This window comes from Barbus barbus, assembly GCF_936440315.1.
Source record: "Barbus barbus genome assembly, chromosome: 13".
Classification (NCBI taxonomy): Eukaryota; Metazoa; Chordata; class Actinopteri; order Cypriniformes; family Cyprinidae; genus Barbus; species Barbus barbus.
In genome coordinates this window covers 6,160,868-6,282,763 of record NC_136741.1, presented here as the reverse complement: position 1 = coordinate 6,282,763, position 121,896 = coordinate 6,160,868, and the positions used below count along the sequence as shown (strand labels likewise).

Here is a 121,896-nt window from a genome sequence, read left to right as displayed (position 1 = left end):
ATAATTCTGTCTTTATTCTTGTTTGTTATTTTAAAGAATTTATGACTTTATTGTTCTTATTTTTTTGGCTTTACAATGAAAGTCCAATATTGTTTGTCAATCTACAGTGGAGATCAAAATTAGAGAACAACCTAAAATTCCCTTAATTTCAAGGTCACTGCTTAGTCCTGTTTGAAGTTATCTTAACAGGAGTACAATGGCAGTTTTTTAAGCATATATAAATAAATGATTTTTATTCCGAAGCACAGTATGAAAAATTTAAATGAGATATTTGTAAAGGAATCCCTCTGATAAAAATGAGAGAACACTTGCAGATACATACAAGTTATTGGTGTTAATTTGGCACCCGGTTCTAATTTCCTTAATTATCTAACAAACCCTATTTAACTGTCAGCATTCTTCCAATTTTCTCTGAGATTGTAAGATGACGGGCCGACCTAAGGTGACTGATGAAAGCTAAAGGGATGACCCTCTCAGCCATTGCAAGAGAAACTGGTCATTCCAAATTTCTGATTTCTTGAATATTGCAGATTTACAATGACTCTAATTCATTCAAGACCCCCAAAAAGGCTGGTCGTCCAAGTAAGATGAATGCATGAGAGGACAGAATAATGCAGAGACTTTCAATGTGGAATCGGTTCAACACTGCAGCTGGAATTGCTTGCCAGTTCATTTGTTAGACCAATATAAATGCAATCTAAAACCCATTGACCCCAGCACCAAATGATTCACAAAAATAATTTGCAAGCAAACTTTTTGACAAAGTTTTGGAAAAGTTATTGTTGTTGTAATAACGGCCTAGTAAAATACTGAAGATGACAATCTCAATTCCCAATCATTGTTTTATTGCCATCCATCTGAATTACGAGTCGGTAAACAATTGGAAAAGACAGTATTCTTCAAAAAAAACAACACAGAAACTTCTTACATACTTGCACACACATACATTCATACACAGGTTAATATGCACACCTTGGCTCAGCATAGAAAAACTGATGTGGAAGTACATCCTTACCTTCCTGAACCCAAAGTACAACATGAACCATGGTATTCATGCAACATCTCAAACGTTAATGGTTGTAAACATCAACAGCCTTTCGTCATTACAGTTTTCATGATTACGTTTAGTAACATACAATCACACGCAAGCATCAAAATCCTGATCTCTGATCCTTGGAAATCGGTTTTGTGACCATTTATTCAAACCCACTGTCCTTCTGGTGCTCTGAACGTGAAATACCCTGCAGATTATCCACATCGCTCAGATTATGTGTGTTGTAGCCAGATCTAACCATCAAATAAATAAAACAATGTCAATAAAAGAAATAATGTATTAGGCTGTTTAGCTTTAAAACGTGAGACTCAACTCGAAGCTATTGTTGGGTACAGAGACGTAATGACACAAGTCCATAACACTGTCAGAGGCACTTTTCAGAATACTTCACAAAAAATAACTGATTTTAACATTGAATACTACAGTGCTTGCGTATGTCAAGTAACCTTTCTGCAATAACTGCTTAATTTAACAACAGCAATATGGAGAAAATACATCAAGGCCCAATTAGATCAGCATGCAAATGTTGTTGTGGTTGATTAAAGAGCAAGATCTTCAACGTCTTCTTCCAGTGTGCCAGTGACATTCATTAAAAAAAATTGCCGACGGATAGTCAGATATGCAGAGGAAAGCTGAAACTATTCTAACCGTTTTCTGAAATAAAGACCTGAAGATTTTCAGAAAACTGACCACAAAAATACTTCACTTCCCAGAAAGAAGAGTGCATCAAAACAAAACTGCTGTGCGAGTGCATAGAGAAAGAACAAAAAATGTGTTGACCTCAGCTTTGTGTCAACCATTTCAATACGAAGTTCAATTTGGCTGTACAAAGAGCTTGTAAACAAAGAAGCAGGTCACCGCCCCTGCACAATTGGTTATGAAAGCTCTAAATGGATCAGAAGTCAACATTAAAAGTTAAAAGCCTGCATTTTGTGTTTTTTTCTTGGACATTCATTAATAAGGCGCACATGTTTTTTTGATTTATGCGAACAGATTCATGATTTAGGTCCAAGGCAGTTTGCTGTTTGCACTGAATGATAGAACAAGATCAGGAAAAATAATGTAGTAGTTTACTTCAAAGACAGAGGTAGATGACCATTATTTCGGATGTCTTACAGTACACTTATGAACTTCATATGTCATCAATGAACAGTTGACACTGGATCGACCAGTATGTGCTTGGAGGGAGAGGTGATCATGACATGCTGTTCTTGAATGTCATTCATTCTGAGCCAACAAAGCATGGGCTCTTTAATAAAAGAACACTGAGCTGGAGCACATAAAAACCTTGATAATGGCTTTCTGAGTGAGGAAGACACAAAAATGTAAAGAATAAATGTTAATAACTGCAAAACCAAAGATGGACTTGCACATAAACTGGACTGTTTGAGCGTAAGAGCTCAGATTCCAATGGAATCACCCTCCACGGCCATGCGATCCAGGCATGGAACATGATTGGCTCCTCCCACTTTCTGTCTTGAACACTTTGATTGGCTGGTCTGTTTGTCAGTCATTCCACTGCCTTACCAGATGGGTTTGGAGAGATGTGTTCATTACGTGATCTTCTCATGCTGGATTTGATAGTAGCATGCCTGAGTGAGGAAGAGGAGAATTTCAGAACAGCAACTGGTACACATACTCATTTCACACTGTATATTTGTAAACCCTGAGATAACATACTTATTTGCATATTTATGAGGTTAATTACTTTAAATGGCTGAGTACATGACAATACAATATGTTAGTAGCATTTTTATCACTTAAATCTTAAATCACTCCAATTAAGACATTATTTACTGTTTCTCTTAGTGGTAAACACATCGCATAAAAGTTGCTGCAACTGGATGAAGCAAATGAATACTTAATGTTCAATACTGATATTTAATGCAATCAATATTTAATGAAATTAGCCTTGAGGCAGTTTATTATTGGCTGTCTGTCTAAACTTTTACATTCTAAAGTGTGGTCACATTTACCGATGTTTGACTAATTTTTGTATTTTGATATAGATCCATGTAATCTGGATTTTTGTGAATATTTCCCCACGCAGGTTTTGCAACGGGTTCAAATTGGCCACATAGATTTTACTGTGTTGACCAACAGAAAGCTTCTTAGTTTAAAAATATCTTCTGTGTGAGCTGTGCTTCATACTTCACTACACTATTGGCAATACACTATTGTACACCCCTCACATTTTTGTAAATATTTTATTATATCTTTTCATGTGACAACACTGAAGAAATGACACTTTGCTACAATGTAAAGTAGTGAGTGTACAGCTTGTATAACAGTGTAAATTTGCTATCCCCTTAAAATAACTCAACACACCATTAGCCATTAATGTCTAAACCGCTGGCCACAAAAGTGAGTCCAAATTGGGCCCAATTAGCCATTTTCTCTCCCCGGTGTCTTGTGACTCGTTAGTGTTACAAGTGTTATGCCGCGCACTGCATCAAATTGGTCTGCCTAGCTGTCGTCCCAGAAGGTAGTCCCTTCTAAAGATGATGCCCAAGAAAGCCCGCAAACAGTTTGCTGAAGACAAGCAGACTAAGGACATGGATTACTGGAGCCATGTCCTGTGGTCTGATGAGCCCAAGATAAACTTATTTGGTTCAGATGGTGTCAAGCATGTGTGGTGGCAACCAAGTGAGGAGTACAAAGACAAGTGTGTCTTGCCTACAGTCAAGCATGGTGGTGGGAGTGTCATGGTCTGGGGCTGCATGAGTGCTGCCGGCACAGGGGAGCTACAGTTCATTGAGGGAACCATGAATGCCAACATGTACTGTGACATACTGAAGCAGAGACTGGGCCGCAGGGCAGTATTCCAACATGATAACGACCCCAAACACACCTCCAAGATGACCACTGCCTTGCTAAAGAAGCTGAGGGTAAAGGTGACAGACTGGCCAAGCATGTCTCCAGACCTAAACCCTATTGAGCATCTGTGGGGCATCCTCAAATGGAAGATGGAGGTGCGCAAGGTCTCTAACATCCACCAGCTCCATGATGTCGTCGTGGAGGAGTGGAAGAGGACTCCAGTGGCAACCTGTGAAGCTCTGGTGAACTCCATGCCAAAGAGGGTTAAGGCAGTGCTGGAAAATAATGGTGGCCACACAAAATATTGACACTTTGGGCCCAATTTGGACATTTTCACTTAGGGGTGTACTCACTTTTGTGGCCAGCGGTTTAGACATTAATGGCTGTGTGTTGAGTTATTTTGAGGGGACAGCAAATTTACACTGTTATACAAGCTGTACACTCACTACTTTACATTGTAGCAAAGTGTCATTTCTTCAGTGTTGTCACATGAAAAGATATAATCAAATATTTACAAAAATGTGAGGGGTGTACTCACTTCTGTGAGATACTGTATACACGCGCGCACACACACACACGTCAAGATTTGAAGTGGATCAAAACCTTTCATCAAAGTTGTCCTAAATCCTATAACCAAAATGCGTTCTTGTCTTGGGACAACTTTTTTTTATATACATGCATGTGTGTATTTATATATACTATAATATACACATATAAAATATACACAGTGCACACACATATACTATGTAAACAAAAACTTTTTTGTGAAAAACCCTTATACACTATACCTTGAGTGTGGTGAACATGATGCCATGCTCTCCATGTTGTACACATGGATCCATTAGATCCTCGATGAGGCTGACCTCTGACCCCAGATTCCTTATCCTGTAGAGAACAACAGTTATGTCAACTAAAGCATGTGTTTTTTTAAACAACGTTACTTTCTGTGCTAAAGCATATGAGATAAAAAGAAACATTAATAATAAGAAGAAAAGTTTCTTCAGCACCAAATCAGCATATTAGAATGATTTCTGATGGATCACATGACACTGAAGACTGGAGTAATGATGCTGAAAATTCAGCTTAGCATCACACAAATAAATTCCATTTTAAAATATATTCAAATGAAAAACAGTCATTTTAAATTGTAATAATGTGAAATTATATTACAGTTTTTACTATATTTTTGATCAAATAAATGCAGCCTTGGCATCCATGACAGTCTTCTTTCAAAAACATTAAAAAACTCTAGGTAGTGAACTGAAAGGTAGTGTACATACATACATACAACAGGGCCTTAGAAACCTTGTGATCTCATCCTTACCGTGCACGCAGAACAACAAAGAGGAAGACAGGAAACAGGTCATCCATAGACCACAAGAAATCCTGTTTCAGAAGTGCAAGTACTTCCTGGGTTATCTCCTCGAAGGTCAGTTGGATGACCTGAAGCTTGTCTGAGGGGGTGAAAGTTGTGCTGTTGAAATAAAAAGAGAACAACCTTAAAACAATTTACCAGAGAAAAATTACAAACGTTATTAGCCAGAAATTGTTGTAAATCTCCAACCTTATTTGTTGTAAAGTCTCAACTGCTGAGGCAAAGCAGGTGTCCTTAGTGCTCAAAAGAACCTACACACCCACAAAATACCTCCATGAATATTGCTTCATGATCCACAGTCTTATTTCCACTAATATAATCAGCATATTGCCTTCAAAGAGCAATACAGATTTATGAGACTTTCTAAAAGAAACTTTTAGAGTCTATAGAAGGACTTATTTAACTACCTGTTGTTTTTCTCCATGTACTGTAACAGTCACAGGCCAGAATTTCCTATGAAAACAGGTATTAGTGGCAGTAAGAAGGATAATCAAATCTACTGAATGAGCTGGGTGTCAGACTCACTGTTGCACCCCGAGGAAGGCGAGCAGCGCCAGGTCTGGCTGTTTGTTGAGTCGGAGCACACAATCCCAGTACACATCATCCTCCTTCTCTTTCTCTAGAGCATAGAGAGTGAAGAGAGGAGGATAGAGCCGGGGCAACAGCACCGGCAGGAGGAGAGCAGAGCTGCTGACCACACACCTGCCATACACACACACACACACACACACACACGACAATACATCAGGTAACTGCTAAAAATGACGTGTTAAAGACAACAGCTGATAAAAACACAGACAAATCAGTCTGAATTTATGAAGAAAATAATTATGAGATAAAAAGACAATGATAAATGAAAAAAAGTAAAAATTTTCATAATTCGGACTTTTTATGTCTTCATTTTTTTTTCAATTTAAACATTTGATCTCATAATTATGATTTACTATGTCAATTTCAGTTAATTATGACAATCTAAAAAAAATTGTTGATTTGAACTTTTTCTCATTATTATGATTTAATGTCAATTCCAATTTATCTCATGATTATGACTTAATCTCATAATTTTGTTCTTCAATTTAAAGTTTTTATCTCATAATTGTCAATGTCAAATTACTTCATAATGATTTAGTATCTCATATTTTGTCAATTTGAACCTGATCTCATAATTATGCTGTCATAATATCAATTTATCTCATAATTAAGATTTAATGTCAGAATTTTGTCAATTCAAAACTTTTATCTCATAATTTAGCTTTTTTATGTCCTAATTATGATTTACCAAAGCATGAAAGATCATGCTTTTTTTTCTTATGTGGTGGAACTTCCATAGGTTACGATTAAAAAGAGAAAATAATAAAATCAGTAAAGTACTTTTAATTTATAAACTCACTAGATTATCAAAAATAGGTATAATCTTGTGGTGTTTTAATATATAAACAATTTTTGTTTAATTTCACTCTATGATATTATCCATAGATAGCAACTGTATAAAATAAAAGTACTCATACTGTAATATCAAGGTTTGGTCAAACCACACAACCCTTAGTGTGCTATTTATTATTTTTCTCAACAGTGAGACATCTTACGTACCCAGGTTTAGGAGACTCCAGCCGCTTCCCAGCAGGGTCTGAACTACCTTTCTCTTTTGGGGGGTCGGCCAGTGAACCTCCTTCCTCTGGTAGATCAGGAAAGAGGAATCTAAACACAAACACATATATAAATATTCATGGAAACAATGTTTAAAACAGACTTTGTTTTTAGTCTGACTGACACACTTACCTGACAAGCTGGAAGATGCGGCTGAGATAGGACTTAATCTCATTGACAGCCTGGGGCAGTAATCTGCGGTTGGCCCCAACACCAACGTACGTCATACGGTACACCGAAACCAAAGTCTCTACCAGCCGACCCAAAGGATGCAGTGGGGTATCACATGCCTGGGGTCAAACATCAGGAGTCAGTGACATATTATAGGGACAAAATAGACTGGAATGACAGAGACAATATTATGTTTGTAAATAAGGTTGGCAGTGTTAGTTCATTGAAGACCTAGAGCAATGCATACCTTGACAAGGTACCGACGCATTGTGTGATACACCTCTAACGTCACAGGACCAACATGCTGAGGAATGAACTCAAGACTCTCCAGCATTTTGTGATGAGAGCGACTCAGTAACTCTGGACTGAAATACACACATTCAGCTTTACATTCAGCTATACATTTTAACATTACACATTTAATATTCATGTTCCAAAACTTTGGGAGACTCCTAGATAAAAAAAATAAGCACATCTAAATAAGTAGATCAAAGGTAGAACTGCAGATACTTCACAGAAAAGGCAATCCCAAAATGCACTTGAACAAGGTTTTCATCCAAGATGGTAAAGATGAGGAAAAAATTGTTTAGAAATATATTTTTTTTATATTTATTTGTTAGAAATTATTTGGTTTGTGTGGAACCTCATTTCCACCAAATAAGAAAAAAATGCCTTGGTAAATCATAATTATGACAATAAATGTGATAATTGTAAGAATAAAAAGTCAGAATTATGACACAAAAAGTGACTTTTTATATTTTATTTCTGTAACTCTTATGTTACTATTTATTCTATGTACAGAGACTTGAAAAAAGCATTTTACTTCGTTGACCTTTTATCTTATAATTTAAACATTTTATCTAACAAATGAAACTTTTTATCTCATAACTGACAAAAAGTTTAAATTGTAACAAAAAAGTTATCATCAATTATTTTTGTGACAATTTTGACTCATCTCAATTATAATTTAGGATCTCATAATTTCGACTGTGTCATAATTAATTTAAAGCTGCAGTCCATAAGTTTTGCCTCTTTGTCGCCATCTATGTTTGAAAACCTGGAACTGCAGTTACTCGCGGAATTATCTTGCTTGCGTGGGTTGTACTCTGGCACAGCTCCAGCGCGGATGAATCTAATGATTTGAGGAGTATGTGTAGCTGTCAGTCACCGCGCCGGTGTGGATATTAACTGTACTTCGCAATCACAGATTAGTCTACGTCTTGGAATATATGACCCAAATAAGAATTTTCACCGGATATTGTCATCTGAACAAGTAATAAGTCAGTCACGTTTGTTCTGACCAACTGAGGAAAAAAGCATTACAATAAATCACGCTTCCAATGGTGATTAAATCTAACGATCGGTTAGCTCATATCACACCAAACCGTGCAAATTATTATTATTGTTATACTTTATTCTCAAATTAGCAACATCAGCATTGCGTAACTATGGGTATAATGTATATTAACGTGTAGATTTCAATTTCTGTACAGTTTAATCTAATTGTTATACCATTCAAATTTCATATTAAGAAATCCTTTTAACCCAAAAAGCAAACTATGCTCCCTTCGAACAGTTTTTTTTTCATCTTGTGTAATCCCAGGCTATCTGTAATCAGAAGCACATTTAAAACTGGAATATAATATAATTTCATTCACGTGCTTCATAAACACATAATCCTTTCTGGATTACAATCCGCCATCAAAATGATACATTTAATTATTCCAGCTGCTGTGAGAAAAGGCTAAACGATCTGCCACCTGCAGGATCCTCACATGCGATAGCCTACTAGCCGGGACATCTTCTTTATGTTTACAGACGTGACATAATGACACAGCAGCATGCTGGAATTTCCCACGAAAACCTACCTGTACCTCTCAAATTAGAAAACATTATTATAAGATAATCGTTGTGAATCGGGCTAAAGTAACGCGATAGTTTTGAACACCGGCTGGTTATGTACTTGCTCAAATATTGATTTGGTTTCATTTTTAACCCCAAAAAAGTTACAGACTGCAGCTTTAAAGAATTTTCTCACGTGGCAGAAATGGGCTTCTTATATTTGCACCCATCAAGTTCCAAAAAACCCCACAAAAATACAAAACAAACCAAAACAAAAAAAACTAATCAGAAGAAGTACTCTCCATTTATCAATTAACAAGTTTATCGAAATCAGGCATTACCTTATTGGGATTAATTATATAAATTATTTTTTGTGATATGAACCATTACAGTAGTATAACATTACTTTTACTGTAATTTCAGAATTTGGTCAAACCACCCACCCCTAGTATGATGTGTATTATTTCCTGGGCTTTCCTGTTGCTCAAATAGTAGAGCATGGCGCTAGCAACGCCAAGGTCATGGGTTTGATTCCCAGGGAAAGCAAGAGCTGATAAAATGTAAAAACTGTAACTTGAATGCAATGCAAGTCACTTTGGATAAAAGCGTCTGCTAAATGCATAAATGTAAATTATTTTTCTGCTTATTAGAGTAGCAATTTGTTAGCTTGGCATCATGTTAACATCAGATTCTGCTGTAATACTCTGTGAGTGTCAGGGGAGTTTCCCATGCACTAGTATGAGCAATGAGGCACAGTAAGGTTTTTGAACTGGTCTAATCTGCAATGTGTGTGTGTTTAAGTGTACCTGTCTCTCTGCTGTCTCCTGTTAGCAGTGAGCGCTATGGCGATGTTGTCCCACGCTGTAGTGGTTTGTCCCTGTCCGGAAGAATCACAACCTAGCCTGTTCCAGCACTCCAAAAACACAGCCTTCCACTTTTCTTCGGAGTGAACCGCTAACCTGCCTAGTTTACTGCAATCGCACAAACACATCGGTTCCCCATCAACATTGATAATAACGCTTAAAATTGAATTGTGCTACAGAGATCAACGCACACTCTTACAGTGCATGAGCCTTCTCCTTGTCTAAGTCGTAGAGGCTGGGTTTGTAGTAAGAACCTGACATCTTTAGGCCAGTTCCCCAAACCCCACTAAAAGAGCCTTCAATGTAGTCTCCATTCGGCATGGTCAACACGCCCTGCAGAAAGAGATGATAACAGGCTTGTTCGTGTGAACATACTCTACCACTTCAAAAATGGCTGTTGATAAGATTTTTAATATTAGACATTTGCCATATTATTTTAAAAAGTCATTTATTTTTGTGATGGTAAAGCTGAATTTTCAGCAGTCATTGCTCCAGTCTTTAGTGTCACATGATCTTTCAGAAATCATTGCAATATACTGAAAATATAACAAATAACTTATTGTCAAAGCTGGCAACAGTTGTGCTGACTGCTGAGTAATATTTTCGAGGAAACCGTGATACTTATTTTCAGAATTCAACTTTTAAAGCATTATTCCAAACAGAAAAAATTTGTAACATTTTTAAATGTCTTTACTGTCACTATTAATCGGTTTAATGTGCTCTTGATGAAAAAATGTTAACTTTAAAAAAATAAAATAGCCTTACTGACCCCAAAATTTTGAAATCTAGTGTAGATGTGTGTGCATGCTAAAGTGTGTGTTTGTGAGCAGTAGCACCTTTCCATTTAGAGTCCAGTCTTCTGAAAACTCCCCTTCAAATGTAGTGTCATCTTCAGAAAGTAACACCCCCGTTCCCTTGGAGAGAAACAAATAACAATTCAAATAATTCATCTGAAGTTTTTCTTTCTTCGTTCTTTAAAAGCAAAGTCTGTGTATCAGGTTTTATCATTTTTGTAGAATCAAAAGCACCTCAAAGACAATAAAACCTAATGTGAGGAGAATAAAAAAGAAGCTACATTTTCTTTAGTTCAGTTTGCAAAAAATTCTTATTTGAATTATTTTTATTATGTAGTAAATGTTTTATAAAAGCAATAAGGCACAAGAGGCCATGAGATATTGTGAATATAGTCATAATACAGCATGGTGTCACATACTTATACTGCTAAATAAAACCAAATGTGTGCATGTCAATCTCACCATCATTTTGTTGTTATTGAAAGCACCTTCATAGTACAGGCCGAACTGCGTAACAACAACTCCGTTCCCTTGACGCTGATCATCCAGCCACATGCCCATGTACTTCTCCCCTCTGACACAAAACACAGTTAGTATAGTGCAAGTGCACATTTGCACACACACTTTCATTTCAACATTTCAAGGCAAAGAAGTGCTGTAATCATTTTGTGAATTCCCTTGTCTATTTGCATACCTGGTGATGTCATCAAAAACTCCATAGCCAGATTTTTTGTCATGCTGCCACTGGCCGATGAAGACACTGGGGGAAGTGGAGTTCAGCTTCCCACTACGCAGCATCCCGTGACCATGACGCATGTTATCTTGAAACGAGCCCTCGTATATTTCACCAGAGGCATATCTGAACACAAACACACACAGTCAGTTAATGACATCAACTCACACCAATTTTTGGGTCAGTAAGGATTTAATTTTTTCTTTCTTTAAATAAATACTTTTATTGAGCAATGATGCATCAAAATTGACAGTATAGACATTTCTAATGTTGCAAAAGATAGCCATTTCAAATAAATGCAGATCTTTTTAACTTTCTATTCATCTCAGAATCCTGATAAAAATGTATCATGGTTTACATAAAACAACTTTTTTTCAACTGTAATAATAAGAATGGATACATCAATATTAAATAAAAATATTAGAATGATTTCTATAGGATCTTGTGACACTGAAGACTGGAGTACTAAAAATTGAACTGAAAAACTGAAAATTCAGATTTGTATCACAAGAATAAATGATGTTTTAAAAATTATTAAAATTGAATACAGTTATTTTAAATTGTGCCAATATTTCACATTATTACTGTTTTTACTTGAGGAAATAAATGCAACCTTGGTGAGCATTAAGACATCCTACAAAACCTTTTCTAAAACATTTTTAAAAAATCTGAATGGTATTGCACATACAGAAATACATGTATCCATTACAGAAAAATAATATACAAAAATAAACACACAACCACAAACCTGAATGTTCCAAAGCCGTGCATCTTGCCATCCTTCCACTGCCCTTGGTAATGATCACAGCTGTTCAGGTTTTTATTAGGCACAACGTAATCTCCAAAACTGCAAAGAAAACAGTAGTTAAAATATTTCCAGAAATAGAAAGGAGGACACGTCAGAGTAATATTCAGAAAAAAATGTTGCCACTAACCCATCTTCAAAGCCGTTCTTGAATGTCCCTGTATATATTCGACCATCAGGCCATTTGACCACACCCCTAGAACACAGACATAGCCAATCATCATCTTACCAGGTTTTAAGAAGTCTTTCACACCCACAATTCTCTTTCCTACCGTCCATGGGGTTTCCCTGACACCCATCGGCCCTCATGCGTGGCCTCCTTGAGTCGGCTGTCTTTGTAGAATGTGTATGATGCTGTCCTTGAAATGGGCGGATCTGCTCTCTGTGTTACTCCTGTAGAAGGAGGTATCCCATCATGCCCCAGTCCAGTAAGTGCCTGCTCCACCGCTTGGTTTATAGAACGCAGCCACTTTGCCTAGGAATCAGGACATCACTGTTTAACTATCTATACAGGTTTCTGTAAATCATCATTTTGAGTCAAGTCAGGTATACCTTCTCAGCTGGGGACGATGCCAGCAGAGTGAAACTCTCTTCAGGTGAAGTCACTTTTAAACCATATCTGCAGAGAACCATGCAAACGTCATAACTCTTCATAACACTTCATAATTATATAAAGCTAATAAACACGACTGGCACACTCACAGGCCTGTGTTCTCCTCAGAAATAGGCTCCACCCACAATGTACCCAATGGGAAGACGTGATGAGTGGAAAACTAGGAGGGGTTAAAAAAAGAAATGCAACTAATGCAAGAAAAGCATACAGAAAATAAATCCTCTAGGATTGTACACAATTCTGTCCACTCTTGATTACTGATGCACAATATATCAGTACCAGTTATCAGCAGATAGGAGATCTATTTATATATGCTGTATATATTTTAAATATTTCATTTCATTTAGATTACCTTTACCTCACATAAATCTAAAAAAAAAGAAAGAATCTTTAAAAACACAAATAACACTGCTAAAATATAACCTATGGCAAAAGTAAATAATAAATTATTACAATTATTACTTTTCTATTTGAATATATTTTAAAATGCAATTTATTGTTCCTTCAAAATACATTTCAAGAAACATTTACTATTATCATAACAGTTGAATATGGGTGTGCTGCTTAATATTTTTGTGAAATTGCTAAATTTTTTATGAGTAGAAAGTTTCAAAATTACATTTATTTGAAAAAATATATATAATGTGTGTGTGTGCGCGTATATATATATATATATATATATATATATATATATATATATATATATATATATATATATATATATATATATATATATATATATATATATATATATATATATATATAACAATGTAGAGGTATTTATTGCCACTTTTGATTAATTTAATGCATTTTTGCTTAATAAAAAAAATCTTAAAAAACTGATCCCAAAGACTGAATGGCACTGTACGCTATAATGCCTAAATTTACTCAAAGCATTTAAAGGAGTGCAAAGAATTAATAATAATGATGGTGAAAAGTTTGTTGCTATATAATATTTGTCAAAAACTTAACACAAGTGCGTCTCAAGCATAAACCAACTGTCAATTGGTTTACAGTGTTTGTAGGTTGTCGACTACTATTTTAAAATATAAAATGTTGAACATATGGTTCTTTTCCGAAGCACATTTTTGCTCTTTTCGAATGGAAAGGGATAATGCTGATGAAACGAAAAACAGACAAATACACGCACAGTAAAAGGTATGAAGGAAAAACAACAGGGAGGGAAATAATGGATTATCATCTCAAATACTCACTGGCACATTCACTTAGACGAGACTCGGCATTAAACAGAATCACTACTGTTCAACATAAAACCATCCAGCACAACATGCCCCTTACTACAATCAGGTATATATCTTTTACAAAGGGTTTGCAAGCAGGAAGCCTTGGAATGTACCCAACCAGATGTACTGTCATCTTTCTATGCTTTTATACCACACAGGAACAAGAAAGGCAGAGTCTAAATGAAACCTTACAGGAATTTCTGTCAAAAACTAGAGGTTCAAACTGAGCTATTACAGATACTATGTCATGTTAATTGATTAGATTCTTTAAAGGAATATTCAGAGTAAAATACAACTTAAATTATTTTGACAGCATCTGTAGCCACAGAAAATCATTTTGACACATCCATCAGTCTGTCCAGTAATGCATTTCAAATGTAAGCCTATGGAGAGATTGCACAGCACAACAAAAAGATTCAAATATGAAACAGTCGCACTGATGCAAAAGTGTAATAACATGATGTAACTGACGTAACTATGAGTAAAGTACTTTTTAGTGGAGAATATCTTCACCCAGAAGAATTAAGTAAGAAACACACAACCAAAAATTCATCCACCTTGAAATGTAGTCTCATTTCAAAGTGACTTGCAACAGGGTTATTATAGTTAACTAAAACTAAAACCATTTGAACCTTTAAACAAAACTTGCCAAGGCAACATTTCTCAATTTAATTTAGTTTAACTTGATGTGGTAAAATAGCTCAAACTGAAATAAAAATTAATCAAGCAATGTAGGCATATAAAAAAAAAATACTAAAAATGAAAACTCAAAAAAACAATGCTACTAAAGCTTTATCTAAAATTAAAATGAAAACAGAAAAATAAAAAACTAACTCAAAATATGCTATAATGAAATTATAAATATATAAATATACTAAAATGTCACTGATTAACGTACACATTTCTTTTTGTTTTTTTATTGTAAGATGTGTCAAAATACATTTCTGAATTAATCAGATACCCCAAGCTTTAAATAAAAGTTTAATTTAGTGCTATCAAACGATTAATTGTGATTTTAAATAATTGAAAAAGTTTTTGTTTGCATAATATATGTGTGTTCTGTGTATATTTATTACATATATATATAAATACACACACATACAGTATATATTTAGAAAATATTTACATGTCTATTTATGTTCATATAATTTGTATTATAAATAAATATATTTAATATATAAACATAACATACTGAATGTGTGTGTATTTATATATACATAATAAATATACACAGTACACATACATATATTATCTAAACAAAAACTTTTATTTTGGATGCGATTAATCGCGATTAATTATTTGGCAGCACTAGTTTTATTTAATCTAAGAATATTCCTTTAACAACAGCACTGGACAAACACTACAGCTGTAGGGTGCATCCTTGGGCACTAGGGGACAGTATGCTATGGAGGAAACTCTTCATTCGTACAGCCCATACTTACAAGACTCTTATAGGGGACCATGCCCTACCAAAACAAAGATAAACATCACTAAAACATCAGTCATTGGAAACAGATTGTTAGTTTGGCCCTGTAAACGAATAAAAAACTGAAGTGAAAGCATTGTGTAAGGAGAGAAGGATGAGATTAACAGAAAAGGCAGAGATAAAGCAGAAATGATACTGAAATGGCGGTGAAACTAAAGTATAAAAAGAAGGGCAAACCTGTGCATGAACCAGGGCATCGTTGAAAAGGATGAACCAGTTGACAGAAAAACGGCCTGCGTTCTGAAGAGTCAAAGCCTTATTACTGCTCTCACAGATCAGCCGCCGAGACGCTTTACGAAGAGAGTCCTGAAAGAAGAGGAGAACTCTTGATTACCAGCCTAACTTCATCCACGTTCTAGCTCTACTCCACAAGTGCACTGAAATAAAACCATTTGCTCAGCAGGAAGAGCACCTGGCTGTCTTGTGCGCATTAAACTGACTGGCATTTGACAGGTAAAGTGGCCTGACAGCAGCAGGGTGACTCACGGTCATCTTTCCAGGAAAGCTCTTCCAGAAGTGGAGCGTGTACTCTGCTTCCTTCCTCCTCCTCTTCAGATGAAGAGCCATGGATTCATATTTTGAGCAGGCATCTTGCAGCTTCTGATAATCCACAGAACTCTGTCACACACATACAGCAGTGAGATTTTATGTAATGATGGTGTATTGAGGAAAAAAAAAGTCAGTGGACAATAAAGCCAGACCTGTTATTATAGCATACAATTACACTTTTTGTTAAACACACATACACACAAAAACAGAATAACCCAAAATAAGCAATAAATAATTAAGAAAATAAATAAAATAAAATAAGCAATAAATATATAAGCAATAAGTAAGCAATATACAAATAAGCAAAAAATAAATAAGAAAACAAAAATATTGAAAACAATAAATAAATAACCAATAAATATAAGCAAAAAAAGTTATTCATTTAATATATATATATATATATATATATATATATATATATATATATATATATATATATATATATATATATATATATATTTGAATTTTGTATGTACAAACTATTTTTTTATATGTGTGAATAACCAAAAGAGTAACCCAACAAATCTGAATAAGCAAAAAATACATAAACATCGAAAAAATATATAATTCCTTAAAACAATAAAAAAATGGAGACGCTTTAATATAGGGACCAATTCTCACTATTAACTAGTATTATTAACATATTGACTGTTTATTGGTACTTATAAAGCATGACCATATTCTATACCCCTAATCCTACCCAATACCTAAACTTAACAACTACCTTACTAACTATTAATAAGCAGCAAATTAGGAATTTACTGAGGCAAAAGTCGTAGTTAATTGGTTTGTTAATGAAGAGAATTTGACCTTAAAATAAAGTGTGACCAAAAAAATTATTAGTATTTTAATAGGTACTTTCTGTGTTATGAAAAATGTTATTAGTGAGTACTCACCACCTCGTAGCAGGTAGCCAGTTTGAGCAGCAGTCGTCCATATTCATGCAGGTGTTTTATGGGCAGGTAAAAGAGATGCGCCAGAACATCCGCTAAGGGCAAACCCTCTTCAGAACACTCAGACAACTTCTGAACAACCTCGGCCCCTTTGCCATACACATCGCTTCAAACAGAGTCAGACAGAGAGTCTTCATTTATATGGTAATAGAATTCAATCTGTAATTATGTAAATATGAAATAGCACATAATTCCCTCGCAATGCTTTCATATATGTTATTACTCTAGAGTTTTGCGGCCAATGTGGAATCCTAGGACAGCAAAGACTTGAGAAAGCATTAGGGACAGGGTCTAACCCACACATATACTACTTACTGACAAGGTTTGACAAGTGCTTGAAATCCTCCCATGACTAAGAGATCACCAACCGCAGAACAGTACCTGTACGACACATTTAGAAAAATAAGGACATTATTACAACTAGGAAAATGAGCTGACTTGAGAAGGAGGGTACAACATTTTTGAGCAATAAATTCCCATGACTTTTACAATAATTCTTTATTATCGAAACAATTTATCCATATAAGTGATGACTGTATAGAGATTGCAGCCACGAAGAGAAATTTCTGGTTAATGACACGAATTTATTGACAACACAAATTTCCATGAATTTTAAGCTTCTCATTGTAATTACTCAAAAAACAAAATCTCCTTGCTATTTCCAGGTTTTCCAGAACGTCACACCCTCAGAACTTCATCCCACTAAGAAAACTGCCTGAAAGATATCAGATTCAGATATCAGTCTCTGACTTTTAAAAAAGAGGGTAACACCTTAAAAGAAATCTCAAGGCTGCGGTTGAACATACGATTATTTTGAACAACTTAAAGAACCAGCTGAGGTTCTGTCTGATTAAATTCATTTGAAGATTTTCAAGTATACAGTAGAAGTGTAAAATCTAACATCTTTAAATTGAGGAATACAGCAAGTTACAATAATCTGATTTTAACTGTGTTCATCTAGTTGGTCTTAACTAGCTCTCTGGCTGAACACGTCATAAACATTGGTATTCAAACATGGCTGATTATTAAATGTTCTAATGTCTCTGACATCACAACCACGATGACTTCTAAATGACTCATTTATGCAGCCATGCTGATGTTCCAATAAATGGCCCAGATGGGCTAGGAGGGGAAGTTTTGTGAGCATTGTGAACTTTAGAACATGTCTACACAGTACACTTAAAAGAGAATTTAAATTCTGTTTTGCATGACATGTTCTCTTTAATCAGCATGGAGTAAGAAACAACAAGCAACATGAGGTCATCACCAAAGTAACCACTTCATGCCTTCAGTTTCTTTAATTGTGTGTGTGGCGTGCTGAATGCTTACTCTGAATATGTGTCCAGGAACAGATGTGCATCATCAAGAATAACAAGACCTTGGATATCACGCGAACGCCGCAGGAAGGAGGTTAGAGAGGCCGAGTTTTGACCCGTGAGCTGAGACAGCCGGCCCAATCGTCCAATCAGATTCTGCAGAAGCCCTGCAGAGGACTGACCGAGGGCGGAGCTTAGGGAATCTAAGAGTTAAAAAAATTATAATAATAATAATAATAATGTGAGAACTAAAAATCCCAAATAATTAATTAGACACACAATAATTTTTTGTTTAGAGCCTCATTTCTGTATAACAGGACAATCTTTCTAATAATTCTAAACACAAAAATACTTAAGTATGATTATATTATATTATATATACTATTGCTTACCAGTGTTAGGTTAGTATCACATATATATTATTATAGCTGTTGATATTTTGAATTAGATTTTATTTTTATACTTACACTTTAATTTTATTTTAAAAATGTAGTCATTTTGTTGTGGTTTTGCCATTTTTATATTTCAATATAGTATTTATTAATTTTATTTTATTTAGTTATTTTAGATTTTGAAGTTTATGCTTTTAACATTTATTTTATTTCAATTATAAAAAGTTTGTATTTGTACAGTTTTAGTTTTAGTTTCAGTTATCAATAATAACCCTGTTGCATACATTAAGAACTCTAAATGATTCAGCTGTTTCACTTCCACTAGTCTTGCTACAGAATTACACCATACTTGTACAGCTCGTTCAGGGCTGTAATGAAATTATGCTAATGACAGTCTAAATCAGAGTGCAAAACAAGTTATCACACACTGTCATACCCAGTTTGAGCAGTGGCTGGAGCAGAAGACTATTGATATTGCTGAGTTTACAGTAATATTTCCTCTCTGCGGCCGCCAGCTCATGCAGACTGGCAATAAAACCCATTATATTACGATCCGTCAGCGCCGCACATGTCTGTCCTCCTGCGCACACACTGCTTACATAGCCCAACTACCACAAACACAAAATGAAAAGTGTCATTACAAGTCATATAAATAACACAGCATCAATGTACAGGATTCAGAGCACAGTAGTATTCAACATTATCTAGTAATGACTGAGTAATGTTTATTATACAACAGAAATTTGAAATAATAATAATAATGATGATGATGTTAATGATGCAAAAGGCTTGCTCACATTCATACAAAAGGGCAGCAACACCGGTTGCTGTGTGTACTCTCCTGTCTGCTCCTCATCCTCAGTTTGCTCCATCACTTCTTTCACCTGCTTCCCACTGTAGTACAGGATTGGCTGGATACAATCTCCATCAGCCAATAAGAGAGTGTGTTGTTGCCCCGCCCCAATATCCCACACACGAATCCCATCTGACAGCTGCGCAAAGACAAAAGAGGACAAACAAAGCAAACCAGTCATGCATCGGTATGTTGTCAACACAAATTTGGGCAATAGCCAGGGCCTTAAAGGAATAGTTCACCCAAAAATGAAAATTCTGTCATTAATTACTCACCCTCATGTCATTTCAAACCGTATGACATTAGTTCATCTTCAGAACACAAATTAAGATATTTTTGATGAATTCCAAGAGCTTTCTGACCCTCCATAGACAGCAAGGGTACTACCACGATCAAGGCACAGAAACGGACTGTAATAAAGACATCGATAAAATATCAGTGGTTCAACCGTAATTTTATGCCGTGAGAATAATTTGTGCACAAAAAAACCCCAAAAAAACAAAATCACGACTTTTATTCAACAATTCTTCTCCCACGAGTTGTCGTCTTATTCTTTCCTCTGCACGTGAACAAGGCACAGTGCATGTGTGTTTTGCGTCAATAGTTGAATAAAGTCATTATTTTTCTTTGCGCACAAAAAGTATTCTCGTAGCTTCATAAAACTATAGTAGAACCACTGATGTCACATGGACTATTTTAACGATGTCCTTACTACGTTTCTGTGCCTTGAACGTGGTAGTATTGTTGCTGTCTATGCAGGGACAGAAAGCTCTCGGATTTCATCAAAAATAAATATCTTAATTTGTGTTCCGAAGATGAACGAAGGTCTTACCTCTTATGGGTTTGGAACAACATGAGGGTGAGTAATTAATGACAGAATTTTCATTTTTGGGTGAACGATCTCTTTAGTCCACAGTGGATCACTGATGACTCGATTTACTATAACATGATTATGTGATTGCACATTAAAATGTCATTGATACTGTATATCAATAACATCATAACCAACATCCTATTGGTATGAATTGTTTTGTTTAACATTATTTTTCCTTGTCGATAATATTTATAGTGGCATCATGAAATATGTACTTGTCCTCCATTTTTAACAGCTTAAGAAACTGAAGAAACATGACAACATGAGCTGATGTTCACAGGCTGATGTTTTATTGTGCATTGTAGGGTGTTTTGTCTAGTGAATTAGAGAGCTGATCAAGACATGTACACTTAATGTCAGAAGACTCGCATTGCTTCTGGGTGTGCACAAGTGTCACAGTTTCTAACCTTGGTATAAATAAAAACTAATTAATATTAACTACACTACTGCTCAAAGGTTTGGGTTTGGTAAGATTGACGTTCACCCAGGCTGCATTTATTTGCTGAAAAATACAGTAAAAACAGTAATAATGTGAAATAATATTCCAAATGAAAAGAACTGATTTCTATTTTAATATATTTTAAAATGTAATTTATCCATGTGATGACAAAACTGCATTTTCATCAGCCATTACTCCAGTATTCAGTGTTGTTTAATATTTTTGTAAACCATGATACATGTTTTTCAGGATTGCTTGATGAATGAAAAAAGTTCAAAAATACAACATTTTATCTAAAATATAAATCTTTTGTAAAATTCTAAATATCTTTTTCACTTTTGATATATTTAATGCAACAGTGCTAATACAAATATAATAGTTTTTCAAACACTTTGGTATGATAGTGTAAAAATATATATTTATACATAGAAATATATATTTATAATTATATATAGAAAAGCTATATATTTAACTGAATTATTATTATTAAAAATAATTTTGAAATATTAGTTTTTGTTATTTTCTAGAGCATTTTAAAATTTACAACCATTTTAAACCATTTCAACAGGCAGGGTATTTTATTCTCCCTCTTGTGATATTTTTCTTCTTCATGCGTATATGTACATATACTGTACCTTGGTTAAGTGAGGAAGGGTGGTGGGGGATTCCATGTGTCCCAGCTGTCCAGAAATGTTGGAGCCCCAGGAGAACACCTGCCATACACACACACATTACAGGAGGATTATACGAATACAGACTCACCGCTCAAGAGAACAGCCACGGATATGCAGGTGAAGTGTGTCACCTGTGATTGGGAGGTCAGGGCGAGAGAGTGATGAGCACCTGCAGCTACTCTCAACACCTCTTTACCATTCAAACTCTTTACACAGGTGGGCTGCAGTCTGAAAAGAATGAGAAAGAAATCCCCACATTATTTCCTCTGTAATGCCTCTAATGAGTCTGTCCTCATTTTAGCAGAGCACATTATAATTTAAAGCCCTGGAATCTTATGTAACTCATGAGCGGTTAGGGAAGAGAGTCAGAACTGGGCCACTCTGTTGATGTGAGGATTCTGACCTGGAAAGGAGGTCTCCATGTCCAAGTTGCCCTTCCTGGCCACAACCCCAGCTCCACACTTCTGTCTGCAAAGAAGGCAGGTGGGCATCGGCCTCAGGAATGCCTCCTGGAGCGAGCGGGATGGCCCGTGCACGGGGGCGACTCGTTCGCCGCAAAAGACGTGGAGACACTGAGAGAACGGGAACAAGAAAATAAACACATTCAAAGAAATTTGGAACATCAATAACTAGAGGCAGAACACAGTCCACATCTAAACTAAGACACAAAATGACAGATCATAAGAAACTGCAACTCAAGGCAGTTTGTCCCTCATTGAATATGCATTAGTTCAGTTCTGCCATATAAACAAACAGCATAGGGAAAATTCACATGAATCATTTAACAGCACAGACACAGACCCACAGACCTTGCCAATTCAACTCTCTTGCATAACACACACACACACACACATATATATATATATATACACGGTGTGACCAGGTGCACACACAAATAAACACACACAGACTGCTGCCGTGCTGAGTTATGTTTCAGCCCCTCTGGGGTCCATCTGTCACATAGGTGGGGGTGAGGAGATGAGAAAATGTGTGTTTGTTGCAGGTAGCTGGCCACCATTGTCTTCTATGTCCTATGCATTAAGCTTCAGCTGATTTATGAACTCTGACAAACACACTAGGCTGAGGTATCCTGGACCTGGTGTCTCATGAGCAGAGAGACCTAAAATGTCCTTGCATCACAATCTCTAACTCGGCAAACTAAATGTAAATCACTTTAAATGCATGCAAATCACTAGAGCAGAAAGTTTCTGACACACTAGAGACTTGAACTTGTTTTGATTACGTATAGTAAAAGAGGGAAATATATTCATGCATCTACAACCTGTTAGTCAACTAAAAACCAGAAGGACTACTTTTCACTAAAGTTGAATCACACAGTGTTTTAACACATGACTTATATGCATATTTCTCCCCAAACACAAGCAAAAAAACTAAGAAACTGTTTTTAAATTTTTCGTTGACGTTATTTCTTGACATTTATGCACATTTTCACCCAAATTTATTGATTACTGTCATGTGGAAAAAAATATAATTCTCAAAAAAAGGAAATTTACACTATCATTCAAAATTTGGGTTAGTAAGATTTTATAATGTCTTTGAAAGTCTCACATGCTCACTAATTTTGCCTGTACTTGTTCAGAAATACAGTAAAACTAATATTGTGAAATATTATTATAATTTACAACAACTTTTGTATCTTAATATATTTTAATATATTACTGTGATCACAAAGCCATTATTCCAGTCTTCAGTGTCACATGATCCTTAAGAAATCATTCTAACATCCTGATTCGGCGGTGCTCAAGAAACATTTCTTAAAAATATCAATATTAAAAACAGTTGTGTCATTTAATATTTTTGTGGAAACCTGTGACACACTTTTTACATGATTTTTTGATGAATAGAAAGTTCAAAAGAACAGAATTCATTCAAAATAGAAATAACAAATTTGTAACTTTTTTGTAACATTAAACATTTCAGTTACACCTCATTTTAAGATGTCCTTGTTACAGTGTAATGATACAATAGGTACGGAGTAATATTGATTAACAACATGTACTTTAGGGTCTGTTTTAGCATTAGTTGCATGCTAAAGCATAACTTACTGATATTACCGTGAAAAGTACATGTAACGAGGACACTGTAAAAGTGTTACCAAAATTCTGTTCTTACTGACCACAGACTTTTGAATGGAAGTGTAAAATCACAAAATATTCAAATAAATTTTATAAATCGTTATACTGCCTTTCATTTATTCTAAATTCAATTAAAACACATTTTGTATTACCGACTTACAGTATTGCTATGTTTTTAATATAGATAATCACCACTGGCAATGATAATTACAAAAACAGGTTAAAAGGTTAAAAAACCTAAAGTGATGTGAAGTGACACGTCTGGGTGCATTACAGTTTGAGCTGAAATTGAGACATGTGTCTGTGAGATTCACCCATAAAATCTACCTCTAAATCTAAAACTTTTTACAACTGCAACTCAACACAAAAATACCTTCAGTTGTTGCGCTGGATGCCGACTCCACCTCAAACTCTGCAATGTCTGTAATCATGGCAACAGCAATATATGGGAAGTGCCATCGGCAGAAACTTGAAGAGCCATGGCAATACAACCATTACCATTAACAAACACATTACAGTATGCAAAAATTGGCTAGGCAGTGATCTGCAGGGTTTTTACTTTGAACTGAATGCACTAAGTCTTAACACACTGCACAGGATTATGATTAAACTGCGCATATTCAGCTAATAAAATAATACATTCAGCAATCATTCCTCTGGTTCTTATGCGCCTAAACAGCAGTACAGACTCTCTACACTCAGATGATTAAAAAAGCAGACCATTTTCTTTAAATATTTATGAAATTTGTCACAAAATGGAATGGAGTTGTTAGTTATTCATAGCCTCTGCAGCAGAAACACCAAGCGTGCAATGAGCAGATGGATGAGAGAGGCAAAACTTTGCAAGATGCTCATCAACTAGTCCATGCTAATGAAAACTCAAGTGTAGAGACACATGTCCATGCGGACTTACGAAGACGGTACACTGGGTGTAAGAGAAGGAGAGCATGTGTACCCTGAGAGAGCAGGCCAGGCAAGGACAGGCGACGGCTGAGCTCCGCCTCCTCCTCTCGGATGTCCCCCAGGCTGGAGCTTTTCTTACCCTGCATGGGCTCCTCCTGACGGAGTCTCTCCTCAACTCGCTCACGGCCCTCTCCTGGAACCTGGAGCACAAAAAATTTGGTCAAACACATCACAGCTGGATTGTTATGTTTCTTCCCAATAAAAGTGCCAATAAAAATGTGAAAATGACAGTAGTGTATAGAAAATGTATTGGTTTGATGTTTAAGAAAATGTAACAAACATGTAAACATACAGTATAAAAATGGAACAATACACTTACCCAGTAACCAATCACTTTTCTCAGAGAGAGAGCTTCATATGTGGACACTACACGTTCCCCCACTGCAGAGGCACAGGACACCATCAAGTTGTTCAACGCGGAACCCATTGGAGTCACAGACTGGGCGACCGGGATCAAGGGGTCAGAGGTGAAACAATCAGCACAGTCACTGGAGAGCTATGATACGAAAGATATGAGAACTAGAATTGTGCATTTAGAAGCAATTAAACAGTTTGATATATGATGGCTTGGAATAGTTGGATAGTGATGGCAGGATAGTGATTTTAACTAAAACAAAAATCTAGATATTTTTAACTATAATATTTGTTGCAGGTGAAGTTGTCAACTTCTCAAACAGGGTTTTAGAATGTTAATGTGCTAACAGTTAACTGTTTATATTAAATTTGGATATAGATACATAAATATTTACACTACTGTTTAAAAGTATGGGGTCAGTAAGTTTTTCATTAATTATACCTTTATTCTGCGAAGATGCATTAAATATTTCATCTAAATAAATAAAAATGCTAAAAAAATAAATAAATAAATTCAGTTCTCATAGCATACACTGCTGTTCCATGTTTGGGGTCAGTAAGATTTTTATTTTTTAGGCAAAAATGCATTAAATTGATTCAAAATGAGAGTAAATGTGTTTATAATGTTACAAAACCAAAAAGGAATATTGAAATAATTTATACTTGTTTTCACAAAAATATTAAGCAGCACAACTGTTTTAAACTGGAATAATAATAATAATAAGAAGAAGAAATGTTTTTTCAGAACCAAATCAGCATATTAAAATGATGTCTGAAGGATCATGTGACACTGAAAAATGGAGTAATGACAGTAATTGCAGAAAGAAAAACTAGCTTTTTAGCAAGTCTTATGGCCTAATGGTTAGAGAGTCGGACTCGTAATCCAAAGGTTGCGAGTTCGAGTCTCGTGCCGGCAGGGATTGTAGGTGGGGGGGGGAGTGAATGTACAGAGCTCTCTCCACCCTCAATACCACGACTGAGGTGCCCTTGAGCAAGGCACCGAACCCCCAACTGCTCCCCGGGCGCCGCAGCAGAAATGGCTGCCCACTGCTCTGGGTGTGTGTTCATGGTATGTGTGTGTTCACTGCTGTGTGTGTGCACTTTGGAAGGCTTAAATGCAGAGCACGAATTCCGAGTATCACCATACTTGGCCATATGTCACTTTCACTTTTTCAGGTATGGAGTACCACAAGTATCTGTCCTAGGTCCTCTGCTATTTTCAATATACATGTTGCCCCTTTGTAATATTATTAGAAAATACGGGATAAGTTTTCATTGTTATGCTGATGATACTCAACTATATATCTCAACAAGACCAGATGAAACTTCAAAACAATCTAAGCTAATAGATTGTGTAAAAAATGTAAAAAGATTGGATGACCAATAATTTCCTCCTATTAAATTCAGATAAGACAGAGATATTACTTTTTGGACCAAAAAACTGTACACAGAATCTCTTGGATTACAATTTCCAACTAGACGGATGCACTGTTACGTCCTCTAAAAGTCAAAAATCTGGGTATTATATTAGACAGCAACTTGTCCTTTGAAAAATCATATTTCCCATGTTACAAAAACAGCATTCTTCCATCTTAGAAACATTGCCAAGCTTCGAAACATGCTACCTGTTTCTGATGCAGAAAAGCTAGTTCATGCATTCATGACCTCTAGACTGGACTATTGTAATGCACTGCTAGGTGGTTGTCCTGCATCTTCAATAAACAAGCTACAGATAGTCCAAAATGCAGCGGCTTAAATTATTTTTTTAAATAATCATCACACAATTTAATAAAGTGAAAAGGTTCAAATTAAATATATAGAAAAGATACAATTCATGTATATAAATCTAACACATCTTGTGTTCATATATCAGCTAAATGCTTGCTGGACATTGTGTTTAAGACAAACCTCAGCAGAATGAAGCGTGCTGGGAGTCTTGGTGGTGTCCTCTTCCAGGGCATGATCAGAAAGTCTCTTAAGGTAGGCCTTCACTGCCTGCTCATCGGGATATGGGGAGGACTTCCCACCTGTTGCTCTACAGCTGTCCGGCTCAGGGGTGCTGGCTTCTGAGGCTTCAACACAAACCTCCCCATTTGTGGCTGAAGCTTCAGGCTCTGCCGAGTCTTCTATGGCTGGTTCTACAGATCCTTGGCTAGATACAGGAACCTGATTTTGGGGTTCAGAGGCAGGTGTGCTTTCAATTTCAGGGTTGGTGCTGAAGGCAGGTAATTTTGGGATCTGAGCAGGCATGGATGGGCCAGGTTCTGTAGGAGAGCTCTTGCCCTCCTTACCACTTGAGCTCTGATCTGAGCTGCCCTCTAATGCAGACTTGGCCTCAGCGCTGTCCAGGTCAACACCTAGTGGACAGTGATGGCCGTCAGAGATAATAACATGGTCCTCTTTGTCTGTCATAATGTACAGCAGTTGATTGCACTGACCGCACTTGTCTTGTTTCCGAGGCTCTTGTGGAGGGGGAAGACAGCGTACCAGAACCAGGCTGTGAGCAGCTCCACAGGCCACCTGCAACACATGCCTTCCAGCAAGGTGCTCTACCTTCTGTGGCTTCCAGACAGGAAACGTTGAAGTGTTCAGGCCCAGCTGGCACCCGCTTCCCCAAGCCCAGACTTCATGCTTGGCTGAAAGAGCCAGAGTGTGCTGATCCCCACACGCCACCTCCAAGATCTTCACCGTCTGAGGGGGTATGGCCTCCGAGTCGAGCACACCCACAGGGGTGGGGTTAGGGATAACAGAGAGTCCTGATAGGCCACACTGGCCATGAGCATTTTCTCCCCACATGTGCACTCCTCCATCTTCTGTCACAACTCCACTGTGGGCGGAGCCAGCAGCCACAAAAACAACACGTTGTTCGCTAAGAACCGCCTCCAAAACGGGCTCAGTCACTACTGATGATGTTTGGTTCTGTTTCCACTGCAGCTCGCCAAAGCTGTAGACATGTCCCCCTAAATAGAGTACACAAATTGTGACATTTCTGAATTGCAATAATAATGAAAAATGTATAAGATACAATAGTCAATAGTCTTTTCACAACCTTCTGTTTAAAGCAGTGGTTTTCCACCAAAGAGCCGGTGCCAGCTAGGGGATATTAGTACACTTCCAAGTGGGCCACGGGATGACTTAATTATTTCAATTAATTATATTAAAATAATATAACTTAATTAACGCAGAATCAAGATGTATATTAAAATCATATTTCTTTTTCCCCTCTCAATAATGATTGTTTTTATTCAAGAATTTACAATTCTTGCACTTCTGGAAACACAAAAAGAATTCTACTTAGTTAAATTAGGGCTGTGCAATTAATCGCATGCGATTGTCATGCGCATCTCGTCAGTAAAGCCGGTTCTGTGATTAGAGCTAAATCTCCATCACCTGCTTTCAAATGGAGCGGCATTTAATACACACAGAGCCATAGTTCCCTGACAAGCTAGGCAATTTCGCGTTCATAATCGAATGCGATTCGTCCGCGATTATGAATGCGATATTGCCTAGCTTGTCAGTGAACTATGGCTCTGTGTATTAAATGCCCCGCATGACAATCGCATGCGATTAATTGCACAGCCCTAAATTAAATATTTCTAAACTCCTAGTTTCTGTTCATAAAAAAAGTTTAAAAAACAAGCTGCTTTGTCATACTTGCAGCAGAAATACCTTGAAGGGATAGTTCACCCAAAGATGAAAATTCTGTCATTAATCACCCTCATGTCATTCCAAATCCTTAAGACCTTTGTTCATCTTTGGAACACAAATTAAGATATTTTAGATGAAATCCGAGTGCTTTCTAACCCTGCATATACAGCAACACAACTGACATGTTCAAGGCCCAGAAAGGTAGTAAAGACATGGTTAAAATAGTCCATGTGACATCAGTGGTTCAACCATTAAGTTATGAAGCTACAAGAATACTTTTTGTGCACAAAGAAATAAACAACAAAAAAAACTTTATTCAACAATTTCTTCTTGGAACAACATTCCTGCAGATGAATTCATATTTCAATCGTAATCCATCACTGGGTTTAAGTTGGTCACATAGATTTGTTTGTTACGAGTATACGCTGCAGTTTTGTCATCGATCATCTTAAACGCTTGCGTGTTTTAAAGACAGGTGGATTTTGATTGGCTGTCAACATTTTTATCATTCATCAACAAAAATCATTCTGAAACAATATTGTTCCTCTGTGTAGTTATCATTATAGTTGTGTTGTTGACTTCCATATCTCACAGAATTAGAACAATTATTAAAACTTTAGTTATAGTTATCATTATAGTTACCATTCTTGGTGTGAACGGCCTTTATAGAGGCTACAAGTCTATATAGAGGCAGTTTTAACAGTGAAAAAGTTTGAAAATCACTGTGAACACGAACATGAAAAATCTTCAGCAGTTTTCTTGTGAAACAAATATCCAACAACACAAAAGAAAATGTTTTTATCATGTTGTGGAGGCTGCAGGTCACATTCACCCTTGAGAACACCTCCATGTATTCAAATATTAATGATCCCGTCTCAAATTTTATTTTAGGATAGTTTGCCTAAAAATAAAATGCAAATGTAAAATGTCATTTAAAGTTAACCAGGTTTTGGAATGACATGAGAGTGAGTAATCGATGAGTATTTATTTATGCAGGTGACCTATCCTCTTAAATCACTGTGTTGCTTTTCTAAGACTTGTCAAAGCTGATGATGTCAGCTTGGCAAGGCATTTCAAAGGCAGATCATGTTATTAGATTTTGATGAAAGATCACAAAGAAAAAAAAAAAATTCTTTGCAACCGATAACTTAATAAGCACAATAAAACCATGTAAACTGCATCCACTTTGATGTTGACTTTAACCTCTTAACAAAGGGCTCATCAAATACTTTTTTTTTGCTTCTACAGGGTTTCCCAGCTAAATTTGCATGTGTGAATAATAAATATATTACCCTCTACTAGCAGAACGCCATGTCTAGCTCCCAGGGCAGCCTGGAGCACCGGCCGAGAGAGCAGCACCCTCTCTGGTGTGGTGCTGTAAGAATATCCCCTCCATGTGTGGAGAAGTCCTCTCTCTCCAGAACCGTCCTCCTCACCACAACTACAAACACAGTGATGAATACACTCTTAGAAAAGTCATGAGACAAAAAAACTAAGAAGTGTACAAACGATGCATTGTTCAACATTGCTGGCAGTCTGTCTTTGAACACGCTCACCTTATCTGCTGCTCCATCTCTAAACATTCCCCATATCACAGCTGTTGTGTTTGCCACTTCGAATGAGTGTCCAGTGAGGGAACAGGTGATGAATGATTTCCGATTCTGAATGACAACAAAGGGTTCGACAGTGACTTGTATGTTTAAGCTAATTTCCCTGAGACAATACTTCATAGAACCAGTCACAAAGTAGGTGAGGTAATTCTGAGCATTTGTCTACCTAGGCTACATTTCTTTTTAAGTAAATGAGATAAAGTCCAGAATTTGTCAAGCCAACAGTCCTGACAAAGACTGACAGTGTAAACACACATGTACACACACTGATCAGGGCCAAAGGTGACCAGAGCTGTGATGAAATCATCAGCTGAACTGATAAACAACAGATCTGGAATACTGTCTAATATTTCCAAAATGAATATTAACAACTCCTTTCCTGGGTTGTTAATTAAAGCACAAGCTGTCAAGCAGGTTTAGTTGGTCATAAATAAATGACACGCATTTAAGCAAAAGGAAAACACATTATGGTTGACGTATCAGATACAATATTTTGATTGATTACATTATCGATCTAATAATGATCTAATATGAAACTACACGTCTGATGAGATTAAAGCACAACACATTTAGATTTACATCCACGTCGACAGGTGGGGATCATCTTAAATAACTGCTGAATGAAAAATACCACAATACAGTCGATAGAAGACAGAAATATTTCTCATTTTCATTCTATTCGCTGCTTTAATATCACTCAAGCTAATAACTATGGTGCTTCGTTCATTCTTACCTCGATATATCAGAAAGCGGATGACTCTTGGCCTAATATAGCTTGTCAGCTTTTAAAACACCTGATCAGAAATGTAAAATAAGCCGGTGAGGAGAGCAGACATACAGCAGAGCGAAGCTCGTGATGATTATGATGATGATGATCGGGTGTGTTGTTATGGTGCTGTTGTGAGCGCTTCAACGGACGGAGAAGCAGGAGGGACAAACAGGAAAGAGTATTTACGCTTTCGCTATTTCTACTACGGCAGGTAGAAGAGGAGAAATTAGTTGGCTGGTAGAAATGTTGAGCTGGTAAGCTAAATATATTAATTTAGTAGTCCATATAAACTTTAAATTGAATCGCAGATTAATGATAGTAAATGCAGCCCTTGCCGTTGAGCAATTGTTGCCTATGTAACGTTAAACTATTTTCTTAGCGAACGCAGTAAGCTAAATTACAAGTAAAATTATTACAAATCAACATTTCATCCTGTCGGGATTTATTCTGCGATCATGATTATCCCCCTAAATATCCTAATAGTTATTTAGGGTATATATGTATAACATAATTTTAATTAAATATATAATTTTAATTTTAATTAAAGTATATATACGAATAATTTTTATGTTGACACTATCAAATCACGCAGAGATTTGCTTTATATGCAAATAAAGTAAAATGTTTTCAACTAATACATTTCAACTTTAAAAAACAAGCAAATTCACTATCACTGGGCTACTATATAGTATATTTGTCTATTTGTTTTGCGTTATAGCTATATATTAATTATATATATATATATATGTACTGAGAAATATGAATTAATTACATATACTTACTGTATGGTTATGGCTAGGATTATGGTTTGGCTTAAAGTTACTAGTACTTGCATGTAATTACGCATAATTAATTGTTATTAAAATGGTAAGTACATGTAACGTGTAACAAGGACACCTTAAAATAAAGTGTTACCTTGTTTTGCTATGGTTAAAATGTCCTATCAGTCAGAAACCGATTTATTAATTTAGTCATTCCTTCTTTTTATTCTTTTTGGAGAGGAGTGCTACCATTTGTTTTAAAAATATCTTTATCTCTACTGTTTTTTCTCAGCTCTCTTTCTCACATACACACACACACTTACACCCTCAGGGTGTTTTAGATGCACCAAGCTTTCAAAACAAACCAGCATTTCCTTGCCTCTCTTTATTTTTCAGCCAATTGGATGGTGGTTTGCAGAAGAATTCTGATTGGCCTGTGACCACACAAGCGGCAGTGGCAGCTGCAGGAGGCAGGAGAGCAACAGAAAGAGAGAGAGTGGTACAGAGAGACAGGAGGAGAGCTCAGAGTAATCGTAGGAGGACAGAGAAGGGAACTTGTGTCAGCGTGGGTGCTGTGGCAGGAGAATGACATGCTGGATAAAGGGGCAGCGATGATGTCCAGTACCACATTCAAAATGTCCAGGTCACAGTGAGAGCCTCCTGTCATAACAACACTAGTTCCATCAAGATCCATCAGAAGACGCAGACAGCATGCAGAACCTCCGGCATGCAGCTTCTGAGGCTTTCCAGCGTCTCGGTAAGTGCATTTCAGCTTTATCTAAGAATATGCAATCAGTCTCAAAATCTGTCCTTAATAACGTGTGTTAATGTCTCATCACCGTGGGAAGTAGAAACAGTGCATAATTAAAGAGATGAAACAACAATCTTCTTCATCCCCAGCATCTCTCAAACTGTAAATAACTTGATTCATGCATGCACTCTGAGCTGCATATAATGGCTACAATTGCATTCTCATTTGTGCCTAAAATAGCATAATTAGTTCATTTCAGATAATATTCTTTGTATTTGTGCTAATTTGCATTTCTTGGATCAGCTGTATGCAATTGAACATACACTGTTGCTTATAGTAAATTTAATGTGAGAAGGTACTAGCAAATTTGTTGGTTTGATTGTCTTTGAAACAGTTTCTGACATCTGTTTCAATTTCTAAAGCGACCATACCCTCCTGGAAAACCCCCCCAGTTTAAACCAGTCTAAGGTGGTCTGAGCTGGTTTAAGCTAGTTTATCTGGTCAGTTGACAAATGTCTGGTTGAAAACAAAGTTATTATCGTTAACTAAAACTAAAACTATTAAAAGCGTTTTTGGTAATTGAAATAAAGCTGAAATAAAATGCAATGTAAATATTAACTAAATACGAAAGAAATAACTAAAACTTAACTTAAATAAACAGTAATATTTAAAAAGAAAAATGTCAGAAGCACATAACAAAAATAAAATATGAAAATAAAAGCTATTAAATTATTTAATGGTAGAACAACCAAAACAGACCATCTTATCAAATAGTAATATTTTTGTTTTTGTTTTTTCAATTAAAATGTCAAAAGCACATAACAAAAATAAAATATGAAAATAAAAGCTAATTCAAATTATAAAAAAAAAAACAAAAAAAACTGAAAGAGTATATAAATAATATTCAAATAACACTGGTAGAAGAACCAAAATTAAACCATCTTATCCTCCCAAGGCTGCATTGAGATTTTTTTTCAGCAGGGTATGTAACTAAACCATAGCAGAGGAAACCAACAGATAGTTGTGTCTAAGCACGTCATTGTCAAAGTGCACTGGAAGACAAATAGCCCGTGTATCCTTGTAGCAGAACAGAGAGGATTCTGCTTGACCTGTGGATGCAAAACACAGCAAAGATTTCATCCCTGGTTTTCTGCATGGCAGAAGTGAGCTTTTGTTGTGATGGAGGAGGGAAGGACAGGTTCCTGTAGGTGAGAGGAAAACAGCTTGCAACAGCATCTGTGTCCATCTCTTGAGAGGCAGGAGGCGAAGAAAACTGTGTGTTATGTGTGAAAAAAAGCAGGCACTAGGAAAAGTCATTGACTTTAAGTATATCGCACTAGTGGTAAATCTGTCAATGGCTGTTTCTGGACATGTGTTTTCCTCACCATCTACGAAAATAGCCCATTACTGTCTTGTGAGCAGTCAACAAGGCTGAATTTTTCTTAGAACTGAATGTAAGAAAATGCATTTGGTTGTTATGTATTATATACAGTATATAATTATCGGATGATATTGGATATTTAATTGTGCATGCTAATTTATTACAATTTTTGACATTTAGATTATTTTAGATTTTAGTTAATCTTTAAAAACACTTTTCTGCAAGTTTATTTGCACATTAATTACACATTTCTTGGTGTGAAATCAGTAATTATTTTCCTTAATTTTGTGGGCCAGTTTCTTCTCTTGGTGTGTTTTATTTATTTTTTATTTTTTAAAATCTGAACTCATAATCATGGTCTGGTTTTAAGACCCCATGAAATGGCTTGATAAAGTCCTATGTTGACATTTTCCTGTTGAAACAGGAAATTGGGGTGGCTTATATCAAAAGATTTGTCACTTTTTTAATATTTAATATTTTAAATTTATGATTTGCTTTTTGCTTTGGCTGATCAGAGACAGTAGGATAATTCTTAATTTCAGTAAAGAGAAAATTTTTGAACAGAAAGTTTTATATATTTGTATGTTCCTCTGCAAAATAGATTATCAATATTTTTGGTGTGTTTTCCCAGTAGAGAAAGCCTTTGTTTTTAAATCCACGTTTCTGAATACCCTAGCTTATGGATGGTCTCAAAGCTGACAGAAATTTATTGTGGTCTTTAACTTGACTCGTTTATCTGAGTTTCTTGGCCTTCATCCAACCAATCACTGCACTTGTCTGTTTTGTGAGTGATGGGTGGCTGGCAACATACTAAACGGCACTTACTGCTGTACACACTGCTCACAGAATACTGATCAGCAACGAGAGAGAGAGAGAAGGAGGGAAAACATGGAGAGTTGGCAACAGAATGCAGAAAAGTAAGAAAGAATGTCAAGTGGTGATGAAGGAGGGAACGATCTTGATGGAATAAGGAAAGATACTCGTGCGGAGATAGAAAGAGTGGAGTGTAGAGATGGATGAGAGAATGAAAACAGAGAGCGGGAAGCCGTGATGCATCTGAGCATGAGTTATGAGCTCTCTTAGCCCTCCCTTACCCTGACTCATAAATATCTGTGTAGACAGACAGAGAGAAGAGAAAAAATGCTTGGGGGGAAGCAGAAACACACAGAGAAAGCAGAGATCATTGGTCGACACACAAGGACAAACAAAAATATAATCTTCATCGTGTAACCTGTGTGATTGACATTTTATAATATGAGGCATACTTTTCAATAACACTTGTGCATAAGAAATGCATATACATTTTCAACAAAAAATAAAAATTTGCTAAATATTTAATCACCATCAAGCCATCCAAGATGTAAATGTGTTTTTCTTCATCAGAACAGGTTTCTAGTAACTCACCAATACATCAAATGCTCACCAATGGATCCTCTGCAGTGAATGGGTGCCGTCAGAGTAAGAGTCCAAACAGCTGATAAAAACATCACAATACTCCACAAGAAATCCACATGAAGCTGTGTGTTTGTAATAACCAAATCTATTATTAACACATATTTAACTTCAAACCATTGATTCCAAAATATGAGTCCTCTGCATAATATTGCTTTCTTCAGCGAAAAAGCCATTTTATCTGAATCCGCAGAGAAATATGCACAGATCAAGCACAGTTTACAAACAAAAACAGTTCAATATGTTGGTGGATTTTGAACTCAGGTATGCACCTCTTCACTGGAGGAAGTGTTATGATAGATTATGAACTATTTTAGCCAGAAGCAGTGGTTTAAAGTTTAAATGCCTTAATGATGGATTTGTTTCTCACAAACAAGCAGCTTTTACTTCACAAGATGTTAACAGATGGACTGAGATGGTGTGGATTACTTGGATTGGATGTTTTATCAGCTGTTTGGACTCTCATTCTAATGGCACCCATTCACTGCAGAGGATCCATTGATGAGCAAGTTATGTAATGCTAAATTTCTCTTTTCTGATGAAGAAACAAACTCATCTACATTTTGGATGGCTTGAGGGTGAGTACATTTTAAGCCATTTTCATTTTTGGGTGAACTATTCCTTTAAGTATTAGTAATAATGCTTCCCTTGACGTGTATGTAAATGCATTTTTGATTTGATGCATAATGTGAAACGGACTCCCTACAACCTCTTAGTGTCATGGCAGGTTTTGGTTATGGTGACTGGTCATCTGGATGATGACCTTTCTTCGCTGTCAAGGACGACACTAATCTGCTGACAGCAGAGCTCCTCAGAGTGACACCTGCAGCAGTGCCAAAAAGAGATTTTAGTAAATTAGATCTGGAACGATCCAACAGAGACATACAGTCTTCTGGGTCAACTTACAGGGCTTTGTAATTCAATCATCTAATGGGATATAGTTATAGCAACATTAATGCAATCAACTATAACGAGAGCCTTTAATTAAATCCTTTGTATATCACAATCATAATAACTACTTATTCTGCAGTGGGATTTATCACTTTAGTGTTAAAGAAAAGTTCTTTTAAAAAACTTTCTTCTTAACAGAGAGGTTCTGTATAGTATTTGACATGGTAAAAGGTACTGGACAGTTTTAGGGCAGAACTGTCTTCCTGGAGTCACACTGAGCCTTAAAACTTAGGAAGATGGGTTATTTTTATATTCCCTGTATCTTTTGCCTAAACAGAGTTCATTTCATTGTGACTGACCATCAGAACATATCTAATCACGCAGTACATAGCAGATGCACTCCGCCTCTTAGAGACACTTTTCAAATATACATCACCGAAATGGGTGTTTTAATAGCTGAGCGCTGTTTTACAGAGCATCCATCAGCTGAAATGTGATTGTGGGGTCTTTCTCTTCCACTCTTTGTCCGTTCCTCTCTCTCTGATCCTGTTTAGTGTTGTATTTGCTACTAAAATTGAAATCAAGGTGAAGGGTAAATCTCAGACCCCCCTGTACATAACCACCTGCTCCTGTTTGCCTCTCCCGCCAGGAGCTTAAACACTGAGCGTGACTCACCTTGTACCTGCTGTACCACACACACACACACACACACACACAGTTACATACTGAGAATTCTGAAGCATTATGTGTTCTTCCATCTTGGCCTTTTCAGCGTTTTCATTTATCAAATAGAAAGTGTGTATTCAATATAATTACTGTCATGATTATTGTATATTATATTTATATTGTACTTAATTTAAATATTTGTTATAGTCTTTAAATACTACTGTATGTACTAACATTAATCATTTAATATAGTGCACGTGTGTACATGCACGTTTTACATTTTTATATTTAGATATATTTATGTTTTTACTTATTTATACTTCTTGAAAAATCCTGCATGTAATTACATCTGCAATTAATATCTGTAATTACATCTATAATCATACTATTTGTATGATAAGCACACACACACACACACACACACACACACACACATCTGACATAATAGTAGTAGGATTGCTTTCATTTTTCACTGTATCCAAGTGCTTTTCCTATAAAAAATTCTTATAAATATCATTATAAAACATTACAAACACACCGAAAGCCTTTCATCACACATGAAGCGTATTGCAATGAATACTATATTTTATTAATCGGTTATATTTAATGAGAGTAATGCATGTAAATGTATTCAATATAATTAAATATATAATATTATTATAATGTTTTTGTTTAATTTATATTTACGTTATATATTTATTTAGCAAATGCATACATTAAATTAGTTTCATTTATGTATTTATGTTATATGTTTTATTTAATTTATATTTAATTTAGATATTTAGATTATATGTTATATTATTGTGTGAACATATATAATATAATATAATTCATAATTATATCATAAGATTATAATATATCATTATATTTAATAAACTTACATGTACGAGAGAGAGAGAGAGAGAGAGAGAGAGAGAGAGAGAGAGAGAGAGAGAGAGAGAGTGTTAATTGTTTCAGTGTATCCAGGCCCTTTCCTTTGTAAAGTTATTTAAATATCTTTATGAAACCATTTCAAACAGTCAAAGCATTTCTCACACATAAAGTGTGCTGCATGGAACACTGTATATCTGGATATTAAGTGTTGTGGTCCATCTAAACTGCTCTTTTATGTTTTACAGGGTTAAAACAAAGACATCTGGGGTATGAGGAGGTAAGAACATTTGATTTTGACATGACATACACAACATATTATAAGCACAAACAAACATCCCTCCACCCACAGAGACAGGACAGATGACAGCTGGAGGTGGAAGAGAGAAATACAGCACTACCCCCTAATGGGGGTGAAAAAGAGAGAGAGAGATAGGAAAGGTAAAAGAACGAGTTGAGGAAAAAGAATGCAGCACTGCTCTCTACTGGGGGAAAGAAAGAGAAGCTGCGTTTGGAATAAATATGCAGTATACATCAGAGCCAATAGACCTATATCCAAGCACAATAAAAAAAATTATTTTGATGAACGTGAGTCGTGACAACAGTGCAGCATGTTACTTTTAAAAAATACTACTATTGCAAAATATGTTGTTTTACATATAATCTTGCAGTATACAGTATATACAGCACAGAATTCAATAAATAGTAATCTAGTATTTTCTTAGAGAGAGAGGCAGCACAGCAGCGCACGACATTTGTCCCTCCTGTCAGTAATTGGTGTCTTATTCCAGGCTCAATCAAGCATGTCCCATCTGGACTTAGAGTCCAGATAGCCTGAGACAATAAAGAATAGAGAAAACAGCCATCATGCTATTTCTCTCTCTCCTATTACATTCCAGCAACCCCAGTAGCCTGCAAGAAATGACCAGACTCACCAGAGCATGTGAAAACATACATACTGACACATATCTATCTATCATATATATAAGACATATAGTCTCAATTAGTTTTTTACTGTAGATTTTTGATCAAACAAATGCAGCCTTGTGGAACCGAACACTTATGTTCTCTTACTTACTGATACAAAACATTTGAATGGTAGTTTATGTAATATAACCTAATAAGAATGTGAGTGCAAAATAAGATTTTAGCCAAAGATTTTAGCCAGTCAAGAACAGCCCATCTTAGACACAGATGAGACCATATTGTGTGAACAGAGTAATTCACCAGTTCTGAAAACTGCCATATAGCTGCAAGCATTATAAATTCTCTCTCACACTTACATTCTTTTATTCTCTCGTTCACTTATTTCTCTCTCACAATCACCATTTCTCACTGTCCGTCCCATCATGCCTTTCTCTCCTTCAGTTGAATGGATGCATTTGTTCCCCTTAGCAAATATAACATGGCTGTTTGTGTTTGGCTCTCATGGATGGGAGATGGAGTCATAAGACCAGGCCTGTAGACACACACACACACACTTTCCCATGCAAGTCATATGATTTAAACAGCTTAATCAGAGATAGTGAGAGTGAGTGAGAGAGGAGAATATTTGGAGATGGAGGATTTCCTGTGGAGAACGCGGGTCTGGGCGTCTTTGAGTTTGAGGAGATGTTGTTGGTGTTGCAGAGATAAAAGAAATGAAGTCAGAAGGGAAGAAAAAGAGGAAATGTTTGAGATGAGAGTGGAAGAGATAAAAGAATCAATGAAAACGGAAGAAAAACCATCAAAAACTTGGAGTGTATCCTCCCTTCCAGTCGCTGAGGTCAGATGTGTGTGTGTGTGTGTGAGAGAGAGAGTTTGACATCAAACAGCACTCTATGATGATGTCTTACATGCTGAATTACAATAACAATGACATTTGTAACATTATAGAAGAATGTCTCATAAAAATGCCACTAACTTTGTAATATCATTGAGAAATAGGTCTGGTTTTAAATACTGTATCATATGGGTCTCTAATTTACTGTAGTGTTAAAGGGTTAAACATTTTTAGCATTTCTATCTATTTTAGTGTTCTTGTGTCGCTTCCAAGACAGTATTGAGAGTCGAATGTAATGCATTTGATTGAAGGGAAGCCATTTTAGCTCCAAATGATCTGAAGTTATAATTGTCTGGTTACAGTACATTCTGTACAACTCCAAAGTCCTTTCTGAGAGTGTCAGCTGTCCCTGTGTGCGATGAAATCACTCAAATGAACAGAATTTAGGCAAGGAGACAGAAATAGGGAACATTAGAGCTAAAAGAGACTTCTGTGTCAGGACATTCTGACATCATTGTGTGCTGTTGATATCCTTACAAAAATATAACATGGTAACTATAGTTCCTGCCAAAATATCATTTCAATTAATCAAATTAAACAAAATGGCAGAGATTTTGAAAGGTTTTTTTACACAGTTTGAAGGTGCTCTCACATTAATTTAGCGTTTGATTGTAGAATAAATTCTGTAGCTGTAGGCCCTATCATTCTTTCTTTCTTTCTTTCTTTCTTTTAATGTTAACATAATTTGCTTTTATAGAAGCTACATCACCACTCAATTATGAGTTTGAAAGTCTATGTGTACCACAAAAATGTACCACAAAAAAAGAAAAAGCAAGAAAAAGTCTCTCATGCTCAGCAAAGCTGCATTTATCTGATTGAAAATGTAGTAAAAACAGTAATATTGTGTAATATTATTTAAAAAAAATTTAATTATTTCTATTTTAGTACATTTTATTATTATTATTATTATAGTATATTCTATTTCAATTTTAGCATTTCTTATTGTTTAAAATTTTTGTGGAAACTGAAATAATGTTTTTCAGGATTTACTGACGAATAAAAAGTCAAATAACAGCATTTATTTTAAAGAAAACTCTTCTGTAACATTATAAATGTTTTACTTTTGATCTGTTTAATTTAATTTCTTTAAACAGTAGTGAGTGTATGTGTGTGTGTGTGTGTGTACTTGTTTATGTTTATGCTAGTAAAACCTGAAATTTTTGACATTGTGGGGTCTGGCCTGCGGTCCCCACGAGGGGGAAAAAATGATTAAAAATAGTAAATGATGTTTATCTGAAAGTGTAACAATGCAAACAGGTTTTCTGTAAGGGGTAGGTTTAGGCTTAGGGGATAGAAAATATAATTTGGTCAGTATGGACAAATACTGTCCCCACAATTCACAGAAACAAACATGTGTACATACATATATACAGTACATACATATAATCATTTAAATGTAAATCATTTAATCAGCATGTAAAGCACTTTAGGATTCAGAGCTGGTACAAATTAAAACCCTGAAGCCACATGAAAATGAGGACACGGTTCACACTTGTATGCACACAGACAGGTGTGATGGATACAGTAGGATGGCTGTATCAGCGAAACAAGGTGTAATAACATCGCGCACTGTATCTGATATAGATCACACCATCCCGGTGTGTTTCTGTCTTTGTCTCTGCTTTCAGCTGGGTGAGCTGGACGGGATGGAGAAACCACAGCCGCACTGGTTTCACACGCTGCAGGTGCGACGGCTCAGAGTTCAGAGGGGCCGCAGTAACAGCGATCCTATGGGAGGAAAGAGCTTCCAGCAAGAGTTCCAGTGGGTGAGGAACACACAGATACAACTCAGACACACAACAAGAGGATTAAGCATAGATACACAGAGATAAACAAACAATGCACAGTCTTGAGGAAACTTACTTTTAACAGTAGCAATTTACAATACATGACTTATTATAAACTGTCAATTTGTCACATAGTTTTTTTACATAAAGTAATGTTAACCCTATAAGCCTTTTAGCAAATTTGAATCTAATTTATAAAATAGCATCTGCACAAAATAGCATATTTTGGCTCAGTTTGGACCTCGGAATAAAACTTTTCCTCCTCAAGTATGAGCGCCTTATTCTAAAGATATCATACTATAATATGAGCCATAAAAACTTGATCTATCAAAAATAGATTTTTCTGACTATTTTACAGGGTTAAATACTTTTGTGCTATATTTTCTCAGCTGTCTCACTTTGTAAGTGGAAGCACCATGTTTGGTTTGCAGATTTTTTTTTTTTACTTTACTTTATTGGTTTCATTGCTTTCGGTTTAGAATGTATGGTGGCTACACCAAAGAGGTCTATAATAGCTACCTTTCGTTAATTTCAAGTTGCTTGGCCGGCGAAATAACAGCGTGTGCATTTCATCCACAGAAAACTGGCCTGCAGTTTGGGAATGCAACATCTTATCTAAATCTTGAGAAACTTGGAGAGGGCACATATGCCACAGTGTACAAAGGAATTAGTAGGTTAGTAGTCATATGCCGATACTCATAGACACACTCAAAACAGTATAATTCATAGAACTCAATAGGGAGACATGTATACAGAGGCAAGATGAATGTTTTATGGCAGTATTCAGTTAGCAAGCACGTTATTCAGATACACCACCCTGTGGCTTTGTACTTCTGTATAATAGACAGCAAATGATTCTTTTCATTGCCTCCCTGTAGGCATTCCTTGAGTTCTTCTATGGCAGCTTGTTTTACATGGATTCATTTTATAAGCTTATCCTACAACATATGTATACCCGCCTGAGGCTTACACTGAGAGGCAGTTTGATGTTGTTGTACAACAACCAATGTTTTGTAATAAGAAACAGCTCCCACACATCTCTGTGCAGCTGTCTTAGGACAGAAAGCTTTACATTAAGTAACATTTTTGCTTATTTATGTGGTTAAAGGAACAATGTTACTCCACTTAAACTTAGTTTAGTTTCCATAAATGGCATCATAAATTTAACCACTACTAAACACCACCACACGATTCAAATGATAGGCTTTCCAAGACTCATAAAATTGCAGATTTCTTTTTTGTGTTGCATTATTTCCTATTGAAACAGGAAGCTGGGGTGCGTGGGACACATCAAAGGGCTTGCCCCTTAGTTTTAAATAGCCAATAGGCTTTCATTTACAGAGATGAATTATGATTTGCTATGTGCTATTGCTAGTCCAAGGCAGGTGTCATTTGATTTCAAAAAGATAGAAGAGAAAGACTTTTAAAAGTGTATTTTCTACAAGTTTAATTTGTCAGGAATAAACTAGCCAATAGTCAAAACTCCACATTTGATTGCATAATGTCTTTAAAAGGGAGAGCTTGTGATGTTTATTCTCCAGAAAGCAGAGGTCAGATAAACTGTTTTCAGATGCATGTTTGTGGATTATGCTGAAGTTGTTCTGTGTTTGTGACAGGATAAATGGTCATCTTGTGGCTTTAAAGGTGATTCACATGAAAACTGAGGAAGGAATTCCATTCACAGCTATTAGAGAAGGTACTGCAACAGCACAACACACACAGCCAAGAAGCTTATACACACACAAAGGGATGAGGGGTATTCTAGATTGTCCGTTACCTAGAATACCACTTTTTCTCAGTGAAGTATATATTCAAGAAGTGTATATCACATATAGACGTATGTCATTAAAATATGAATAGTGGAGTTGTTCATTAATAACTTTTTACTTATGTTCATATTTTTAATTTTTAGATGTTATATGTCTGTTCTGACATACTATCGCTCAAACGTTTGGGGTCAGAATTTTTTTTTTTTTTTTTTTTTTTTTTTCAAATTAATACTTTTATTCAGCTTGGACACATTTAATTTACAAAAAATAACAGCAAAGACATTTATAATTATACAAAAGATTTATATTTCAAATAAATTCTGTTATTTTGAACCTTGAAAAACCACTATATTTAGTCTTGATAATATTAAGTAATGCTTCCTGAGCACCAAATCAGCATATTAGAATGATTTCTGAATAATCATGTGACATTGAAGACTGGAGTAACGGCTGCAAAAAAAATTGCATTTTAAAGAAAATTAGAAATTGTAATAATATTTCACAATAGTACTGTTTTTTATGTATTTTTAATGGGGAAAACAAATCTGCCTTGGTGAGCAAGACTAGATATGTGATTGTATTGCACTTGTTAAAGCCGTATGTCGGTTTATTTTGTGATTACTCCCAGCCTCCTTGTTAAAGGGCCTTAAACATGCCAACATCGTCTTGCTTCACGACATCATCCACACGCGAGAATCTCTCACCTTTGTCTTTGAGTATGTGGTGAGTCTTAGACTCTGGTAATCACCTTCCAAGATTATTTTGTTTATTTTGTCGATATGTCAGTCATATTTTACATCTCTTTCCCTCTCAGCAAACCGATTTGGCTCAATACATGATTCAGCATCCTGGTGGACTTCACTCGTACAACATCAGGGTAAACAAACACATGACTGCGTAAAAAATACACAAGGACAGAAATAATGAGCCGGCTTTCTCACGCTAAGTCTGTTTCTTCAGCTCTTCATGTTTCAGTTGCTGCGAGGATTGTCTTACATTCACAGTAGAAGAATTCTGCATCGAGACCTCAAACCTCAGAATTTGCTCATCAGTTATTTGGGGGAGCTCAAATTAGCCGATTTTGGTAGTTTCACTTATGCAAACATTACATGCTTACTAATATGCTCTATCATGCATTCTAAACCATGATTGGCCTCTTATTCCTTCAGGTCTGGCCCGATCTAAGTCCATACCGTGCCAAACATACTCAGCCGAGGTTGTGACTTTATGGTACCGCCCACCAGATGTTCTCATGGGCTCCACTGATTACTCCACAGCCCTGGACATCTGGTGAGTCCTTGTACACACACACGCGCAAACATATTCATTCCTCTTAGAAAGATTCATAATAGTAAGAGCAACAGGCGAGCAACAATTTCCACATTTTGAACATTTCCTCCTTCAGCTTAATGCTTTTTGCCAGTCTTGTCAGTTTAAGCATTCAAATGATTTTAAACTTTTCAAGCGCAAGATGATGAGAAAGAGAAGTGAATTCGCATATTATGTTCATTGTGTTTAATTTTGATAATCTATTGCATATTAAAATGGTATGTTGTAACTGAAATGAAAATCAACTATAACCCAACACTCAGTTTTGGTCCGCCCACATTTCAGCTGCAGGCCTGGTCTGACAGATATGTATATATATTGATTTTTAGGGGAGCCGGCTGCATTTTTATCGAGATGCTACAGGGGTCACCAGCGTTTCCTGGAGTGGCTGATGTCTTTGAGCAGCTGCTGAAGATTTGGGCTGTGAGTCTGTTTGTGAGAATGTACTAGAATTGTGTGAGACTTCTCTTCTATCCATGTATTTATCCTCCTCTCCTCGTTATTCATCTCTCCTCTTCTTTCCTTCTGAGGTCCTCGGGGTCCCGACCGAGGAGAGCTGGCCAGGTGTCAGTGATCTGCCAAACTATAAACCAGGTGTGTGCAAAATCCTTCTTTCATCTGTCTCTGTACTGTAATCTCACAGATGTGTCCGCTATGAGAGGTGATTTCCTGCCTCAGCACAGATTTGTCTCAGTCGTTAAATGCATGCGTCTGTGTTAGTTACATAAAAATGGACTTAATGTGTGAACATCTAAATTAAATGGTTTTATTTAAGTCAAAGGAATAATTTAATTTAAATTGAATAAAATTGACAAAACAAAATTATGTTATAGCAATTAAAGTAATTTTAGGGGTTAGATTAAAAAGAAATATGTTCTTAAAAGGTTAGTCCCCCTAAAAATGGAATTCTGTCATCATTTGTTCCAAATCTGTATGACTTACTTCCTTCTGTGGGACACAAAATATGTTTTGAATTATGATGTTATTCATTGATAATCTTCCCCTAAATCATAGCTCTCAAATCTCATTCACACATGCACGAATTTAGACTTGCCAAATGCAGATGCATCATGCAATTCATCAAAGCCATTCATTTTTGCATGCCTCATCTCATATGGTCTCTAAAGATTTTAAATATAGCCGCAAATCATACAGGCAGTTTTTATGGTTCCTTTTAGGGCAGTGGTTCTCAAACATTTGGACTCTAAGACTTCTCAATGACAACAACAACATTCAAAGGCCCCATTACCTTTCCAGTTGTTCATGATTTACTGGATAAGGATTTAAAAAAAAGTTTTTACTCAATTTCTGTCTGATAGAAAAGGTTAGATCTTGGAACTAGAAAAAATGTAAATTAATTATAAAAATGCCAATGGAGTTGTAAGATTTTAACCCTGTTTAAAAGAGGGAAATAAGTTATTGGGTATTAAGGTAAAGAATATCTTGTTTGTTTGTTTAGCATATTTTTATGCTTGTTTTATATTATTTTAAATTATTTTAAAGTCATCTTGGGCCTCCTTGAAGTTTGCTAAGGCCCCGTTTGAGAACCAGAGTTTTGAGGAATAAAAACTATATCTTGGTACCATATTGGTAGATATTGGATATATAGCAGACAATTACGTGTACATGCCCATTTCCTTTTCTTTTTTTTTATTAATTTATACTATATTTGCCACTAATGCTCACATAAAGTTAATCTTTAAAATTCACTTGTAAAATGTAAAATTATGGGTTTTAGTTTTTTATTTTATTTATTTATTTATTTATTTGGGGGGGGGGGGGGGGGGGGGGGTTAATTATAATATATTTGGACATAGATTTTTAATATGTATAGATTTTTAATATCAGCCATTTATATATTATCAGCTATAACATATCCAATACAAGAACCAGAGTTTTTAGGAATAAAAATTATATCTTGGTATTGGTAGATATGTTTTATTTATATATATTGGGTATTTAACAGACTTTTTATTTGTGCATGCCCACAATTTTTTTTTTTTTTTTTTTTTTGCCACGACGCTCACATAAAGATAATCCTTAATATTAACTTGTATCATTTAAAATTTAGGGTTTTTTATGTTTTAATTATAATATATTTCGACAGAATGTATAGATTTTTGATATTGGCCATTTATATGTTATCAGCTATAACATATACAATGCAATAATATGCTATTCTCCTGTTATTTATTTAAAAAAAAGACTAAAACAGTTAAAAAGACTTCCATTAGTATATTGAATGTACAAAAACAGTTCATTATGCTGTTTGATGTTGCAAACTGGTATTTGTTATATTTTAAATTTAATTTAATTTATTATTGTATAAACAATATACTGTTATTTACCTATAGGAGCTAATAAATCATAAGTCTCGCACATGAAAATTGCTTACTTTTGTGTTGTAAAAGATAAGATAAGGTGTATTATGCACCAAAATATCAAGTTTCTTCCATGTAAATTTATCATTTTGTGTTGCGTGAAAGAAAGTCACGCACATGCTGACTTTTTACAGTTTTGCAAATTCATGTTATTTTTAAACATCTAGTAAATACGCATGTACCCATAAATTTAGAATTAGAATGACACATAGACACCGTCGTCTGTATGCACTGTGTGTGTGCTTGGCAATGTGTGGGTGTAAACTTGTTGCCAAGGGCCTGTCGTTTTAATAACATGCAGTCATACAAACAGAAAATGGCTAGAGCAAATTCACAGAGTTGTGCTGAAGCTGTGTTTCCAGTATAAATCATTTTGTGTGTATAGGTGTTCTGTTAACGGTTGTGTTGGCCATGAGTTGACTTGACACCTTCGAGTCAGACACAAACACACACCTTCACACACTCATGCAGGAAGGGGGTTGATGTCTTTCCATTGCAGTCCTGGAAATAAAGTGCAGACTCGTTACACAGGTGCACAAATGAGCAATGTGAGGTGGCTTTGGGAAATATGCCTCATTTAGAGTGTGTGGGTACTGATGGAGATGGTGTGTGTGGTAGGTAAACTGCTGGCAGGCCTTGCCTGCTGTGTTTCTCCATGAATCTGGGTTTACCCAAGCCCCAGGCTGCTCTGTGTGTGTGTGTGTGTGTGTGTGTGTGTGTACTGTGTGTTGGACAGAAGCTACCTGAACCCGCTGTGGTCTCTGAGGTATATCCAGGTGTGCTGAAGCGTAAGTGTGGCCTCAGGTTTCAGCCAAGAATGACCGGGTGGCCCGTGACCACTGAAACTGACACAAGAACACGCATAATAAAGCTTCTTCAAACCATCTTTATAGCATTTTTACTTTTATATGGTTAGAATTTTTCTTTGGATGTTCAAAAATGTAGTAGTTTACCCAAAAATGGAAATTCTATGTCACTGTCTCAAACAAAAACCGTTATTATAGTATTATTTCTATACAATTATATAGGGGTGGGTAATATGACATTTCACAACATGAGTAATTTTATTTCATGATGATATATATCACAATATTGTTATTTATGTTTTTTATACTATCTTTGTTATTAAAAATAAGAACAAAGATGCAAATTATAAACAATAGGACAAAGACAATATAAGAAACACTTTATATCATATGTGACCCTGGAGCACAAAACCAGTCGCTGGGGTATATTTGTAGCAATAGCCAAAAATACATTGTATAGGTCAAAATTATTGATTTTTCTTTTATGCCAAAAATCATTACGATATTAAGTAAAGATCATGTTCCATGAAGATATTTTGTAAATTTTCTACAGTAAATATATATAAAAACTTAATTGTTTACATTCAATTTATTTACATTTTTAGCTTTTATTTGTCATATTTTAATTTTTTCATTTAAATGTTGTCATTGTATTAGTTTTATATATACTGTATAATTATATAAGTGTGTAGCTGTAATTTTTTATTGTAGTTTTAGTAACTTTGTCAGTTACTTGCCTATATACATATATACGTACAGTATGCACGTGTGTGTGTGTAGCTTTAATTTTTTAATTTTAGTTTTAGTCATTTTAGTACTTCAACTTATTTTATTTCAGTTAGTTGCCAAGGCAACATTTTATTATTTTTAATTATATAAGTGTGTAGCTGTAATTTTTTATTGTAGTTTTAGTAACTTTGTCAGTTACTTGCCTATATACATATATACGTACAGTATGCACGTGTGTGTGTAGCTTTAATTTTTTAATTTTAGTTTTAGTCATTTTAGTACTTCAACTTATTTTATTTCAGTTAGTTGCCAAGGCAACATTTTATTATTTTTATATTTTATTTCAATGAACTAAATTGGACTATTTTTAAGTTTTGGTTACACTGTACAAAAGAAGCAATTCATCAGAATGTTCATGCTGCTGTTTTCCATATCAAAAGCATACATCGACCATGGGCTGTCATCTCCAAAAAATGACAAAAACACTTTAAAAGTGACCTTTACAGCCCTTAAAAGGTAAGAGAACAGCGTGAACATTCTGCCAAATATCTCTTTTTGTGCTCCACAGAAGATACAAGTTTGGAACAACACAAGGAATAGTAAATGATGAAGGCTTTCATAGATTGTCTCGTGGCTCATTGTCTTAACGTGCACTGAGTGAAGATACCTGATCAGAGCTGGATGTTCTGGTGGTCTTTTAACTAAAAGAGGTCTCTTTGTGTTCTTGTAGAGTGGTTCCTGCCCTGCAAGCCCCAGCAATTTCGAGATGTCTGGAAAAGGTAAGACCAGTTCATGCGTGCATGCTCGTGTGCATATGTGTGTGCGTTTTGGCTCCGAGTGGGAACAGAAGGGTTTTTGTATAGCGGTCCTCATCTCCCTTCCTCCACCCCCACCTCTAATGGATGTCTGACCCATAGCTCTGTGTGTGTGTGTGTGTGTGTGTGTATATGTGTGTGTACATTGGCTTAGACTCGCTCAGTTACCCTATAAGACGGAGGATCTGGCCCAGCAGATGCTGATGATGAATCCAAAGGACAGGATTTCAGCCCAGGATGCATTGCTACACCCATATTTCAACACTCTTCCACCTCCGTTAATGCATCTAAGGGACAGTAAGTGCTGGAGAATTTCACTATATGAGCGGAATGCACGCAATTCCAGCTTCAAAGGTTAATCCGGTCCCGTTACAGACTAGATCAAAGTTAAATCCCTCTTAGTTACTGTCAAAACTGGCAACCTTTTCAACGCCGAATCAAGATGAAAAGAGATTGTGCAATCTTAGAAACGTCTTTTTCCTCCTGTCTCTCTAACCTTCTCTCTTTCTCCGTCAGCTGTGTCCATCTTTAAAGTGCCGGGTGTGAGGTTAGAGACGGAAGCGAGGGATATCTTCAGCCCCAGCAGACGAATGAAATCACCTCTTGCTCCGCTGGCCAAGTGCTGGTGAAAGTCTCGCCATTGTAAATAGTTGGTGTGCTTGTAAAACCAAAAACACACCAGCATGAGTAAACGTGACCCTGTTGCAGCATGCCGGTCAGTTTGTATGTTGTTTATTCAGATCTTAATCAGCTTAATCAAATATATTTCTGAAAGAACATCAGATTCTCTTTCAGAAGATTTGTGTTTTTTCAATTTGGACCAGTGTTACCTAAAAAAAGTTTTATGGTTGATCATGACGATCCAAGTCAAAGCTGATTTCACCACTGTATTTCATATACATTCTATATTTTGAGATCCATATCAGCCTTATTTTTTAACATAGGAGTGGGTGCATCTATTCGTAACTTGAATGTGTGAGGCTTCCAGTGTCCTTTATGCTGCTTGATGTTGCAAACTGGTGTTTGTTATCACGTTATTTTAATTTATTATCATAATCATAAACACACCAGTTTGTTGCACAAATAGTTTACCATTTACTGCTTTTTCTTATTCTTCTAGTTGGAGCAGCTAATGAATCGGAAGTCTCACATATTCACAGAAAATAGCTTCTACGTTGCAAAATAATTTGGATAGCATCATATTCATTGAGAGAGGATCACATACATCTGCTTTCCTGCCTCTCTGCAAACTGATGTCCAAAGACTGTTTACAGCACACTTTCATTGTGAATAAGTTTAAATGCACTTAATAATTTTATATGTATTTTAGTTTTTGTATATTTTGCACAGAAAAGAGAAGAGTGTGCGAGAGAGATGATTTGGGAATATGATATGAAAATATGTGGAAGAATATACCTACTAATATTTCAAAGCTCTATTGTGTAGTGTGCAGGTGAAAAAAAATGACTTGTATGCATTCATAAAACACACCTGGAGAGAGTCTCACCTGAAATTACCTGTTTTTGTACAGCTTATACTCATATTTCTCCTGTACGCTGATGGCCACTGTGTCGAAACATGTTCAGAACTGATTTTAGCTCTGTTTGTATCAAGTTCATAATTAATAGTTTCTGTATCTTTACATTTTTTACATAGTAGCAGTGTGGATATGATGTTGAGATTCAAAGTGCTGCTTCTCAGTCAGTGTTCTAAAGGAGAGATCTACAGCAATATTGGTCATCAACATTAAAAAAAAAAAAGTTAGGAACAAAATAGAAATAATCACATTGCCAGTCACTAAATGCTGATCTCATATATGGATGTGCCTGAGTTCTTCCACACACTTCAACATAATGCAATACTGTGAAATCTGGGTATGTGTTCATACAATTGTATACAATCCAACTGTGTTTTGACTTCTGAATAAATATGGTAAAAATGACTCCAGTAAATAATTGTCTGTCTTTAGATTTAGTGGGGTTGTACAGGTTTCTCTTCAGGTTTATGGGTAGATCTATAAAACCTTATCATTCCATAGATCATAGAATGGAGGGTCAAAAAAAGATACATATATATATATTTTTTATTTTTTTGGCCAATTACAGCCCATTTAGATAACAAGATACCGCCTGACAGAGTTTTGTTTTTATGGCTGAATCTGAAATCGATGATACATAATGAATGTTCCGGTTCTTCAACCACTATGTTAACCATCCATTAAACACAATCCAGATGGAGGGACTACAAAGAAAGGGATTTGGAACAAGTGACGAGATACTGTTAAGAAAAAAAAAAGTTAGGACAAGAGAGGAGTACTTTTTATTGGGAGGGATCAGGTGAGTTGCGTAACTTCTGGGGTTTTGTTGTATGAAGATGGTGCGGAGGGTAGAACTTCCTGTCTCGTTATTAAACCACTGAAGGGGCAACACAATGTACCAACAAGCTCTCAAGAGATCGAATTTCATTTCAACCTGAAGGGCTTTACACACACGCACACACACATATACAGGAAGATCAAACCTCCAGTGTTTTCATCATTTTCCATCTGGCTCCATTAAAGGCAGCGCTCCTGCAGTTCCTGTGCCAGCCATGAGAGGGCGCGGTTTTAACAAGAGCACGACCATCGACATACAGAGGACAAAAGTTTTACTAACTCTAGTAAGGTTTTGATTTTAAAGTTCACTTACATACTGATTTATGTTGGTTCCAAGCATCTCATAGAAATAATGATAATCCTAAAAATGACAACAATTATAATGAACAGGCTACTCCAGAAGGTAAACAAATGAACACTGTATCACCACACTAGATAATTTTTGTCTGCTAATTGTTTATTTATTACAATTTACAGTTTTTTCATGTTTAAATTTTGCTGAAAAGCCCACAAACTATATGTTGTTTAATGGACATGTTTAACTTGTGAAAATGTGTGAACATGTGCCTCTATGTTTTTAGAACAGAAACAGAAGTAGAAATATCCCTTTTTTTTAGCTAGGTAAATAAACCCATCATGACTATATATATATATATGTTCACTGGAGTAAAAAGGGTAAGAACTAGCCTCAGACTTCTCTGCAGACATTTTAGGTTCCTACACCTTCTCCCTATAAAGCTGATTTCAGCAAGTCTGTGAAATGTGTGTTGGTTTCCGTCACAGGAGTCAGTGGGTGGAGAGAGTTCTGATGGAGTGATTCAAGGCCATGAAATGAAAAGCTAAAAGCTCAGATGGTCTCTCTCAGTATGTATTTTCCAAGGCTCAGCTCACTCTGATGTGGTCTTGTTAACGTTATTGCAGCGCCAGCAAGGTTTTATATGGGTTTATGATATTAATTAATGTCAAAGCACAAGGTCATAAGACTGCCGTTAGGTAAAGTAGAAACTCTTAAGGGCTTACTGATGTCGGTAAAGCTCTGACAGATATAAAATGGTAAAGGCCTGTATAAACACACGTACAAGCCAAAAAGGTCACACAAACCAGTACTCACTCATAAAGTGTGCACAATACAGTGGTGGAGATCCATTACTCACTGCTGAATTAAAGCAATCTGCGATGGTGCACATACTCGTTTCTTTTTACACGTGAGTGTATTTAAGAGTGTGCCATTTTAGGAGAGTCAGTTCCAGTATATTCCTACAGAAACATAGGTTTAGGATCCCTGGAGAACTGAGCAGAAAGAGCAAAAATGAATCTGGCGTCTGTCTCCAGTGTTCAGGGATCTCATCCGATATCCTGATGATTTGAGAATGCATGAGGACATTCCATTAAACCATTCATCTCTCATCGCCCACTCCACCCACTCTATTAGCCTGAATAACTACAGTATCTCCAGTCTAACACCCTGAGATCTCTTCTTAGCTTCTCCTAACATACTCTCCACTTAAATATGATTTGTTAGAAGTGAAAAGAAAACTTGAGTCATACTTCTCAGTAGATGTGCACAGTCCACACCTTCCTGGAAATCCTATAACATCAGAGTGATTAGTTATAATTATTCCAAGGCTAATTATTCCCAGAACCCTCTAACAAATGTCTTTAAACCACTCAATACACTTTAGCCACACCCTAGCAACCACTCAGAGCACCCTAGCAACATTTTAGCAACCGCATAGAGCTTTTGTATCTATCTGTCTGTCTGTCTATGTCTATCTGCAACCAATAAGAAGACTTTAGCAACAATATAGCAAAGCCTTGGCAATCAATAATAGCGTGCAAGGAAGTGCTTATTAAACAAAAAGAAAAAAAATTAAAATTTTGAGTACTCAAAACACTAGTAACATCCTTGCAACTATATATAGCAGAGCTATATGAAACTATGATTTTTTTTTCTTTAAACTATTCTATGTCTCTCTATATCTGAATCTATCTGTCTGCCAACCACTTAAAACACCTTAGCAACCAGCTGGATTGCACCTTAGCAACCAATCAGAGCACACTGAAGCCCAAGTATACTTTGTTTTTGTATGTGTACGCTAGCGTATGCTTTTTAAAATATACTCCATTTAGCGTGCGTGAACACATGGTCGACACATGCACTCTAGAAAGCTACATCTTTGTCCATTGTCCGTTCTGTTTTTCTCTAGAAGTTATGACAGATAAATATGTCTTTTTATTCTTTTTCACTAAAGTTTATAATAAATAAATTAATTATTTAATTCATATAATGAAACAAGCTTAAAGTGGTTAAGGGAACATTTTTTATTTATGAGTTTCAAGACATGCACACTAGCTTTGACATCTAATGACAAAACCTGACGGGCTTTTTGTGCTGCCTTAATTCCAGAAGACCAAAAGAACTTGCTACCCTGGTGAGTAAACATTTGATAATCTAACATATAATATCATTGTAAACCGTTCTACACATATAATATCAAAGTAATGTTTATTTATAATGAAGCTATAATTGTGAGTTTACTGACATAGTGCTAGAGTTGAGCTCCAACCATAATCAAGCACACCTGATCCAGTTAATCAAGATCTTCAGGATTACTAGAAACTTCCAAGCAGGTGTGAGTTGGAGCTGGTTGGATCTAAACTGTGCAGAGCTGCAGCCCTCCAGGAATTGAGTTTGACACCACTAGTCTATAGTATTGCGACTGATCTCTCTTTTTTCAATCAGTGCAAATAAATCCAAGTACTGGCAGTGCATCAGATGGAGAGATTGAAAAGTTCATCAAAAGCTGGCTGCTGCTCACTTTGGACAGAGATGGGGGAAGAAAAGAACGGGCCCAAAAGTGAACTAATTCTAATGTTCCAAATGTTAACATTTACCAGAGTTACCATTCATGTTATCAGTCTGAGATTGTCTGACTAACCATACGTGACACTGTCTATTCCCCTTTTTATTCTCTTTCTGTCAATCTGTCCCTCTTTTAGTGTACGCTTACTTGAGGAGGCTCCTGCAGTTTTCTTGTTTTTTGTTTTTTTTTCATTACAATTTTTTTTTAATGTTTCAAATATGTTTAAAATAAATTGTCATATCACTCAAGTTTTCGTTGTGTCATTTTTACATGGGGGGGCACATATGGATGTTATGGGGTAATTCATGGGGTAGTTGGTGGGATGCCATGAAAAAAACAGGGTGTAAGGGCCAAACCCTTAATCTTTTTAAAGTTGACATTTAGTTGGCATGCAATAAGTACACGTAGGCTTAACAAGGACACTGTAGAATAAAACTCATTTAATACACACATTTTAGATGTTGTACTGAACACACAAAAAAAAATTTTTATTCTTTTTAAGAGGAGTAAGTGCAAGTATATTATTTAATTTAGCAAACAAGACTCAGACTCAGGTCTTGTACTGGTACAAAGTACTGGCTAAGAGAAGTATTTTTGGTGGCATTAATGTGGCCCAGTGCCAGTGGTGTTGGCCCAGTTTCAGTACCCAGACTCGGGCCAGTACTGGCTAAGCGTTTCATTTCTCGTCGGCATGATTGTGGCCCAATGCCGGTGGTGTTGGCCCAGTTTCAGTACCCAGACTCGGGCCAGTACTGGCTAAGTGTACCATTTTGGTTGGCGTGATTGTGGCCCAATGCCGGTGGTGTTGGCTCAGTTTCAGTACCCAGACTCGGGCCAGTACTGGCTAAGCGTTTAATTTCTCGTCGGCATGATTGTGGCCCAGTGCCGGTGGTGTTGGCCCAGTTTCAGTACCCAGACTCGGGCCAGTACTGGCTAAGTGTACCATTTTGGTTGGCGTGATTGTGGCCCAATGCCGGTGGTGTTGGCTCAGTTTCAGTACCCAGACTCGGGCCAGTACTGGCTAAGCGTTTCATTTCTCGTCGGCATGATTGTGGCCCAGTGCCGGTGGTGTCGACCCAGTTTCAGTATCCAGATTAGGGCCAGTACTGGCTAAGTGTTTCAATTCTTGTTGGCGTGATTGTGGCCCAATGCCGGCAGTTTTGGCAGCCGGACTTGGGCCAGTGTATTTGGGCCGATTCTGGGGTGTCATTCATCCCATGTCCATGCCGAGTCTGGCAACTGCAGCCAGGCCGAGTTATTTCTTCCGACCTGCCGGACCTGGGCCATTATCGGGCCAAACCATTTTGGCTACCTGGGAACACCCTAGTAAGCACCTACTAACCACTTAAAACACTAGTAACATTCTAGCAACTGTTCAGAACATCCTTGTAACTATAGCAGTTTCAACAAGTTGTGTTCCATATTTGGGGTTGATATTTAAAAAACAATTGCTTCCAGCAAGATTTTGTTCGGGAGCTGTACCAAACGTTTCCATTAGAAGGCATTTATTTCCCATTAGTTTCCAATGTGGCCATTTTTGACCGTGAAGAGTACAAGTGTGTCTTTTGGGACCATTTAAACTTTTTGAATAATGTCCATGATTTCATTTTCACAGACTTTTACATTAAATGTTCCCTCCTGGTGGGCCAACTCTATCCGAGCAGCTGAGTCGTTAGCCATCTTCAAGAATCGGCTAAAATGATTTGTGTGTGTGTTCACATAGCCAGTGCCAAAGCTGTTACCAAGTTTTGTACCATTCCGATGAAGTAAAAAAATAGAATAAAAAAACCCAAAACATTAAATTTTTCAATTTTTAAAAAATGACCGAAGAGCACCAGATGGTTATGCTCTGGGTTATGAACTGAGAAAGGGTATAGCTTAAATTCAAGTTGCTTTGAAGGAAAATCTGCTGTCTACTGAAATTCTATTATAAGATTTGTGTTACTATTGACTACATGAAGAAAGGAAAAAACAAATAGCATATGACACTGTATGAAATGACACAGGCACTAAATAATGAATGTGATGTGTCAGGATTTTGTATTAGCCTTTCACATGGAGGATAAACATGAGAAAGGCATGCGGCCTGTTGGGTAACGTTTCAAGGTTGCAGTAGCATTTGTTTGGCAGCATGTGTAGCTGAGGAAGGCGACTGTGAAGTGTGAGAGAGTGTTTTGGGTTCTGTGCGTGTGTGGTCTCGGGCTCTCACAGCTTTTGTAGCTCTCTCTGTTTATTCATGGCTTCTCAAACACATGCAAGAGACAGCTGTTACGCCCAACCTCCATGCAGGCCTCACAAGCCTGGGGCTGGATTTACACACACCGGCCAGATAGGTGTCTCTATATCTGGGGTGGAGTGTGAGGATTTGTGGGCCAGGGCAGGTGTAAGCTGTCACAACAAAACTTTTTGCTGTTAATCGCCGTATGCAAGGTGATAGATGGCTGTATCTGTGTTTTTGGACTTAAAACAGTACAACTATGTTAAGAATCTTCCATTAAAACAGTCTAGAATTTTTCCTTCTTTCATTAAAATGGCCTTGAATCAATTCAAAGTCTTTTTCTTTTTTCAGCGGGAGGAATCTTTAGAGACACAGTCTCTACTTTATTACCTTATGCAACTATCTGGAATCTCATGAAACACTGGCTTTTTTCCCATTGAGAATATTTTCCTCTTACCCTCCTCCCGATCCCTCACTGCTCTTTCTTTCCTGTCTTCCTCTCCTCCCTGCTCCATGTGAGATTGAGTCTTCAAACAATAGATCCCCCTGCCTGCTCATTTAATCTGCATATCACTCTTCCATTGACCATTATCAACAAAATAGCCACCCATACTTAGCATGCAAATTATCTAGTTATTTGGAGAAAGAGAGAGAAAGAGTGAGGCCCAGTGGGGGGTCTGCTGGAGGAGTGTGGGTTTCCTTTAACATAATGGGATTTTAACTGGGGGAAGGGGATTATTGTCTTTTGGCGGCTCATTGAAACCCTTCAGGTTTTTGGTTTTGTTGATAAGAGGTACCTGTTAAACTGTCTCAACTTTTGTCTCCAAAATCGTTTGAGCACATGTTACTTTCTAGTAATTATTCACACTGCAAAACCTCTGACAACATTTTAGAAGACCATGTTTAAACGTTGAAGAAAGCCTAACAAATCTAGGCTACAAAAACATTGAAATGTCCTTGTCACGACTGTGATGTTATTTAATAGTTACAAAAACAAGAAACTCGTTTATTTTCAACTGAACATAATTTGAATGTTTATTGTTAATCTTCTATAGTTTTCTTGTTATTATAACGTTATTTAAAAGTTACCAAAAAAGGTTTCTTAGAATGTTACAAATGCACTACATATAAATAGTACAAATAACAAGAAAAAATAACATAATTTTGAGAATGTTGTTCTAAGAACATTTTCTATCAGCATTATGAATATGGGTAAAATATTAATAAAGTTGTATGAACGTTCCATAAACATAGTTATAGAATAAGAGTCATAAGAATAGTTTGTCCTAACATTTATATAACTTGTAGAAAACATGAAAGTTGTGAGAATGTTCCCTGTTAGCTGGGCTAAAGAAGGTTCAAAACTAGTTAAGATATAGTTTCAAGGCATTAAAGCAGAAACGAATAGCTCATATAAATTCTGTCATACAAAAACCGTTTCTTTTAGCAGTGAGAATAAACTTATATTCATCACCAGACTGAACTCTTAAAGTGCATGTAAACAAGCTTCATTCATGACAGGAGTTTAAAGATTGAATATAGGCTACATCTAAATATACCGATCAAAATTTGAGATGAATAAAATGTAATATCTTTATTCAGTAGGAATGCATTAAATTGATCAAAAGCGACAGTAAAGACTATTAAATTGTTACAAAAAAATGATATTTCAAACCTTCTATTCACAAAAGAATATTGAAAAAATACATATGGTTTCTACAAAAATATTGAACAGCGTAACTGTTTAACATTGATACTATTAAGAAATGTTTTTGAGCAGCGAATCAGCATGTTAGACTGATTTCTGAAGACTCGTGACACTGAAGACTTTTGAAGACTGGAGTAATGACTTATGGCAGAGGTCTTCAACCCTGTTCCTGGGGACCCACTATCCTGAAGAGTTTAGCTACAACCCTAGTCAAACACACCTGAAGCGGCCAATCAAGCTCCTCGAGACTGCTTGAAAACTGCAGGCAGGTGTGCTGAAGCCGGTTGGAAATAAGCTTTCCAGGAGAGTGGGTCCGCAGGAGCAGGGTTGAAGACCTCTGACTTATGGAAATTCAGTTTCAGGAATAAATTTCATTTTAAATTGTAATAAAAAGAAAATATTTGAGATTGTAATAATATTACACAATATGACAGTTTTTACTGTATTTTTGATCAAATAAATGCAGCTTTGGTGAGACTTCCTTCCAAAACAACAAAAAACCTTATCACCCCAAACTTTTGAATAGTAGTATTATACAAGCATAGGGTTAGAAAGCGGTTTTATCACATTAGTCTCATGTAACGTGAAATCTTGCCATAATACTAACAAAACAGCATGAACTGTAACATTCATATATTTCCAGTGAAAGTGCATGACTGTAAACTCTCTAACTTCGTTACTTATAGAAGAGTGTGCTTTCAACTACAGCTAGCCCGATGCTTTGTTACACACCAATCATCATATGTCTTCTGTCTTTTCGAGTGTTACATCAGCTTTGCCAAGCAAAGCAACACTGCCCATCTTCCAGTTCTCCTTTATTCTGACCCATCAAGCATCTGGCTGTGTAGTTTGATATACTATAATGGAAGTAGGGCAGCACATGGGGGACCAGGCCAGCTACTGGTCCTAAAAATCAACTCCGAGTTGAAATATTAGCCCTTTAATAACAATTTAAAAATCTGACACTGCTCTGTATCCATTAGATTGTGTCTAAGCACTAAGTAATCTGTGGTCAGATTCGGGCCAATTGGAGCGCTACTCTTTCCTGCATTCCTTCTTCCTCTCACCCCTGCTTTGCTCTGAGCCAGATTTTTTAACACAACCACCCATTTAGAATGAACCTTCCCTGCGTTCGGTCAGCAGAGAGACGTTGATGAAGTGTATCAGCAGCAGGAGTGTGTAAATGTACTTTTCCTCCATTTGAGAGAAGATTACCAAGTCAAATGTATACCAACCCATTAGCGGTACTGTACACAGACACAATGTTGCATGAGGTGTTTTTCCTAAAATGGAGCTGCTTGGGTATCTGTGTTTGACTTTCCTGGTCTGTTCTCACTCGAACTCATGCACTGCAAGCGAGGAAATGAATTAAAGGGTTTAACAATGACTGAAAAGCACCCCAGAAACAGCTGCACATTATGAAACACCTATTAACATTCTTTTGTTAAGTAAGTGAGTATCTGAGAGAGAGAGAGACAGTCACATGGACAGACAGAAACACACTGAAGTATTATTCTGTTGAATATTATTCTGTTGAATGTTACTTTAGTCACAGGTTGCAAATATATTGCTGTACAGCAATGAAAGCAGGATTATTGAGGATCAGGTGAGTTAACAAGTTTAATTCAGGCTTAATTCAGAAAACATTCTTACTATGGCAATCATGTGAGAATTTGATCTTAGAAAAGAGGTCATGGAAAAGCCTCAAAGTCATTCAAAGAAATCTGACCCAATTAACAGGTGAAAAAAGCCAATAAATATACTGTTAAATTTGCACAGAAAAGGGGCAGCTGTGTTTACCAGAAATTCATCGTAAATAAATACGATGTGTTTCCATTATCGACTTTACCAACTTTATGTGGTAAAGTAATCCAATTAACAGGTTTTTTAGCTTCTATAAAAATTAAAAACATATTATTTCAGTGTAGATTTACAATGATGGTGAGACGAAGACCCCATATCTAGAGACCAGAATATCACAGAAACTTGGGTGGGTCTCTTTTCATTTGGGTCTGTAAGCAAACACTCTATCATCCACTTCACAACAAGCTTAAAACACCCCAAGAGTTTTGCATGGGCAAGCATTCTCTTTCTCAAATAAAATTTAAATATCTAGTTCCATTGTTCTCACATTTATTTAATGTGGCCCCCCATGGAAATACAGTAAACACTCAAGATATAATCTGGAGTCAGACTATGTTAACCCATTTAATATCCCAAATTTTTCCCAGACATGCAAATATCCAAATGATGTGTCTTTAGTAACCCTTTGAAATAATCAAAAAATTTTTTTTTTTTTTTTTTTTTTGGAAAAGTGTATGAAAAATTGTGTTTTATGTTCGGTCACAACAGTGGGATATGGTGAGTACTGAAATCACATATTTCTGCAGTCATAAATCTTAGCTCAGCTATTCTAAACTGTTTGATCACATTCTAGGGTTACTATTATGCATTAAAAAAACCGTATGCAACATTGATAGATAAAAAACAAAAAAATTCAACCATCACCGGATTTCAAAATTGTTACTTTTTTCTAAAATATAACATCAAATTTTTATATCAATGCTACGAGTATTACAAAATCATTATTGTCAAATTTTTCTAACATTTGAATTTTTAATTTAGTGCAATATTTTGTCATTGCAACATTTTATTGTCATTTTCACTAGCAACTGCCATTTGGATTATATTGTAAAATAAAGTTCACCGTTATCCCACCAGTCACTATTGTGACCATCAACATGTTTATGCACTCTATGACCACACTCAACAAAACTGAATATATGCAAATGCATATATTAATACTAGACACCCTAAAGATAATGTCTACCAAAAATCTTTGTCATATGTTTATGTTAACATACTTTATAGCCTTTCGTTTTGGAGCTTTGATGCATCCATCATCTGCTCAAGTTGCGAACAGGAAATAAACTGCTCTGGTCATGTGACAATTTGCACTAATCATATGAAACTGCACATATTTAATTGAGACCCTTTATTTTTTCCATATTTGCAGGAAGTGCTACATCAGTACGGTTTGTAGGGCTTTATAAATGAAAAACTTTGTGACCGGTGGGATTAAATGGGTTAATGTTACACCAGTTTCACACTGGACACATTTAAGTGGCATGTGAGCAGCATGAGCTCAATGTGATTTCACACTAGCAGCATTTCTATAGTGTAACTGATACTCTTTTTACGTGTCTACTGTGTGATCATACATCCAAACATGTCCAGGGTAAAAAAAAAAAAAAGGTTTTGGCTTTGTTTTCCTAGTTTTTCATACTTTAGAAGATAATGACTAAAAAAATTTGTTTAACAAACAGCGTGCAGGCATTGTATAATTAAAAGAAGCTGGGAAATACAGAGAATGGTCAAAGCAATGCAGATATGCATACATACAGTAAGAGAGCATGTCAGTAAATAAAGCCAAAACTCATATCCATGAAAAAAAAAGAACACATATGATTAAACGATTTAATCTACATAGCTGTTTTTATCCTTAGTTTAAGAAACCATTTTTTCGAAGCTTAGATTGTCCTTTTGTTACAGATAATTATTTCACTGTTCATTAAATTTCATTAGTTGTTATTTTAGGCTAAACAGATGTATCTCACCTCTCTCACACAGCAAAAGAAAACCAAATGCTTCTTTGACACCATGAAAGCCACAATACAGTGTTAGGAACGACAAAATGTTGTCAGAGAGTGTGTGTGAGAGGAAAGAATTGAGAAAGAAAGGAGATAAACATTGCAGTAATTAGGTGTCAGATTTAGCTGAATAATCGTATTCAACCTGGGATATATGCTTCCTATGGCCTGGTGTAATATCAAAAACAGTTACTAGCTTCACATCAATGTATTCTTAAAGACTTCAAATGTCATCTTTTATTAAAAGATCTGCCGAAAAGTATTTGCTCCCTCTATTTAAACACGAAGAGAACAGACTGCTCTGCTCTGCTCTGTTTTCTTGGCTACTTTCTTTCAGATGTGAGTCCATCCTTGAGTCCAAACTGCTGCTTGCAAGATCCCTGAATCAGTTTTGAAGTGATATGGGAGGTCTGGTCAAATTTGCGTAATTAATTCAGCAAGAGATACGGAATGCTGACAGATGGATAAAATATTCTGTTGAATGCGAAAGGGTGAGACAAATGTTTGTATAACAGACATTGGATCCAGATATCTTTCTGGCAGAGATGTGGATAAGCAAAAAGAACAGACAGAGTGATAAACATATCTTTAAAATAATTGATTAGGTTTATTTAGACTCTGATTGCTATCAAATTCATTTTGCTTTTGAGAACAGGCACATTGCTTGTGCTATTCAATTAAGGGTGCACCAAGAAATGGAAAAACTATTTGAAGCCTGACTGGAAAAAAACTGTTTTGAATAATACTCTCTTAACAGCATCTGTTATATGCCTTGCTTTTGGCTTAGACCATTTTAAAAAAGTATTTTGCAGTGTGTCGCCCTATGCATTTGTCCTGGTTTCGTCATCAGATGTGTCTCTGGCTGTATAAATCTACAAGACTCACATACCATTGAGATTTATCAACATCTCTGAGCTCAAACATCACTATAAATATGGCCATTACAGCAGGAATATGTCACTATTTTGGCCTATGGTTTCCAATACTTGGCAAGCGATTTCTCATAAACAGATTTCTCATTAATCATAAGTACACATGCACAGGCTTTCTGCCCATTTTCAGGTTACAAATCACCAGATTTAACTTTTCACAAGTTGAATATGCTCTTATATTTGTTTGAGAGTAATAATTCAGTCCGGCTCCCACTTCATCACCAAATGGCTTTATGATCTATGTGGCAGAAATCACATTCAGTTGAGGAGTCTCTGCTATAAATCCATTAATTTTACTGCACAAACATCTATTTCTAAGGTTCTTGCTCTCGAATCCCAGATCGCTAAAAAAAAAAAGATTGTCCCTCCAAATATGACCAAATTTGAAAGACATTTCAAATCACCTGCAACAAAATATTCACTTAGAACTGAATCATTTTTACACTCGTTCAGTTTGGGACCCAAGATTCCATACATTTAAAATAAATTAGAAAATTAATTTGGGACAAGAAGACACTACAATCCCACCCTTTTCTAAAATATTCCTTCCGATCCAAAAAGGAACGCTGCTCTAAGAAAAACACATCTTCCCATTGGTGGGAAGGTAGGAGGTTTCAAGGCGCCCCGCGGAGAAGCGCTAGGGACCGTGAATGAAGGGCTGCTTGAAACCGTTTTATCATTACTGTGGAGCGAAGTGGAGTCAGCGAATCAACTTTACAGAGATAGAGCTGCAGATTCAACAGGAGTGGCGGAGAAAGTTTCTTACATTGTGTTGTAAGGGAGAGGAGGGCCGAGCTCAAAAGGAGGCAGATGTTTGGGGAGTCTGATGATGAAATATGTGGAGTAGTCTCGAAAAAAAGGGGTTATGAATACCTGAACGCAAAAAAACTGAGCTGAAGGTTAGTTTGTGATTCGCCTTGTAGCCTACGAGTGATCAGACACGTCTGGAGCTCCTGATCGGATTGGAGGAATATCACATTGTAACAAGTCTCGCGGAACACGAACATTCTAGTAAGTTTACATTTGTTTGTGTTCGGTTTTTATGCGACGATGGATTAAGTCTCTTTATAGAGATTTATGTGTGTAGATAGATTTAATCTCACGATTTGGTTTTTGTTTGTGAAACATTCCTTTGTTTAAAAGTTTCCCGAAACTCGTTTTTGCATTTTTTTTTTAACTATACATTTTGTTTTCTATTATTTTCTTGTAAGTAATCCGATAGTGACTTGTATCTTTTTCAATTTCACTAATAATTGATCATTAGAGACTATTACTTCTTCCAATAGTGTAACCAGTGTCTATCCAATTATTCACAAGTACTTAATTTTTGCATACTTCTAGTTATAAATTTCCTACTAGTCATTAACCATATACTGACAATTTAAGTTTTCCATTGTTTCTGGTAACAAATAAAAAAAAAATCCATTGAATTCTATGGAGACGTCTTAAATTAACTAGTAGTTTACTAGTTTTGCTCACTAGTTACAATTGCTTTATACTCGTCATACGTAATTAGTCAGAAAGGCTACTTTTATAATTACAATAAAAAATTGTACTAGTAAGGTTAGTTACTAGAAAGGTGTGTCTGTTTAATTAGTACTAACAAAATTGGAAGAGATGCTAGTAACTATTTATATTTCTTACAAGTATTAAAGAATAAGTATTAATGCCTAGTGAAGAGGTACTAGTAAAACTAGATTAGGTACTAGCAACAAATATTCTTGCCTGAAGTGAATTCTCGATATATATTAGTAGTTGATACACTTCCAGTAACAAAAGAACAGTTGCTTGCCACTACTTGGATAGTGACTAATTGAATAAACAGTTTAGAAAAGAAATAGTATCTCATGATTAGTTAGGGAAATTCTTAAAAATTGCTAGTCACTATTGGATTACTTCTAGTTAAAAATAACTACTAGCTGTAAGAAATAAATGGTAACATTTTCCACATTTCTATGTTTTCCAGGCAATCAATGATGGCGGTATGGAAAGGCAGTCCACGCCTCTTATTCATCACAACACTTCTGCTTGGACTGTCTTCCACCCAGTATCACGGAGAGAAGGGTATCTCCGTCCCAGAGCACGGGTTCTGCCAACCCATATCTATCCCCCTGTGCACAGACATCCAGTATAACCAAACTATTATGCCAAACCTCCTGGGACACACCAACCAGGAGGACGCAGGACTGGAGGTGCACCAGTTCTACCCCCTGGTCAAAGTTCAGTGTTCTCAAGATTTGAAGTTTTTCCTCTGTTCAATGTATGCGCCGGTGTGTACAGTTCTAGAACAGGCAATTCCTCCCTGTCGCTCTCTGTGTGAGCGTGCGAGACAAGGGTGCGAGGCCCTCATGAACAAGTTCGGCTTCCAGTGGCCCGAACGACTCCGCTGTGAGAACTTTCCAGTACACGGAGCTGGAGAAATCTGTGTGGGACAGAACAAATCAGACCCCGACATCCCGACGACAGACCCTGCGCCTTATATACCTGACCACTTCACTCCACGCATGCATGCGCCACGCCAAAGTCAGGCTTTTACTTGCCCTCTTCAACTCACAGTCCCTTCCTACCTCAATTACCAGTTTTTAGGGGCAAAAAACTGCGGCGCCCCTTGCGAGCACAAACAGCCGCACGGCCTGATGTACTTCAAGCAGGAAGAGGTCCGATTCGGTCGGCTCTGGGTGGGAATCTGGTCTATCCTGTGCTGCGTGAGTACCCTGTTCACGGTCCTCACTTACCTTGTGGATATGCGCCGGTTCTGTTACCCAGAACGCCCCATCATCTTCCTCTCCGGGTGTTACTTTATGGTGGCGGTGGCTTATGCGGCCGGGTTTTTGCTGGAGGATAAGGTGGTCTGCATTGACAAGTTCAGGGATGACGCTTATAGGACTGTGGCTCAAGGGACTAAAAAAGAGGGTTGCACCATTCTCTTCATGATCCTGTATTTCTTCGGCATGGCCAGCTCAATCTGGTGGGTGATCCTGTCTCTCACGTGGTTCCTTTCTGCTGGAATGAAATGGGGCCATGAAGCAATCGAAGCCAACTCTCAATATTTCCACCTGGCAGCGTGGGCCGTCCCTGCTGTGAAGACCATCACCATCCTCGCCTTGGGACAAGTGGATGGCGACCTTCTGACTGGCGTATGCTATGTGGGCATCTACAGTGTTGACGCCTTACGTGGATTCGTCCTCGCACCCTTGTTCGTTTACCTCTTCATTGGAACGTCTTTTCTTCTGGCTGGATTTGTCTCTTTGTTCCGCATCCGTACCATTATGAAACATGATGGCACCAAGACAGAAAAGCTGGAGAAGCTGATGGTGCGTATTGGTGTTTTCAGCGTCCTCTACACCGTTCCAGCTACTATCGTCATTGCGTGTTACTTCTATGAACAAGCGTTCCGTGAGCAGTGGGAAAAAACTTGGCACATGCAGACGTGCAAGCGTTTTGCCGTGCCGTGCCCGCCCAACAACTTTGCGCCAATGACGCCGGATTTCACTGTGTTTATGATCAAGTACCTCATGACTATGATCGTAGGAATCACGTCAGGATTCTGGATCTGGTCTGGAAAAACTCTACAGTCGTGGCGCAAGTTTTATAAGCGGCTGGGCAACAACCAGGGCGAGACGACAGTGTGAACTGAACTTTGTGAGAAATACAGGTCAATATTGAAAGGAAACGTGAACTGCGATCAGGTCACACATACTTCGTTAAACCCATGCTGTTGGTTGAAGACACTGCTGTGTGAGCCCAGCATGATGCTTTTCTCATTTATAAAGTGCCCAGACTTTGCCAACACTTTTGAAAGCATAACTCCAAAGAACATGCATTTCTCCAAAATCTCATGCATGACTAAATCTCAAAATGGTTTTTAAACTTTAAGCCTTGGAAACCCTACTAATGATTTTAATGGAAAAGATGGCAGAACTCTTTTCTTTCGTACTGATGTGGGGACTTTAATGATGACTTCGGTTTTCAAAATACACGCCACGTTTTCCTCACCTCGTGGCGGGCAAAAATGTCTACAATTTAGTCTTGTGCCTTGCAGTACTGATCAGTTCCTGTTGTTGAATGAATGTCTCTCTTGTTTTTTCCACATTTTTGGTCATTTTCTCATAGATTACATATTTTAGTATTTGATTGCACATGGCCATTTATTTAGATTTTAGAACTAGTTAAATTTAATGTTCTTTGGTCATGAGTCGCTAATTCATCCATGTTGCCATATCAAGCCAGGTCTCATGAAGTAATTTAATATTCTGCCATTTTAAAGGCCTTAGCGATACGAAAGTGACTGACAGGATTAAAAAATATTAGCCCAGAAGTATGTACAAGAGGACATGTTACCATATTTCGTTATTTGTAAATATCACATTTCTGTCAAAAGATGTATGATGTATTTAAGCAGATGAATTTTGTTTAAGGCCTTTTTCAATTTCACTTAATAAAGTGATTAGATTTTTAAAAGCTGCTTTGGCTTGATTTCGTTTGCACAAATGGTGACTCGTGTCGGTACCCTGACGACACTTTGATATTTCCCCCAAAACAGTTGTTAGCAAGTAGTTGAAACTGATAGCCGCATAATTTACTACAACAACAGACCTCAAGTGAGTCGCCCTCCATGTGTCTCGAGTCCATTAATGGTTTCAGTCTGTAGCAAGGACAACGACAGAATAAGGGCGAACCAAAGAATCAAGGGGGACTATAATGGTGAAAGAGTAAACATTTCTTCTAAGACAGAAAGAAACATAAAAGTGGCCTACAAAAACAGGATATAATCACGAATGGTGTGAAGTTTGCCACCCTGCCTCTGGGACAACAGGAAGCCCTGAGATGCACCAAAGCATAAGATCTCTTCCCCTCCTCTCCAAATGAAACTGGATACTGCTTCATTCTTTAGGGTGAGGGAAACGCCCCATCCCACGTCCCCTTCTCCTGTTTTTTTTTTTTTCCGGAGAGTTGGGGGATGTTTCTCTGTAAGGGCATTTGGAAGGTGATGGGGGTGGGTGGGTTACAGTATATCTCTGAGAATAGATACAGTACCACTGATTTTGAGGAGGAAGGATCCAGAATTCTTGTATTCGGTATCTGGAATACCACGTTTCATCCTTGTCCAAATAGTATAGGATTATGATTACATGGCAGCGAGCCATAATGCTACAAACTGCCTTTGTAAAACATGTTTTTAATCTGTATTTTGAACAATAATGTTCATAAAACATTCATAAAGTAGCTCATCATGCAATAGTTTTTCTAGCGTAATATGATTATTTGTGTGGGTACATGCACCCCGGTGTCTGATTGGGTGTGTTGGCACTCAATGCCTCCGGGGATGTGAAGTGTGTAAAATTCACAGCGTGTGCAGCCAAGAAACGTCCATCATTTTGATTGACAGTTGGGTTTATGGAATTTTTTACAACAGCGTAAAATGTCACTGATTTGCTTCCAGCACATAAACGCGCACACACACACATATATATATATATATATATATATATATATGTTCGTAACATAACAGCAGTGGTTTTACTGAGGTGAGATATGGGGCATTCTTATGAACAATTACCACATTATTTAACATTTATATAATGTATAATTAGTCACATTATTTCATAAATTGAATTTTTCCAATAAAAAAGTGTTAAGAAAGAATTTTCACTTAGAAATTGCTATAAAAAAAAATGTGTATATATATATATATATATAATCCAAAATAGCAATTATAAAAAGAATAGGTCCTTGATTCTGATTGGTTGAGCCACGTTCCGTTGTAAATTACACTACAAACCTACACCTTTGTTTACTTTGTGTGTTGCTTTGTTCCAACCACAGCTGTTCCTGATCAACTTCATTGTTTGGTGGAAGAATACTGTTTTTATTAATATCATTACACTTATTTGCTCTGTTTTATTTTGTGAAACCTTACTAAGTTTTTGGAATAACCGTTTTATTATTAACCGTAGTATTTTCTTGTAACACATACTCCAACAAACTTTGTTTTATTTACAACTTCAAAAAAATATATTTTTTGCTGTGACATTTCCCCTTTTAAAAATACTGCTGTGGGATCTTGGTGACTTAATTTGGGGAACGTACATTAAAAAATGACCACACAGTTCAAACAGAGGTACACTTCTCATAAAGTCTTCTTCAATATTTAATTTGTGTACACATTGGCTTGTCAAGCTCAATAGTTCAGCTCTTTTCTGGGAAGAAATAGTGTTCGTGGCACAAGAATACTAACTGTAAATAATGTGTTTGACGATGTTTGCTCGATAAGACAATATTTTCCATTGATTTTAAATTCCTGTAATATTCAACCCCAAAACATTTAGAAGGTTTGACATCAAACATATTTTGAGAGATGAATGGGTTATTAAAATTATAATGTGTGATTTCAGACAAGGCACAACAAACTGAGTGATAGTATCATAATTTACTCAGATAACTATTAAAATGATCAATTTGAAACTTAGAGTTATGAGGCTGAAATAACGCAGCACTTTAGGGTTGGTCTTTAAGATAGTAATGATAAATATTGACACTTTAAAAGACTATAATCCTAATTTAGGACCCAGAATAACAGTTTAAGAAATGTCGGCATGAAATTAAGTCTGCATTTTTTTAAATGCATGTTATGGAGCTTACTGAGAATGATTCATCCATGCACGTGTTTCATTCGAAAAAATGTTTGACCTCAAATTCAAATTTCGATAATCCATTTGACTTGTATGTACATCGCAATACAAAAAACATACCTGTTGCTGTTTCTTCGCGACTTTCAAAAAGTAATATTTGTTGACCACTAATCAAAATATTTGGGAGGTTATAACCTTTTATTGTGTGTCTACGGCTAGTTAGGGCAATGACACTTTGGCCCCAAAATGAAAGTTCAACAGTAACAGTGAAGCCACAAATACCCGCGTCTCCTGAGAATTGCATTAGTGCACCCATGCATTAGTGCAAAAGTCAATCTAAGGCCAAATTTGGATGTATTTGCACAGGTTTTCTCTGAACAAAAGTGTGCAATTCGACACAAGAAGCATGTCTGAATTTATATTATACAAGATGCTAAACCAAGCTCTGTTTACATACTACACCAGTTCACAAAAGAGCCCACAGGTCCTCTGAATATGGCCACACCTTGACAATTTATGGTCACCCACAGCCAAGCCTATTGGGTTAACAGCTACATGTGATGAGCATTTGAGTTACCTATTGTGTGTCCCAGGTGCCTTCCACCTCCTGAAAGAAACATGTTTTCCCAGGTAACTGCACACTCTTTATAGGAACAGTCTTTCAATTCCTTGAGATACAATTACCTGAATTTGTATCGATACTCAGGCCACAAACAAAGCTATAACCTATGTTTTTCAAGGTGTTAACATTGTTTACCTGTGTAAAGAGATTTCTGAGCAGATCACCTTGATGGTTTAGGTATCTGATGTCTATTCTGTGCACTCTCCTTGATAGAAATATGAAAAGGAAGTTAACATTGGGCTGCCCAGGGAAACATTCCTTCTTGATACATAATATTTCCCCCAGTTCAGTTCAGTTTCCCACAGTACAGATCAGCGAGTATTTGTGCCAGAAATATTGCCACACTTTCTCCTGCTCTTTTTCTCTCTGCGTATCAGATCTGTTATCTGCACCCTTAAAGGCTAAGTTTATCATTTTATTTTCTCCCCTGAGGTCCAATTATAGTGTTGGTCAATGTTTTTTGCACCAGATAATTTTTCATCCTCTCTGTTGCCCCAAAAACACATACTAGCGATAAATCGTTCATGAACGAATCAAGTTTTTTCCCGAAAGTAAAATGTATATTTTTAGCTATACACAAAATAAGCTCGCTTTACACAAGTTGCGCAAGGCTGTTAGCTATTTTTTTCTTTTTGCCTTTTATATACAAGCTTTTATTTCATTTTTAATCTATATTTTATCGTGACAGTTTCACAATTCACTATAAAATGTGCCATACAAACTGTTTATCATAAGTCGCTTTGGATCAAACATTTGCTGAATGAATAAATGTACATGAAATGATCACAGCAGAGGCCTTGTTAAAATAACCGTAAGCCTAATGCAGGTTCTAGCACTATGTTTGGTTCTAGCACTTTCACACAGTTTGCTGTAATTATTAGTTTTTTTATGTAACCATACCTTCTGGAGCAAGTTTCTGAATCCCAAATAGGTATTGTGTGTAAATGTGCATGAATTCTTCTAGAAATAGGCTATATAACGAGTCGTTTTTGCAGTTTAGCTGAATGTATGATCTTTACGGAATAGGGAGGAGCTCTAAAAGTTACAGGATGCTTTCATAGTACAACTCTTTTACTCAAATAGACCAAGAACATGTTCCTAGTTATATGATCGTTTTAAAATGCACACATGCAACACTGACATAGCCTAAACATCCTTCTAATGCAAGCTAAACTTAATGAAAATGTGAGCTCATAGGTGATCTGCACCCTTCCCCCCTGAATAAACACACGCCGGCCTTCCTCCATTTTTTTGCGAGGCCTCATCTGGTAGTGTTTAGGGTTTCGGAGGTGCTGTATCCCAGGCACAGAAATTGGATCATCCCGTTGGGGTTCGGCTATAGAGGAGGCCCCCACAGCAACACTTTGTGCTAACAACCAGCACACACATTATTTGTGTGAATTCTATGCATTATGTTTGAACACTAATAGGATGCAATGCATCGGTGTGATACCTTTTACACACTTTTTGACTACACAAAGTCAAAAAATCTAAGTCTAAGGTAATGCATGAAAACTCCTTGATCTGAAGGTGAAACTTTGAAAAACCACTTAATCTCAGGGGAAAACACAATCTTGTTTTATAAAGATCCCTAAGGCATTTGTAGCACCACATGGACATTATTTATAAGTGTTCCCTTACTTTCCAAGAACCTCATTCCATCCCTCTCGCTTTTGTATCTCATCTCATCTCTCTCTCATTCTCTTTTTCATCCCTTTATCCACCCATTGCTGTTTTTCCAACACCATGTTTCACTCCCAGACCCCTCCGTTTCAACACACACACAAAACACACTCTCTTTTCCTCATGCTTTAATATCTGGCCCTTCCTGGAATCAGACACTTAAAATAAACAATTTTTCTGTACAGCACAGCAAGGCCTTCTCTCCCAGCACACCGACATGCAGCAGAGCACGACCCTCAAACATTGTATCCTTGAAAGTGACATTGGAAACACACTGAATCGCAGATAATATTGTTACTTTAGCAAAAAACGAATGTTTTCAGAGCTGCAGTCTAGGAATTTCAATCCGTTATGTAGAATTAACACTATAGAATGATCACAATGTTGAGTAGTTCCAGACAGTTTTTCATGCATCCATACATGACGACATCAGCCAAACTGGATCAATCCCATAATGACACCGAGATCCTCAAAGTAATTGCTTTAGAGAATGACATCGCATTAAAGCATTGGTTCTCAAATTCTTCCTCCTTTCAGAATCAGAACCTTCAACCACACACAGTCACAATGTAGTCACAAACATAATAATTAATTGAAACAATATACATATTTTGATTAATATTAATAATACTGTTCTTTTTTTTGTGTGTGTGTACCATGACAAGTTGGGAGACAAAAAGCTTATTTTTACTTTGTAAGGTTACAGATTTTTTTATTTAATCGTAAATAATGTAATTAAATTATATATATTATTTAATGTAATTGTAAATAATTTAATTATATATTTGATTTAATTGAATTTTAATATGACAAAATGTAATTATATATTTTTTGTACTATCAAAAAAATGCATTGAATTGGAAAAACTAACATAAAACAACATAATATTGCTTTTACTATAAAGGGGAAGTGTTAATACATTTTAGCATTTTTTTTTTATATATAATACTTATTTTGGTTTGATTATGGTTTTTTCTACATATATAATTTTGTACAGGTACCATCCTTTAATTGGTCTGATTTTAAAATTACAAAGCTGGGAAAGAGAATTTATATGACATTTTATATCTTATTTGTTTATTGCCATATGCTGTAACTGATATTAATTTTAAATGAGTTAGTTTGTTTTTTTAAATAAAGTGAAGATTAATACAAGGATATCTATGGATTTTTGAATACATGTATTTATCAATCTGTTATCTAAAGTCTTGCTGCAAAAGTGTTCCTGCCATCTAGTGTTCATAAATGGAACATTCACTATAAGAGAACATTTCCTTTGATTTGAAAGAACACAAGTTACTGCAAACTGTTTTATGACACATTTTATTTAAAAAAACAAGACAAAAGCAAAGTCATAATTCTTCTCGATCCACAAAACCATCTGGACCAAATATCCTTACCCTCTCGCAGAAAATTAAAATATATAAAAGTGTAAGGAACATGAGTACAGTGACACTGTTGCTGTATGTATTCTGTGTATGTGAATGACGCCCCTGAGTACTAATCAAACAACATAGTTACCCATTATTTTCAGGTTGTGAAATCCATTATTGTGGCTAAAAGGGAGCCAAATATCCAAGACCAGGTAGAAGAGCAGTGGACAACACAGATTCAGAAAGGGGTACAAATTTGACAAAACCATGCAAAAACACAATACAGTGACCTCCCTCTTGCGATTCATAGAGTGCCTATATACCGTACAACTGTACACAGTTGTTGCAGACACATGCAAGAAGAACGAAGGAACATTTTTTTAGTTTTCTAATATCAGACAACAATTGCACATAAATAAGCATCCCAGAAAGCAAAATACTCCAAGGGTTTCTATTCCATTATGGCAGGTGTGCTCACTAGCATAAAATGAGCCAAAAACAATTAAATTATCAAGTGTCTAATGAAAGCTAAGGACTGACAGAACACGTAATGATGGCCAACTAAATGAACAATGCCCAAAGGCATCCACAGTTCGTCTTGATTTGTTGATTGGATTTAACAGCATACTTTTAGCAGTACTGTACAGATAAACAGACCGTTCTCAATCAGCTCAGGGCGCAACACAACATGTGTCATTGCAGAACATGACCAGAATCCTTTAAAAAAAGTGTAAGAATGCAGGGATGAGTTAGCAAATTAACAGACAGAGAATAGTGAACATGGGATATGGCTAGAAAAACATTTTCTATTGTAGTTCCACCCAGCTGCTTCAAACACAGCAGCTCTGACAGATTATCTATTTGATCCAGATGGTTTTTCTGCTTCCCTTTAAGGTGACAGCAAAAGGAAACAGATGAAATGCATGTCATCCATACAAAATTAAGATAAAAATAAAGAGCATGAAAATAAAGGTCTAGTCATTCCGACAGCCACCGGTCTGTTCCTGATACACCTCGATCACATCCTCATCTTCCATTCCCAGCTGAAACAGAGATAAAAGAGAGAGTCAATTCTTTACGCTCCTGTACAGCTAAACGTAGCTTAAAGCAGCTGATAAATGCTGCTGTAATCTTGTAGCAAACTTAAGGGAATAGTTCACTCAAAAATTTTAATTTGATGTGACTCAAAAAGGGATGTGAATAAAGTAATTATTCTAATCTGAATAGATTTGGAGAAATTTTGCATTACATCACTTGCTCACTAATGCAGTGAATGGGTGCCGTCAGAATGGGAGTTCAAATAGCTGCTAAAAACTCACAGTTTTTTGGGACTTAATATTTTAATTGGTGGACTGGAGTTGTGGGAATTATTTGTGGATTATTGTGTTGTTTTTAGCTGCTGTTTGGACTCTTATTCTGACGGCACCCATTCACTGCAGAAGATCCATTAGTGAGCAAGTGATCCTAATCTGTTCAAATGAAGAAACAAACTCATCTGGAGTGAGTACATTTTAAGCACATTTTCATTTTTGGGTGAACTATTTCTTTAACAATTTGAAAAAAAAAAAAAAAAAAAAAAAATAGTAGTTTGTGGGGTTTTTTGTACGACAATCAAAGTCACTCCCACTGGTTAACTAGCTGACTCTAATTGTTAAAGAACACTCAGTTGAACAACTGATATGTATCCTGGCTTTGAAGCTGAAACACATAGATCTACCTACCTTTTTAATTATTTTAATGATTTAGCCCAGTTAATTAAAGGCTTTTTATTGTTACTACGAGTGCCTTGGAGTAATTCATCTTTTCAGTTTGATATTTACTTCTAGATTTTCAAAGAGCACCGTTGATTTTGTCAAGTAGTTTGTATTTGTTTTTATTCAGTTACAGAACATAAATGAGCTACTTTTACATGCGAGTATAAAAATCAGTTAATTATCTTTTTTTTTGACTTTGACACTTTTAGGATTATTTGATAAAAAGAAAGTTCAACATTTGTCTGAAATAGACATTTTTGTATCAAATTTGTAACAAATTAGCATTTTAGTACCCAGATTTTACATGTGATAATGAACCAAGTGTCAATACTAATACAGTATCATTCTAGTTAGTATTATATAATAAGAAATACACAGGCCCAACAAAATACCAAGTTGATTTTCAAAGAAACCCTTTTTTTCATATCACATACATGGTGGATGGTGCATGTCACACACCTGTCCATGTTGGCATCTGCATAATTTGGCTAGCTTCTACCTATGATTTGTGCAAAAATACCACAGAGTTTGATAGGATGCATGGCTTTGACATCAAAAGTAAAAGGGAATTTTTGTTCTCTTCCCTTTACTTGTTGCACTTTTAATCATGGAAGTGTGTACTGTACCTCTTTGGGGGTCTGGCTGTCTGCAATTCTCTGTCCCTCAAAAAGAAACCTTAGAGAGTTCATGGGTACACCCTGTATAAAATACAAAAACAAACAATGTCAAAACCCGAAAACACCTCTGAGTGGCTGAACAAAATCAATAACCCATTTCTAATATTTAAATTTATGTCTGACAAAATAACTATTTAGCTGCAGCATATTTTCATGTCTACTGCAGTGCTCAGAATTCCTACACATTAATATATTCCTAGTACATTTTCAAAATTTCATACTTTTCCAAAATCATATTTTCAGTAGATTATTTTTTTAGACTATATTGAACATCTGATAAATGTTTTTAATTCCAACTGTATAAACATATGTATGCATGCTATTCTGTTGCCAAATAATTGCTGCATTATTGTAGCTAGGTACTGTAGATCATGCCAATCAACTAACTCCAAAAACATACAAGTATGAGGTTTTTATTAACACTGGAATGCTAAAATACAAGATTATATTTTATATGCTTTTACACTTTCACTGACAACATACGTTTTAATATATTAAATTCAAATTATAAGTTACAAAATAATATTGTCACTGATTACATTCGTCCAGAAAATTTTATTTTAAAAATAGCAGCACGATATGCTTGCTATCCAGTATGTTAATGTTGGCTATACTATAAATTTCATAAAAACATACATTACCATCATTATCGCTCTATTCAAGTCCTCACCCATATTGATATTACATCATATTCAGTATATAGGACGGTCTCTCACATGTTCTTCACATTCACTGATATTCTCACATTTATAACATGCACTTACACAATGAGAAAAGAACCTAAAACCTGCATATATTCACTTCTGACACATTGGTTTGTACAGTACAGATTTAAATGATTGCATGCTCCCAACTATCTGTATACTGTTCGATACTTATCCAGATCTAGAAATGATTAAAAACCAAATTCCATAATGCAAAGGCAGCCTTTTTTTTTTTTTTTTAAGATGTTTGATACTTAATTTTTGCAGCAAGGGGACATTAAATTGATTAACACTAAAGACTGATTGCTGATAGCTTTAAAATAAAAAACAACTTATTTGAAAAATCCTACTGACCCCAAATGTTTGAACAGTATTGTAAATAGCAAATGTGTGCTAACGATGACTCACCTGTCTCTGACTGTAGGATTCCTTCAGCTTCTTTAAATGTGTCGTCATCTTCACTTTGAAGTGAATTTCACTGTTGTCCTGCAAAAGCCAATTATTAAATCACACATTTTGTCAGAATGACCAAATTGTGATCTGATAACCTGAATTACACGGTGAGCAAGAAAACATCTCTATTTACCTGACCAATCACTTTCAGTTTAATATATTCTCCATCTTTCTTCTCGCCTCCATCACTTGAGGGCTTGGTCTCCTGGTAAAACAAAACGAGAGCCATTAGATTCTGTATGATTGTTGTTTTGTTTCCTATGCAAGGCAATAACTGTAAAACTTATTCTGGAAGTGGATTCAGTCAAACATGTCTTGGATATACTACATTATAAAATAGATCTGATTTCATTTTTTTTCAGCCTGATGCAGTTTGTTTGCTCAGTATGACATCTTCAGTCTATAGTGAGAGAAACTGTAGTGAGCTGTGTTTGGGAGCTTTGACTGGAAGCATACCACTACAGAAAAAAAAAATCGCGGACTGACCATAACACCAAACATAAATTAACATGGCCAAAATGTAACAACTTTACCTAGTTATATAATCTAAACTGAATACAGAAATAGTGGCTCAGATGTGCAGCATGGTCCATCAGCTCAAGCTAATCTGAACTTTGCTTTCAGCGCCCAGAGCTGCTAACTAGCACCTAGGCTAAGTGAAAGATATGAGACAGAAATTCGCCTTTTTTTCAAGTTTAGAAACACAGTAAACGGGACTAATGTACAAAACCCCGGAACCAACGACAATATACGGTTTAAAACACTACAGCGTGACTTTCCCATCCACACAGTCTGTTAGCCATGAAAACTCAGACAGGCTAAAAGATGGGCCCTCTTATTTTCATTTTCTACAAGTCCGTCTTTCTCCTTTCCTCTCACAAACAAGTTCGATGCTATAAAACAGGTTTAAACTCACCGTGTCTGACATGATATTCCGCAATGTACAGCCCTTCTTAAGACCACGATCGCTTGATTTAAATAACGAACTGTAATGTGCAGTAATGTGAGGTTTTGCTCACAACACAGCGCCGTTGGCGTCATCGGAAAAGGGGCGGGGCTTCCCATGACGTTGACCCAACGCTGTTGTTTTTCTCACCACGTTCTTTGAGGATATTGTTGGATAATTTGGTGAAACTTGGGGAGGCATGTACTGTGCCAAAGCCAAGAAATGTTATCTCTGTTTACGGTATTTTTACGAAAGATTCACTAAGGATTAAAAAAAGCACCCAAACATTGTTTAAAAACAACATTTTTTAAGTTGGACTGTGGATATTCAACTTTAAATAATTAATATACATTATAAACACACAGAGCGGATAATCTGTACGTTAACAGTTACTACGAAAACAACATGAGATTCCTCTAGTTTAGACGATAGTAGGCTACACATGCGCACATCGCTGGTTGCCAACCGCCGTAAAAATATAAGAAGAAGAAGAAGTACACTTGCGCACATTTTATAGGTAGTACTGCGCATGCTCATACTGTCCCCATGTGCGCCTCGTGGAAAGCGACTCCTTGTAGCGGAAGGCTCTCAATGTGGGGAGCGCGGCAGTGAACTTTATTAGAGCAAGAAAATAATCAAAATGTTAGTGTTATTTGAAACTGCCGCTGGCTATGCCATTTTCAAGGTAAGCATGTTTGTTGTGTTGTTAAGTGTGATATGTTTTGCAGACGTATTCATAGATTTGGGTTTACTATTAGCTAGCCAGCATAACTTAGTTAGCAGTGCTATCTGACCAAAGCCTTTCAGGAAGTCGCGTGTTAAACCTTTGAAGTATTTACGTGAATATACGTGATTTTTTTAGCAACTACGTACTTAACGAATTGTTTTAGTGTGGTCAGTGAGTTTTGGGCCGGCGTGTGTTATGTGGCCTGCTCCCCAGCACAGCCACGTTGTGTCTTTGAGGCTGCTTATGAGAGCTCTTCACTGTCTGTTCTTCGCGTTAGGACGATTTTGAAATCCATCAGTCGTGGACAATGTCGTTTAGTTGTTGCACAAACTGTGATATAGCCGAGAAATGCTGTTTTACATAGGTACGCAGCTATTAAAGAAGCTCTTTACAATTTAAAGCGGCATGTCAAGGTGCAAGGGTCCACATGGTCGCTCATGTCGAGCACTGTATGGTTTGAGTTTAGGCATCTAAAAAATGACAGATAGATGGATTGTGACGGTACACTTTAATCATCGGCGTTTTGTTTTGTGCAGGTCTTGGATGAACAGAAACTCCAGCAGGTGGACAGCCTGTGGAAGGAGTTTGAAACGCCAGAAAAAGCCAACAAAGTGTGAGTTGTACTTTTGTAAATGTAATTTTCGTACTGTTTTGTTTAAGAAATGTCCATAATTAAGCATTTTGTTTATGGTAGAAATGCACATCTTTACCTTTCATGGGAAACCTGGAAATACCAGAGAACCTTAAATGCTGTTTTGCATGACTAGAAACAGGGTTCCTTGGAAAAGTATGGAAAAAGTTGTGTTTCCAGACTTTTGACGCCATTTAGTTTTTTGATAATAGAAAATTAAGAATTTTATGCAAATTTATCTTACAAGAAGTGAGGTTTCATGGCAGCTGTTTAGTGATCGCCAAATATGACTGAATGAATTCAAGGTGCACTTTTTTTATTATGCAAAATGCAGGTTATAAGCATTTTGGGTTTCTTCACACTATATTCTTAGCACTGTATTACATAACCTCAAGGACCTTTGCAAAAATAAAAAATATACAGACTTTTGTGTGCGCACAATGAACCATTACATTTAGTATATAGGACAATGCACACCTGTTGTGCCATCAGCCCTTTTCGCGGTTTGGTTTCTTGGCCACCACAGAGTATGCGTTACCTAAGGTCTTGAAATATGGCATACTGCCCCAATGAAAGCCAAATCTTTTATAGACCCTTGAACTTGGCAAATGTTATGCCATCAGCCCATTTCATGTCATGGTTTCTCCGCCGCCACAGAGGATGTGTTAAATTAGACATCAGGCCTTGAAATTAGAGGGACTACCATAAGAAAAGCAACATTTTGAGCAGGTAGATCTGTTAATTCATGAGCATCCATGCTCTCGTTTTATTCCTAGTAAGATGGCAGTGATGCACAAAGGAAATAGGTTTTATAAAACTAGAAATTGTAATGTGTAAGCATGCAAAACATTACCATGCACATGTTTCTTGAGGACTCAAAAGAGTTTCTTGTGCATGTAAAAAATTATTTTTTTTAGGGACTCTGTATGTTGTCACTGAGAAAATCAATGAAAAAAATAAATAAAAAATATTTACAGATGACTGTGCTGTATACCAAACATAATGCTCTATGAACCATTTATGTTAAATATGGCCTGAAAATCTACCGAGAGGTTTGGAAATTTGAGTCTGGAAAAGTATGGAATTTTGAAATGGAAAATGTGTAGGAACCCTGTAGAAAAGTCAGTTTTTAACAAGTAAATATCTGTAGTGAATATTTTAGTTTAATTAAGATATTTTCTTGGACACGCATGTTATTTTAAATGTTTTTGAAATCCTTACTTGGTAGTCAAACAACTGGGAATCTCACCACATTTACCTGATTGAAATGTGTGGGAAAACTAAAAAAAATAAAATAAATTAAATCTTGATAATCCGTCACTGTGTCATAATCTCTGAATATTTAATATTTTATTCTCATTTGTGCATTATCAGTAACACCCTATGTCTATTTTTTTTTCCAGTGTAAAACTGAAGCACTTTGAGAAGTTTCAGGACACAACAGAAGCTCTTGCAGGTAACTATGCTGAATTGAAACATCAACACATTTAGTGCTTTATTTATAAATGCAAAGCAGCTTGACTGTCCTTCAGCTGTGTGTCTATGATGTTTCTGTATTTCTGACTCATGCATGAGGTCACCAAACAGTAATTCGTCACTACCACTGAGACCACAGATTTCACTTAATTCATATGTTTCTAAATATATTATTAAAATGTAAGACAATGTTAATATTAAAAAGCACACTGATTCAAAATTCTTTGCTTTTGCCTGTCGATATCAGCGGCCACAGCGATGGTGGAGGGGAAATTGGGGAAAAGTCTGAAAAAAGTTCTCAAGAAAGTTGTGGCCAAAGAGGCTCACGAACAGCTGGCCATCACTGATGCAAAACTAGGAGGAGTCATTAAGGTAAATGGTGGGTTTTCTAAATGTTGGGGAAAACCCAAGTACAGACCAGTGCAGTTTGCTATATGCATTTCATGTGTAATCGTGTTAAAGAAATTTGCTTTGTGAAACACTACAAGCTGTGATGATGATGACCTTTGCGTCATGTTGCTGAAAATTCATGAGGCTTTTTTGTCACTACCTCATCTGAGCTTGTTTACTCTTAGACGTATGGTTTGGTAGTGGTAGAGTTATGGTTAAACATCAGGGCTGGTAATTGGAAGGCTATCACTAGTTCTATGCTGTTAGTGCACTGGAAGTCCCTTTAGCTGACTCTTTTTCGCCCCCTGCAGGATAAGCTGAACCTGAGCTGTGTGCACAGCCCTGCTGTGGCCGAGCTCATGAGAGGCATCAGAAACCAGATGGAGGGGCTTATCACAGGTCTTCCTGCCCGAGAGATCAGTGCCATGTCTTTAGGTTTGGCCCACAGGTTAGTTTACAGTTAAAAATCAACAAAAATCTCAATTTGTTTTCTCGCGTCAATGATTATTTCTTGCTGACCGATTTCTTTGAGGATACTAATCAGCATTCGTCACTACCACTGAGACTCTTTGAGCAGATATTCACGTTAATCTCAACACATGGTTTTGCACATCGATTAACTGTTTTTTTCTTATTTCCTCTCAGTCTTTCACGATACAAGCTAAAGTTCAGCCCAGACAAGGTGGACACCATGATTGTTCAAGCCATTTGTAAGAATGTTTATTTATTTGTACATACTTGAGCCCATATGTAGATGGGAATTGGCTTAAACAGCTGTTTACTCTCTTACTCATCCGCCCACCTGCAGGTCTGCTGGATGATCTGGATAAGGAGCTCAATAACTACATCATGCGCTGCAGGGAATGGTACGGCTGGCACTTCCCAGAGCTTGGCAAGATTGTCACTGATAACCTGGCGTACTGCAAGAGTGTCCGCAAGATTGGTTAGTACATGCTTGTAAGCATTTAATGAGGATGTCTCGTTCAGATCTGTTAGATGCTTTTGTTTTGTGAAAAAAAAAAAACAGCAAGGTCTAAAAATCACAGAAAACAAACTTAGAGAAGTTAGATCAACCAAAAATTAATGCTCAGGGTATCTGCCGATACCTGGGTGTATATCCGGTTATACAGCTGTATGTACTACTAGCCCTGTATGAATTGATACATTTATTTTATGGTGTGCTTCACCATATAGATAGATACAGAGTCTGGCGAGTAAACAAAGAAATATAATATATACCCCCGGTTTCACAGACGAGGTTTAAACCTAATCCCAGACTAAAATGTAAATCTGAGCTGTTTCAACTGAAAGAAACTTGAACTGACTGATCTTAAAATATTCAATATAAAAAAACTATCAATAATACTGATAAGATAATCATTCTATGAATTCTACTAAGAACAATATAAAATGCACTAAGGATTAACGAGCTGCTGGATTCATGAATATTAATCAGGTTGTGTGCGTTCACTCGAACTGATTTGCTGAAATCAAAACGGGGACGATAATAGGTGAGCGCCGCCAACCAATGAGATTGTCGTTTGCGCATTAGGTCCGCCTACTACCAGAGAACCCAGCAGTTCTTAAAAGCTGAAGAATTCCAAAGGAACTCCGTTATTTTGACAGGAAAATACAGCAAAGAATATAGTTTGCATACCATGCAGAATTGACGCGCTATATTTAAGACTCTCTCTCTCTCTGCGTGTGTGACAAAAAAGCAAAGCGACGGCGAGTCGTTCGCTTCACACTAGAGCTTACAGTATGTCAAATACACGTGCGCTGCGCATCCATTCAGATGAACTGAAAAATAGCACAGATCGCTTGACGGAGAGTGAAACTCTGAAGTGCTTTGTGCTAAACTTATACAAAGCCTCCAACTCTTACACTGACAAGTAAACAAGTAAAATCTGAGAATTTATTAGCCAGTGGCAAATATTAGACATCATTTAGTTGCCCTGGGTGAAGATTTAGTCACATATGCGAGTGATTTACTGGCAATGTGCTAGCATGTTTGTATTTCTTCTTTGGTGCTCTAAATAGTGGTAACACAGCACAACTTCCTGTTTGCATTCTGAGCAGCGAAGAAGAATTGATTTCCGATCTGCAGCGTTAAGCAAAGCTAGCGGGCATAACTATAGGTCTTAAGAAAATGGTATCGGATCGGTACATGGGTTCAAGTACTCGCCGATGCCGGAATTTTTTGTGGTATCGGTGGAATTTCCTATACTAGTATCGGAATCGGAACAACCCTACCTCAGATCATCCAAGATGCAGATGAGTTTGTTTCTTCATCAGAATAGATTTGGAGAAAGTTAGCATTACATCACTTGCTCACCAACTGATCCTCTGCAGTGAATGGGTGCCGTCAGAATGAGAGTCCAAACAGCTTGCAGCAGATATTTATTTTTGGCTGAATCATTCCATTATAAACAATAAGATTAAATAATAGGTAGATACATTTTAGTTTTTTTTTTTTTTAATTCATTGAATTGTGTAAGGAATATTTGAATTCTATAAAAATAATATAAATATCTAAACTGAAGATTTCAAATGTAGTGTTGAAATTAATTTTTCTTGTTTCAAATGTCTAGGTGACCGCACAAATGTGGCATCATTGGATTTGTCTGAGATTCTACCAGAAGAGATCGAGGCAGAGGTTAAACTAGCTGCAGAGATCTCCATGGGAACAGAGGTGTCCGAGGAGGACATTGCCAACATCATGCACCTGTGTGACCAGGTGTGTTGAATATAAAAATTAAGTTTAGTTGATATTTCAGCTTTTGGTTTGCATGATCAGTTCCATTGTTAATTGGAAAGCAGTTATCATTTCAGGAAATGCATCTTCTTTAATGTATTTCTATTTTTTTTATTTTCCCCCTTAACGTCTAGGTGATCGAAATATCAGAGTATCGCTCACAGCTGTATGATTATCTGAAGAATCGTATGATGGCGATTGCACCCAACCTGACAGTCATGGTGGGAGAATTAGTGGGAGCCCGTCTCATTTCACATGCAGGTGAGAAAGAAAAAAGAACAGAATTGTGATTGGAAATGTTAATTAACTTGTGATTTAAACATGAAAAAACTTGTTTGTCTCATCAGGATCTCTGCTGAACTTGGCCAAACACCCTGCGTCCACCATTCAGATTCTCGGGGCAGAGAAAGCTCTGTTCCGTGCTCTGAAAACCCATCGGGATACGCCCAAATATGGTCTCATCTATCACGCCTCTCTGGTGGGGCAAACCACAGCCAAGAATAAGGGTAAAATCTCCAGAATGCTGGCTGCCAAAACGGCACTTGCCATCCGTTACGATGCCCTGGGAGAAGATACCAATGCCGAGATGGGAGTGGAAAACAGAGCCAAGCTGGAAGCACGATTACGCTACCTGGAGGAGAAAGGGGTTAGTTGATATAGTATACCATTTATTTTTGATTATGTCGCAAGCAGTGATGAAGATGGCTTCATGTCACAGTCCTGAAAATACAGTGTGGGTCATTAAGTCACTATCTCTTCTGAGCTTGATTTATTGGCTCTTTATATGCAGTTGTTGTATACAGCACTTCTTTCATAGGAAAGCATACCAAAGCAAAGCAACACTGTGAGTGTCTGTATTTGCAGTCAGAATGATAAATCCTTGATAAATAATTTTATTTTCTGTCTTAGATCAGACGAATTAGTGGTTCAGGCAAAGCTCTGGCAAGGGCTGATAAATATCAACACAAGAGGTGAGTGTTTCTTCATCCAAATTGTTTAGATCATACTTCACAACAACACTTTTGACACACTACTGATAAAATATTTATTTTTAATGAAATAAATGAACTTTTATTCAGCAAGGATGCATTAAAATACCCAAAAGTCACCCTGAAGATATTGATGGTGTTACAAAAGATTTTATTTCTTCTGTTCTTTTGAACTTTATATTCAAATCCTGAAACGACAGCTAAAAACAATTAAGTTACAATTCCCAGAAGTACTTATTTTATATTTTTTTTAAATTAAAGTATTAAATTATATTTATAAATGATGCTATTTATTGAATTTCTGCCTGTAAGATCTGTAACTGATACAGGAAAACGTCATTGCAATTATTTCTATAACATTTAATCACTAGCCAAACCTGAATTGGGACAGCGTTAGATTTACATCCATTCTTTTACTTCCTGCCAGTGATGTAAAGGTATACGACCCATCTGGTGACTCAACACTCCCCACCGTGTCAAAGAAGAGGAAGATTGAAGAGGTAGAGGAGGGTGAGGAGGAAGAGAAGCCAGTGGAGGCTAAAGCTAAGAAAGTAAAGAGGGATGCCCCCACAGAAGGTAAACTTCCATACAGCATTATGCTGAGACTTGACCGGTGTTGCAGACACGTTAAATGCAGATGAACATTAAATAAATATTAATCACAGGAGAAGCAGAGACACCAAAGAAGAAGAAGAAAAAGGAGAAGAAGAAAGCGGAGGAGGAATATAAACCAGAAGAGGAGGAGATGGCCATCAGCCCAGCAGAGGAGGTGAGAGGGGTGGAAAGATAAATTAATCTGTGGTTGATGGTGCATTTAATTCTTTATCATTCTTTAAGTTCAGCTTATCTAGAGACCAGGTTTTACATTGAAGCTCTTACATGATGTGTGTTAAGTACATCTTGCAGTTTCTACATGTTACTATTTATGCTTTATAGACGACAAAAAAGAAAAAGAAGGAAAAGAAACGAGCAGCTAAGGAGGAGCCGAAGGAAGAGGAGGAAGAAGCGGCAGTCAGTCCAGCAGAAGAGGTGAGGACCATGATGCCAAACGCGTTTGTATCCCATTTTATTTTATAAAATCTAAAACAGTTTTTTTTTTTTTTTTCAGACAACAGAAAAGAAGAAGAAAAAGAAGAAAAAGGTTAAAGAGGAGGACGACTAGATGAATTGGACTCTTTTCCATGAACTTTGCTGTATATAAAGTGACTCTTTTTATAGTTTTTGGACATCATATGATGGTCACATCCTTTTTCTGTGTCCGGCCCAGCTCACAATGAACAGTTCCAGTGGACTGTTGTTATTCCTTTAAAAAAATAATTTTAATTATAGGATATTTTCTCTCCATATTGCTTGATTGCAAGAGAAAAGTCCATAAGATTGATATATTTTGATGCTCCTCCTGTGTGTTGAGTGGTACTGGATCATACAGTTAGTCTTTTATAAGTGAATGGATTTAGTTTAAAGTGACGACGGGATCACATTATAAAAGAAATATCTGTGAGGAGTACGTTTTTGATGTAAGACTGGGTCATTTGTGTCTCAGGATTATTAAATACTGTATGTTTCTAGTATGTTGGCTCATTGACTTTTGTTTTGTGTTTTTGTTCATGGTTAATGCATTATAGAAAGTGTGCCGTTGATTTGTAGTTTAGTAAGATAGTGGTCGTTGAACTTCAGTCACGGTGCTGCTTGCCCAAATCTGCAATGCTGGACCTTTTTTAATTAAAAGTTTTTAGATTCAAATCCAAAGCTCTTTGTTCCAGATGATCTCAATCCCAAAGAGGAAATAAGATGCTGTTTACAAATGTAATGGAGATGAAACTCTGGACCGTGAGGAAATTTAGCCAAATCTTAGGATGGAGTACTGTGTGTGTGTGTGTGTGTGTTTTACATTCCTCTCTGGTTCCTCCTCTATCCTTGTTCCAGTAAGATCAGGCCAAGTCAAGAAACTTGGCCAAAATACAGCATAAATTTAACCGGCCATCAGCATGTACTAGGTCTAATGAGCAGGAGATAGAGCAGCTATTTTGATTATCTCTGTTAACATGAGAGGAAGTGACAGAATCTGGATATCACTGGGCCTCTGAGCCAAGATACAGTAAATCACAGTTCTTAAGGAGAAAGCAGCTCGTTTTTAATATTTGTAGGCAAGAAAGCATAGAACCTGATTATCAGTTTGCACTCAAACATGAAGTGCAAAAATGTTACACCACGTTCAGTTTGTTTTTCACCAGGAAATGCAATGGCTGAAATTATGTTGGAAAATAACCAGCGTTAATTTAAACTGGAGTATTTTGCTTCTGGTGGTCTTAGACATATATATGCTTTAAAATTATATATTGCTTCAGCAAAGAAACTGTTAACGATCTATATCAGTGATTCTCAACCTTTTTGACTCCAAGGCCCCTCGTTGTCCACAATATTTAAAGGCTCCGTGACTTTTCCAGTTGATAATGATTTCCTGGATTAGGGTTATCCAGTAAAATATTTTTTGTCTTAACTAGAATATAGAATTAAGAGCTAATATTGTATATTGCCATTTAAAATGTTTTATTTGTTATAAAAATGTCTGTGGAATTACAAGATTTTATTAATTTACCTGACTTTCACATCTAGTAACCAAACCCTTTTTTTAAATGGGGTGTAGTAAAATAGGAAACAAGATTTTTTTTCAAGTTTGTTTTGTCATTTTAAAGTCTATCTTAAAGCTAGTGTGCACCAACCCCTTATTGAGAACCACTGATTTGTATGGTTCTTTAGATATTAAAAGACGCTCTTGATGTTTCATTATAAATGGGAGACTGAGTACATTGATGATTTTAATAAAGCATAGTCACTAGAATGCTTTTTATGCAATTTAAATAGGTGCTAATAATATTGTGTCAGGCTGACACTTGGAGCCTTTATTTTGTAAGTGCTGACATGTTTATCCCATAGATCCCAGAATTTCCTCGATTAATAACAGTATTCAGCATTATCATTAAAAGCAGATCCATTCATCTTCAGCTTAATGTTACTTGGTGAGAGCACTCCTTAAATGGTGAGAATGAGTTGCGGTGGCAGATATTCTTAACGCAGCAAACGTCTGCCCTCGTTCTCTAGCTCCGTAACCCTTGCCTTAGTAGCGCAGTTCTGTCTGGTCCATTTTGGCTATTAACATGAGAAAAAGGTTTTATCAGGAACTTCGACAGATTTATGGAGTTAGCCTTGGACATTTCTTATGGATGGGATCCCATGTTTTGCAAAGCTCTGGAGCTCTGGATATGAATAACAGAGGATGTTCGTGTTGCTCACAACATGTTTAGCCACGTTTATGGGGGTTGACATGTTTGAACCGGTGTCTTTCTAGAAAGGGCATATATTTTGTAAAATACCTGATGCAAGTAGCAAAGTAAAATACAAGTAAAATCTAGACCTCAAGTGATGAGAAAAAAGTTCCGTATTAATTCCACGGCCATTTATATCCATGTTTATATCCATCAGGCTTTGGATTTGTTAAATGATTGACATAGATGATGACCTTTGACCTTTATCAATGACTCTACATGTAAGTCCCTTTGGAATATTTTCTGCTATCTTCTACAGCAATGAAGTCTCTCAAAACACATTATTTTGATAAAAGAATCATTTTATTCTTGGACTAAAACATGATGTTTTTCTCATTTGGGATCATGGATTAAACAGTGTTAAAGATGGTCCTTAATGAATTTCAAGCATTAGACCCAAATGTTTTTAAAATAATGAATAACATAACTTCAGTCAAGCGTGAGAATCGTGTGCATTGCAAGAATTAAGACCATGTCACTCATTTTCAAGCTCAACAGAAAAAGAAGGTAAAGTATCTTACATGTTGAATGCTAATATGGCACCAAATATGGCAGTACATCCTCATTGGTTTTGTGTTTCAAGGGAAATTATTCTTGCATTAGTTTTTATTGCCTCTAATAATTTTGAATGATTTGGGATTTGTGCAGTTAAATAAATAAGAAAAGCTGTGTTTTTAGTGCAGCTCTGCCAAGCTACCCATGATTGAGAGGACATGGGGGTTCTCCACTCATGTGTGGTTGCCAAGTGTTCCCTATAACAATCCTCCCTTCCCACTAATCAAGACATTCATTTTATTACTATCAAGTGCAAAACATGCATATTAAACCCAAACACTCAAGATACAGACAGCCAGCAGAGATAAAGTGACCTGTTCATTTAGTTATGCTCTAAAAGAACATGAAGGAATATTCTAGATTAAAAGTTAGTTCTACAACTATAACTAGAAACCAGTGGATCAAAATCCAAAATATACCATGACCTAAATTATTTACTAAAAATGTCAAAATATATATATATACATATATATATATATATATATATAATGAGTTTTACAAAAAAATATTTTTTGGGACGTATTATAATTTCTCATTTTCTTTGTATTAAACCTTTTTAATAATAATAACATACAAATTGTGAAAACAATTATTTGACTTCATTAAGTAATTTCTTGAATGCAAATGAATAGACTACTTAATGTATATATTCAAAGTGGATGTTATGTGTTTTTGACCCACATATGCATTTTGTTGTTCAATAATACAGGTTAATATCTATTGACATAATGTGGCATAATGTCTGTTACCACAGACCATATTTTCTCTCACAACCGACTACAGTTTAAATGTGGAATATAAACACAACTACAGACTAGTGTTTAATCAAAATAAAAGGAAAATTATGTGGAAATATCTAGTATTGGAGTGGTCTAAACAACTAAAGAAGTGGATCGTATATACAAAATAAATGCATCAGTGTTTTCTAACAATTGGTGAGTATCTCAATATCTTCTCAGTCCTTTAGTCTGCTTTCACCGGGGCACGATGCCTCCGGACTGATCTGTGCTCCTGTCAGTCGCTCTCCTATGTTCCCACAGTACAGAAGAGAACGCATGGGCCATTTCTGTTAAAGAAGACACAAGTCCATCACTCAAGAAATTGAATCCTTAAAAAAAACTAGAATAATGTTTCAATAATGTAAAACTTTAAAGAGATATAGCACTATATACAGACAGTGTTCTGGCCTAATATTGATCAACTTTCACCTTCACAGGATGCAGGTACTCTGCTCTCTGCAGGATGGTTTGGCCCCCTAACATCCCACCCTGGTCCAGGGTTTCGGTCAGGTGGGCGATATAGTTAGTGGCCAGGACCAGGACGTCCAGTTTGGAGAGTTTTGTGTCTGGAGGGACGGAGGGTAAAGCAGCCTGCAGGCTGTGGAAGGCTTGTCTAAGGTTCCGAACACGACTCCTCTCTCTCGCTGCATTCTCAGGAGAGTTCTGGGTCTTACATGCCCTGGATGGAGTTATCAGTCCAGACCTCACCTAGCACAATAAAAAAGGAATGAGGGAAAACTTCTTAGCATGTTTTGTGAGTCTTTAGAGGTGGGCCCCACTTTCCATTAGGCATCTTCAATTACTAGTTGTATAAAACTGCTAGTTATATAAAAAAGTACATGTAATTACAGTGTAATTACCCAAGAAAGTACTGGTAGTATAAAGTAACTATATGGGTTAAGGTTAGGTTTAGGGGTAGGTTCAGGGTTAGTTATTACCCAGTTATTGTAATTGCTAATAAGTAAATATGTGGAAAAGGACTGTAAAATTAAGTGCTATCCAAAAAGATTAATTGTGTTCATGTGGGACTGTAAAGCACTTTTGCTGCTACTGAGGTGGAATATGGGTAGTTTAGGGACAGGTTTAGTGGTATGGGTAAGTCAACAGTGTAATTGCAGATGTATTTACTTTAAATACAGCTGTAATTATCTGCATGTGTTTTTAAAATATAAGTACAATGTACGGTTGCACTTTATTTTACGGTGTCCTTGTTACAATGTAATTATGCATTTAAGTATTGAGTAATGTTAATTAACTACATGTACTTATTATATGGTTAGGGTTTGGCTTAGAGTTACTTGCATGTAATTATGAGTAATAAATTGTTATTATAATAGTAAGTACACTTAACATATGTAACAAGGACACCTTAAAATAAAGTGTTACCCATTGCACACTTAAAACTTTCCCCCCAAAGTTATAAATAAAACAAAGATTAATGGAGTATATTTGACAAGAAAATACTATTTCAGTTTTTCTTCTTCAAAATTTGATGATGGCTGTTTATTTGTAATTGTTTGTGAAATTTACTAGCAATTTCTGAGTGAAAAATTGTTTCCACACAATTTTTTTAATGTATAAAATGATACATTTAAATGTTAGTAAATGGTATTTAAATATACTTAAAGAGGTTTGGAAAACTTTTATTTGAGGTTCAAAAGAGACCACTAATGAAAAAGCCTTTTTCATTGTAATACAATTATTTTTTATTAATTTTATTTATTTTTTTATTTTTTATTATAAATTATATTTCAACAATGTCGTTTGCACCGCGCTCTTCCGTTACTTGATCTTTTTATTTTGGTGCGTTAATCTGTTAAATTACTTAGTATAGGAAATTATGATCCGCACTCACACACCTAGATGAGCCCCAGAGTCTGATCCCCAGTGAAGACCCTGTCTCCAAGACGGCCATCGGGACAAGACCACAGGAACCAGATGAGTCCTTTGCACAATCTGACTCTGCTTTAGCCTAGATTAAACTCCTGATTTTGTCTGGCCAGAGGAGAATGACACTATTTTGACAAACTATTTCCCCGTCTAAATACTGTAAAGCTGATATAAAGACACCCAGCATTATATCAAGCCGATGTAAAGCTGCTTTGACACAATTTGCCTTGTTAAAAGCGCTATACAAATCTCGTGAGTGCAGATCATAATTTCCTATTATGAATTATATTAACAGCAAAAAACTCAAGCAAAAATGTTAAAAAATTTGAAGTATTTTTAATAGCTGTAGAATGATTCTTTTATTTATTAACATTATTTATAATTTATAATTTGTTCATATTTATTTAGAATAATAGTTATCTATTAATATTAAAAAATCCATTCATTTGAACTCATTTGGGATACAATCACAATATGTGAAAAGGCATGATATTCACTTTTGATGCACAACTCGTGATTCTCATGAACTTGTCTCATTACTCTTTATAAACCAAACATTTTCAATCCTTTTGAGTGCAAACCACTTCTTCCTTCACTCACCCACTTCTTTGGCTCTCGATGTGTTGCCTGTTTCACGCATGGTTGTGTCCATCTCTGCGTCCGCACACTCTTTCCTCCCATGTCTCTCCTCTCCTGGGCCACATCCTCTTCCAGCGCTCGCTCTGCCATGAGAACCACCGGCGATTTGAGCATTTGAGCGTCTCCTTCGAAATGCTTGAAGGGGTTCAGCCCTTTCTTCCACCCAAAGGCCCAATGTCCACCCCGCTCGGCTCCATCCCCTCCCTCTGCCTTATCTGGTGAGGTAATGTGGGGATCTTCAAGCGGTACGTTATCTCTTGCCCTGCCTCCCACGGGTGCTCACTGCCAAGGGAGCGGACTCAGGAGAGTTTCATGGTGTCCCCAGGCAGGTCGGCAACAGCGGAGGGTCTTGGGAAAAGCAGAGAGGCCTCTCGCAGCTGCGGACCCGCAGCAGACGCAACCTTGACCCCTCGGCCTGCTGGGACGACGTGACCTAAACAATGCAAAGTTACTATGTCGGCTGTCAGCTTGATGGGTGTTGATTAGACCGCTTGGCACATGTTTGTCAAGGATCTCTGGATAAAGAGATGTGATGTTGTTGTGCGAAAACATGAAATATTGCTGTTCATTGGAAGCAGTGATGTATACAACAACACAACAACAGGAACAGGAAGGACATGGCTATATTAAAAAACAAAGTTTGATATGCTTAACACATCTGCTGTTTAACTGCTACTGGCTGATAAAACATCACATATTTGAAGAGAAAATAGAACAAAGTTCCTCTGTACTTGCACACTTTATTGAACTATGCATTCAGAGTTTCTAGTGACAGAAGTTTAGTCTAGTATAAATTTCAAAATACTAGCTACTTCTCAAAAGGAAATATTATTGCTCAGAAGTTGCTCTCATATAGCTCAATATATATACATATTTTTTTCAAATATACCACATATTTTGATCTTCCTTAGAGAAAATAACAATAGAATTAAATATGAAAATATTGTCAACATATATAAGAGCATGAGGGCAATCACAAAACCTGGCAGAGCATGCCTGGGTCACATTTCACCCCAAAATCAAAAGAAACTATATTTTTCTTATTTTGTGTGTATTTTAGGGCCATATATAAATATATACAATCCTGGGCAACAACAAAAATGGCTAAACACTTAGCTTTTAATGACTTTAACCACAATTAACTGGTAAGGAAGTTAGCAAGAATTAAGCAAATGCAAATAGCCATTGCTGTCTGAACAAAAACTGAACAAAAACTTTTTTTTTTGACAGAATATGAGAAGTTTGATTCAGAGTGGTTCAGCAGAATTGTGTGGCGTGATGAATCACGATAAAACATGAGCTGCATGGTGATGCACCAGAGTGGTGTCTTTGAAGGTCTGGTGAGAAATACAATATTGAATGCATCTTTACCACAGTGAAGCATGGAGGAAGATGGGGAAGCCTTTTCACCTGCTGGTATGGTGAGCTGCTTTACTGTGAGAAGTCAGTTAATGCTTTGGAATATAAGAGTATATTGCAAAATGGCTTGCTTCCCACGACTGAAAAAATGTTATCTAAAGAGGAAAGATCAGACTTTTTTCCCTGCAAAGACAACCAAGAAGTCACCAGTAATTAGTGCTTAAAATTGTAAATGGACGAAATATTGTAAGCAAAATATTTATCTATTTTTTGCTTGGCCCATTTTTTAATTTTTTATATTTTTTGATATTATACAGTATATGTGTGTCTACCTGGTATTCCCTTCATTATGGGGTCCAAATATCCCCACAAGGATAAGAATACCTTATGGGGACATTTGTTTTGGTCCCTAAGAGGCAACAAGCTTATAAATCATACAGAATGACATTTTCAAAAAATCTATAAATGCAGTACGTTTTCTGTGTTGGGTAGGTTTAGGGTTAGGGGATAGAAAATACAGTTTGTACAGTATAAAAACCATTAGGTCTATGGAATGTCCCCATAAAACATGGAAACCAGTGCGTATGTGTGACATAAATTATGACATTATTTAAAAATATATATTTATTACATATTTTATTAATTACATATACTATTACATGCAATGAAAAAAACAGTTTTGGGACAGGATTGCACTTAATGTTTCATTGAAAATATCTTAATGACCCTTATAATAGGCGATGTGTCATTTTCTTTATTTAAAATGTAGTCTCTTGTTAGGTGAAAGTGTTTTGGGATGTGGCTTTTGGTAAATCTGAGTACTTAGACATTGTGATCTCTTTAATATCTCAGTCTAGACATTTGATTATTGGTGTTTTTTTCAGGGAAACATCTGAGAAGCAGGGGAGAACCTTTCATCTCGTTATTTTACATTTACATTTATGCATTTAGCAGACGCTTTTATCCAAAGCGACTTACATTGCATTCAAGTTACAGTTTTTACATTTTATCAGCTCTTGATTCTCTTAAAATTCTGTCAATTTTAAAATGGGTTTGCATTGCAACAATCATACTTTACAACATTTATCCCGTCTTCTTACTGGAAATCCAAGTCGCTTTATATTTTAAATCATAGACTGTTTTAAATGGATGTAACTCAACTCAGACATCAACAGTTGCTAGCGCATTTGTCGACCATCGATTGCTCTGTGTTCGACTGCCATGTCTTCATCCGCACGCATTGATTGGGAACCACATGGTGGCGAAGTGGCTCCATACAGAGTGAAGTTCGCCAGTAATCAGATGCGTTTTCTAAATAGTTACAGCCTAATAAGATAAAATGTCGCAGGTACAGGCCCGGTTCTTCACCGAAAACAAAAAGTAAGTATATTTGGTGTGCATAATACAAACGGCTGAAACGTTTAGCTTAGCTAGATATGAGATATCCAGCGGGTTTTGCTTAGTAGTATTCATAGTGTTTATATAGTGAAATTCGTCTCTTTATAAGCTGTGCTCAAAATGATGTGGGTATTTACCAGTTTTTAAAGATAAGTAGAGGTATGCTGTGTTTGTAGGAGATGTGAGATGTTCTCCTCATGCTCTTCTCTGTAGGTATCTGATAGATGATGTCCCATTCTCCATCCCTGCTGCCTCGGAGGTGGCGGACCTCAGCGGTGTCATCAACAAACTGCTGGAAGCTAAGAATGGTCAGCTTGTTTACCGTTCATTCTTTTTGGTCACCTAGTATACTTGCCTACTATAACACTGACTCAAAATCATTCTCAAAACAATGTGTAGAATTTAATAATAAGATTCTGAATTGATTTAAAGATACAGAAACGTCTGAATTCTTGACTTTCTCATTTCCTCGATGAAATCTCCATGGTCACTAAACAGATAGGATGGGTTGGGATTTTAAATTGGGATGTTTCTGTAATACAGCCCCAGATTCTGACTTTTGGAGCAGCAGTGCTTGATTATGTTTTCCTTCTATTTGTCATTTGATTACATTCACATCACTCATGTCTCTTTTTACAGATGGACACAAATATGTTGAGTTTGATTTCCTGGTTCAAGGCCAGTTTCTGCGCACTTCACTGGCCAGTCACATGGAGACCGAGAACATCTCAACGGTATGGCAATGCATTTAATGTAGTCTCGCCAGCAGCACACATCTATGGACCGCCTACACTCTCTTCATCGACTCATATTATGCGCACTGCAATTACAAGCTCCAATCAGATTGCTTGACAGTAACGTATTGTTTCAGTCAGACTATTTAAGACTGAATTTAAAGAAAGAGTTAAACCAAAAATTTAAATTGTCATTATTTACTCACCCTCATGTTGTTCAAGCCTGTAAGACTTTTTTACAAAATAAATGTTTCTTTGAAAAATCCTGAAACAACATAGAAAAATAACAAGCAGGACGACTGTTTTTAACATTGTTAATAATAAAAGAAATATTTCTTAAGCATCAAATCAGCATATTGGAATGATTTCTGACTGATAATGTGACACTGAAGACTGAAGTAATCGCTGATAAAATTTATCTTTGCCATCACAGGAATAAATTACATTTTAAAATGTATTACAAAAAAAAAAAATTGTAGATTCAAATAGTTAAAAATAAAAAGACGTTGTAAAAGTAATCCATATGATTTGGTGTAATTGTTTAACTCAGTTCAAGCTGTGCTTAATGGTTAAACTGCTACGAAAGTGAAACATATTTGCAGTTTGGTTAAATGCTCATGTGTGTTATATGTGTATGCTTACAGGAAGAAGTGGTGGGAATAGAATATGTTGAGAAGTTCACTGCCCCGCAGCCGGAGGAGTGTATCATGCACGATGACTGGATCAGCTCAGTGGAGGCAGATTCTGAATGGTGCCTTTCATGCAAAACTAAACCGAAATCAATTTGCTTGGACAGTTTTGTGGCTGATATATAAATTTCTTTCCTCTGCGCGAATCCCAGGATCCTGACAGGCTCTTATGATAAGACTGCACGGATTTGGTCTATGGAAGGGAAGGCAGTGATGACTGTGGCTGGACACAGCGATGTTGTGAAGGATGTAGCCTGGGTGAAGAGAGGTTAGAATCTTTTCAGTATGAGATGCCTAATGTAATTTGTATGTATCTTGTAAGAGTTAATGATGCATGAGGTTTCTGAATTTGCCAGTTCTCTTTCTGTTCGATGGTTCTGTGGCTTCTAGATGGTCTGAGCTCTCTGCTCCTGACCGCATCTCTGGATCAAACAATCATATTATGGGAGTGGAATTCCGAACGGAACAAATTGAAGGCCCGACACTGTTGCCGTGGACACGCAGGAAGTGTAGACACAGTTGCCGTCGATCCCACTAGGACGAAGGTTTGTGTGTTTGCCTCTCTTTCGGTCTGTTTGACTTTTCTAATGTTAACCAAAAACATCATCATTCATTTAGTTTGCTGGACACACTGTATGTGGATCTCATGTTTTGTTTTCTCTTCAGTTTTGCAGTGGCTCATGGGACAAAATGCTTAAGATATGGTCAGCAGGTATGTTTCCTTTAGAAGATTCAATGAGATGTTTAATTCAGAAAGACAAGATAAACATACACCTTCAAAAAAGAAAACAATGAAATGATGTCAAGTAATTGTTTTAGAAAAAAGCTGAGTTGTGTTATTGTTGTCCTCAGTGCCAACAGAGGAAGAGGATGAAACAGAGGAACCCAACAGGCCACGCAAAAAACAGAAAACCGAGCAGATGGGGCTCACGCGGGTTAGTATCTCTATGCATGTTCTTGACACAAGGACTCTTGTTATTAATTAATGCTTTGCAGTTTGCAGTTTTATAAATTCATGTTAATCTGCTCTAGACTCCCCTCATGACTTTTTCTGGTCATAATGAGGCAGTGTCCTCTGTGCTCTGGATGGACGCTGAGGTGCTGTGCAGTGCATCATGGGATCACACAATCCGTCTATGGGATGCAGAGATTGGTGGACAGAAGAGTACAATAGTGAGTGACATCAGTTCATTATAGAAATAAAGTAATAGACTCATTAGATCCATTTGTTTTTGTTTGAAACGTGATTAAAAAAAAATTCTAAGAAAATATTACATTTTTCAGTTCCCTAGTGTCAGCTTTGTGTAACAGATGTGGACATGAGAGCATTATAAAATGTTAATTAAATTTATTTATGTGCTAGTTTTAAATAATAATAATTGTTGTTGTTTCTAAATAACAATTTATAAATAACATTAAAGTTACATGTATTTTATAAATGATTTATAAACAATATTTATAAACAACAGTTTATGATTATTATTTATACTTTTTTCCATTTTTACTTATAACAGTCTTTTTGACTTATTTATACATAATCATATGAATTATTGTAATAAATTGTATAATAATTATTAGAATTATTGTGATGGTGGGGGCTCTGGACAAATTAAGTGTAGTAGCCACTATCAACAATCACAAAGCCCCACATCCTCATATTAAGTTGGGTCAGGAGAATGTATTTTAAGAAATGAAAAATATACACACATTACCTTTAAGGACTGTTGGATTTACAGACTGATGTTCTTGCATTGCAGATGGGCAGCAAGGTTTTTAACTGTATCTCATACTCTCCACTGTGTCGCCGTCTGGCCTCGGGCAGCACCGACAGACATGTGCGTCTATGGGACCCAAGATCTAAAGGTGGCTATCGGAGATCCCATATAATGATGCCCTTTCATACTAAGTTATTTTCATTGCTCATATCTCTCGTTTTGTCCAGACGGCTCTCTAGTTCTCCTGTCTCTAACGTCCCATAACGGTTGGGTGACGGCAGTCGGGTGGTCTCCATCTCACGAGCATCAGCTGGTGTCAGGATCTCTAGATAATGTGGTCAAACTGTGGGACACAAGGAGGTGTGTGACTTACAGATACATTATAACATTATACATTATAACATTATAACCCAAAACCATCCTGTTCCCGCATGTCTGTCCCTAACAGTCCTGGGTTCTTCTTTACAGCTGTAAAGCTCCACTGTATGATCTCGCTGCCCATGAAGACAAAGTACTGTGCGTTGACTGGACAGAGAATGGGGTATGACAATCCATCCAAATATTTGTTTTACTAGCACTGTTAAATGCCAAAAGAAATCAAATCAGTTGTTCACACCGAGATGAATATTCTGTGTGATAAACATTTTAATTTAAACTAGATAGTAAAGTTTGTAGACAAACTGGCTTCAGAAAATCTAGACTGAAAGTTTAAAATGGTTCAAAAAATTGTCAAGATATGATGATTTAACACACTGCTAGTGTGTTTTATCTCATGTCTAGCATGTTTTATAGCATGATTTATCACACTGCTTATTTCTAGACAATTTAGCACACTGCTAGCATGTTTTAGCAGGTTGCTAGCATGTTTCTTGCATGATTTAGCATACTGCTAGAATGTTTTAACGTGTTGTTAGCCTATTACATTTACTTACATTAAAGGGGTCCTATTATGCTCTTTTACAAAGTCTTGATTTTGTTTTGGGGGTGTAGAACATGCTCTCACGCTTAGTGGTTCAAAAATCGCATTATTTTTCACAGAATTTACATTATTACAATACCTTTCTCCCCAGCCTGGCACAAACGGCTCGATTAGTTCCAGGTTTGATGAAGCCCCGCCTTCCGAAAAACGAAATGTGTTGTGATTGGTTAGCTGTCCCAGTGCGTTGTGAGTGGCGAACAGCTTAGATGGCGTTTCAGTATTGCCCCGCCCCTTGCCAAAGCAGCAATTTCGTCAATATTGCCATATCAATTCAGACCCTGAGAATATTGAACAAGAGGATAACGCAGAAACTTTGTACGCACGGATATCGCAAGACTTATTAAAGTGGTAACGTTATTGTTGTTTTTTTTGGCCTAAATAACATTTTAGATAGGATGTCAACAACAGTTTAAAAATAACTGCATTTACTTTGTACAGATAAGTGCAACGGTAATATGTATTATGTTTATTGTTCTTTAATTCTAACAATATAATATGAATTGCAGTGAAACTGTTATGCAGTCGAATTTACAGCCCTGCAGAGTTTAGCTCCAACCCTAATTAAACGCACCTGATCCAGCTAATTACGTCCGTCAGTCTAATTTGAAAACTACATGGGGTGTTTCTCAAACAGAAGGCTCTATCCTAAAAAGGCTACATTTCTCGCGAGTGTCGCGTTTATTTTCCGTCCGCGGGGAAACAAAGATGCCGTGGCGCCAAACCCCCTCACGAAAGAAGAAAGCCGTCGTGTTTACAAATGTGACGACAAACACTTATCAGGGTCAACTAAACACTGGATTTTTAAAAGTATGTGAAATGTTTAGAGTTCGCGGCATAGAATCTTTAAAATACATCCGAGAGTTTCACACACCGGTTTGTTATTGTGGCGACATTTCCACGCCCCGAAACGTGACGTTAAACGAAATGAACTCTGATTGGTTGTTTGACATGTCGGTCAAACGGCCTCATGGGCGGGCCTTGGCCAATGAAAGCGGACATCTATTCCAGACCTTCAGCCGTCAGTCTGAATGTCTGGCTACATGAGACTACCCCTGCTGTACACAAAGGCCTTTTTTTTTTGGCCTTCTTTTTCCATAAATAAAATTGGTTTAAAACATTAACTCATACTAGAAACTCATAGTCATAGAACCCATTAGTCTAGGGTTTTTTTCTGGCAGTAAGGACATGTCCTTTACCTACTTCCTGTTTCAATAGAAAATACATCAACGCGGTAAAGAAAACTATGCTAAACCATTTCTTGGGGTCTTTAACAGTGAGTAAACTTGAAATATATTTCTGTGGATTTATCACAATTTCTTTTCTCTGTCTGTTTTTGTTTCTAGCTGATTTTGAGTGGAGGAGCAGATAACAAACTCTACACATACAGATACTCGGCATGCGTCTCGGATGCAGGAGCGTAGAACACTCTTCTCTGGTGCTAGCTGTCATTTTTCTTCAGAATCGCCATGAGAACATAAGCAACTTTTACTTTATCACCAACAAAAAAATGTACATTATAAGCCAGCTACAAACAGACAACACAACCTCACAGCCTTAAGAGAGACAAACACATAGAACAAATTTCTGTGTAAATCGTGTGTAAAACCAATCTACATTGTCACATTCAGTTCAGTGGAGTGCTTTACATATGAATGAATGGTTTCAAGAATCATTTGCTCTAATTTGATGAGCTTTTGTTCAGAGAATTAGGCTTAATTGCCTCATTCAATGTGACAAATTACAGAACGGGTTTACCCTCAAATCAATAAGTTCTGCTCATGTTTTATGAGTAAGACACATAGTCTTATGTTTCTGTTCACAGTGATATTTAATGCTGAATACAGTGTCTGAAACCAGCCATGTGTCACTTTTACTCTGTTGCCTTTTCATAACAAATCATAAAAGTTAGTGTTGGTTACTTGTGGTAAATTGTGAAGTGTTCTGTAGTTTTAAAACCTTGAATTTGAAACTATATATTTTGATTGTTCCTGTCATTAAATATACTATTCCAGATAATGTTGATTTTGGGACTGTATGGAAGTGGAATAAATTCTAAATTACAGTTAAAATGGTGAATGTGTTTTATTTCACGCCATTTCGAATATTTCGGTGGTTGTTTGATTTTTTTGAGAGCAGCCAGTGAGCATCCAGCCGGCAGGTGGCGGTAGAGTTCTGGGTTAGTTTACATTCCTCAACCGTTTAATTCGTAGAGAAAGAGCGTGCTGGATATGGCTGCCTGCGTTTTGATATAAAAATGTGTTAAACCACCTCTGAATTCATAACAGGAGAGTGTTTTTTAGGGCTGACACCATGGGGAAGAAAGATAAGAGTGATCGAGGTAAGGTGCATGCCATGCTTTAGAAATAAACACAATTTAATCAAAGTTTGATGGACCATGCAAGACCTGCTGTTATCTGCCATGTCTAACTAATGGCATGATGGGTTAAAGATAACATGAAATGATTTATTTTCAAAAGTAATATCATTATATAATAATCCAAACAGACTGCCTAAATCAGGAGTGCTCAATCCTGCTCTTCCACTACAATGTGATATATTGCGAGTGTAGTGTACTTCTAGTGGATATAAGTGAATATATTAAAAGGGTGTATTGTGTGTGTGTGTATAAATACACAAAGAACATACTTTAAGATAATAGTTGTGATTAAAATGGCGCTTGCATTGTTAAAATACTATACAAATAATATTGCCTCAAAGTACACCTTCATGAATGTTTGTAAAAGTGCACTTTGCAATAATGTCCAATTAAAAGTTTTACTCTGCATCTTAAGTCATTTTTGCTTGTCAGTGCATTCAGCAGTACATTTTAATCATATTTCAACGACAATATTAGTAATTATGAAATTAGTATTACATAGGAATACTTGGGTGGATAAAATAATTCTTGCGTTCAATTAACTGCAGTTAATAAAAATTAATTGTCAAAAAATCATTACATTCACAGTCGCACTTAAGAATAATTTATTTAGTAAATTATTTACATTATAGACACTCTTTGTAAAATGATGTTAAAGTGTAGATCCAGGTATTGTTTCTAAATGCTATTAACTTAACTATTGCTAAAAACACCAGACCAGCGAGGTCTTCGGGTTCTTTTTGGAACTCACAGACAAGGTTTAATCTATAACCAGATCTTCTAAAATCGCTTAAGTGGTTGTTTTTTCACTTTAGATAAAAAGTCCAAGAAACGTTATAATGACGAGGAAGAGGATGATGAAGAGGTGATGGGCAGTGAGCCTCAGGAGGCCATTCCAGCAGCTGCTGGGAAGCAGGTGGAGGAATCCAGCACTAAACTGGATGAGTATGGAGCCAAAGACTACAGACTACAGATGCTTCTCAAGAATGACCACACTTCCCGGCCCCTATGGGTGGTAAGACTAAAGATCCTTGATTTATTAGGCAGTTACTACAGAAGCTACGACTATCCCATTATGTATGTGTTTGACTGTTATAGGCTCCTGATGGTCACATCTTCCTAGAGGCTTTCTCTCCCGTGTATAAATACGCTCAGGACTTCCTGGTGGCCATATCAGAGCCGGTGTGCAGACCTACCCATGTGCACGAGTACAAGCTGACGGCATACTCTCTATACGCTGCTGTGAGCGTCGGCCTGCAGACCTCTGACATCATAGAGTACCTACAGAAACTCAGCAAGACCTCTGTGCCAGACGGCATAGTGCAGTTTATTAAGGTGTGTGTGTGTGTGTGTGTGTGTGTGCTGGAAGTGAAGTCTGTGTGAGCCATGATTGTGGGAACCACTCCATACTCTTAAACAAATGCACTTGCACTACACACTCACACTCCAAAAAAGTGTGTATTACAACTCTGTTGAATTGCATGTTTCTCATTTGTAAGTCATTTTAGATAAAAGCATCTGCTAAATGCATAAATGTTATGTAAAAATTTTTTTTTTTTTTTTTTAAACAATTTTTTTATATATCAAAGCCACTCTTTTACTCTCTCTGTTCTCCTGCAGTTGTGCACAGTGAGCTACGGTAAAGTCAAACTGGTCCTGAAACACAACAGGTCAGTTCGTTCTACATGGATTCCTCTTTCTTTACTTCTTACTAAAGAGAGGTTACATAATTAGTTACGTGTGAGCACGTTGTATATTGAATATTACATATCGCTTATGGTCTGTTGAATGTTTTAGATGTTAGTTCTGACATCTGGTGGCATTTTGAGCATAGCAGATAGTATTTAGATAAGAGGAAGTCAGGTGTTGTTTTGGCTAGGGATACTCTTTGGATTCAGCTGAACTTGGATGTGAAGTGTTAGCTTTGAATCTTAAAGGAACACTCCATTTTTTTTGGAAATAGGCTCATTTTACAACTCCCCAAGAGTTAAAGTTGAGTTTTACCGTTTTTGAATCCATTCAGCTGATCTCCGGGTCTGGCGGTAGCAATTTTAGCTTAGCATAGATCATTGAATCTGATTAGACATTAGCATCTCGCTCAAAAATGACCAAAGAGTTTCGATATTTTTCCTATTTAAAACTTGACTCTTCTGTAGTTACATTGTGTACTAAGACTGACAGAAAATGAAAAGTTGTGCTTTTCTAGGCCGATATGGCTTGGAACTATACTCTCATTCTGGCGTAATAATCAAGGAATTTACCATGTTATCACGTACCATGGGTGCAGCAGGCACAATGATATTACGCAGCGCCTGAACGTAGTCCCCAGCTAGGATACAGAGTCAAGTTTTAAATAGGAAAAATATTGAAACTCTTTGGTCATTTTTGAGCAAGATGCTAATGGTCTAATCAGATTCAATTATCTATGCTAAGCTAAGCTAAAAGTGCTACCGCCAGACCTGGAGATCGGCTGAATGGATTCAAAAACGGTGTTATGCCGAATTCTGACCAGATTATTACTCCCCTAGTATTGGTAGGTGTTAGGGTTAGTGGGGTTAGGATTAGGCAATCAGATTTCAACGAGAGGGGTAATAATTTGGCAGAGGGTTGAAAATGGGCACAACAACGGTAAAACTCAACTGTTTAACTGGGAGTTGGAAAATGAGCCTATTTCCAAAAAAAGTGGAGTGTTCCTTTAAGACTGCATGTACTTGATTCAGAAACATAAATGTAAATTTAATGGCGAAATTTCATTGTTTATTGTGGACTACCGTTCAGTAAGATTTTTGTGAAATGTTTTTTAAAAGAGTGTCATGTGCTCACTGCATTTATTTGATCAAAAATACAGTAAAAACAGTAATATTGAAATATTACAATTTAAAAGTAACCGTTTTCTGTTTAATTTTTTTTTTTAAATGCTGTTTTTCAGTCTTTAGTGTCATATGATCCTTCAGAAATCATTTTACGATACTAATCCGATGCTTATAAAACAGTTAGTGGAGGATTTTGCAGCTGAATATTTTTTCTGGAAACACTTTTTTTTTTTTTTTTTCAGGATTGTTTAATAAATGGAAAGTTAAAAACAGCATTCATTTGAAATAATATTTTTTGTAACGTTGTAGATGTCTTTACTGCAACATTTGATCAGTTTATTGCATCCTTGACTTGCTATGTAAAAATATAAAAAAATTGTACTGACCACAAACTTTTGGTGAGTTCATAAAAACTAGACTGTGCAACAACTACATGGCATTGATAGTGCAGATGGTTAAGTTTGTGTGTGTGCGTGTTGAGAACAGGTACTTTGTGGAGAGTGCGTTCCCTGATGTCATTCAGAGGCTCTTACAGGACACAGTGATTCGGGACTGTCGTCTTCGGTCTGCTGAGGGTGAGGAGACTGAGCTCATCACTGAGACCATCTCTAGCAAATCTGCAGTAAGTATGAGCACAAAACATGTTGTCTGGGTGTAAACATTAAGACACTTACAGTGGAGCAAAACTAATCTGGTACCATCGTCCTGTCCAGATCTCAAAGTCTCAGCAGGACAATGGTGGTCCATCCACCTCCCAGCCTGCAGACGGGCAGCGCACAGGAAATCAGGTGCCGGAGGACATCTTCAGTTACTACGAACAGATGGATAAAGAGGAGGAGGAGGAGGAAGAGAGACAAACAGTGTCATTTGAGATCCGTCAGGTATGTGAATGAGAATGTTACTTCTTTGTGAGTTTAGGGTTAATTTACCCCGACTGTTCCTCTGACAGGCTTGGTTTAGTTTAAATGGTTATTCAGTGAAGATTTCATGCACAGTAATCTAATTCTTTCTTCATATTTGTGCTGGCACTTGTTAGGAAATGATAGAGGAGCTTCAGAAACGTTGCATTCAGCTGGAATATCCTCTCCTGGCTGAATATGACTTCCGTAACGACACAGTGAACCCAGACATCAACATGGACCTGAAGCCCACTGCTGTGCTGAGGCCATATCAGGAAAAGAGTCTGAGGAAGATGTTTGGGAACGGCAGAGCTCGATCTGGAGTCATCGTCCTGCCTTGTGGTAAATAATCTCTTAATTTATGTACAGTGTTTGAATAATTTCTTCCCAGAAGCCGTTGATGCCTAGACTGTAGGGTGTTGTGTTGTGCATCCTTTAAACAGACACGCCTTTGGAAAATGTAATTATAAAATTTAGTAATGATATTAGGGAAGAGTAATGAAATAATATGAAATGAGTCATTTCATACAATTTTCTATCATGCCCTCATTGCAACAATTATGATATAGACTTTACTGAAATTTAGTAGTTCTACCTCCACCTGGTTATGTATTTTTAATAATTATTAATGGAATATTCATTTTACAAAACAGTTAAAGCATTTTTTGTCATTGCTTGGGTTCCAGAAATGCACAATTTATTTATTTTACGTTTTTTTTTTTTTACTTTAAAACCTTGTGCTTTGAAGGTAAAGTGAATAATTTCTGCACCATAAAAGGATTATTGTGCTTGCTCTGCCAACATTTTAATTGGCCCAAAACACAAAAAATAGTATGAATTTAAATTTAAATCAGATTTTATGTAACTAAATTTATGATTTTTCATTGATTCTTTAATTTATTTTTTAGATATTTGTTTTTATACTTTTTTAATAATTGCTGGAAATTGTACAGTTATTATAATTAGTTTTAAAACTCCAAGACAGCTATAATATCATAAATATCTAGTGCTGTCAAACGATTAATCACATCCAAAATAAAAGTTTTTGTTAACATAATGTGTGTGTACTGTGTATATTTATTATGTATATATAAATACACACATATGCATGTATATATTTAAGAAAACTGTTATGTTTATATGTTAAATATATTTATATATAATATAAAATATAAGAATATAAATGTATATGCATGTAAATATTTCCAAAAGATTTACTGTATGTGTGTGGATTTGTATATACATAATAAATATACACAGTACACATACATATATTATGGAAACAAAACTTTATTCTGAATGCGATTAATCGTTTGACACCACTACAAATATCATAATATCATTCACAGCGAGACATTGTTGATTGGTTTTTAATTTTCAAACCATTTTTTCTTGTGCTCTCAAGACACAAGTCATTCTTGCAATTCAGTCAAATCTATTTGAACTAGTTACATCATTCCACATAGCTTTAAAAACTGACAGCCAGAAATGGCACCTTAATGCCATAGAAAACCAACTGTTTAAGTTTACAAAGCTTAAAAACTGCATGTACAAGATCAAAGAATTTAAGACTACATTACCAGAGCAACTCGGGTTTAGAAGCTTTTTGAATGTTTTTATTGAAATAAATTGAAATGAATCTACATTGATGTCTTTTGTTATTCTACTGTTCTGTCCCACAGGTGCTGGTAAGTCACTGGTGGGCGTCACTGCTGCCTGCACAGTGCGTAAACGCTGTCTGGTGTTGGGAAACTCCTCGGTGTCAGTGGAACAGTGGAAGGCTCAGTTTAAGATGTGGTCCACCATTGATGACTCCCAGATCTGCCGTTTCACTTCAGATGCAAAAGACAAACCCATTGGCTGCTCGGTGGCCATTAGTACTTATTCTATGCTGGGACACACCACCAAACGCTCATGGGAGGCTGAGAGGGTCATGGAGTGGATGAAAAGTCAGGAGTGGGGGCTCATTATACTAGATGAGGTGCACACAATCCCAGGTAGGTTTAGTGTGTGAACATCACATACCATAACTGCGACTTGATAAAATATCAAGTGACAAATCGTGTCGTCAGTGCAAATTTTTTTTTTAGTCGCTTGGATTCTTCTTTTTCTCATTTCACACTAGTTAGGTCCACCCACCGTGAAATTTCCGTAATTTCAAGATAGACGATAGATAGAGATATTACAAAGACATCACTGCTGTTTTTGAATTTTGAACAGCAAATATTTTAACAATGGGACATTTTCTTACCTTCTTTCTTGGAGGGATATTTCACCTAAAAATTAACTTTTTTTCAGCATTTTATTTTCAACTTCAAAAAGTTCATGAAGACATTATAAAGGTAGTCTATATGAATGGATATTTATTTATTGGAATGAATATATACTTGGTTTAATCCTAGTATTCTGAAGAGGCCGAAATCACTTTATATGATGAAGAGATTTAGTTTAGGCTTTTATTCAGATTTGAGCAAACACGCATACATAATGCACATCAAATATGATAAGCAGAACCAATGAGGTTGTTCTTCACAACGAGCACATATGTTTGTTTTCCGTTGTTTTTAGCTGTTTAAATCTGAATCAGAAAATTGTGGAGAAGCAAAATTACATTTATTATCAGAGGAATATCTTCTAAATGGGTGGAATTTTGTCTCTTAGCATTTCACTTTTATTGAGAACAAGTGAAAATAATTATCTAAACTCAAATAACATGACATAAGTGAAAATTATACAGATTCCTGACTGTTTTGTGTTTGTATTGCAGCAAAGATGTTCCGCCGTGTTCTGACAATAGTCCAGGCTCACTGTAAACTGGGTCTCACTGCCACATTAGTGAGAGAGGATGATAAGATTGTCGATCTGAACTTCCTGATTGGGCCGAAGCTCTATGAGGCGAACTGGATGGAACTACAGAACAATGGTTACATTGCTAAAGTCCAGTGTGCTGAGGTGAGGGTTTGAAATATTTATCTTACTGAAACAATTACAGTATGTAACGGGAAAGAAATCGAACAAAGTACAAAAAAGACTACAAAAGATATTGTTTCATAATGTGAACTTAGGTTGACATCTGAACCTTGTCAGGGGGTCAACAAGGTGCATTAAATTGTGAAACATTGTGTTGGGAGGCTTTGGAGCCTCGTGTACAAAGAAAATACAGTACAGTTATTATTTTGCCTATAATATGATTAATTTTTTGATCTTACTAAACAAAAGCCCAGCAGACCCTTTAGCCACATGAGCAGAAAACCACATGTGCTGACTCATGCGCTGTTCACTGTACGCTGAACAACATCTTTACAAAAATGCTCTATAAATATTTTTTAAAAACTCCAATGCAAAGCATTTATCACATTTTTTGGTAAACCTTTTAGCATTTTTTAACTTAATAAAATCTGTTGCAGTCAAGTTAGTTTTTTTCACAGTTGCTATTTTGTATTTAACTGAAGTATATCTATACAGTTTTAGATGTAAATAAGAGTATCTGATTATTCTAAAGGAAAAAAAATCCTTTTATAGCTCTTAACGTCATGTTTAGAAACTCAAACTTTGTTTATTTTAGTGCTGTCAAACGATTAATCGCATCCAAAATAAAAGTTTTTGTTCTCATAATGTGCGTTTACTCTGTATATTTATTATTTATGTATAAATACACACACATGCAGTTTATATTTTGGAAATATTTACATGTATATAGTTATATTCAAACAATTTATATTATATATAAATATATTTAATATATAAACAACCTCTATTTTTCTTAAATATATACATGTGTGTGTGTGTATTTATATTTACATAATAAATATAAATGGTACACTCATATGTTATGTAAACAAAAACTTTTATTGTGGATGCGATTAATCGTTTGACAGCACTAGTTTATTTCATTTGTGTATATAAAAATCTATAGATAAAGTTTACATGTATATAATAACTTTCATATACGTTTTAACCTGTTTTCATTAAATAGAAGCTTCATAGATTAGTAACCATATGTGTATCCATGTAGCTAATCAAGCTAATTGGAGGGGTTAAGTAACCCGATGGGTTTTGTAGAAAATGTGAAAAAGAGCGGTGTGTTGTTTTGTGTGCTATACGCTTACGGTACGTTTCCCTCTTGCTCTCTGTGCGTCTAGGTATGGTGTCCCATGTCTCCTGAGTTTTATCGTGAATATGTGGCCATAAAGACGAAGAAGAGAATTCTGCTCTACACCATGAATCCCAACAAGTTCCGTGCATGTCAGTTTCTGATTCACTACCACGAGCGGAGAAATGACAAGATCATCGTCTTTGCCGACAACGTCTTTGCTCTGAAAGAATATGCCATCCGCCTGAACAAGTAATCCCTCTCATTCAAACACACATGCATACACCAGTGCTTTGTTGCAAAGCTCAATAGTCATTTCCCACTTTTTCAATGGCCTTTTTTAGTTAAAAGGTTTTTGAAAACCTGAAAAAAAGACAGCTTGATTTATGCACAAACGAACTGCTTGTTAGGTGCTTTCAAACATAAAACATTTGGTTAATTACTGTTAAATTGGCGGATTGGCTTTTCCAGAAATTGCATTACATCTGCTGTTCACACAAGCAGCAGTTTGTTTGTAAAAGCAGTTTTTCTTATTGATGGAACTCTCTTGGGTAGTGCAGTTTTTCAGTGAATGGAACATGAGTTTAAAAAGCTTGATTTGAAATCGCCGCAGTGTCATGCTATGTCCGTCTTGAAAAGTTTAAGCAATATTGCTAAATGCAATTTCTTTATGCAGAATATATATTTTTTCTAGGCCCTTTAGGGTATTTTCAGGACAGGATTTTAATGCTACTCAAAGGCATGTTAAGAGTTCATAAATGTGCAGTATCAACAAAGTCCTAAACTTACTAAAAGCTGCTAAAGAGCAGCTTACACGAGGGTTCAACACACCGCATGTGCTCAGATTAACCTCAAATGTCTTTTTTTGAGTACTTCTCAGAACTGTGTATGTTGTAAGGCCATGATGCAAACCTGTGGTTGTGTCTGAGTGTTCTAGAAGGCAATTCTATGAGACTGGCCCTGGTGCAACCTGTAATCGGTTTACTTTGCTAAAACGGGCTTTTCCTTGTAAATTGTGCAAAGTGTGTTCGAAAGGCTATACTCTAAATCTCATACTTTAAAGCGACACTGTAGGACTTTGAGAGTTTGTGCAGTGAAGTTTGCAAACTTCCAGTGGATTCTTTATATTTTTATTTATATAATTTGTATAATTTTTATGTATAATAACATACAATGGGATTCTGCTAAAAATATGGTTTGAGTTATGTATTATATTATATTTTAGCAAATATGTAAGCATGTAAACTACCTTGTATGAAATGTTTTCTTCAACATGCTCATAATGATATAAATTATTTTTGGTATACATGTACATATATGTACACATACATTTTCGTTTGTTCTTCCTTGTCAGACCGTATATTTATGGACCCACATCTCAAGGAGAACGCATGCAGATCCTTCAGAACTTTAAACACAATCCCAAAATCAATACCATATTCATCTCTAAGGTAAGTGGCCTACCTTTACTCACTTTCCTGTGAAAATGTAGATTAGTATTTTTAACTTTTTTTTTAATTCTTAGCCTCTTTTACACAATTTAAAAATTCTGCAATGTATGTCAGAAAATAATTATTTTAATTTTAAGCAGAATTTAATTAAAACTCAACACTACTTTTAGAGTTCATCAGAGGTGATGTACGCTGATTTACAATTATATTTCAAGAAAACAAATACAGTTCTGCATTTGAGGTGCTTTTAAGATGTTATGACCTGAAAAAAAGCCAGCTTTTCTCTTTTTTTTTTTGTCATAACTCGTTTAACAAAACAAACACTCTGCTTGCTGTTTAAAACATCATAAAACTATGTATCTTTAAAATTCTAGCAGACTAAACAACACATTTCTGAATGTTGTCAAGATTAAACCCTTATGTCCACGAATCACGGTAAGGTAAATAAAGCAGTAAATAACCATTATTTTAATGACGCCAGTACTGCAGATATTACACACTTTAATTTTACACTGCATTACAATGCATTACTCATTTTACATGTGCCTTTAGGTTTTAGAAAAATATGAGGAAAAAAAGAAACATTTTTAGAAATTTTACATCCAACAAATGTTCAAAACATTAATGTCTGTGTATGATTGTCTAATTGAGACACTGGTTTCAGGAGTGCTGGGATGTTTGCTTGACTTCATTAACTTTACGTTCTATCTTAATGCAAATGTTTGGAAATGATTTAATGGGAAACACGATGCACATGTGCTGATATGATTGTCCTCAAAAGTCAGACTATTCAAATAAGATAAGAGCAGCTGCATAGGAAACGTCTGCAGGTAGGGGTGAGAAAAGATGGTATGTAATAGAGACAGTGCATACTTTTTTTCTTTTTTTTTATGTAATAATGCATTTATACGGATGTCTAAAAAAGCCTTTGAAAACCAAAATCGACAATTACAAAGAACACCATATTTATTTTTGTTTTTAAATAGGTTCATTTGCATCTTTTTATCTTCATTAAATGCTTTGCCTTATTCTCCTATAAAATATTATATAACTCTTATATAACAGCAATCCGTCCTGTATCAAAGCACATTCTAAACTACATTTAGTGATAAAACTTTAGTTTTAACTCCAGGAAATTAACAATGTATACTATTATATTACTTAACTAACTGAATGGATTCAAATTGTATTTTACAGTGTGTTAGATGTTGAAATGCAACACCGCCAAGTCTATCTTATGTTTTTTTGGCTCTAGTTTTCTCATATTTGTTCCGTTTGTCTGGTTTCACATTGAAGATTTTGGCATTTTGACTTTAACAGACCTATTTTGCTGGTTTGCTTGTTGATTACTGGAGCATTAGAACAGCTGTCGTCTTCCATTCTTATTCTGTCTTCTCTTGTTTTCTTCTTCTGTCAGGTAGGAGATACTTCATTTGACCTGCCAGAGGCAAACGTGCTAATCCAGATCTCCTCTCACGGCGGTTCTCGTCGTCAGGAAGCTCAGAGACTGGGCAGAGTGCTGCGAGCCAAGAAAGGTAACCGGCTATTGGAAGTCAACATGACTCTAACAACCCTTGAAGGAATTGCAATGGATGAATTTTTAATTATCAGACAAAATTACAAACTAAAACTGACCTCTTATATCTTTTTTGCACAGGTATGGTTGCGGAAGAATACAATGCTTACTTTTACTCACTCGTCTCTCAGGACACACAGGAAATGGCTTATTCCACCAAGAGACAGCGCTTCCTGGTGGACCAGGGATACAGTTTCAAGGTTTCAAGATCATATTTGAACAGCAAACACCTGAATTTGATTAGGCTGATTGGAAATGTGGACAAACTGGATAGTAATAATAATGAGTCTCAGTCTGTCACATCTCATTCTTTTCATTTCTTTTTAGGTGATCACAAAATTGCCTGGGATGGAGGAGGAAGACTTGATGTTTTCCTCTCGTGAGGAACAGCAGCAGCTCTTGCAGAAAGTTCTGGCAGCATCAGATCTTGACGCAGAAGAGGAAGTGGTGATAGGAGACGTGGGAGGGAAGCCACAGGTATCTCCATTCGTTTTTCCTCTCTGCCGCCTCATTTGTTTGCTGGGTGTGAGGTGCTGTTTTGATCTTGATCATTAACCACAAAAATGACAAACGCTGGTCTCTGTTCAGATTTAAAAGAATGGTCACCCAAGAATGAAACATTTGACATTTACTTTAAGGCAGATATTTAGCAATAGGTCATGCTGCTTTCTTCAGTGCAAAGAAAGTGAACAGTGATTGAGACTTGTCAAGCTCCAAGACTAAAAAACCCCATAAAAGTAGTGTAACTTCTATGCTGTGTTCATTATCTTCTGAAGTAATACGTGAGGAACAGACCAAATTAGACCGTTATTTGCTGTTCACCGAAAATCTCCTCTAAAGTGTTATTTTAGTATTATTTAGTTACTTCTATAGTTTTTATTGATATTTTGAATTTACTTTTGTCATTTAAATTTGTTATATTTTGTAATTTAGGTGTTTTTGTCATTTTTATTCTTTAATATTTCTAAAACACCTTTTTTTTTTTTTCTTTAATTTGTTTTATTGCATTTAGTCATTTTAGTACTTACAGTTGGGGGAAACATTATTTGATCCCCTGCTGATTTTGTACGTTTGCCTACTGACAAAGAAATACTTATTTCACTCATTCAAATGCAAATCAATTTATAACTTTTTCGAAATGCGTTTTTCTGGATTTTTTTGTTGTTATTTAACACCCCAAAAAAGCATGTCTTAAAGCAGACGGTAATTTGCGCTGCTCTTGGTAGATTGTGCTGGTCATTATGGAAATGAGACGTTACGTGTGTTCTTTAATGAGCACCTTGTCAGTAAATCACCCACAGAATTTTCCCCTCCCATCTGCGTTTTTATTTAATTGCGTTCTAATTGCGTTCCAGTTTTGTAAATCTGGCCCTTAGAGTCGTATGGATTCATTTTATGCTTTAATGTCAGTTTTTGATCTTAACAGCCTCAGACTCCATTCCATTTAAAATATTATATATAGAAAACATCTTCAATATTTCTCCTTTTTTATCCTACAAAAGAGAAAAAGCCAGAAGTGAGGAAATCAAATGTTTAGGTCAACTGAGAACAGGCTAAGCACTTTTAGTTCTTAATCCATACGGCCTATCATCTTTTCTGCTTATGATTTATAGCATTGACGTTCATTCAAGCATTCTAAGGATTGGGTTAATCTGTATAATTGCGTCAAGATTATTTGTTAACCTGCTTAACATGTGTCAGTAAGGATTGTTTTTTTTTTCACTTTTGAACCATTTCTATAGTTTTCTCGCCGTATGGGAACTATGAGCTCCATGTCTGGTGCAGACGATACCGTCTACATGGAATACCAGACGTCCCGCAGTGGCAAGTCTTTAGCCGGCAAGAATGTCCATCCTCTGTTTAAACGATTCCGCAAGTGAACACACTCACGGCACGGCTGATGTATTCACAGCATCTGGAGATACCAGGCCACTTCCTGGGACGCCCACCATCATAATAAAAGACACTTCATGGCTGCTTGTCTCAGACAGAGCAATTTAAAGACTGAGAAAGAAGCAAAACTGCTGTAATTTCAGAAAGATGAAAAAATCTAATATGTATAGTATTATAAACAGGATGTTTGTAATTATAAGAATGATTTCTTTGAATTTGTTGTGAGAAACTGAATTGTAAAGAAAGAAGTTTGTACAGTATGCAAAAGCCAAAACGGAGCCTGTTTTTGAAATGTACTGGTAAACGTTTAGCAAATAAAATGTACTTTGGTTTCTAGCAGGATTCTATTAGTGCATTAGGTATCTTATTGTCGATGAACATTAATCTTGGTTAATTTTCATTTATTAGTTCGTAATGTATTAAATAACAATGTATACAATTAGTGAGGGTGGTGTGCATTAACAGTTGAGAATCAATTATTGCACTTATATTTTTTTAGTTTTTGTTCATATAAATGCTCTTGTGTGGAACTTTTTTTTACCAATTCCAAAGAAGTAGTAACATAGGCTTGAGCCAATAAAATGCAGTAATTGGAGAGAGAGTGTTTGTGAATTGCCTGAGTCTGTGCTGCTCTCTGCAGAGTTTGGCCGCAGCATCTCTTATAGCAAAGCTGTTAGTTTTAACTACTTAAAAAAAAGTATTTCAGTAATTGTACTAGTTCACCCAAAAGTGGACATTCTGTAAACATTCACTCACCCTTAAGTTGTTCCAAACCTGTATGAGTTTCTTTCTTCTGTGAAACATAAAAGAAGATACTTTGAAAAATGATGGTAAGTGCTAACCAAGCACTTGCTGTTCTCCATTGTCATACGTTGTATGTAAAAGAATACTATTAAAGTCAATGGCGACCAGAAACTACTGAAAAGATCTTCTTTTATTCTCCAAATGAGAAGGAAACTCATAGCGGTTTGGAACAACTGAAGGGTGACTAAATGACACAATACTCTTTATTCCATTAGAATTTCATGTAATGTAAAAGTAGTATTATTTTTTATTTGTCCTAATGTGAATAGCAAGCCAAGTTCTTTTTGTAATTATAAAAAAAAAAGAAGAAATGTTCCACTTTCCAAATTATTTTTTTCAATAATTTTGGGTGGACTATCCCTTTAACAAAAATCAAGATATAGGGTGGAAATAAAGTCTTTGTTGTTTATCTCACTGTACATCTAGTGAATGCAATGATCTGGGTTGATCTCTCATGCCTGCAAATGTAATCCTCTTCTCACAATGGTGCTGAAAGTAACCCAGTCCAGCTAACACAGATACGTGTCCCCATGTCACTTCATGTGATTTGCTGAATCATATAATCCTCGTCTTTCGCACTAGGAGAAATCCGGAATCCCCATTCATTAATACCTGAGATTGTAATCCTATTATGGATGGCTGTTAAAAGAAGAAGCCTCATATTCTTCAGTGTTCAAAGTAATGAAAGGCAGAGCTGTATTTTAAGTTTGTGCATTTAGACAATTTAAAGTGACTTCCAGCACATATGCATTTTATGTTAATTAAACATTTTGCTTTGGTGTTTTTACATCAGCTGAGCCACAGGAACATACAAATGATTAGTTTTAAATGGATGTTGACTTGGAGTCTTAGGTGATTCATCACTACATATATAAAATGCATATTAATGCCATCCTGCCAGATGTTTTGTTCCTTGTTGTTTCCCCTCAAAACAAACTAGTTATTTATTCAGCATCTACCTCAACACATTCATTTTGTAACAGACACACGTTGTATAGACACATGGATAGTTGATTTGACAGGCACCATAAGATATTTATCTAGAAAAATTACAATATTTCTTAGTAAAAATTAAGATGTAGGGTAGGCTATTTATTCAAGATGTTTTGTGCTTAAGTATATACATGTTCCCCGATAAATCCCCAGAAATTAGGTGCCATATTGCGCCAGAACACCCACCACACACCAGTTTACTGGTGGAGAGGAGACAAAGTGATGAAGCCAATCAGTGAATGGGGAGGATTAGGAGGCCATGATGATGGACAGAGGCCAATGGGCAAATTTGGCCAGGATGCCGGGGTAACACCCTACTCTTTTTCGAAGGACATCTTGGGATTTTTAATGAAGACACAGAGTCAGGACCTCGGTTTAACGTCTCATCCGAAGGACGGAATATATATATATATATACACTCACCTAAAGGATTATTAGGAACACCTGTTCAATTTCTCATTAATGCAATTATCTAATCAACCAATCACATGGCAGTTGCTTCAATGCATTTAGGGGTGTGGTCCTGGTCAAGACAATCTCCTGAACTCCAAACTGAATGTCAGAATGGGAAAGAAAGGTGATTTAAGCAATTTTGAGCGTGGCATGGTTGTTGGTGCCAGACGGGCCGGTCTGAGTATTTCACAATCTGCTCAGTTACTGGGATTTTCACGCACAACCATTTCTAGGGTTTACAAAGAATGGTGTGAAAAGGGAAAAACATCCAGTATGCGGCAGTCCTGTGGGCGAAAATGCCTTGTTGATGCTAGAGGTCAGAAGAGAATGGGCCGACTGATTCAAGCTGATAGAAGAGCAACTTTGACTGAAATAACCACTCGTTACAACCGAGGTATGCAGCAAAGCATTTGTGAAGCCACAACACGCACAACCTTGAGGCGGATGGGCTACAACAGCAGAAGACCCCACTGGGTACCACTTATCTCCACTACAAATAGGAAAAAGAGGCTACAATTTGCACGAGCTCACCAAAATTTGACGGTTGAAGACTGGAAAAATGTTGCCTGGTCTGATGAGTCTCGATTTCTGTTGAGACATTCAGATGGTAGAGTCAGAATTTGGCGTAAACAGAATGAGAACATGGATCCATCATGCCTTGTTACCACTGTGCAGGCTGGTGGTGGTGGTGTAATGGTGTGGGGGATGTTTTCTTGGCACACTTTAGGCCCCTTAGTGCCAATTGGGCATCGTTTAAATGCCACGCCTGGATGTGCATCCCACAAATCTCCATCAACTGCAAACTGTCCCCTATTTGCTGATATCTTGTATTATGAATCCTATATGTCATAATATCTGCAGCCATGCATTACGCACCTCTTTGTTTGTTGTTAGGATGACAAAAAAAGTTTTGTCATGTATTTTTGACAACTGTTCCATGATATTAAAAGACTGTCATTGGCTATAATCTCCAGGATAAACTATTTTTGCCATAATTTCGTCATTGCATAAAAATTATTTTGGTCCCAGGTTACGTCCTTGACTTTATAGGCTGTTTGATCGCGGCTTTAGGCTACATTCTTAAATGTAAAGCTTTCAAGAGACTTAAAACAATTACCTTTTAAAAAAAGAATAATTGTGACTGTAATAAATATTTCTAACGATTTTGGGGACTAAAGAGTCTAATACGGGTCAACTCAAGGGCTGCCAGCCACAATCGATTTATAATCCCCACTTTATTTTGCAACAAAACAAAATCCTTCACTTCAGCTTTTCATCGACGTCAACTACATCGTGGGGGATGCGTGAGGACCTCTGTTTATGCCAGGGCCAAACTCCAGTGTCCAATCCCCTTTCGCTGATCCCGCACCTCTCCCGTGGTCCTTTAAAAATGCTATCCTATCAATATGGGCCAACATTTCTAAAGAATGCTTTCAGCACCTTGTTGAATCAATGCCACGTAGAATTAAGGCAGTTCTGAAGGCGAAAGGGGGTCAAACACAGTATTAGTATGGTGTTCCTAATAATCCTTTAGGTGAGTGTGTGTATATATATATATATATATATACGTACGTACATACAGTTTATATGCCAGTTTGTATAGGTTTAACAATTAACAATAACAATATAAAACTTCCTTAAGGACAGTGTAATACTTTAACAGTTTTCTAATTCATAATTGTTATAGACTTTATGATCTTACACATTATTGATAAATTAGCTGGAATATAAGAAAAAAATTGTCCCACTTTAAGATTGTTGACATACCTGCTGAAGGTATACAGTCGGGAAAAAAATATTTGTGAATAACAAAAAAAAAAAAACCGCATTTAAAAAAAGTTATAAATTGATTTGCATTTTAATGAGTGAAATAAGTATTTGACCCCTTCACAAAATAAGACTTAGTACTTGGTGGCAAAACCCTTGTTGGCAACCACAAAGGTCAGATGTTTCTTGTAGTTGGCCACCAGGTTTGCACACATCTCAGGAGGGGTTTTGTCCCACTCCTCTTTGCAGATCCTCTCCAAGTCATTAAGGTTTCGAGGCTGATGTTTGGCAACTCAAACCTTCAGCTCCCTCCACAGATTTTCTATGGGATTAAGGTCTGGAGACTGGCTAGGCCACTCCATGACCGTAGTGTGCTTCTTCTTGAGCCACTCCTTTGTTGCCTTGGCCGTGTGTTTTGGGTCATTGTCATACTGGAATACCCATCCACGACCACAAAGCATAATGTTTCCACCTCCATGTTTGACGGTAGGGATGGTGTTCTTGGGGTCATAGGCAGCATTCCTCCTCCTCCAAACACGGCGAGTTGAGTTGATGCCAAAGAGCTGGATTTTGGTCTCATCTGACCACTACACTTTCACCCAGTTCTCCTCTGAATCACTGGCAAACTTCAGACGGGCTGTACATGTGCTTTCTTGAGCAGGGGGACCTTGCGGGTGCTGCAGGATTTCAGTCCTTCACAGCGTAGTGTGTTACCAATTGTTTTCTTGGTGACTATGGTCCCAGCTGCCTTGAGATCATTGACAAGATCCCCCCGTGTAGTTCTGGAATGATTCCCCTTTAAGAGAGTGCTACTAAACTCAACTCCTTACCTGTATAAAAGACTCCTGGGAGCCAGAAATCTTGCTGATTGATAGGGGATCAAATACTTATTTGACTCATTAAAATGCAAATCAATTTATAACTTTTTTGAAATGCGTTTTTCTGGATTTATTTGTTATTCTGTCTCTCACTGTTCAAATAAACCTACCATTAAAATTATAGACTGATCATTTCTTTGTCAGTAGGCAAACGTACAAAATCAGCATGGGATCAAGGCTGCATTTATTTAATCAAAAATAGTAAAAACAGTAACATTGAGAAAAATGACAATTTTAAATAATGGGTTTTTGTTTTAAATGTAATTTTTTTCTGTGAATTTTCAGCATTACTCTCATTACAGTCTTCAGTGCCACATGATTCTTCATAAATTATTCTAATATGCTGATTTGGTGCTCTAATAATGGCTCTTATTATTATTATAATACTTAATAGCTGTATTATTATCATCATTAATATTATAAATGTAATATTACTATTGATTAACATTATAAATGTGTGTTCTGTAATATAGCCTACTGTGTATATAATCGTATATATGTATGTGTAACATATTTTATAAGCGTAAGATATTTCTTTCAAATACATTAAAAATCTTAATTACAAACTTTTGACTACTGTATATTTATATATTTTACATAAAATCATGACAATAAAAAGCATCTAGTGGTAAATGATCGTGTTTGCATTATTTCATTTAATTTGCAGTAGCTATGTCAATGTAGAGAACATAATATGAAAACAGAAATTTGTATTTTTTAAATGCACTTTTAAGTGTCAGTGCAGGATCCTGACTGAGTACACTTCTCTTGACTCTGTGGGTTTCGTTTGAGCACACGTTCGATGATTGAGTTAAGCTGCCGTGTGCTCTCGTGACTTGTGTTTGTGTGAACACATTTTGTTTGTTGCTGTTTGTCATGAGCTCTTCTGTTGGTCTCATGTCTTGGTTCTGCCGTTTGTCACCTTGTTATTAGTTCATTTGCTTTACCAGCTCCACTTCATTGCATTTCCTTCCCTGTTTAGTCTCTCTGTGTCTTGAGTCAGATCGTTGTTGTGCCCATTGAACTGCTTTACCCGAGTCCTTTCTGCTCTTTGCACGCGCACCTTACAATAAAATCAGCTGATAAAACAATGAATGGAGATTAAAGGATTAGAGGATTGTGATTATTAATATGATTATAGTTAAGTGTGGTGAGAAGCCTCATGCACCTGCGATTGCCAAATACTGGTATAAGAATACAAAGGCAAAACAATCTTTCACAATTGTGTTGGCAAACGTGAGTCTTCTGAGATGGTAGTGTGTTTGGAGCTCTTCCCTTTTAAGTAACTAGATCCAATTGGCTCGGAGACAGAGGTTTTGATACCAAGAAAGCATTTGAATTTCCTAGAAAGGATAATCAGTGGGCTTTCCTTCTGTGTCTTTGCATGTGTAGTTAAAGTGATCAATAGTTTAATATGAAGGATAAAGAAAGATTTAAATAGAGGTAGGCAATGGAACACAAAAGTTATTTTCTGAAGCATAAATTGAATCGGCGATTCGTATTTAATTCTTACGATGAGAATCTGGCATAAACATTCTGAGCTCGATTTTCTCTTTATTAAAGCTTGAGCTTGATTATTTCTTTATTAAAAAAGACGGTCTAAATACAAGAGGCCTGTGAGTCTTTTCATACAGTCTTAAGTTGCTTCGTAAATACGCTAACAGAACATTTAACGTATGCTGGGAACACTTAAGAAATTAGGTCGGCCTATTGAGATTATGCAGTTTGCAATAAAAGGAAAGGAACAATACGTTTTGTAACAGCTTTTACAAGAAAAAGAGGAGGAGGAGGATGGGGATAAGTATGTACAGTAGATGAGTATGAGAACCAACATTTAGGGTGAATATTCCTCCTGTATGCCCCAGTACAACCTAAGCTGCTCTAAGGAGATGAATCCCCCTTTGTTCCAGGAATTGTGGGAAAGTTGCCAATAGTGTCCAGAGCTGAGCAATGTTCAGACGAGATTTGCATTTGTGTAAAAGAGAGGTCCTTACCTCAGGTGCCCCCAAACTACACACTTGATTCAAAGCGCCTGATGGGACACTCAGGGCAGTAAGGTACATCTTTGAACCTTAGTTACCCCTAAATTATACATTAGTACATATTAGTAGGCCTACTTTAAAAGTAACATATGTGACTCTGGACCACATTAAGTGTCAATTTTTCGAAATTGAGATTTAAACATCATCTGAAAGCTGAATAAATAAGCTTTCCATTGATGTATGGTTTGTTAGGTTGGAACAATATTTGCCGAGATACAACTATTTGAAAATCTGGAATCTGAGGGTGCAAAAAAATCAAAATACTGAGAAAATCACCTTTAAAGTTGTCCAAATGAAGTCCTTAGCAATGCATAGTACTAATCAAAATTTTAGTTTTAATATATTTACAGTAGGAAATTTACAAAATATATTCATGGAACATGATCTTTACTTAATATCCTAATGATTTTTGGCATAAAAGAAAAATTGATAATTTTGACCCATACAATGTATTTTTGGCTATTGCTACAAATATACCCCAAGACTGGTTTTGTGGCCCAGGGTCACATATAGCCTTGAAAGTGTATTGCGTAGTGACAGCTTTGTTTTCTGAGAGTACATGAACTCAAAAAATACATGTGCACTCGTGATGTGAAACTTGGAGAATACAAAGAGATTTGTATTCTCCAATATGCCCAAGTAACAAACACAAGCAGATACGAAATCCAAATCTTATTTTTACAAGGCCCACCACCAGAGGGGGACAAGTCCCCCCAATATTTAGAACAATAGCCAAACTGTCCCCTATTTGCTGATATCTTGTATTATGAATTCTATATGTCATAATATCTGCTGCCATGCATTACACACCGCTTTGTTTGTTGTTAGGATGACAAAAAAAGTTTTGTCATGTATTCTTGACAACTGTTCCATGATATTAAAAGACTGTCATTGGCTATAATTTCCAGGATAAACTATTTTTGCTAACCATTTTTATCATTGCATAAAAATGATTTTGGTCCCAGGTTACGTCCTTGACTTTATAGGCTGTTTGATCGCGGCTTTAGGCTACATTCTTAAATGTAAAGCTTTCAAGGGACTTAAAACAATTACTTTTTAAAAAAATAACAATTGTGACTGTAATAAATATTT

The 121,896-nt window shown here is 36.4% G+C and overlaps 8 protein-coding genes across 11 annotated transcripts; 5 read left to right on the top strand and 3 right to left on the bottom strand.

The window, feature by feature from the left end:
• Nucleotides 1–828: 828 nt before the first annotated feature.
• Nucleotides 829–31,076, bottom strand: LOC306879563 (alsin-like). 2 transcript variants are annotated; one of them, XM_079432598.1, is made up of 36 exons: nt 30,899–31,022; nt 30,112–30,216; nt 29,848–29,996; nt 27,346–27,867; nt 26,816–27,264; nt 24,873–25,049; nt 24,546–24,693; nt 21,898–22,066; nt 21,626–21,722; nt 21,456–21,533; nt 19,452–19,646; nt 19,091–19,262; nt 18,276–18,465; nt 17,262–17,327; nt 16,890–17,052; nt 15,931–16,062; nt 15,622–15,750; nt 12,804–12,874; nt 12,654–12,720; nt 12,374–12,576; nt 12,232–12,297; nt 12,045–12,143; nt 11,258–11,422; nt 11,026–11,137; nt 10,606–10,683; nt 9,969–10,102; nt 9,713–9,877; nt 7,312–7,429; nt 7,026–7,183; nt 6,837–6,944; nt 5,772–5,948; nt 5,654–5,699; nt 5,436–5,497; nt 5,196–5,345; nt 4,660–4,756; nt 829–2,646 (listed from the first exon to the last, which is right to left on the bottom strand). In XM_079432598.1, exons 2-36 carry the CDS (start codon nt 30,126–30,128, stop codon nt 2,608–2,610), a joined length of 4,968 nt encoding a protein of 1,655 aa, XP_079288724.1. In that variant the 5' UTR covers nt 30,129–30,216; nt 30,899–31,022; the 3' UTR covers nt 829–2,607. The 2 variants fall into 2 exon arrangements, with proteins under 2 accessions (XP_079288724.1, XP_079288723.1); XM_079432597.1 differs by having other exon boundaries at nt 26,816–27,867; nt 30,899–31,076.
• A 24-nt stretch (nt 31,077–31,100) lies between these two features.
• LOC306879094 (cyclin-dependent kinase 15) lies at nt 31,101–51,092 on the top strand. 3 transcript variants are annotated; one of them, XM_079431801.1, is made up of 16 exons: nt 31,101–31,188; nt 32,092–32,452; nt 37,955–37,986; nt 39,336–39,471; nt 41,157–41,294; nt 41,895–41,989; nt 42,932–43,011; nt 43,713–43,807; nt 43,899–43,961; nt 44,045–44,168; nt 44,254–44,374; nt 44,743–44,836; nt 44,944–45,007; nt 49,060–49,108; nt 49,299–49,441; nt 49,661–51,090. In XM_079431801.1, exons 3-16 carry the CDS (start codon nt 37,979–37,981, stop codon nt 49,771–49,773), a joined length of 1,323 nt encoding a protein of 440 aa, XP_079287927.1. In that variant the 5' UTR covers nt 31,101–31,188; nt 32,092–32,452; nt 37,955–37,978; the 3' UTR covers nt 49,774–51,090. The 3 variants fall into 3 exon arrangements, with proteins under 3 accessions (XP_079287927.1, XP_079287928.1, XP_079287926.1); XM_079431802.1 differs by lacking the exon at nt 39,336–39,471 and having other exon boundaries at nt 31,121–31,188; nt 49,661–51,078; XM_079431800.1 differs by lacking the exons at nt 31,101–31,188; nt 32,092–32,452; nt 37,955–37,986 and having other exon boundaries at nt 39,246–39,471; nt 49,661–51,092.
• Nucleotides 51,093–63,606: 12,514 nt separating this feature from the next.
• LOC306879285 (frizzled-7-A-like) lies at nt 63,607–67,354 on the top strand. Its single transcript, XM_079432101.1, has 2 exons — nt 63,607–63,901; nt 64,857–67,354. The coding sequence occupies exon 2, from the start codon at nt 64,864–64,866 to the stop codon at nt 66,520–66,522; it is 1,659 nt and encodes a 552-aa protein (XP_079288227.1). The 5' UTR covers nt 63,607–63,901; nt 64,857–64,863; the 3' UTR covers nt 66,523–67,354.
• A 5,529-nt stretch (nt 67,355–72,883) lies between these two features.
• Nucleotides 72,884–78,214, bottom strand: LOC306879644 (small ubiquitin-related modifier 1-like). Its single transcript, XM_079432779.1, has 5 exons — nt 77,705–78,214; nt 76,922–76,993; nt 76,744–76,821; nt 75,581–75,652; nt 72,884–74,243 (listed from the first exon to the last, which is right to left on the bottom strand). Exons 1-5 carry the CDS (start codon nt 77,714–77,716, stop codon nt 74,175–74,177), a joined length of 303 nt encoding a protein of 100 aa, XP_079288905.1. The 5' UTR covers nt 77,717–78,214; the 3' UTR covers nt 72,884–74,174.
• On the top strand, nt 77,886–86,442 carry nop58 (NOP58 ribonucleoprotein homolog (yeast)). Its single transcript, XM_079432778.1, has 15 exons — nt 77,886–78,419; nt 78,998–79,074; nt 80,496–80,548; nt 80,816–80,940; nt 81,270–81,406; nt 81,604–81,668; nt 81,767–81,901; nt 83,550–83,695; nt 83,848–83,974; nt 84,061–84,359; nt 84,623–84,684; nt 85,130–85,278; nt 85,368–85,471; nt 85,639–85,731; nt 85,811–86,442. The coding sequence occupies exons 1-15, from the start codon at nt 78,375–78,377 to the stop codon at nt 85,862–85,864; spliced, it is 1,671 nt and encodes a 556-aa protein (XP_079288904.1). The 5' UTR covers nt 77,886–78,374; the 3' UTR covers nt 85,865–86,442.
• A 2,667-nt stretch (nt 86,443–89,109) lies between these two features.
• LOC306878970 (transcription factor 23-like) lies at nt 89,110–92,093 on the bottom strand. Its single transcript, XM_079431612.1, has 3 exons — nt 91,853–92,093; nt 89,792–90,070; nt 89,110–89,649 (listed from the first exon to the last, which is right to left on the bottom strand). The coding sequence occupies exons 1-3, from the start codon at nt 92,003–92,005 to the stop codon at nt 89,539–89,541; spliced, it is 543 nt and encodes a 180-aa protein (XP_079287738.1). The 5' UTR covers nt 92,006–92,093; the 3' UTR covers nt 89,110–89,538.
• Nucleotides 92,094–94,471: 2,378 nt separating this feature from the next.
• LOC306879085 (ribosome biogenesis protein wdr12-like) lies at nt 94,472–100,830 on the top strand. The gene is made up of 13 exons (XM_079431790.1): nt 94,472–94,630; nt 94,862–94,956; nt 95,288–95,382; nt 96,027–96,133; nt 96,224–96,339; nt 96,462–96,616; nt 96,738–96,783; nt 96,924–97,006; nt 97,104–97,244; nt 97,829–97,934; nt 98,014–98,146; nt 98,255–98,327; nt 100,109–100,830. The coding sequence occupies exons 1-13, from the start codon at nt 94,590–94,592 to the stop codon at nt 100,184–100,186; spliced, it is 1,269 nt and encodes a 422-aa protein (XP_079287916.1). The 5' UTR covers nt 94,472–94,589; the 3' UTR covers nt 100,187–100,830.
• Nucleotides 100,831–100,949: 119 nt separating this feature from the next.
• LOC306879029 (general transcription and DNA repair factor IIH helicase/translocase subunit XPB-like) lies at nt 100,950–114,966 on the top strand. Its single transcript, XM_079431704.1, has 15 exons — nt 100,950–101,103; nt 101,958–102,157; nt 102,241–102,477; nt 102,763–102,812; nt 104,442–104,577; nt 104,669–104,836; nt 104,992–105,196; nt 106,537–106,851; nt 107,622–107,806; nt 108,997–109,199; nt 110,302–110,398; nt 111,816–111,933; nt 112,056–112,174; nt 112,302–112,451; nt 113,717–114,966. The coding sequence occupies exons 1-15, from the start codon at nt 101,076–101,078 to the stop codon at nt 113,852–113,854; spliced, it is 2,349 nt and encodes a 782-aa protein (XP_079287830.1). The 5' UTR covers nt 100,950–101,075; the 3' UTR covers nt 113,855–114,966.
• Nucleotides 114,967–121,896: the final 6,930 nt, after the last annotated feature.

What these genes read in the sequence shown, in the direction of transcription:
- LOC306879563 (XM_079432597.1), bottom strand. An exon ending in TGGCGTTCTGCTAGTAGAGG is followed by an intron (nt 27,868 to 29,847) that starts GTAATATATTTA and finishes TACTCTATTTAG; the next exon opens with GGGGACATGTCTACAGCTTT. An exon ending in CATGGAGACCTCCTTTCCAG is followed by an intron (nt 21,723 to 21,897) that starts GTCAGAATCCTC and finishes CATTCTTTTCAG; the next exon opens with ACTGCAGCCCACCTGTGTAA.
- LOC306879094 (XM_079431800.1), top strand. Translation starts at nt 39,265, where the DNA reads ATGGAGGATTTCCTGTGGAGAACGCGGGTCTGGGCGTCTTTGAGTTTG. An exon ending in TCTGCCAAACTATAAACCAG is followed by an intron (nt 45,008 to 49,059) that starts GTGTGTGCAAAA and finishes GTGTTCTTGTAG; the next exon opens with AGTGGTTCCTGCCCTGCAAG. An exon ending in TTTCGAGATGTCTGGAAAAG is followed by an intron (nt 49,109 to 49,298) that starts GTAAGACCAGTT and finishes ACATTGGCTTAG; the next exon opens with ACTCGCTCAGTTACCCTATA.
- LOC306879285 (XM_079432101.1), top strand. Translation starts at nt 64,864, where the DNA reads ATGATGGCGGTATGGAAAGGCAGTCCACGCCTCTTATTCATCACAACA.
- LOC306879644 (XM_079432779.1), bottom strand. An exon ending in AACTGAAAGTGATTGGTCAG is followed by an intron (nt 76,822 to 76,921) that starts GTAAATAGAGAT and finishes TGGCTTTTGCAG; the next exon opens with GACAACAGTGAAATTCACTT. An exon ending in AATCCTACAGTCAGAGACAG is followed by an intron (nt 75,653 to 76,743) that starts GTGAGTCATCGT and finishes TATTTTATACAG; the next exon opens with GGTGTACCCATGAACTCTCT.
- nop58 (XM_079432778.1), top strand. Translation starts at nt 78,375, where the DNA reads ATGTTAGTGTTATTTGAAACTGCCGCTGGCTATGCCATTTTCAAG. An exon ending in CCAGAAAAAGCCAACAAAGT is followed by an intron (nt 79,075 to 80,495) that starts GTGAGTTGTACT and finishes TTTTTTTTCCAG; the next exon opens with TGTAAAACTGAAGCACTTTG. An exon ending in AACTAGGAGGAGTCATTAAG is followed by an intron (nt 80,941 to 81,269) that starts GTAAATGGTGGG and finishes CGCCCCCTGCAG; the next exon opens with GATAAGCTGAACCTGAGCTG.
- LOC306878970 (XM_079431612.1), bottom strand. Translation starts at nt 92,005, where the DNA reads ATGCTCAAATCGCCGGTGGTTCTCATGGCAGAGCGAGCGCTGGAAGAG. An exon ending in ATCGAGAGCCAAAGAAGTGG is followed by an intron (nt 90,071 to 91,852) that starts GTGAGTGAAGGA and finishes TTATTGTGCTAG; the next exon opens with GTGAGGTCTGGACTGATAAC. An exon ending in AGTACCTGCATCCTGTGAAG is followed by an intron (nt 89,650 to 89,791) that starts GTGAAAGTTGAT and finishes CTTCTTTAACAG; the next exon opens with AAATGGCCCATGCGTTCTCT.
- LOC306879085 (XM_079431790.1), top strand. Translation starts at nt 94,590, where the DNA reads ATGTCGCAGGTACAGGCCCGGTTCTTCACCGAAAACAAAAA. An exon ending in AGACCGAGAACATCTCAACG is followed by an intron (nt 95,383 to 96,026) that starts GTATGGCAATGC and finishes GTATGCTTACAG; the next exon opens with GAAGAAGTGGTGGGAATAGA. An exon ending in TCGATCCCACTAGGACGAAG is followed by an intron (nt 96,617 to 96,737) that starts GTTTGTGTGTTT and finishes TTTTCTCTTCAG; the next exon opens with TTTTGCAGTGGCTCATGGGA.
- LOC306879029 (XM_079431704.1), top strand. Translation starts at nt 101,076, where the DNA reads ATGGGGAAGAAAGATAAGAGTGATCGAG. An exon ending in ACCAGGGATACAGTTTCAAG is followed by an intron (nt 112,175 to 112,301) that starts GTTTCAAGATCA and finishes ATTTCTTTTTAG; the next exon opens with GTGATCACAAAATTGCCTGG. An exon ending in ACGTGGGAGGGAAGCCACAG is followed by an intron (nt 112,452 to 113,716) that starts GTATCTCCATTC and finishes CCATTTCTATAG; the next exon opens with TTTTCTCGCCGTATGGGAAC.